This window comes from Harpia harpyja, chromosome 13, assembly GCF_026419915.1.
Source record: "Harpia harpyja isolate bHarHar1 chromosome 13, bHarHar1 primary haplotype, whole genome shotgun sequence".
Taxonomy (NCBI): Eukaryota; Metazoa; Chordata; class Aves; order Accipitriformes; family Accipitridae; genus Harpia; species Harpia harpyja.
The window spans coordinates 36,256,419-36,372,418 of NC_068952.1; the positions used below are offsets into that span (position 1 = coordinate 36,256,419).

Sequence of the window (116,000 nt, forward strand, 5' to 3'; positions counted from 1 at the left end):
GGTGGGAAGGTGTGCAGTTATTCACCGAAATCTTTGCATGCCAGACAACTTCTGCCCCGGCAGTGCCAACACTGGCACAAATCACCTCCCCGACAAGACTGTCAGTGGAGTGACTGTGAGCAGGTGAGCTTTTGATGCCATTTCTTTTGGCTGCTGGATCTTTTCCTGCTCATGTAACAGAATTTCTGGCAGACCCCTGCCACATCCTGGCACGGCTTGGTGAGCAGTCTTTTGCAGAGGCTCTGTAGCCGCCAGTGCGGCTAGACTGGCAGAGGTCTGACACCGCTATAGACAGAAGGACAGAAATGTGGGATACAGTCAGAATGGGTGGTAGTAAAACAGCCTATAAAATAAAATGTGGTGAGATGTCAGAGAACACCTTTAAAAACCGGGGACGTTCTGCTCTGAGTGAATACTGTGGCTCTGAAATAGACAGGCTTTTTAATTGTTAGGGAATGTGTCTCTTCCCTTCTTAGTTTTGTGTTCTCATTTCTTGATGTCTCACAGTGGGACGAGATAGCAGCAAATGCCAAACAACGGGAAACTCGGTGGCGTGGAAAAACAGCAGCATGAGCTGCACACACGCAAGTCAGTGAACCACAGTGAGAGCTAGCAGCAGCACAGCGTCTGTCCTGAGGTGTTTAAGGGTGGAACTGGGTAAGCAGAAAGAAAGGTAATTTTACCAGGCGATGACCCCATATCAACAGACCAGCCTCTAAGAGCGGAGCCCCGCTTGGGTCAACCTGCCGGGGACATCCAGGCAGAGTCCCCCACGGCTCCCTTCAGGCCTTCGGAGGGGCGACCATGCTTCCAGGCTGGGCACTGCTGCAGCGCAGCGACCCCAGAAGTGCAAGGGGAGCAGGTGCGTGACCTCGGTGGGATGGCGGGGCTGTCGGGACCTTGATGTCTCCCATAAAGGCCACGGAAGACTCTCGTCAATAACGTAAGGCAGAGACTTATCGAATGAGGTGCGGATAGCTGTCACGCAGAGGACACTGGACATCACCCAGCGTGACTTTGCTTTCTCACCTTTGAGGTTTAACGAAGACCTGCCTCAGGCGACTTCGAGGACAACACCTTCCCAAAGCGGGTTCTCCCTTTCCTTCAGCGGTAACAGCGGGGAGAGAGGCAGACGCGGGACTTGTGGCGGCCAGCCTTGGGAGCTTCTGTGGCCCTGGGAGTCTCTTCCATCACCCGCCAGTCCCGGTGGGAGCGGGAGAGCCCAAAGGAGGAGCGATCCGATCCTCGGAGAGCGCAGGGGAGGAGGCTGCCTCCACCAGCCAGCCCTGCGAGCCGGGACCGCTCCTCACGTCAGGGGGTTCCGCTCAGCGCGGCCACAGACACTTCGCCGCTGGTCGGCCCGAGGCGGGCGGGGCGGCGGGAGAGGCGGCGGGCCGGGGCCCAGAGCGGTACCCGCCGGTCGCCGCTCCCGCCGCCCGGCCGCCCCTCAGGCAGCCGCTGAGGAGACCCGCGGCCGGCGGCGGCGGCGGGGAGGGAGGGAGGGAGGGGTGGGCGGGGCCGTGCCGTGCCGTGCCGTGCCGTGCCGGTGCGCGCCCTGCCGCCGGCGGGGGGCGCGCAGCCCCCCCCCCGCCCCGGCCCGGGAGGGAGGAGGCGGCGGCCCGGCGTGCTGCAACCATGGCGACGCCGGTAGTCCCGCCCCGCCCCGCCCCGCCCCCCCGCGGGGCCGAGCGGCGCGGGATTGGTCGGGGGGCGGGCGTTCGCCCTCTGCCCCCTGACCCTGCGCGGCGGCGGCGGCAGGAGCGGAGGCGGCGGCTGCTGCTGGCCGTTTCGTGGTGGCCTGGCGGCGGCGCGGGAGGGAGAGAGGGAGGATGCGGCGCAGGTCTCGGCTGCTGCTCTGCTTCGCCTTCCTCTGGGTGCTGGGCATCGCCTACTACATGTACTCGGGCGGTAGCGCCGCGCTGGCCGGCGCCGGCGGCGGCGGCGGCGGGAGGAAGGTGAGAGCCCAGCCCGGAGCCCGCCGCGGGGCGGGAGGCGGGAGGGGGAAGGTGCGCCCGTTCCGCGTCCCGGCGGCGGGGCGGCTCGGCTCGGCTCGGCTCGGGCCGGGCTGGGGGCGGCGCTGCCCGGTCCTCGGGGCTGGGGTGGGGTGGGGGTGAATCTCCTCAGCCCCGCGGGGCGGGAAGGCGCTCGCTTTCGGGCGGGGTGAAACTCCCCCCGGGCTTCCCCCCCCCGCCGTCCGTCCGTCCGTCCTCCCGCCCTCCCTTCCCGAGCGTGTTTCCCGGAGGCAGACGGCTTCTTTGTGGACTTCAGACCGGTTTTAGCCTCGTCACGTCGCTCCCTATCCAACTGCGGCCGGCCACGTCCCGGGCCGGGGGAAGTTGGTGTGGGAGGGGAGAGCGGGGCGGGGGGAGCCCGCGCGGGCTCCGCTCCCCTCCCGGCAGATAACGTCTGCCCCTTCCTTCCTTCCCCCGCCGGCACCGGAGCCGTTCGGGCTCGCCTTCCCACCCAGAGAACGCGCCAGGATCCGAGCTGCAAATGCCTTTCCCCCCTTCTCTGTTCCCTCTCGGATGCGCAGCGATTTCTTTTTCGCCTTAGCGCTACGCCTAAAATACACTGGGTTTTTCTTCTGATCGCTTTTGCGATATTTCAGGAAATAGCTGGATTTTTCACAGCTCGTGTCTGTGGTGTGGAAGGTCCGTCTCTTCCTTTTTTTCAGCGGCTCCGTCGCTAATGTTCAAGAAGTTGTCTGTTGACAGTACAGGAGTAATTTTTCATTATTCTGTCCGTCAGCTTATTAAGTAAATTTTTCAATGTGTTGTAGTAATTCCTTGGTCAGGAAAATAACTGGAAGTTAAGTACGTCAGAGTTCACGTTTGTGTCAAGCAAAACAGGCTTTTGTGGCACGATGTGGGAAGTGGCAACTTTATCCACTAACTCTGTTTAGAAAAATTAATTATGAATAAGTGCCTTTTGGGGCGGGGGGGGGGGGCTTTTTTCCCCCAAAGACTAGCAAAGCCAAGAGCTTTTAGAAACTGTTGTTTAAGCCTTGTGCTTCAGAATAGGAAAGGTGAAAACGCATCTCATAATTGCGTCGTTTTTCAAAACAACCCAAACAAACCCAGAAACGGGAAGATGGCAAGTGAGCAAAGCACACCGCAGTGAAGTAGTGTTATTTGATAATAAATGGCAGTCTCCTGTTAAATGAAAAGTAGTGTTTCTTAAGTCTAGTAGTGTATAAGAAGAGGAATCTTTTTACGTTGCTTTGATGCAGTTTGGTTCATCAATGCATGTATTCCTGGTAAAAACCTGCTGATGACTGATTCCCGTGGCACGTTGTGGAAGCGAATACTTCCACGATTACTTACGTGAGCAAGGGTCTAGAGAATGAGTTGCTGCTCGTTGATAGTTGGCTCTCTGTTCTGATTTGTCCTGTTTTATTTTCTCCCCGTAGCTTAGGAATGTGTTCAACAGCAACTTTTGGCGTAATATATTAAAGTAAGTGTGAAGTGCGTATTGCTAAATACAAGCTCTTGGTCCTTCAAAGTAGATACAGTAGCAGAAATAGATCAAGCATGTGATAAAAAGTAAGGCAGTAGCCTAAAGCCATTCTTGAAGAACCACTAGAGTGTATTTAGAAAGTAAAAGCAATCTTACGCTGCTGCTGATGTATAATGGGATAAAGAAAAGCTATCAAGGCAGATATATCTGCAGATAGGGAAATATATTTTTAACTCTTATGGTGTGTTTCATTTGGAGTTTCCAGACAGATCTGCAACTCTGTTCAATTCATTTTTACTGCTGGGGAAACTGCAGTGTAGGGATAGTGATTTGCCCAAGGTCACCCAGAAGACTAGGTGAGAATAAAATAGAAAAGAAACCAGTTTTTCTGAGTACGAGTCTGGTACTTAATCTACTAGAACCTGCTGCTGTTTATTATTGATATTGGTAGGAGTTTTTATTATGGCTTTAAAAGATCTATGATCCTGATACTTGCTTCGGTAGTATTATTTGTTATCATTCTGCACAAAATTTAGTAAACCTTACTAGTCTGGGTAATTGGGAGAGTTCAGTAAAGATAATTTAAACAAAATGAGGCATTTCATAGGCCTGTGCTGAAGCTCAGGGCTAGTTTTAAAAATGTGAAAGTTTAAAAAGTAGGGCCATGATAAGGAAGAAAGTAGGTACTGTGACCACAAGAAACAAGTGGGGAAATTAACAATTATGTGTGGATTGGTGATTTAGGATTCTATTTTCTGTCAGTGAAGCGTAAAATTTAATCCTAGGCCTCAGCGTAGGTTAGCAAATGTAAGTAGAGGAAGATGTGTGTAATGTAATAGCTTTTGAATCTCAATAAAAGGCTTATTAACTTGGTGTCAGGCCCTGATATAAAGCAAAAACGCAAACTGTCTTAAACTTATGAACAGAAACCCTGCTGTAGTAAATTTCTTGGTGTGTATGACTTCATGTAGTCCTTATTACTTGCCCACTATTTCAATATAATGGAAACAGAGTTGCATACAGAAGAACATAACTTTTAATAAATTGAAGTCTCTGCCGTGTTCAGTCTATAAAATTACAAAAGCCGGGAGGGGATAGTTCGTCATTTGTGTGAGTAATTTGCATGTTAATTACAGATCTGGTTATACAAACAGAATGTTTTTTTTCCAGAAGGATGATTTTTTTTTTTTTCCATACACAGAGCTAGTGTGTTATCCAGACATACTGGACTTGTTTGGTATGGCAGCCAATCCCGTGATGTGATGAACACCACCGATTCCCTTTCTCTTCAGTAGTTGAAGGTGTTTGCCCTTTGCCAGGATTGTACCGGAGTAAGAGAAAAGAGTTATTTGTCTTTTTTTTTTTTTTTTTCTTTTCTTTTCTTACTAGAGTAGTGTCAGAGTTAACGTGAGCGTCTACTTATTTTGCTTCTCTGTTTACAACCTTTCTAATGAGATCTATGAAGCTATTTGGATGTTGCAGTGTACGGTACAGCCTTGCCTAAGTTTTTGGCCCCTGGCAACAGTGGTGGAATCCACAGCCCTCTGTGCAGTGCTCTGGCCTGGTAGGAGCTGAGCAGGCACGAAAGGGTCTAAAGCAGACAAAGTAGAAGCTGTCTCATGGGTAAATCTGTAAATGATAATAACAAAAAAAAAAGTGCAATGCTTCTCATTCTGGACCTAGGCATAAAAACTGTAGCAGAAAGAAATGACATCTTCCATGTCTGGAATTTAGGGTGTGACAACATTTTTCTTTTTTCTTTTTTTTTTTTCTTGAAAAGAAGAAAAGGGTAGAGTCAAAGTCTGTCATTCAAAATGTGTGTGGGGTGTGTGTTTTGTTTTTTTTTTTGTTTGTTTCTTCTCCCCTTCAGTGAATCTCCAATTAAAATGACTATAAGCATGAGAGAGCCATCGGTTCAGTTCACTTCTTTTCCAGCCAGATCACTGGGTTGGAGATTGGAAAGAGTGAGTCTGATTCACTTGTTTAAAGGCTAGAGAAACCGTTCCCAAAACAGAGGCTGTGACACAGAAGAAAGCAAGTTGCAAGCCCGACAGTTGTGAGATGCAGAAAAATGTGGGCTACTTTTGTGTTCACTTAATGTGTTTTATATTAAAAAGCCTTTGGAGTGGAGACTGGAACTTCCCTTCTTCTTGTGGATGAATTTCCTAACTCGTAGCAAAAGCGATTCATGCTCTGTGTCTCAGACTTGCACAAAATGGAGCAGCTTCTGCAAGATGGTTAGTAAGCTACTCATACCCTCCTAAGCCAAAGTCATCCTGATGATGTGATCCCCTCCTAAGACTGGTGTGAATTTGAATCTGTGTATTTGTCACACAGGTTCTGAGTTCTTTAACCACTAAGCTCTTGCACAATAGAGTGGCTGGATTGAAAAAAAAAAAAAAACCAAAACAAAAAAATCAGCCAAAAACCCCAGCTGTTTTCTAAAGAACTTACTCTTCTAGGCATTAAGACAGTAGCCCCGTGTAATTGAGCCCTTCAGGCAGGACAGAGGAATGTCTGCATCTTGTTGAAAGCACCAAATGCTTCACTGCTGCCAAGAGTGAAATCCTCCTGAAGGAGACCTATAGGCAGAAAGGGAATTTACTGTTGAAAGCTAAGGCATCAAGAGTGGCCTGCTAGGTTAAGCTGCCGCTGAGCCAAGGTTTGGAACCTTCTGGATTTAGGTGCCAGAGTGCTGACAAGCTTTTGCTTTTGTTGCCATGTAAAGAATGTCAGTTGTTTTTAAGTTGGACCTCTGTCCCCTCCTACCCTGTCTTTGCTATCTAGAGGAGGTGGCTAAAAGCAGTCTTTCAGTAATGACCGATGGTTAACTTTTGCTAGTGCTTCTTAGAATTAGAATCATCTTTCTTTTTCATCAACTTCCCTGCAAAAAAAAAAACCCAAACCCAACCCCCCAAAAACCAACCAAAAAACCAAACCCCAACAAAACCAAACCCCCAAACCATCTTGAACTAGAAGCTTGTTACTCTCTTGGCTCACCAGATTTACTGGGTGTGATGGAAGGAATTGGAGAAATCTAATTTACGGTTATTGAGCCACAAGGAGGCAGGCTTCTCCTGTAGAATGGGTTATTACCCTGTACATTGTGCTCGTTTTCCTTTCCGTGTTCTGGTTTGGTTGGTTGGTTTGTTTGTTTTACTTTGGAGCAGGCTTTTGATAGGTGGCTGTACCATGGAGCTAGCTGAGATGAAATAAATCCAAAGGTAAAAAGTGATGCTTTGCCTTGAGTACGTGACTGATTAAAAGTGACTCAATCGCTTTGGGGAAAGCAGGGGAAAAAGCAGCAAGCTCTGTAAGTTCTTGTTCTACAAGGATAAAACTTTAGAATAACTCCTTTCAGCATACGCAAAGGTTTCTTTTCCTCTTTCTTTTCTCCTTTTTTGGAAACCCTGAACTATTTCAGTTACTGTTAAATGAGGCTCTTACTGCCATTACACATAATGACGTACATAGGAGAGCAAGAGTGCTACATATACTACAGATTTAGTGCACCTAAGTTTCTTTTTGAAGGTTTAAGTAGGAGGAAAAAGGAAATGTGTTTTACCTTTAGGTGCATTAACCTGTTTTTGTCAGAGAATGAAACTGTGGAGTGTAACTTCTTTTGACTGTTTCTCTGAAGGTGCGTGAAGGCAGTAGAGCTTCTTTTTGGAAGGGGGTTAAAAATAACCTCTCCAGTTTTCTTGCCTTCTTTCTTCAGAGGAAGGCATTGCCTGTTTTAATTGCTAAATGCTAAGTTTAGTTTGCCGTATCATTTTTAAATGTAACTTCAGTCCCTTATATGATGTGACTTTGGATGTGATTTTTTGATATCTTGATCTTTAGACAAGTGAAGATATCAAAGGTTAAAAAAGTCAAATTGTCATGTGTCCTTTCTGTGGCATCCACTTCCTAGAAGGTGTAAGGAGATAGAAAAGGACATTCCTCTGTGTAATAGGTAACAGTTTCTGCTAATAGATGTCTGTCTTCTATACAATACTATAATAAATGGGAAAGAAATTAAATGCCCAGGCACTTCAATAATAAAGCTGTTCTTCTCTCACTAGAATGTAAAAATGAGTCTCTGAAGTTTGTCATACATGCATGTTTTCTTAATCTAACCTATGTCACTTGACAAAATGACTGTCTTGGCAATTCAGTCACTTGTTTTTGTGGATTACTTCATAAAATTTAAGTTTCAGTGCAACACAAAGACAGACAAATGCAAATTTTGTGCAGTCCATTTAGGTCTGTGCTTGTATTGGGCTCTTCCCTTTTTCTCCCCTGATTTGAAATGCTTCCATGGGGTTTTTTTCCTGTTGATATGGAGGGGCAGTGAGAAATTAATTCTTAGCTAGAAGACTCTTGCGTTGTCCCCTGCAACCCACCAGATTAGAAACTGATGACTCTGGCGTGGGTACAGATGCTGTTGCTCTTGGATTACTGATAGCTATTTTGTTTCATAAATGGAGAAGTAAGAGCAGGGCTGTAGTAATGGCAGAAGGGGTTGGGGAAACAAGAATGACTTCTTCAGTAGTGTCATACGAAACAGGGTAGTTAACCAGCTTTTCCCCTAGTTTTCCCCTTTCTTGTGGGTATTGTAGTAGTTTGCTGTGCTTCTCTGTGTTATTCCATTGCTGCTGTGGTTTGCTGCTTATTGTGATCTCTGTGTACAAAGTTTGTAAGTTGTAGTGATGTCCTTTGACAGATGTAGTTTAAAAATTAATTAGTGCACTAATGAAATGTGCCATGTACCTTACCTGTTCTGTCTTGTTGGTCTTGTGTTTTGAGGTGTATTGCAAATAAATGCCAGTCATTCTTTCCATGTGTTCTAGATCATTCCAAAATACAACATGAAAAGTGATATGATGGCTCTTTTTTTCTAATTTAGAAAAGGCACAATATTACTTCATATGATGTAAAAGAATATTAAAGATCCATCTCAGGAGTGATTACCAAAATGAAATTGTCATTACTTGGTCTTTAGACCAACCTGGAAAACCAAAATATAAACCATTTAAACATATGTTAGAGAACTTCAATCTCAGTCTTCAAAATTACATGGTAATTCCACATTTTTTCCTGAGAAATGCTGATTATTTTTTCCTCCTTTGTCTTGTCTATTCTTTTGGTCCTTTTCGGTTTACAATGTTATGTGGTAACCAAGTGCTTGTGTATAACTGATACTGTTTTGTTAAGATGATGGTAGGTCAGATGAGAGATGTGGTATTGTCTGCTAGAAAGCTGCTCACAATGATATTCTATGACATAACAGAAGAGAGACTTCTATATTGGTACTGGGTGTCACAAGAGAGTAACCCTTGTTGCATGCCTAGAAACTGTTTAAAAATACTAATTCCAGCAGACAGCCTAGAAAATGTTTTGGTTGGCTTTCTGGTAACTACATATAACTTATAAATAAGTTAATATACAGTACTTTTGGTTAAGTGAAGTCTGTCTGAAGAGAAAACATTAGGATACAGTTGATCCTGTGAAACTTGGGTGATGAGTGTAAGCTGCTCAAATGAAGTCAATGCAAAAGATAAATATAAATTTGTATTTTTGTTTAAATCGATTTGGTCCACTTAAATCTTTCCTTAAATAACCTGCTCTTGACAGTAGTTTAGCTATAGCAGTACAAATCAATGTATAACCAGGTGTCACACAAGCGTTTTTTCAACTCCCTGGCCATTGATAATGTGTTACTAAATGTGATTTTTATTAGGACTTAATGGAGAAGCTGCCTATTGCTAATATGTTGGCAATGCCATGTGTTGGCAATACATTTGAATTCTAATAATGAATCTGCAGGAAGCACTGAGACATTTACATTTTTGTAATGTAATATGGGGCTGAATGTCATTGCCCGAATATATCGGGATAGTGTGGAAATGGAGTATCAGCGTGGGCATTACAGAAGGGAACACTAAGCAGGTTGTTTTATTGCCATCGTGTAATGCAAAGTGGTGGTATCTTAAGCTATATAAATTTTAAAACCTGGATGCATTCTTTCATGCTGTTTGTTTTGAAATTAGTAGGTGCTCATCTTCTTTTCTGCTTTTTTCTTTCATGTAAGCTTTCAAAGGAATAAGGGATGGATTGAGGAGGGAAGATTGAAAAAAAAAAAAAGTTAAATGTTCACATCAAAATGTTTGTTTTATGTGTTTGGGAATTTAAAGGCATAGTATAAGACAGTCTAGATAACACTAGAAACCGAACTGTTTCATGTTCTCTCTGGGTGTGTAAGGTTCTTCCATAGAAAGCTTCATATGGTAGAGCTCTCCCTCTAAGTGGAAGTGAAGCTATTGAAATGTGTGGTGGTTTGTTTGTTTGTTTTTTTTTCCCCACTATTTGGAGAATGAATTATTTTATGAAACCTGTATGTTACTGATACATACTGAGTACATGCTTACCTGTCATTGTCTAAGTGTTCATTTGCCAAGTAATCTTACCATGAATGAAGCAGTCCTGGACTATTTATTGTGTCCTGTGGTAGTTGTTGATGATCAAGAAAGTAGAAAGAATCAGCATCTGTTTTCTTTCTATAAAGTGTGACTGATAACATCCCCTGTTGGAATATAGTGTATTTCAAACTTCATTGTGGCTTTAAGGTAGGCCTTTTTTTTCTTTTTTTTTTTCTTGGTGTGTATCAACTTGCATGTTGAAGTTTTTTTTTTTTCTTCTAAGAAAACAAAGTAACCTGTTCATATGATAGCCTTCCAATGTAGCCTGTGCAAATTACTATCAACACTTTTTTTCCCCAGTTGCCTTCTTATCTGTCTAAACTGTTTATTTTCTCCACTATCCCTTTTTTATACACTGGTTTTGTTAATTGCCCAGGGTACTTTATTGTCATTTAAACAAGTTAAAATATGCTAATTCAAATAGCTCCACCACCTGACAGAGCACATCTGTGTAAAGGGACTATCCAGGCAGATGTTAGTTTTGAGCTCTGCTTATGAAATTCAAATGGGAAAGGAATGAGATAGTAAAAGAACAGAAAGTCTGAATTTTAGAGCATTCCATATATCCCCCAAAACTGCTATGTAGTGCATATCAAAGGCAATAATTTGGATTTGTCGTCTTTATAACTATGGTCTCTTATGGAAGAAAAGAGCCTATTGAAAACGTTGCAGGTTCAGTTGTTAAATAACTTTTCTGAAGTTGTAAAATTGTCATAAAACCTAGGTGCTTTTTTAAGGAAAGCAAAGAATAACTAGAGATTCTGCCAAGTTCAGGCATTAGCAAAGTGCAACAGACTGTCCGTACTGAGTAACAGATCTGCTTGAAACAAAAAGACTTTAGCCAAGGAAACATTATACAAAGAATTGGCACTGATCTAATGCTATTGTGTACAAATTCTCAAAGAGCTATGACTTGATGAGGAGAAAATGTTTTCTCCTTGTATGAAGTTCCAAATGTTTAGCCACCCTGGAAATAATCAGCACAGCTGAAATTAGTTTCAGTTACTAAAATAAATTTGCTCTAGCTGGCCTGTCGGTTTAAGGATGGTCAATAAATATATGAGTGTATATATGGATATATGCTTTAGCAAGATGAAATGTTTAAGGTTTTTAGGTAGCTTGGCTTTTCTTTTTCTTGCTTCTCTTAAATGAAGTGGCAAAGTCTGTTCACTCAAGTATGCTTAGGTTCTCTTAAGACCTTGGTAAGGAAAAGGAAAAATTCCTTCTCATTAATTACTTCATGTGGTAGCAAACTGCTACTGACTAATGGTGGGCCAGCCTATATACTTGCAGGTCATTGTTCAACCCCTGGGAAACGTCCCTATCACAAAACCACTACTGTGGTAGGCAGACCTACCAAAAATGTGGGGGTGATTGAATTACAGTATATATCTGCTGGAGTGTTTTGCAAAATTAGGTTTGCATATGTTGTCCAGACAGTGTAATAAGTTCTCATTATGGGTGGTGGCAAGTCTTTTGCTACTGTGGAATGTAGCAGTCCTCCTGGTTACCACAGCAGACTATCTACCAACAGCAACCTTACTCATTTTCTCCTGCGTTATCTATTTGGAGCAAATAGAGGGTGTTCTTTAGTCCTCTGACTTGTGCTCTTGTCACAACACAATGTGTTGCTTTGCCAACAGCCACTGACATGAAGATGTGCTATGTGATTTAGCCTCAACGAATGGTGAACTGACTGTTCTAATATGTGGTATAGTTATTGCCCATATACACTATGTTAGTGAATACTTTTAAAAGTTTTAATTAAGGAGATGTTCCTTTTTGTTCCACTGACACAACATCTAGCTCTTTCGACATTCTCTGGAGATGCTGATGGCGAACAGTAATCGTAGCAAGTGCAGTAAGGTCCCCGTGAGAGAGCTGTAGCTTGTCTCTGTTACTTGGTGCACTTTTAAGAACCATTCTTAATACCTCTTAAACTGGTAGATGTCTATCAAAGACAATACCCCCACTCCATTTGCTAAGCTGTGTGCTTTCTGTTAATAAGCACATCTTAAGAACTTGCAGGTCTTGATAGTTAAATAAAAAGGCATCTGGAGTCTGAAAGAAGTATTTCAACTAAAAGTAGTGGGCAGTGGCCTAGCAAACAGCAGGACTTCTTTGCATCCTTTGATCTCATACTTAATGTGCAAAAAGTGAAGCAGGAGAGACTTGGCTTCTTTGTACAGCAAAAAGTGTGCCTGAACATTTTTTGAGGAAACTTTTTTCTTTTTTTTCTTTATAGAAACATAAGGGCAACTTGGTAGATTCTTAGTGGGAAGTTTGAACTGAGTGGATGATTGTGATACCTCAGTGGTAGTATCAACAAGAGTTAGAAATACGTTAGGACAAAACTTATACTGATCAGAGGAGAAAAAATTTTTGAAGGACTTGTCTGCAGTGAGTGTCATGTTTGCGAGAGACTTGGTAAGGATGCAGAACGTCTCGTTAAGGTGCAATTGTTCAGTTATTCCCAATACGTTCTGAATATTCTCTAGCAAAAAATAAGCAAGAGATTGATCTTGATGTTCCCTTTAGCCTAGACCTAAAGTACCTGGCTTTATACACAGCAAAAGCTATTTGCTTAAAAATCCATTTCAGTTACCTACTGAGATAACTAATGCAGATCATAGTGGTGGTCTAGGAAAAATACTTCTTGTATCCTGGGAACAATAGCTAGAAAATCAAAATGATACAATCAGTTTGCAATCATTTAATGTTCTCTCTCATGTGTGCTTGCAATCCCAAGAGCCAGAAACTTAGGCAAAACCTGGTTTTATACACATGCATGGTCTTGGAGTGTGACTTTTTAAATATATATATATTTAATTTGTCATTATTATTCCTTAATGGTTGCAAATGTTTCAAATTTGGCCATGATTGTGTCTTTATTTAGTGATATGCCAAAGTAGTTGTGTGGGTGTTTTGGTTTTGTTTTGTTTTGTGGGTTTTTTTTTAAGCATGTATAAAATATTTTTGACAACTTCAAGTAGTACATTTGCTAAGTTGTCTGTGTGTAAGTAATCCTTTTCTTGATTAACTTGGCTGTTGTAAACACTGTCTGACAGTACGGGAAAGTCTGGTGAAAAGATACCACCACTTGTTCAGGACACTTCTGACTGATGTTTGCATGATAGCACTGTCTAGAGTCCGGGTTCTGTTGTGCAAAAGATTGGATGGCCTTAATAGGTTATTTCTACACCATGAACTTAGAAAAGGGCTTCTTCCTAGTAGTATTTAGATATCTGTGTGTGAATGTTAGCTGTGGTCTTACAGTAGAAATTCTCATGTGGTCACCTCTTGGTGTGGCCTTTCACTCAAAACCAAACCTTTTTGTCTATGCATATGTCGACAAGCTATACTAGATAATTGGCTTTTATGGATTAAAAGGCAGTAATTGAATGGACTTTAAGAAATTATAGTGTCCCAAGTTATACATCATATGGAAAAGATAGCTCAAGCTTTTCAGTCTTCAGCATTGAAGTGTGATGGGACCTCGTGCTGCTAAGCTTGCTAGAGTGTAGGTCTGGATATGGTACGGTAGTCAAGCTGTGCAGTGAACCACATCTAGTGTCTAATCTTAGTGTGGTTGATGTTGACCATTTCTGAAACCTCCAGTTCACGCATCTTCAGTTTTATTTAGAATTGTGATATTCTAATTTTATTTCCAAGAGCAGCAACAGCTCAGATGCAGGCAACAGTTTGGAAACATCATGGCATTTGTTCAGATTAACTGTGATTGTGGCTGTCAGCTCACAATGTCGTTATCCCAGTTACTGGGAAAAGTTTCCAGTGACAGATCTGGATAAGTACACAAGAAAATTGATGTAAAAACTCTTTCTTCTACTCACTGAATGTTATGTATCCTCTAATGATTGCTTTTGGTTTGTTTTTTTTTTTTAAAAACTTAAAGAAATGTCCTTGGGGTTCCAAAAGTTGTATTTAAAAAAAAAAAAAAAAAAAAGGCAGTTTGGGGATGTTGGTTGATGAGCCTTGCGGTATAGGAGTACTTTGGATGTTACTTCCTTTGAATACTTTACAATGCCGGAACTGATTGCTTTTCAATTGCAAACTGCTCTGAAGATGGATTTTTTTTTTTTTTTTTTAAGAGCACTGCTGTGTGAGTGATTTGGTGAAGTCTTGTGAAGACTTCTAAAACTACGTTAAGAAACGTTGGCTTTAGTGCACCCAGTTTGTGACAAAAGCCAGTTCATAATGATGAATAAGCAAGGTGTTGGATGTTAGTGGGTGTATATACTTGATAGTCTTCCAAGTTGTTATCTTCTTTTTTCAAAAGGTGTGACTAGTAGAACTTAAGGAGATACCCTGTACTTAAGATGGCAGTTTTTATTAAAATAATCCACAGAAGCTCTGAAATTATGGCAGTTCTTCAAGACTCTAAGCACTTGTTTATGTACGCAAAACAGCTAATAAGTGTCTGCATTTGCTTCGATTATTAAGACTTTTCTGTTTGTGTGTTATATACCATGTCATTTTGAGTTTATCCCTAATTCCCCTTAGCTATGCGACTGTGTCACTTTCCTCTTGGACTGTCAGAATACTTGTCAGAACATTATGGCGCATGGTGGGTTTTTTTAAAACACAATTTCTTAGGTAAGGCAGGTTTTTAGGTAGAGATTCTATTTTATAATACAAGTGAGGATAGATGTTTAAACTGGTTTTGGCAAAGTGTGTGTATGACTTCTGGTTTTGGTTTTTGGGTTTTTTTTTAAAACTAAAGACAGTGACCTTTCTGTAGATACTGATACTTTGCTGCTGTTTCTCATAGAATATTTGAACAAGTCTGACTTTCTTCTTTTTGCCTAGAAGTGTGAACTTTGCAGTGACGCAGCTTGCTATGTGCAGTTTCAAGTGAGTTGAAGGCATTCGTCTGCTTTCGTCTTCTGTAGGTTAAAGTAATGTGCTCCTTTTCCTGGAGGGAGGTGATAGAGAGGCAGCATTAAATGATCAGTCCAGAAAATGTACTTTCACATAAGCATCTTATCAGAATAATTAAGACGACTTTTTTTTCTAGCTTTTTGTGATCAGCTAGTGCTTGCAGATATCAGTTTTCTAGCTCTGAATTTGTTTAGCTGGCTCTTTTGTCAGCGAAAGGAAGAAGAGTCTCCAGTGGGAGAGTTTTTTTGGAAGTATAACTGTTCTTCTGGCAACTGCGCGATGTTTTCATTTAGACTGTTCTCATGCTCTTACTGGCAGTAGGCTGTAGCAGCTGGGATGCCAGCATGTTTGCTTTCTCGTGTCATGGTTTAGTCTTCTTTTTCAGGCTTATCAGTTTAAGACAATAATTTTGTAGGTTTTTTTTTTTTCCTGTGTTTGAATGGTCTTCTGCAAATAGTGAAGAAAATGGCAGATAGGAAGTGCTAGTACTGGCTTCTCTTCTGGTTTTGGAAGTTACAGTGGTTATTGCATGCCTGAATGCTATTTTTTGCCCACAATTCAATGATCAAGCAGTCGATTCTCTTCTTCCCTCTCTTTCTGAATTCTGAATTTTGCCAGGAAAACAAAGCTTTTCCTAGCTCTGCCAGTAAACGGGAGTGCTTGCCAGTTAATGCAGTGATGTTAGCATGGATAGAACTACTGTTGAGATGGGAATTGTCCCAATAGTACTGTTTGAATAGGTGGATAACATGGTATGGGCTGTATTTTTCACTGTTCCTTTGAGTGCTAGCATGCTGAAGTATGTGGTCTTAATTTGTCCATGCTAACTTTAAGATTAATCCCCAAAATACTTTAGCCAAGAGTATTCTTGTTTGCTGTTGAAAAAAATTGTAATTACTGACTTGTGTCCAGTAAAAATGCAGATGCCTTTTAGCTTTTTATAGTGGGATTAATTAGTCCCTACTATGATATTAGTAATCACAGTTTTTTTATGTTTCCTTATCCTAGTATAATCTATCTCACATGTAGCACCCTGTAGTTTTTCAACTCTTAACTTGATTCTGCCTGTTTTTTCTGGAAGCGCAGTTCTAGCTCTTACGCCCATTCCCGTAATAGAGGTGACTGGTAACATACACTGCCCTCTTACTCCTTTGAGGATTGAAGATGTGCAGCAGAAGCTGTATTCTATTTGCCCAGTTTCAGTGCTGTGCTCTTGGGTTTGTATTTGAATCTCTAGTGGCTGTACTCTTTATATCTTACTTGAAAAACAGTACTGTGTAAATAAATTGCATGTTCTCTTTTCCCTGCAAGTACAAAAAGCTACTGATATTGACATGACAGTATTCCTGCCATGGAATAAAGAATGTATGGTGAATACTTCTTGGGAAATCTGCTATCTAACCAGGAGCGTACAAAGAGGAAGTTAGATGGTCATTTGATTATTTTCCATTAACTAGAACTTTTATGATCCTAGATTTAAGCATTAAATAATTGCATACTGGTAGAATACGAAAAAAAGAGCTCAATGTTTCTGTTTCGGTAAGTAAATTAAACTAGGAACTGGCTGCTTGTGTTTCTGATGCCCAAAACCAGTGTTTCCATGGAGGAAGAAGGGCTGCAAGAATCTAATAATCTTAATAGTATTTGGCACACACCAACACACATTTTACTTGTGTTCTGCAACAGAAAAGGGAAAGGTAATGATATAGGCTGCTACTTTGTTTTAAAAGGCATAGTATGTGTTGTACGTAATTTTCATCAGTTACCAACAAAGCATCCTGTGTAAGAAAAGGAAAAAACAGGGTGAAGATAAGCTGTAGGTCAAAAAGCAAAGAAAGGTATGCTAAAGAAGTGTAGCCTTTTACTTCCCTTTTCTCTATCTCAGAAAATCATCACAAGCCCTAAGACACCAAATGTGTTTTTTACTAATCTTACTGTTAGTATAAAATGCTGCCTGTATTACCTGGTCTCTGCATGAAAGTCAAATTCAGTTGAATTGAAGGAAATCTGGGGAGAATACTATCATGCAGATGGTTTTTTGGTTGATTTTCATTTGTACTAATGGCAACAATGTATAATTTTAGTTATCCTATTAAATTCACTTAGCTTTGAGGTTTACAAAACAATAAATAGTCTCTGTGCTGAGAATAACAATGCAGTTTTAGATTGAGCTGTTCAGTATACCCGTTTTTACCAAGTTTACTTGTAGACAAAAACAATTCTTTCCCATTAAGAGCAAATGTGAGTGGAAAGCTGTTCTCTTCATGTTTATGTTTTGTTCTTTGGGCTGTTGTATCCTTCTACTTGACCGTTCGGTTGCTTCTTCACAACTCGACTGATTTATTTCTTTTTCAGTCATGTTTGGATTTTAATGATGACAATTGGGTTTTTTTGTAGACTGTCAGCTGCCTTCAGATTTGCATTAGCAGGGAAGGAGGCTTCTAGAAACGGAAACCACATCCCTCGTGATACTACAGTGTCTTTTTTGGCAACTATAAAGTATGGTGTATATATAGAGAAATTAAATGTGTGGTGTAGGGGTGTACAAAACTAAGAAAAAAAGATACGACACAGTCATGGTGCTTCATCCTAGGATGCCAGGTGACTTGGATCGTAACCACTTTTGGTGGGTACATTTCGAAAAAACTTTCAGGTCACAATAATCTATAAAAATCTTGAGTTTTGTGTAGCCACAAACCATGCTTCAAAAATTGCTGGAAAGAATCAGCTGGGTGGGAGAATCCGCAAGCGAAGTTACAGCTTGAACTGTGGCAAGACTAAGGTATTGAAAATCTGCTAAGAGAAGGGTCAATTTACTCTGTAATCATCACTGTGACTCCAACCATTGCAATACTAGGTTTAGGTTATCTTTAAAGCTAGAAGACATGTCTGAAAGCTAAAATGAAGCTGCTTTTTTTCCATTGATGGCTGTTTGGGAATTCACAGTAACTTCTGGCAGGTAGTGAATTGGGCTCTGGCGAGCATGGGATGCCCGTGGCTCCCACTGCGTTCAGTGCCTCTCCGCGGTACAAAACAGTTGGCGTTGAACTTGTTTTTCAGTCTTCCTTTCTTCTTGGGCCATCGCTTCTGCTAGTAAGTGGCACTGGCGCTAGAAATGTCAATGCCTATCTTAATGTTGCACGACTTCAGCTTATTTAAAAATTGATTGGAAGGTGTTTTGAGAGGAGATCTGCAATTATGAAAGGGAGGTGAAATTGCCAACTTAATTTTTTCCTGTGGTTGGGTATCTACAAATTTCAATGTGTTTGCTATTTTACTATGTGGTTTTCAAACTCTACTTCAGTGGTAGGCTTGGGCTGTTCATTGAGAGAAGCTGTATATTTCACAACAACGTTCATTTGCCAAGGCTCTGTTTTGCAGCTGCCTTCTTAGAGATGTACTAATTCTGAATGTGCTGCATGTTCAGCATCCCTCTTTGTCCACCTTTGTTACTTGAAACAAAACCTGTCTTGTCATGTTGCTGTAAAAGAAATTGGAATGGAGATTTCTCCTACTGCAACAAGAACTAACAAGCACCGTTTTTCCAAAATATTTTTACCATTTGATGTAAGCATGCTGTTTTACTTTATAAACTGTCTGCATTGAGTGCAAGTGGAAAGTATTATGTCTTATAAATAAAAGCTAATTTAATCTGCTTGTGATATTTTTGCCATTGTACTGTTTATAATCTTTAAGACTTTTTAAATATGTTGGAGCTTGTTTCTTTTTGAGATGGCAAAATGTGTCTGATTCCATCTTTCACATCACCATTTACTCTGTGGTACAGTTTGAAGCAACAGGGGTGTCGGAGCCTTCAGCCTTCTGCGTAAGGCTGCAGACCAACACTTAGTTTCTACATCTCGTGTCGCTAGACAGTTGCAGTTGAACATGTTTGCCAAACCAGAGAAATGTTAACCTGAAATGTCACAGAGATAAGGACATTGTAATAATTTCCTCTATAAAGGACTGATGAAGTAGAGTAAAATCCATGTGGACAGGTCACTTGTAGTTTATTTTTGTCTCTAGGGGGAAATGCATTGTTCCTGAACTATCTCATGGCATGATACTATGACCATATGGTCGTGATTAATGCATGAGTATACTTAATTAAAAAATTGACAGTCCTTTCTTTTTCCCCTCTTGCTCCCCTCATTGTGTAGTGTTAACTAATAGGAATGAAAACTTAATATACACAATTATTTTCCTCCTTGAGAGTTAGAAGTGATACAAGAGAGTTACAAGAAAGTGATAACTTTTGGGAGAGCAAGTAGCTCCTGGGAGTGCTTGAAGAAGCATGCTGTTCTTCGTAACAAAGTCTTCTGCAGAGCCTGAACAGCATCTTCCACATACAGTCGTCACAATAAAAAAAATCTTGGTGTGTAGCCAATGCTTGAAATTCAAGTAAGGTTTAGTAGGCTTTCTTTGAATCATTATACAGAAGTAGTACAGAGGCTACCAAACTTACAAGTTAAAATTAATGCTCATTTTCAAGATGATACTGAAAAAAATCAGTTCCATGTCCAGAAAGTTAGCTCATTGCTCTACCAAGGAGCATAGTCAGCTTTGCCCCAGGAAGGGAGCTTTGATTTAGTTTATAGAGACCACTGAGTAGGTTCTCCTTCTGTGCTGACTGGCTTGCTTTGCAGCTGGTAACTCTGTGCTGTCCCTCTGCTTTTTCTCTGTTTTCTCCCTTCCAGCTGATACTTGACTGCTGCACATATGTACCCATGTAGTTTCTGTCCTCACAAATAGTTTTTTCTGTGTATCTTCCTACAAGTTATGCTATTTTGTTGTTCCAGGTTTTAAAGAATTTGGCTGCTGGTAGGATTATACTGGGTTATCTGTTTTACAGTAGTGCTTTTTCTGATGCAAGGCATGCATGTAGACAGTGACTTTGAAATAGAGTTCTTGTCTGTTGAGGTTTTTTGGCCAGCAGTGCAGACCAGTACCCTTTGGGGAGGAAATTATGTAAAACATTGTCATTAAAACAAGAATAATTTTTTTCTGCTCTTGCTTAGAGAATCCTCAAATCAGTGTGAAAGGAGGAAGTTCAGAAACAAAGAAGAATAACATGGTTATTTTCCTGCTGGAGGGAAAGTGTGACACAATGCTGTGCTGGTGGTAACCAGAGCCCGAGGAATATAATGGTCTTGGAAAAAAAACAGTTCTTCAGGGTGCGATTGTGTGTGTTGGGTGGTGGGAGGGTGGATGGCAAAGCTTCAGTTTACTACGTCAGGCAATTTGATGTTTCAACTGAACTTAGGTATAAATTTATATCAAAGATTTTGAATGAAGGTTAAAGATGGCTTCACAAGGACATTTTGAAAAACAGTTTCTGCCAGAGCTGAATTTGTTGTCATTGTGGGCTTTCTTTTTCCAAAGAAATCTGCTCTCGTAGCAGTCTTGGAGCCTGTGTTTGTGTGGCATGTCTCCAAAGGCTTAGGAATTTGTTTTTGAAGAGTGGTGATGTAGCTATTTCTTTATTCTAGTTGCATACAAAATCAACAATCTTTGTTCTGCTCATTCTAATATATTCATTCCATAAAATAGATATACCCTCAGTATTTTTCCTTGAAGCTTCCCTCGCCTTTGTGACATTTTCAGTTCCTTGACTTGAAGAACTGGTGTTCAAACCCAGGAGTTTGTATTTACTGAGAGGGATATAAAACTTAACATTTCTGCTTTTCACGTCTGAGATTTGTCTATAGCAGGTACTGATGACAAGAGTACAGTATGTGAACTGCAGAGAAATATGCTCTGTTGGTGCAGATTATCAACACAGACATATGGGTAGAAATCACCACAATGCAGAAACCCCATCAAATTTAGGCTCTGACGCTGAAGCTATATGTCAACAGCTAGGTTCAGAAGCCGAAACATTACTTGGTTATTATAAGTAGTTGAGAGTGGCTTCTGGATTTTAAAATCTTATTTTAACATCTTTGACTGTAAGCTATACCTTTGTTGTACTTCTGGTCAGTGAAGCCAGTATAAGCATTTGTCTGATGTAAGAAAAAAGCAATCTGTTCAGTGGCTTTTTTTTATTTATTTTTTTTTTAACAGCAGCACACAGGAATTCATGCCTACCATTGCTCCCTCTGTCCATGTGACTGCTGTTAAGGGCTTTTGTCAATCTGGTGTGGCTTTCCAGCGGAAAGGTCAAATTTTTCAAGCAGCCTTTCTTTTCCATTGCCGTAATAGTACTATTGCCATACTTTTGAGTAGCTTATTTTCTGATCAGAAAGCAAGTCTTAGCATGGGCACTTATCTGTTAAATGGGTGAATAAGTGGTCTCAATTTGTGCAGAAAGCAAATAAACGGACATGATTATTTTGTTAAGAGCCAGATTTTAAATGTGTCTAATTCACTGTAATTACTGATTGACTAGTTCAGTAATTGGCCAGTTCTGCAGAAGGTGCATCTGGTAGCCTCAGACCACTGGTGGAATGGCCCTGTCTTGAAGTTTTGGGAAATGGGGCACTAATTGCCAAGCTGCCACAGACTCCAAAGGCAATCATTCTGGAAAAAATGTTCCTAAAACCAAAGCTTTCTAATTCTGCACAAACTTTCATCAAAGTTTTTTGTAAAAGGAAGAAAAGCAGATTTTCCTTGCCCTATTTCAGAATTTAATTTCTCAGGAAGTGCATGTACTGAGGGGAGTGGAATTCTTACATTGAACACAGTATTGGTGCTCCTGCATTTAATAAACTAATGTTTTTGATGGCTTTAACTGTTGTTATGTTTTTGAAGAATGTGCTTGGAAGAACTGATTAATTGTTCACAACTGTTATGAGACTGAGAGTTTTCACTGTATTTAAATTTCTCTTTACTCAATATTGCCCTTCAAGGGGGTAAGAACAGCTGTTTGTCGGTACAGGATATGTCTGAATGAAGTTTTTCTTTTGAGTGCCCATGTCCAGCCCCCAGTATTGTTGTTCCCCCACAACTCTTTCCTCTCTTATTTGAGCTAGATTGAATTGATTTCTTTTTAACACATGTTTATCTATAAATCTTTGTGGCTTTTCCTGTGCAGGAGGGAGAGCATAAGGAGGAGAAAGAGTCTGAAGAGGGGCATTACTGAATTCAAAGGGAAGTCTGGTGTTGGACTCAGATAATTTTCCCAGTGTGTCCCACAGCTCAGACAACTGTCCATGACAGAGTATGTTTTTACAAGCAGCTGTGAAGTTTTCTTCGTTGGGGGGTGGGAGAGGCTGCATGGTTGCAGATATTCTTATTAGCACAATAGTAGTATTATTTTTTTAAATCCAAGTAGTGAATTTCAAAATTCAAGGGCTGAATCTGTCAACTAATACTGAAGGTATTTCAGTACCTCTAAAATTACAATGACTTTCCTCCTGGGCAATCTAGATTTCCATTTCCTCCCTGCTTTGGGGGTATGCAGCGTGATCGGTAGCATCTTGTACCTCATGTTTTAGTCTGTCTGGTTAGACTCCAAAGAGCAAGCCTATGAACAACTTCACAAACCCTGTGATTTTGTATTATGTTGGAAGCTCTTTTGCTTTGAATCTAAAAAGGCAAGTAGCAAAGAAGAAAGCCTCACAGCCAGGCATACAAATACCCTTTCTTCTTTGGTTTTGCTGTATTGTGCAGTAATAAGCATAGCCTATAAAAAGCATTCTGTTATTTTCTTAGCTCCTGCTTCCTGTGAAGATCCTTCTTCTAGTAATGTGACAATTTTCCATGCTCTTATCTATACTGGGGTTCGGATAGACTGTGAACTCCCCCTTCCTCATAGCTGCAAATGTCCTAGTGAGTTCCATTGAGAAAGGCTGTTGTAGATGGAAATAAGTCAAAATAATTGCTATTGCTTGCAAGTTTGGCTGTGCTGTCGGTGAGATTTTATTGTCAAAAGGACTGTGGGGTGAATCCATGACTACAATAGAGTGCAAGCCCACAGAACTGCTGCAGCAGACATAGCTAGCACCTTGGAAACACAACAGCATGTCTATATTGCAACGGAGATTAGACCTGCGCTTCCTGCTTATGAATGACTGAATACTGTCAGCCCTGGCTCTCTGAGGTGAGTGGGATATGTTTTGCTGCTTTCCACCACATTAGGGTGGGTTAAAATATGGTTTTTGGGATGTGGCTTACACTGTCAGGAAGATTTCACTCTCTGGTCCATGATAAAAGACTGCATTTGCATGAGAGTATTGTAGAAAAAAATACTTAGCAGCACAGGTTAGAAAGGACATTCTGGAAGCAACAGGGATGTTTGAGGGCTATTCATTTTCAAGTCAAGCAAATGAATATAGATCTTCATTCAGCTATGCTCAGTGTGGTGGGTTAACCTTGGCTGGCTACGAGATGCATACCAAGCTGCTCTATCATTCCCCCTCCTTGACAGGACAGGGGGAGAAAATACAATTAAAAGCTTGTGGCTTGAGATAAGGACAGGGAGATCACTCAACAATTACTGTCACTGGCAAAACAGAGTCAACTTAAGGTAATTAATTTATTGCCAGTTAATAACAGAGTAGGATAGTGAGAAATCAGAACAAAAACTAAAACCACTTTCTCCCACCCCTCTTTTCTTCTCAGGCTCAACTTCACTCCTGACTTTTCTACCTCCTCCCTTCCTTTTATCATATAAGAGTACTGTAAAACTCGGTTGTTTTTTAATTTTCTGCTTGTCCAACTCTTAAGTGAGTAGAAACTCACGACATAACTTAAAAATGTGGAAAGGTAGTAAGGCAAGAGTAGTCAACAATTCTGGTGCACAGTTCATATGCCCATTTACAGTGTAGTAAAATGTGTAAGCTTGTCTTGAACATGGAAACTATTGCTGGGCATAAGGGGCTTCTGTATCTTTAATAGCACAACCACGGATCTCTGACAACTTTGTGCATTTTTATTGCAGATCGTATCGGCACATGCGTTTAAAAGATGTAGATTGCTGAATGAAACAGCAGTGGTACTCGGAGCAGTAAGTGTGTGTGTGGAAAATCCAAACGTATATGTTCACTCTTATGTTTTGAGGAAATAAAAGTGCACAGGATAGCACCATTGATATAAAATCATTACTAATGTTGCTAGAGGTCCAGTAAGCATGTGTGTGAGGCCTGTCATGTAATAACTGGGCTGTTAGACAACTGCAAGAGAATGTGGTAAGTGGCCATGTCTCTACCTTGCCATGCTGTTAAAGTTTGGTTGCTTTACAGCATGTGTCACTAACACTTAAGTGGTTTTCTAAGAGTTTTGAACCAGTGCCCTTTTATTTTTGTCTATAAATTCTGGTAGGGCAACGCATCGCATGGAAGCAAAGCAATAGTGATGAGGAACCAATTTTCTGTTTACCTTGTGACTATCAGTCTGAATAAAAGCTCAGGTGTGAGCTGACTGCTCTAGGCTCTTGCAGGAACCCTCTTTTAATCAGCTTATTAACATTAATAGGTTTATGTGATCTCAATTACTATGTATCAATACTTACTTAGCAAGAACAGATAATTTAGTGGGCGGTACTACTGGGCTAGTAAAAGACTTTGCTAGACCCAGCTGTTCTGCAACCCATACAGCAAAGAGAGAGGAAAGCAGAGTTGGGGAAGGGAGCAGGAAAGAAGCTCAAAAAACCCAATTAGGGTTGAAGAAGGACAGAAGAAGAAAATATGAAAGGACATATACCAAAGGGTTATTGTCAACACAGCACAGTAGGAATAGTTGCTCTGATTTAGGAGAAAATAGTTGGCAGAGCATAGGGAGTGGGCACTGTAGAGCTGAAGGAGCAGATGGGTCTTGGCGAAAAGAGGGTAGATCATAGAACGAATTTAAGCATGTTACTTTTGATCTTGTGCCTTTAAAGTGGCAGTGGGTAGACCAAACACCTGTTCTTTATCTTTTTAGGTAATGTAAATAAGCCTAAATGTTAATTCACTTCTAAAACTTCACCTCAGCTTACTTTGAAAATTTTTGCTGATGTGTTTGCTCTGTACACAGATGGGGTATTTTGAGGAAAAACTAATTTTTTGGGAAAACACCCTCCCAACCCTGACAACCCACTATAATATAGGACAAGTTTAGGAGTTAGTTAACTTAGGAACCAATTAACTAATTTTGGTATTGGTATGTATGTAGTACTAATATAAGAAGAGAAGCTGTTTTCTATGTTCCATTTTAGTTCTAGGATTTCATATCCACTTTGCATTTCTTGTGTCACGGAAGTTTGCATTAGCTGTCAGCCCTTGGAGTGCACTGTGCTTGTGTAGAGATCAAACTGTTGGAGGATCTTGCATCTTTGTTAAAAGTAGGGAACTACAGGTAGAATCCTGGCCTGTGCCTTAATAAATGCTGCAAAACTCGAGATACAAACACAGTGCAAACTTGCACCAAGGAGTACCCCTTTGGCATGCTAAATCACTATTGTGGATGCAGCTGGTGTGAGCCACATCTATTACTTCACTGTTAATGTTTTCAACCAGCTGTAATCTGCTTACTGAATGCTTAATTTATAGAATCATAGAATTGTTTAGGTTGGAAAAGACCTTTAAGATCGAGTCCAACTGTAAACCTAACACTGCCAAGTCCAGCACTAAACCATGTCCCCAAGCATCACATCTACACATCTTTTCAATACCTCCAGGGATGGTGACTCAACCACTTCCCTGGGCAGCCTGTTCCAGTGCTTGACAACCCTTTTGGTGAAGAAATTTTTCATAATATCCAGTCTAAACCTCCCCTGGCACAACTTGAGGCCATTTCCTCTTGTCCAGTTGCTTGTTACTTTGGTAGTTGGTGCCCTAACAGTGTTGCCGGTTAGGCTTAATAGTTGCTTCTGTGCTATGACAATATAGGCATTCCAGTCCAGTGCTTAATATTGACCATGCTGGAAATCTGTCTGCATTTATTATGTCATTGCATCTCCTGAAATCATGTTACTTGGTATTGTCTTAGAAAGGAAACTGCAGGACATAAATTTATTCAAGTCCCAGGAAATGTGTTTTATTTGGTTCCTGACCAGGATTAAAGGACATAGCTGAGAATGTGTGTCCGGTCTGAACTCATGTATGTTCAGTAACTCTAAACTGCTCTGTTTGTTGAAAATAAAAATGCTTCTGGGGTTAAATCAGAAAGAAGTTAAAACACAAACTCAGTGACTAACAAATTCCCTGAATGGAAGTCTTGCATGTTGTCTGTGGTGGTTTTTCTGCATGTGTATATTTTTTCATCAGCCATCAGGGTATACATGAGTATAAGCCTTACAAATTTACAGGAAGAAACAAGTACTGCCTATTTTATATGATGTTTGTTTGCATCTTCAGAAACTCCTAGCGCTAAATTGTTGTGCTAATTTCTATGAAATTAGAACTCTGAGATTTCTATAAGGTACTGCTAGTATTAAGCTGCACAACTTGAAGTTGCAATTTTTCTAATCATTCTTGATTACATCTTCATTTCTTCATGTCAGGGGTAATTAAATGTTGACTAATTATAGTGCTTTAGATTTTTGCTGACAAAAACCTGCTTTAGAAAGTGCAAATTCCTGTTCTAGTTATAGTTGTCTTCTTCCAGCCTATATTTTAACACAAAAATATCACTTGGAGACTGTCTAAGCTAAAATGCAGGCAGTCTGAATCACAGTGTAATTGGCTGCCCTGAACTACAGTAAGCTGTAGAATTAGCTGCCTTGAAATGGTGGTACTTCTTGGGCACATCTTTCTGTACAGTGGTTCTTTTTATACCTGCCAGTCACTTCACTTCTTTTGCTGAAGTCCAGGATAGCAAAGGGTGAGGCCAGTGCAAGTGGATTTTAATTTCTATCAGTGGGATATAGAGCATAGTCTTAGTAGAGAATTGGGTGGATATGTAAGGGTGTTTCCTTCCAGAAGTTCAACAATGTTATTCTCTCTGCCATCCCATAATACTGGGCAAACCTTTCCTACCTCTCCTACCACCACTCTTGAAATTCTAGATACACTTTTTTTTCCTGCTACAGGTCAGTATTTTCTGCAGGGTACTAACTGAATTCAAGGGATGGAAACTTCAGTTAGGTTTCACAAAGCAGCATACAAATTTGTGCTGCACAAAGCTGGAATATAGAGCAGCCATAAATGAGATATCTAGTTGTGCGTTAGCAAGGTAATGTCGCACTTAGTTGTGGAAAGCAGCTACCTACAGAAGCTGCAGGAAAAGTGCTTAGTGTTTGAAGACATCTTTCAGAAATCTAGAAGAGGATGAAGTTGTGGTGATCTCTTAAGCATTTTAGAGCGTAAGACTTGCTTTTCTGTATGCCAGCTGGCATAACTAACCTGTGTACCTGAAGTGAGTCTCTAGAGTAGAGGATAAAAGTCGATACCACTTTTGTCAATACACTTTTATGATGTTCTGTTTGTTAACTTGGCACACGTTTTCAAGAATTAAGATATAAACTGCTTAAGATGCACCTTTAGTTCTCCTAAACTAAAAGAAGGTTTTATGGAAATTCAATCATCAGTATCTTAGGCACAATATAGTGAGTTACCATACTAGAATGTCTCTTTTTTTTTTTCCAAAGAACTACAAACTCAATATCCCATAGTATTTCTGTAACAATTTGTAAAAAAGTATCACATATAGTCTTACAGATTTAAAACGCTTCTTCACTTACTGTGAATATATAGGGTTATAATTTTAGATAAGGCAAAATATTCTTGGCGCTTCTTGCGATAATACTTCTTTAGTTGACTCAGAAAATAGAGAGATTGCAGTGATTTCATGGCAGAGTGACCACAGAAAAATTATTCTTAGTACTGAAGCAGATCTTGGTTTTGGCTTTTTTGTTGTTTTGCTATAAGGCACACTCACAAGCAATTGTGAAAATAAAACTTTACTTATCTAGCCCACCTGATGTGTTAGAGGAGTATTGATTGTTCTTGAAATTGATTTAGAGATGCAGCTTGCTGCATGCCTCCGTGATGACTATATAACATCTGTGGGTCTGTTCTAAATGTTTTTTTTTTTTGGTTGGGTTTTTTTTTTTTTTGGTTGGGGGGGGGGTTGTTAGTGTTTGTATTAGAAACAGCCTCCTGACTGTGCCATCGGCATTGCTGTATGTGAGTTGCCCAAGAAATGGGCAGTGCTAGCATGCCCTCTGAAGCTTTGCTACAACACCCCACCCTCCACACATTGTGAGTGGAAATTTTCAAAGCAACTTTTAATGGCACTGTGTTAGACATAGAAAACATGGGTCTGCGAGTATGAATGCTTCCATATTCCTTAATGGCTTGCTTGTAAAATTGTATCAAAAACATTTCCTTTGTCTAATGTTGTACTAAGCAGATTGGTTTTGCATGAGAAGTTGTATCTTGCTTCTGCAGTTTCAGAACTGCACTTCTTTGTCTTCAGCTAACAAACACTAGAGCCAGTCATGCACATATCTGCCACTTTCTCAAAGTGGTTTTGACAATTAAAATTTGATTTCTGTCACTGAAGTCAAATCCTGTGTTTTCCCCTCAGCCCTAATCTCCCTTGAGTGATGAGCTTTGAAAACTTGTCCTCAGTTAAAACAAGAGTTAGGGCTGGATAGTCTGGGTGGAAATGCAGCCGAGCCTTTTTGGTTGGTCTTGGCTGGGACCTCTGAACTCAGTGATTTTTTTGTAACTGGAAGGTTACAGTTAGTGCAGCCATACTGCAATTTGTCTTTTCATTAATATTCTGACCACTTGTATTCTACTTTCTTGTTTTCCATGGTATCTTAACTCTTCTCCTTAGTCAGTTCATCCCTTCCTCTCAGTCCTTTTACTGCAGGGAAGAAGCGTGGTAGATGCATATAGTCAGCTCTTCCCTTGATTGACAGGTTATATTGTTGCTTAGCACATTGGCTGTAAAAGCATCTGTGTTCAATCAGTTTCCTGATACTGCACCCACCAACTCCAATGAATCCTTCACAGACCTTAATGTTTCTGAAGACTCTGTTACTAATCAGAGTACTAAATGAAGGTTTAGTAGTTCTGATCCTGCGCTGTTGTTCTGGGAAGAAAAGAGTTTTACTGTCACCTGCTGCCTGGGGGGGCTCCGGAGGGCTGCCCGGACACCCCAGTTTCCCTAGGCTTTGGTAGTAGGTATAGCATCCATCTGAGCTGCTACTCCATCTGAACAGTGGAAGTGAGTGTCTTCTTCAAGGGTACTGGAAAAAGGTCTCTAATCTAAAACACTGTAGTTGGTTTTTACAACTGTTGCAGCTATAGCTAGTGGCCAGCTTTCTGTTTCTAGTTTCCCAGATGACTAATAACATCTTTTGGATAAATAAATTCATATTTCTCTAGTGGTTTGGGAAAGTTTTGAGCAAGAATATCGGGATTTGAACAGGGATGCCTCACTGTAAATTTGCTTTCTCTTAATTCCTGGAAGATTATCTTTAGGAAAGGACAAATCCAATGTCTGACCTTCATAAAGGAAGTTGAGAGATGCCCTGAGACTCTTCGCCTTCATTTGAGGTGATACTTCTCTTCCTAGTGGTCTGCTGCTATTTTAAAAAGAAGTTTAGAGGAAATATTGTATGATCTAGACAGTAGCCCTAGCTGAAAATGACTCTGACATAGAGATGTGCTTACCTGTTTAAATGCTTGTTGCTAAAGGCTTGTTCTGTACCTTCTAAATTTCTTTGAAGAATAAGGCCCGTAGGAAAGAAATTTCTAGAATTATTTGAAGTTTTTTGATAATAATAGGAGGAGGAAAATGGTCAACAGTGCAAATTTTAATATGAAAAATCAGCATAAATTGAAATCTCTTTCTTTGTGTGATACTTGCTTTGGCCAAAATTCAGTTATTACATCATCTTTTGTCTGTCCTTCTTAATTTGTCTGAGTACTTGAAAACTGCCACAGAAATGATATACCTGCTGAAGATTAAACATCAAAATGCAAACACCCATAATGCTTAATATTCCTTGTGTTAGTTCCTTACATTGTTACCCTTTCATACTTTATTTCCCACAAATTATATGCAAGTCTTACTGATCGCAACTTTGTATGAATATACTTGGTTTTGAACTAACGTGGATGCCACCTCCATGATGCTCTAAAGAAGTTATGTTTTTTAAGGCTGTCAGCTGCAAAATGATGTTTTTGAAAGCAAATTTAGGCGAGCTGAATAATGAAAGATGTGACTTGTAACAATTGTCAGATTGTTTGGCTGGAAAGAAACTTTCACAAATTAAGTGTGTGAAAAACATGAGCGTATTCCTACTGTGTCTGTGTAAATAGTGTTCCAGGCTGAGCAGACCCTTTATTTAACACAAAGCTTGACAGTTCAGATTATCAGATCATTAGGAGAAAAGATGCACAGAGTCTATCAGTTCAGTGAGGGGAGCAACGACTTCTTCCTTTACAGTTCAGTGAAGAAAAATATTTTCTGCTCCTTAATGTGAAGGTGCACTATTTTTAAGAGTTTTGTTCTTTACTTCACCTATGCCTACTACTAAGGTGTGGCAGTTGGTAGTCTATGTCCTTTGACAAATCTGAGACCACCAGAAGTTGATGTTTTACCCCTTGTTCTCTCATTTTAAAAACTTAAGGAAAATTTTAGGGCAGAGAGCCATTTTGCAAACAAACCTTTTCTGGGGTCAACTTTTAAGATGTTCTATGGCGCAAGACTTCACTTGGAAAAACTATGGTATCTCACTTCTTGCTGTTCTTTTATTGAAAGTTGTTAGGAATAGTGTTAAGGATATCTTTGAAGTTTGTTTCTTTTTGAAGCTGTGAATCTGCAGTGGTTTGGATTCCTGGTTATGAAAACGGTTGTTCAGAGCATGACTGATAAATTAAGACAAAGCTTCCTTCCTCAGCTTAAACAGGAAAAGAGTGTGGTTACTTTTGAAGACTCAGGGGGGCTAGGTTAGCTGGTATAAAATGGCTCTCTGGGAATTGTAGTTAGCTTCTTACGAAGATGTTTCATGAAATGCATGCAGAGAAGGAAATACCCTTTCACTTGCAACTTACTTCACTTGTGCCTGCAGGAGAAAAGAATTTGTATCTCAGGAGTTTACTTTTGATCTGTACTAAAACCTATGGCAAGGATTGTAATATTCCAGTGGGTCTCAACAGCTCCTTTGTAGAAGCCTGATAATTACTCATTTAAGGTATTTTGTACCTTTGTAGGTGCTGGATGCTTTAAACATCTTGCTGGAGTTCAAACAGTTTATGAAACTCCTGTTCAGCATTTCTGGACTGGAAATTTATGTCTAACTTTTATATGCATGCTTATGAATCTCCATGGTTAATTTGCAAAGTATTTATACTGAGACCATGTCTTCTGAGGATCCATGGTATTGTCTGTTTTTCCTCATAGTCATGATGATTTTGAATTACTCTGGAGGCACCACAGAGAGATCAGGCTTTCCCCAAAGCAAGTCTGCAGAACTGGAAGTTATTAGAAGCGTCATAGTACTAATCCTCAATATTGCTTCAGCAATTAGGTGGATCTTAAGTGCTCAAAATCCCTTTACCAATTAATGATGACAGACTTCTAACAACATGCATCTCTGGAAGGAGTTTTATGCAAAGGACTGCTTTTACATGATAAATTACTTCTAATCTTTTTGCAGAGTAGGGTTTGGAATGCCTCTTATAACAAAGGTTTATCTTAAACTTACACCAAATAGGCCTAATATATGGGGTACTTGATATATTTTTCTTTTTTTTTTTCTTCCTCTAACTATCAAGTTTGAGTATCTTATCTTTTTATGGCATTGATGAAGATCATTTGCTTGATATTTTTGTGTGTGTGTGTGTTTGTGTAACTACATACCAGAGTTGCTTTGGTTTCTTTACCCTCCCCCAAATTATTCTCAGTATTAGCTCACAGTTTTAAAGTAGAATAATTGCCTTTGCTTCCACCTTCATGAATGACTTCTCTTTATCAAGAGCCCAGCAAATCCCTAAAGCTTTATTCCTTGGGCTTTTTTTATTAAATTTCATCTAACTTGATATGTGTTTTGTATGATACAGTAAGCCAAATAGTTAATCTTTTCAAGCTTCAAACTTCTTACTGAATCTCAGTCAAAACAAGTTTGATTAGGACTCTTTTGTACAGATAAACTTTTGCTGTGGAGGGAAGGAAGGTAGGGCTTTAGGGAGGACTGCTTGTTTAAGATGAGAAGGAGCTGTCTTAATTGACTTCTGGTTAACTTTTTTTGTCGCCACCTGTGTAATGTTGAAGTGGTTCTTAACTGACTCTTCAATTTTGTCTTTCTTATCTGGGGACCTGCCTGCTATTTTGGCTGTTATCCAAGTTCTTCCTCTCAAGGAAAAGTATTGCATATATATTTGTAACATAGCGCTCTGTCTTTTAATGCTACAGCATTTCTTGTAATTGAGATAGCTGAATATGAGGCTAACCCGTCCCACCTCCCCAAATCATTAATTATTGAAGGAAACTAATAGTCACATGAAACAGTGACTTTTGTCTTCTAAAAGTGCTGTACAGCTATTAAAGTAGTAAACGAAGTACTGTAATGCAAAGTTTATTTTTGTAGTACCTTTCTCTAAATTTGCAGAAACTTAATTCTGCAGAGTTTTAATCTTTCGATGAAGTATTTGCAAGGTTGGCTTCAGAAAAGTAATCCTTAGAGTAACTGGTAATTTCCTTTCGAACTAACTAGTATCCCATTGTTTGGCTTTTAGCACTTGCTAAGTGATATCAAATTAAATTGCACATGTCTATTTGTTTCCAAAATAATAATTTTGGATGTTTGACAAATGGGCTTGCCTTTATCACATACTCATTCTAGGATAGTTTCCCTATTAAAAATGAGAATAAGGCTGCCTGTGAATGTAACTGGAAAACTAGCAAAGTGGCTTTGTATTTAAGTATTCAGTAGAGCTTAGGGCCCAATTATGTACTTAGATGTCATTTAGACTCTACAGCAATACAAGTTAAGAAAAATCCAGTATTTAATCTTTTGACGTGACACTTCACTGCTTATTGGAGGTAAAACCACAGCCCTGTGCGAGAATGCACACTGTACGGCGCAAGATAGTTCACAAAACTGGCTGTTAGTCTGTCTTCTGCTTTTTATGCTATTTAGTTAGGTATTTTTAACTTCTGTATGTCAACAGGTGAGTCTGTAGGCCATGCAATGTAGGCCATCATTAGGAAAGTGAAGCGTTGCCTGTTTTTGAGGCATGTTTGTTCAGTTGCATTGACTGCAACTAAGGAGTATATTTTCTAAAAAATCATTTTCCTATGATTCTATAATTTATTGCTGATGGGCTGATGATGTGATCAGAGATCAGGTTAAAGTTGTATTAGTCATGAATAGCCTCGCAAGAGGGGGACTAGATGCACAGCAAATGTAAGTGGACAGGCACTTCTGTGTTGAAACAGTTAAATGTCATCAAAACTGCACATAATTGATTTGAGCATGCCAAGTGTAGCAGTGGAGCAAAAGCTGATGCTCCTCCTGCCTGCAATAAATTAGTGGTAGAAAATACGTCCGGAGAAGAGCACAGTCCACAGTGCTCGTTGCATTTAAAGATATTTTTAAGGAATAATTGGCTATCCGCTGTTCTCTCCCATAGGCTTGTAGGAGGCCACAGAGTAACGGCTTCCTGGCAGAGCGCAGGGCTGAGCTGGCAGCTCTGAGCAGGCGTGTGTTGCCAACTCCTGCCTGGTGCAGGGGATGGCCCGGGGCCAAGCAGCGGGCTGTGAACTCTGGGGATGGTTCTTCTGCGGGTCGTTGTGGAGGCACTGAAGTGAATTCTGCCCAAAACACAGCCTTTTGAATTAAGAGGAAAACTACCGTTTACTCAAGCTCTTGTTTGTGCTGGCAGATTGGGCTAACAATTTAATTCAGCTCTTGCTCTTCAGTTAATGCCTAAGATAGATATGAATCATGTTGCAGTACATGGCTGTCGTGCCTTCATTCTGGAGTCTTAAAATTCTCTTGCAAAAAATTAATGTCAGGAGTATCTGTTCCTGTTTGTTACAAAAAAAAAAAAATCAGGGAAAACTCTAAATGTAATATTAAAGTGTGTGTGTAGAGACTTCAATGTTGGGAACATTTTAGAAGCAAATGCTTAAATCCTCGATGCGGTGCTGAGAAGGTGGATGGGCTAGAACGTATTAACTGCACAGAAAAGCTAGCTGTTGCTGTACATTTGACAATTCTGTAATACTCTGTTAGCTTTATCTTTTAGGTAGTTGGAGTAATGTCTACCATATGCATTTCTCCAAGGGTTTAAAACAAAAGTTGAAAATCCTTTTCTTCACAGTCACCTTCTTAAGACGGAAAGGAATGTTACTAAGTAATATTTTTATGTAGTAAATTAGACAACTGTGACAGATTTGCTCTCATGGGTTCATCTGGGATAGAGTTCATTTTCACAAGAAGCTGGGAGGGGACCCAGCCAGGACAGCTGACCCAAACTAGCCAAGGGGATATTCCATACCATATGACGTCATGCTCAGTATATAACCTGGGAGAGCAGGTGGTAAGCAATTGCATTGTGCATCACTTGCTGTTTCTTTTCTTTTATTAGCATTATTATTACTTCTTTTCTCTATGTGTTGTCCTCTTAAACTGTCCTTATCTCAACCCATGGGTTTTTACCTTTTTCTTCCGATTCTCCTCCCCATCCCACCAGGGTGGGGAGGAGTGAGCGAGCGGCTGCATGGCGCTTAGTTGCCGGCTAGGCCTAAACCACGATGTTTGCCAACTTATTCTTCAGTCATCCGTAAAGCAGAATTGTCTTAGCAAGCAATGCCTTAATTGGTAGACTAAGAAGTATATCTAGTGTACTTCTAATAAATCTTAATTTAAACAGAGTATTATTCAGAATGGGAATGTTGTCAACCCACAGATAAGCATTCACACAGAAACTTAAGGGTTAGCACGTTTCTTGTATTTTCCCTATCTTATTTTGATAAAGCATTTTTTGTTCTTGTTTACATCTATATAAATCTTATCAGTAGTAATTTCATTAAAAATTGTTTAAAGATGAAGATTTGTTTGGATGCGAGTCATTGGAAGACTAATACAAGAACTTGGTGATATCATGAGTAGGAGTAAGAGGAAGCCAAACTTGGTTTTCTTGCGCTGCAATGAAACTTGGCAGCCTGAGGATTCTAGACTTTTCATTTCTTTATTAATACATTTCTCCTGATGGATGACATGTGGTATGTTTTTCTAGGATAAGAGAAGTATTGACTGCCAGAACAGCTATTTCATTTTCTGTTCTTTCCCTTGTAACTCTTTTTCCTGTGAAAGGAATATGTTTCCGTACAGTTTGCTGGTTGTGCAACAAAAAATCTGTTCATCTAATAATTTTTTTGTTGGCCAGGGACTTTTTATGCATCTGCTAGTGGTATTTGGCTTTATCAAAGTACCATGAGGGACCAATGGAAAAGGAGAAATACCTTTTTTGTCATATTAGTCAATGTTGCTGCGTAAGGTGCTGTAGAACAATTAAGAATGATTTCTCATAGCCTGTGTTAGCTTCTGGAAAGGTAGGCTTCTGAGATGGAACCTGTTTTTACTTTTAAGCAGAAATCTTATGATGGAAATCTAGTTTGTTTCCAACAGTTTCTTGTTTCGTTACAAAAGTTCACTACTTATTGCTCTTACAAGGAAGAAAGACCTGTTTGAAACTTTACCTGTAAGCAGGAGGTACCTGGAAAATGAATAGGACAAATGGCATATTTCAAAGTTTTGTACCTTTTATAAGTGTTAAATATATACTGTGGTTTGGTTTTGCCCACCCCTTCGGTTTCCATTGTTCTTGTGTGCATGAAAGCTTTTTTTTTTTTTTTTTTTTAATTAAATTCAGGGCAATTTTTGTGTAGAGGATAACATTCTGTTGAGAACATACATCCTTTCTTTGGGGTCAGTAGGGGTAACTAAAATGCAAGTGAATTTACTGCCAGAAAATTGAATTTACTTATGTACTTTTCAAAATGTCTTGCACATCCATTTTCTGGGTCAGCCTAATAGATGAGATTTATTAGTTGTTCCAATGGCTGGAGAGAAAGAGAGCAAAACTTCACAGGGCACAAACACGACCTGATTCTCCTTTTTATGATTCAAGCCTGCTACCTTGGCTGGACCATGTCCTCCCGATACATTATCCATACATGCTATGACATTTTTGCTGTGGTGTGCATTCGGGTGTGCTAGCTCTGCCGTGTGAAGAGGACTGGTGTAATTGGTCTAGCAGAACAGACTCTTGCTGAGTGTCTGGGTTCATGTGTCAGTACTTGCATGTTCTTGAGCTTCAGAACTTTCACCTGGGTCATAGCTGACATAGCCGTGCGGCTTGGACTCTGAAGTGTAACGTAATGGTTGCTTGGAGATGCCTGAGCCCACCTTTAGTGGAAAAAGAAGGTTGAAAAGTGCCGCTCTGTTGGCACTCAGTAGGAGATTAATAGATAACGAGGTGCAAGGCATGAGAAACTGCTTGAAAGTATTCTCTGTCTGGCAAAGCAGAGCTCTCGTTTGTTCTGCAGCGCCCTGCTGAAGAGCTCCTGGACAGACACGCTCTCCTGTGTCTGCCAGCTCTGCTCCTTTGCCTTTAGCTCATGTATGTCCTTAGTTCTTGCTAGTTGAGTTGATCACTATTTGAACGGGCCAATCTTTTGGTGGTATTGTGTGTTTGACAAAACCAGGTTTGCTTTTCTACATATTCAGAATTAGATACCTGAAACTCATCAGAAATAAGCTTTAAGGGTTTTTTGTTAACTGGATTTCAGCTGTAACTAAATATATTGCCAATGTGCACGTGTAACACGTCCTTCTGTGTGTTGAACCAACGTAGAAGGCGGGTTAAGAATGCAAACTGCAGAAAGTCTGGTGCAAGAGCAGGGAAAACTGATTTTAATCTAGTCCTTCACTGAAAGCCAGACATGTCCAGTTTATCAATAGTGTGGAGGAGGAAGGTGTGATATTGTTCTTCCAGCAGCTCTCTCATTTGGGTTCCCTGACACTTGGTGTATTTCCTGTTTCCTACACTGTATTTTTTCACCCTAGCTACATAAATTCATGCTTTTAGTGTTTGACTGGCAAAAAAGACATTATTTTCTTCAAAAGGTTACAAGATTTCAGTATGGTTTCTAGAAAGTTCACAGCCCTGCAGCTCGTACTGATCTTCTCCAAGAAAATTGATCGTCATCAAGGATGCAGTTCCCCTTTTAAGGGGATGGATATGTGAGAACTCAAAGTTAGGTAAAAATAACCAGTATTTTATTTCATCTCCAAAGGAATGATTTCATTAAGAGAACAAATATTTACTTTCTGTCATCTGGAATATGTATTATTCATACTGTTATATAGTTTGTAGATATTCATGATTAAGATTCATTTTGGACTTCAGAGCAGGTTTGTTTTTTCTTGATCCTGCTGGTGCAGAGCTCTAGGTTTCTTTTCATTTTGGAGAACCATTCCTTATGATCTCTGCTGCCTTCCAAGAGTTTATGGTAGAAATAAGCCCAAGATGCTTTTCTTTTCCATAATTAAACCTGAGTATGCAGCTTGCTTTTTTTTTTTTTTGTCCTTAGATGCGTGTGTTTGGGTTTTATGAGTAAACAGTATATTATATTCTCCTTTTTTTCCCCTCGCCCGCCCCCAGAGGGTTCCAGACGAGCCCCTTTCTTCTGAAAAATCTCTTTACTTTACTTCTGTCAGTTCTGCAGGTTCTGCATTTTTCCTCAAATTCCTTTATCTCTGCTCTTACTACAGTTTCCTGGAATTTAACCTGGACAGATCCAAGTAGGTACAAAGGACTAACCTGGTTAAAAAGTGAGAAGCATTATATTTTGTTCAGAAGAGAGCCCTCTTGACATCACATCTGAGGGCTGATAGGTTATGTTCTCCAGATCACCTTTTGTATTGATCCCCCTGCCCCATATGCTCACCCTCCTTGATATGGTCAAGATATTCAATACAAAGTGGTTGTTTTCAGTGGTGGTGGTGGTAGGTGTTCCCCAAAATTATCCCTGAGAATTGCCATCAGGTATGTAAACTGTTTGAGAGGTACTGTGTATTTTTCTTTGGGGAGGAGGGCAAGGAAGAATAAGCATACAAAAGAAAAACTATTATGGGGGCAGTGTCTCTCTTTTATTTTAAATCACTCCATATAGAAAAGTGCATTAAAAAAAAATAAAATCAAACCACCTTTTTAAATCCAGAAACCTAGCGGAGTGCAAGACGGTAGTAAAAATCCATTACCATGTAGAAAACTGGGCTAAGAAATCTAAATTAAACAGGAGTGGAAAAATGTACTACTTCAACTTGAAAGTGTTTAATGTGAGAAGATACAGACATAGGTTCATCTCTATGTAAAGGGACACTAAGAAATACAAGGTGCTGCTTGCTATTCACAAGGCTTAAAGTGTGGTTGCCAGCGAACTATTTCCGAATACTAAATTGACTAGACAAGTCTTGAATAATTGTCGTAAGACTTTGTATCCTAGGCTTAAAAAAAGCTACTCTGCTTTTTACTTGCAGTGGTGTCAAGGGTATCTCATTATTCCATAAATACAATTTTACCATTAATTAAAACACGTCTGAAAAACAGTGCAAAAGGATATTTGAAAATCTAAAAATTGAATTGCCTTGTTTCTCTTCAGTGATTTTAGCAGCCGTGGTTTGTAGTCAGTGGAATAAACTGATGCTTAAGACAGAATCAATACCTGCTATTAAAGTGAAGCGTAAACTGCAGCATACGAGTTTCTGTGTAAGTTTATCTTTGCCTCAAGTACTTTGATTTCATAAATGCAAGATCTTCCTGTGTCCAAAACTAATCAATAAACCTGTCTGTGTGCACTGCTTCGGGCTTACTGTAACCAAGCAATGAACCAAGATTATTCTCAAAGTTGTTTGTAGTCATGCGTTTAATAAGACATTCTTATTGTATCTGAAAAGCATTTAAACTAATGGCCTGATTAAAAACAAATTTAATTATAAAGGTGTTCCTTAACATAAGACCTATTGCTCCCATTGTAGGTTGTGAATTTTAACAAATACTCAGCTTTTTATTGGTTTTCACCTGCTTAAATAGGATTTTAAAATTCTAAGTTCCCACTTATGTCTGAAAATTCACCTTTCTCATCTCTAGCATTGGGCCGGTTGTTGTTTTCAGTAATTACAGCCAAAAAAAGAGAATCCCTTTGGTAGCAATAAAAGCAGCTGATAGAGGAATAAACCCAATAATAATCTTGTGCAACATGTATTCCAAACCAACTTATTATATTATTGTGCTTATGAAGGGAAAGTCTTGCCCAGTTGCATTTCTCTCTGTATAAGAAAGTTTAGAGACTACCTTTATATAATCTCAGCATTGTTTCTAAATATGTGCCATTGCAACAAATGGTTAGCATTGGGTGTGGAGCTGACAATGGGTTTTTTAGTGTTTTGTCTTAAGTGCTGATTGTAGAGGAGTCACAAGCACAAGAAACTGTAAAAACAGTGGTTGCTGGATGCGTGGCTTTGAAGGAGTAGGAGAAAATATGTAAACAGTGTTTAGCTGTGTTTTAGAACCAAGTATGGCCATCCCAAATTGTAATACATAGGTTTTTCAGGTGCAGCTAATGCTGACAGTAAGCAACTCTTTTTTTATAATGCCAGCAGTCAAAAATGTTTGGAGAAAGGGAAATACAGGATCAGAACAGGTTTCGATGTTAGGTTGAGGAAGTAGAACTGGCAGTTTACAAAAGCGATGTGAGAAACCACTGCTATAACTTGTTCCTGTTTGCGTTGCAGCTTGATTCAGTGGTACCTGATCAGCTGCAGTATCAAAGAATTCAACTCTGGTTTTAAGGACTGATTCATCCTCTTAGAGGAAAGAAGTGTGAGTGCATGAGTGAAAAGGATAAAGGTGGAAAAGGTTGGCGTCACCAAGCAATATTGCTCGGGGCTGGCAAAAAGTAGCAGATACTTGGCTTTTGGAAAGTAGCCTTCAGTAGTTCAGTAGCTAGAGTAGTTAACATGCGTCTCCCCCTCCTTTGCCCTTTTCACATTATTTGTGAATGTTGCTTTTAGTGCTCGTGTAAATTTAGGGGGTTTTATCTTTCAGAATTTCCTTTAGCACTTCATTTTTTCAACTTTAATCTCGACATGTGAATAATATCCATCAACAGAACAGCACGCACTTTAAGAGCAGGTGACCTAATCTATGCCTCTGTCTTTATCTGTGTTTTCCTGCAAGTGCAAAATAAATGAGTTTTCAAGTGGTCTATGTTTTTAATAATAAACCTTTTAAAGTTGCTGTTATCTGAAACCTGTATCCAGTAGTGAGAATTAAATGTCAAAGAAATACTTGCTTTGAATTGTTGCTTGGTGGTTCTGAAGTTTTCCTTCATTTTCTCTAGGAGTTTTTTTGCATTTGTATGTGTCAGTATTTTTTTTTTTTTAGCCTTCCTCCCGCCCCAGAAAACTCTTTTGATGGACTGTCCTGTTTCTTTCCTTCCTTCTTCTTCTCCTTCCTCCAGCTTTTGAATATGTTGTTCAATTCAAAATAAACTTCAATATTTCATCTTTGTCAAGTTCTTTGAAACTAGACAATGTAGTAGATAAGGATGGATCAGATTATGACATCCCTGAAGGAACAGCTATATTGTGAAATTGAAATATTTGTAACTCCTTGTGGGCTGAGATTACAAAGCCTAATTTCTTATGGCCTTACCTTATAAATGATGCTGCTTGCGTAGTTCTGTTATCTATTCTAGTCTTAATGAAGTCTTAAAAATGATGCTAAAGGTGCATTTAGGCTGCAATTCAACTATTAGTCTGACTATGCGAGTCAGAATTTAAGGAATTTGTCAGATCATATTTACTCATTAGTCTAGAAATAGCTTTTGAATTATTAGTCTGCGTAAGTGAGAAGTACGGCTATGAGAAGTATCACTTCTCTGAAGCTCAGTTTCACTTGTATGCTGTGGCTCAATATTTTCATGCTTTTTTCCAAAATACAAACAAAATGGGGTAAGAAATTAGAGCAATGTGTGGGTTTTTTTTTAAATCTGGTGGCTCTAACTTTTGGATAGCATGACTGATCTAAAAATTGAAGTCAGTCGACTACCTGGTTTATTTATCCACACTACTCCAAACAAGTCATTAGGAAGATAAGACAGTATCTGAGAACTTCTGACTTGCGTAGTTTGAATCCCTCCAAGTTTGACGAACAACTTGTTTCTTAATCTCTCCTATAAATCTTTTAGGTGAAACAAACTGTTCTAGGAGTTAAGAAATATCCAGAGAAGTTGTTTTGGTTTGGGTGTGGGTTTTTTTGTTTTGCCTTAGAGGGTCTAGCTTTCAGGCTTGAGATACTGGATGTCTACAGCTATAACCTGTTGCTCTCAGAAATATCATCGTTCAGCCTTGAAGTGAAAGGACTGACTGATGAAACTTGACACTTCCAATACCGCATTGTGATGAGGAATTACGGATGAATTGAAAGAACAGCAATGAAGGAAGTAGTTTACAAAGCCAATGATGCAGCTGTCTTGATATCTACATGTAGTATCTCATGTTGCTACTTGTTCCCTGTTGTCTGAACTGTTGGGGCGGGACAGCTGTTTTATGTGTTTGTAAAGGAGGAGCCTGCTTAAAGGCCTATGTAAAATGAGATTCTGTATAAAAGAGAGACTAAACAGTGTCTACAATCAGTAAAATTGGAAAATACAGCCATAGCAATCTGATTGCACTGTCCAGTGTTGAAGATTTTTTTGTGTGTGTCATGAGATCTCTCATAAATTTAGTCAACACAGTGGCACTTCATAATGGAGTGTGAGACTGATTTAAAGACAGCAATCACCTTTTTAGCCAGAAAGAAGGTTGCTATCCTGTAGAGATGATGTTCTAGTTGGATAACAGTTTGAAAAGAGTAGATGAGTCAGATTTCAGGTGTGAAGTGGTGTTACTGCTGTGCAAAACTGAGGACCACATCTGCAGTGTATGTGAGAGCATAAATAAAACCCATGGTTTTCAGACTGATGCAGGGAAAGAAAATGTTGCTGTCTCAAATCATACATTTTTTCCTGAGTATTTTGTAGACTAGCCAGTACTAAAATAATCCTCACTCCTTTCCCACCACATCAGCTATTTCATTCTGTCAGTTCTGCTACTGTTTTGACTGTTAAAGAAAATGAAATGAAAAATGATGAGAAGTAAGAAGTAATATCCTATTAATGAAATGTAAGCTCTTTACGGTCATGAGTTGTGCTTTTTTTTTTTTTTTAAATTGTTTGTAGTGTTAGATACTTACTGTATTACCTGACTGTATCTTGCTTGATTGACCACCAACACATGAATGAGTTAGTATGTTCACATAGAGTAATTAAAATATTCTCAGCAGTGCAGTGATCTTTCTCAATATGAAGCCTCCTAGTCAGTATATGCATCAAACTGATAACCATATTCTTTCTGAAGCTAATTGGTGATTTGGAGCTGCCTTCTATTGTATAGACATGCATTGTCTTTCCTGAGTATCATGTAGTCCTTACTCTCTCATCCTTAAGGACTTTTCTAATCCACGTGACAATGTATTTTTCAGGAGGTTGAACATACCCTTTTATCCTACCAGCTAAATTTGAGAATGCTGCTGTGGCTTGGGTTCAAGGCAGTTGATACTATTTTTTTTCCTAGCTTTTGTGAAATCTTGTTGCTTCTCCTTAGGTTTTTTTCCTTCTTTGGAGTAATGTATCTCTTAATTTTGTTATTTGCTTTTGTGCTGTGATCAGGATTTCAACTCATCTCTCACTTGCTGGAGAGCAATTAATTTTGTTTTTCTTCTGTCTTCTAGTAGTAGCTCAGAATACTTATTAGGATTTCTGTTGTGCTTTTGAAAGTGCACTTGGTCTCCCACCCTGTGCCTCCCCCCCTTTTCTACCACAAAGTAAGTCTGCGATTTGAGTTCACTTCTGGCTGCTCACGTGAAAGGGTACTTCTCTCTTTGTGTATGCATGTATATATATAATTTTGTGTGCGCATATATACGTATATATGCATGCATGCCCATGAATTTAAGGAGTCTTTCTCCTCAAATCCTTTTCTTATTTTCTCACTTACTTTGGGATGACTTCTGAGTTAAATATCAGTAAATAGGCATATCTAGTGAGAGGAGGCAGAGAGCTCACTGTTGAAAATAGTGGGGTAGTATTGTGGAAACAGTAGATGATAGGAGTGACGTTTTGCTATTATCTTTTATATACCATTCATGACTTCCAAAACAGGCGATGGCTTTTACCTCCATCTTTTGGCATTTTCCAATGTTAAGGCTAATATTCCATTTCCAAGTTGGTAGTAAAAAACCTTGTTTGAGCTAATGAATTCTAGCAAATCGTAGCTCATAAAATCCTGCAGAAGGGTTTAAATTTTGACTTTGAGAAGTTTCTAATAGCTTATGAGTTAGGCAGCCTTAAAGCAAAATCTGAGGTGGAGTCATCTTTCCTGTTGGAGTCTTTTGAGTTGTTAAATTCCAAGACTTCCTTACTAGTAGGGTTGAGAGCCACACAAAAGCTTTCTGCGCTGCACCTGGTTTAGCCGTAGTGCTTGGATCAGCCTTTAGTTCTGACTTTCCCCCTCTTAGGTCAGCTTCTGTGATAAGGGCTCTTTGTGGAGGTTGTGCAAGATCTCCGCGAAGGGTGCACAGTTGTTGACCTCTTCTCTGAGGGATTGCAGATGAATAGACCATAACTTGAGCAGACTTTAGCCCCCATCCTGTTCTTGCTAGGCCTTAACATCCAGGAGGAGGTTTCCCACCTCTTTGTAGGATAAGTTTAATTCCAGTGTGCCTGTATAGTGTGAAATCACCTTCCAACTTGCTGCTTGCAAGTATGCAGAATTCCTGGGATGCTTCAGTAAATTGCCCAGTCCTTTCTAAACCTCTTCCTTGCAGTCCTGAAAAACTTGTTTTCCTGTGAACAGCTTTGTGTATTGTTAGCTTTGTGTATTGTTAGCTTTGTCTCACAACTCAAGTTATGTTTTCCCAGGTCTCATAGATATATCTGATATGCAGGAGAAATCTTGAAGATTTTGCACACAGGACCTAAACCCTATCTAAAGGGTCTCATTCATATACTTGGTATAAAATTCAGCTGCATAAAGCTGCTGCTCCCCTCTGCACCTCACTATCTGCCTTTGCTCAGGACTGAATAAACAGGATCCCAACTTGAAGGAACGTACTCTTTCAGAAAGTACAAGCTAATGAAGAGCAGTTCGGAGGAAAAGCAGCACTGTGTGCTAGGAGCAGAATGTATAGCAGCAAGGCAAAATGCCTGATTTCCTGCCTTGAAGCTGTGGGTCTGTGCGTGGTCAAAATTTTACTAATAGAGTGCTCTGACATTGGTTTCCTGTAATAGGTTCGGTTTGGGTGTTAACCTTAGTAGACAAAAAAAGCAAGCTTTTTTTTTTTCCAGTTGGTGCCTTATTGCAGAATGGTGTCTTTCAAAGGAATAATGTTGTATAGTTTTGTTCCGTGTTGAGCAGAGATACAAAGATCTGCATTGCCTACTTCAGGTACAAATCTTAGTACTAAAATTTGGCAGAAAAAAATTGAAGGAAGAATAGATGTCCCTTATCTCTGTAGAGATTAGTATTTTTTCCTCCTGATGTAGGGGTCTGCCTTTCACACTTCTTGTCTGGTTTGTGATAGGCCTTGGTTTCATTATGGGATTGAGCTTTGATTTAGTAGTCCAGAGTGTTTCAGATGAACGATGTTGTCTAGGTCTGGCAAAACTGAAATATGTTATTGGCAATTATCTGTGTGAATTTCCTACTGTGGAGCCCTTAATGTTTGATATCTACTAATGCATTCATGTACTGTCAGAATTTTTGGACTGTACTAAAACTTTACACTTGCTGTGGACAATATTTTTTCATTTTGATTTTTTTAAAATAATCTGCAGTTAAACACTGATGCTAAATAGTGGTACTACGTGTACTGCGTCATGTGCCCAGAGCTGCAGAGACTTGTCCATAAATCGTAATGTTGGGATAGAAGGGAAAATATGCAGAGAGTTATTGAAGGCAGAAGTCATCTGTCAAATGCAAGCTTGTCATAAGGTTATTTAATTAGAGGAGTTACTAAGTAATTTTTCAGACTTCTGGGACTTACTCCCATCTGTTTGTGTTCAAAGATGTCCTCTTTGAAAGAGGCAGAAGGAAATAGTTCCCTTGTTTTTCAGTGGCTCAGTTTCTGAATCTGAAGATTAACCTTTTCCCCTCTTTAAAAAGGTTAAGATTTTAAGTTAATCTCCTTTTTTGTTTTCCTATTGTTTTCTTAGAGCACAAAACAATGCTTTTGCATGGTGCAGAAAAGATCCAAGACACAGCAACTTTAATTCCCTTGTCTCAACCTATCTTCAATTTCCTTATATGCCTGCAATAACCTTCTGTTAGGGCTGAGAAAATGTGGTATACTTTTGTGTGCTTCATTGCATCATGACCCTGCAGATCTGATCCAGCAAAACACTCAACCTCTTAACTGCATCTTGTTTTCCTTTTTTCTTTTTCTTTTTCCTCATGCAAGATAGCTCTCCTGGATCCTGTTTCTATGGTGTTTTGTTATAATAGTCACCTTGTTCCCTTTACTAACAAACTGTGGATGCGACTGCTACAGCAGTTTTGCCTTTACAGATACTTGCATTTCTGATAAATGTATATCCTTCTGATCTCAGTTACATTTGCAGGTTTAAATATTTATAAAACAAAATTAAGCTGAAAAGGGTTTAGTTCTAATTGCTTTCCCTTTCTGCTCTCTGTGCTTCAAGATGTGTGTAAAGGCATGGGAGGTTTTTTATTTTTTTCTTCCATTCTTCCCTTCTCAGCTGGTTCTTGTACTGCAGCTGAGGGATTGCCTACTGCTTCCTTCAGAAGTATATAGATGGAGAATTGGAAATACCTGGGTTATTGGAATACTTCAGTATACTTAAGTTATTGGATGCATACATTTTAAGTTGAGTTCTGCTTACTTATTCAATCCTTTGCTTTTCTTTCATCATTTAACTCCAGTTTCCTGGACTTCTAGAAAATATGAGACTTTCTCATGAGCGTAAATATTAAAACAAAGCACCACCCCCTTTGCTTTCTGCGCTTCCCCCCCTGCCCCCCCGGCCCGTGGAAGAGCTTTTTTTTTTTTTGCCTTTTTTTTTTTTCTTTAGCGAGTCAGTCTTAAAGCTAAGAGTGAGCAGTGATGAGTTGAATTCAAAGAGGATTAGGGACAGGACTTTGAAATGCAGGCTAATTCATCAGACACTTCTGATATTGTAGAATTAACAAGAGATGGCATTAAATCATGCCTGAGCATTTGTTGGAGTAATTGCCTTCTTTCAAGCAGAAAAATATGTAGTGGTTTTGACTGATGAGTGGTTTAATGTTGTAACTAAACTTGTAATCCTTTACTTGTAATGAGAACACCCCTTTCAGCGCTTTTTTCCCTGCTACCCTGGCTGCTGCTTCCCTTGCATCGAATACCTCTGATAATTTAGTGGTTTAAAAAAAGCCCAACTAGTGAAATACATCCATATATCCATACCACCCCCGCCCCCCCCTCCCAGCTCACTGTCAAGTCAGCCGAATGAATCAGATCACCAGATCTGCCACACCAGTGTCTAGAAGGGGAGAAGTGGGGACAGTCCAGCAGCTCAGGATGGAGATGTGGTGAAGTGTCAACAGCCTTTTTCAGCAGCAGCTGGTCTTCTTTAAAGCAGCTGACTTGTCAGGGTAAGCAGCACCAGCTACATTCTTGCTTTGCAAAGCATTGCAGCAGTTTAAGATTATATTGTCTTTCTGGTTTCTTACGCTTCCTGCACCAGTTGTTCCATGGGATCTTTCATCTGCTGTAAGTAAAATCAACTGGGATTGTTAAACAGGGGTTTAGTCTAATCTTGTTAATTTTTTGAATGACTAATGTGCCCACTATATCTCTTGGATCTGAATTGGAGTCTGTGTACTTGCATTAAGCTACTCGAATGTTCAGATTTCACATCCTGGAAAGTGCTCAAGCGAGAAAATGAATACGCACAGTAATTCTCAAACAGGAGCTATGGACTTTGAAAGAAGCCCAGTGGGCAGATACTGTTTGTGCATCAAGCCATGCCCTACTTTTTTGGGACCTGTCACCACTTTCTACCTTGTCCCATTCCAGAAACTGATCAATTCAAACAATCTAACAAAAACATTTAAAATGTTCTTTGCAAACCTTATAAAGTGTGGGAAAAGCAGTAGGTATGAAATAGGCATGCTAAAATTAATGCTGCTGCCTGAGTATGTACCTCAAAACACTTTTTAACCCATGAGACATGATGACAAAATGCTCCCTGGAGGTGGACATACCAATAAGATGCTTTTAACAAGTTGCAAATGGTAAAGTTTTGTGACATCTTCCTGACTCTGCTTTTTTTGCTGTTGTTTTCCTAGTATGTGTATAACAGATGAGATCACTCAGCTCCTTTCGATGATGATTTATGATTAATTTATTCTTGGATTTTTTCCCAATCTAGCACAACTAAGAGCAACGTAAACACCATTGCTGCCGAGTGTGCACTTACTGTGTAAATTGTGGAACTAGTGTCTGCACTGACAATAATTTGAGAATAGAAGGCTGTTCTAAACATTATTTAAAAAACCCCATGAATTAACTATTGAAAGAAATGTCTTTGTCTCCATCAATCTTTCCTTTTGGGAACTAAAATTGAGTGATAATAGACTTAGATGTTATCTCGAATTTAAATAATTATTTTGTGATGTTTTATTTCCATAGTCTGTGGCAGGTAGTGCAGACGAGTTAGATTTTTTTTTTTTTTGAGACATGAGAAATTTAACAGGAAATACTGGATACTGCTTCTGACTCCCTGCTGCCATCATCCTTAAGAGTTTATTCTTTGCTTTCAAAGTTACTGGTGCACCTGAGAGTTTACCCTTCCATCAGTCCCAGTACCCTTAAATGTTTTTCTTCCTCTTTTTTTTTTTTCCCCTCCCTCCTGCCATCCACCCTTATACGTTTACGCAGCTTCATGAATCATGAGGATTGAATAGTCAGAAAAAAGCCAGCAAAGCCTTTTAATGGCTCCTCTGCAGTATTTCTGTTGCATTCGTGTTCTTTCTCGTGTATGAGACTTTCCCCTCGCTTCTGCTGTTTCTGAGGAGAGGTGATAGTCTCTCCCACGGGTCAGAGCAAGATTCTGTTTTGCTTTCTGGTCCTTGGGCACTTCACAGCAAGTGCCGGTCCTGCTTCTGTCTGTGGTAGCCTCTGCGGAGATTTTTGCTTGGTTGGTAGGGCTTCTTTAGGCATAGTAGACTTGGGTTAGCGGGTGTTGTTAGAAGTAGCTGCTGGCAAGAAGATGTGTTCTTATCCACCCAGGCTTTAGCTGAGCAGGTGTGTGTTATTGCACCGTCTTGACTGTCCTCTCAGTCTGATGGCCACTTTGGCTCCAACAGCTTTTTCTCACTGTATGGCTGAAGAAAATGAAGGGTGTGTTGTAGTTTTTTGGGTTTGTGGGTTTTGCAGGTTTTTTTCGTTTCCTCTTTCTGGTGGTATACTATCTTGCCAATTTTGTAAGGCAAATAAAGTTTAGTTTTCTGCTTTCTTGGTAGGTGATAAGGTTGACCACTTAGTTTAGACACTTATTACTGGAGTGGATGAAGTCTCTAGGCAAAACGGAACATGGTTAATTAGAGGTCACCTGGAGCTGGATGCCTGAATGCTCATGGAGCTGTAAGAGTGTTGTGGGGTTTTTTTTATACCTTTAGGATCATGTTATATGATGTCAGATGCTTACAGAAGAATTTATAGTTTCTTGTAAAGTACCGAAATACAGTCTAAAACTGCATAGCATTTGTGGGCTAATCAATTAACCCAGTGTATATTAAAGCAGTGTGGGGATTTGGGGGATAAGTCATGCTGTTACTTTTAGGTTATCTTCAAATTTTAATTAGTTCCCCAAAATATACTGAAATGCAAATCTTCATATTTAACAGTTTACCTGTGCTTTAAAAGCTTACTGCCTGAATAGCCCTGCCTGCCTTACCTGAGGGTTTCTGTTGCTCGTTGGCTTTTGTCAGTTCAATAAGTTTATTGTGCCCAGAATTCTTAAATGAAGTGGAACCAGAACTTGCAGTTGATCCCTTTTGCTGTACAAATAAGTCTTCTGCTGCAAAGCTGGATCAGACCTTCCTCAGAGAATATGTATACATGTATATCAGAAACTTCAGATAAAGCATTATTTTTGTCTAATCCATTCTGGGTTTATAAAATGTCAGGTTTTATAGTTGTTTTGGTACCTCAAATAGTGCCTGTAAGCTCTAAAATATGTACTTTGCCGTAAGTAAATGTAAAATTTACAGAGAAGGTAGGGCACTAAGGCATTTAATTTTGTCTGGAGACTACAGCTTATAGTAATTGGCATTTTCAAAATGTTTTGAGTGTATTCACTGAGAGTATATCTAAACATATTGCCTATATATGGAGCCATCGAAGTATAATCTTCATACTTTTTCTCCCTTTTTTGAGAATTTGAAATTGCCTTCTTGTATGCATGAGGAGTGTGTGCGTGTGTTTGTTCCCCCCACACTGGAATCTTCTATTTTTGTTTTGAATATTCAAACATATGAAAGGAATGTACCTTTGGCAGCAATTCACTTAAACTGAGTAAAGGAATAAGAATGAAAATTCAGTCATCTTTGCTGTAATAATTTCAGACATTACGACTAACAGTGGTAATCAAATATCACAAAGTATTTGTATATATGTTCACTGTTTTTTCTGTTCATTTCTGCTTCGCTTCTTGGTGTACTTGGAAATGACTGTTTTACTAATGCTAAGCAAGTTGGCCATCTAAGGAAGTCAGCATTTGTTTATGGGATATTTCCTGCTCGTGTTGCCTCTAAGAAGCAGTGTTCTAGGCATTTCAGAGCACGCTTTATCTCAGTTTTGTACAAAACATTTTTGCTGACAAGGGAAGACATGGGTGCCCTGTAATTTTAATTACATTAAATTGCTAGAGTGCTTGCCTGGCGCGTAGAAAGCTGGATTCATTTACTACAGCAAGAGAGACTTGGAGTCGTGTTTCTGAAGACCTCTTGGAAGGCAGCAAGCAAGCGTTGGGTCAGAAAGCAAGCCAACATGTTGGACTCTGTCCTCTGCTGAAGGTTCTCCTGGGTTAGGAGGAGCTGGCACTTCAGAGCCTGCTTAGCTATTCCATAAGCATCTAATGTGATGTCTAATTAAAAAATTGTAAATGGAATCGGGGGGGAAAAAGAGAAGCGGATATTAAGTGCCAGCAGTAGCCAAGAAAATTGGGCTTTGGCTGCATCTGTGGCTTAGGCAGCTGTCGGACTTTGCTCAGCTTTCAGTCCTTTTCTTAGCTAAGCTCTGTAAGGAGCCTTCATGCTTGGTTTAGGGATCTGAATTGTAGCAGGCATTAAACCGTTGCAATGCCAAGTGCTGCTCTACATAACATCAAAGTGCTTCTGTGTATCTGGCCCCAAGTACATGATCACAACAGAAGTATATGAAGTGCTGAGAGGAGTGTTGTCTGCAGTGAGAGCACCCCTTCCAAAATCATCTGGTGATTTGACTGATGTGTACTGCATGATGCAGTGAAGCCTTGTATTAGGCCAGCTGGATCAAATGATGCTCTTTGAAGATGTTGCCAGTATGCAGTTTCCTCTTAGAAAATCATCAGTGAAGGAAATCTGTCTGCAGTTGGCCCTTGGCCAGCACCTTAAAAGCAAGTACCAAAACAGATATTAAGCCCTAGCGTGCATTTTGTCCCACGAAGCCATGTTTCTCAATTATTCTATCTGAGTGTATGCTACGAAGGCAAGTAAAACTTTGCTTTGTTCTGTGTAATTCCCCGCTTTGTATTCTGCGTGAACTTCTTTGAAAAGTAGTGTTGGAACACGGTGATGAGCAAAGCAGTTGGTTTGACCGTGTCTAGGATAGCTGGATGGCTTTAGCGCTTGGATAGCTCTGCATTAGCCTGTGAGATATTTTCATCTGTCTTGCTGCCATTTCCATGGAAGAGACAGTGAAGAGCTGTCCAGGTAGCACATGGTGCAGTCATAGCTCCCAACCATCTCCTTTGCCCGAATGTTGCATGTTGTTTGGCATCTGGGTTGCCTGAGAGAGGAATGGCTTGTTTTGCAGGCGCGTTCAGCTCCCATTTAAGATGTTTTCAACCACAAAAGCTTTGCTGAAGTCTGTGTTGAGTTGCCACTTGTAAGGCGTGTAGTACCTTAATATATTTGGTGATGTTACATGTTGGTAAGTTGTTCTCTTGTTGATAGGAAGCCAGTGTAGGATAGAAATCTCTGCTATAATGAGATCTAATACATAGCAGCTAAATGTCAAATCCGTGATGCTTGAAACTTTAATTAAAAGAAAAAAAAAGTATTGGAAGACAGAAATAGGAAAAGGAGTAGTGGTTTAAAGTGGGGATTTTTTTATAGGAGCAATACCTAGAGACTTGGATCAGTTTAATTTTTTTTTTTTTTTTTTTTTTTGTGCCAAGTGAAATAACAATTGACAAAACGCTAATTGCTTTGCAGTGCTTGTAAGGAATATAGTATTCAATGCAAACAAATATACCAAAACCAGAATGGTAAGTGGTCTGGAATATCTAAGTAATGGTAATGAAATTATCCACTAATGTACATCTGTATATAATTACAGCTTTCTAAACTCAAATGGCGGTAGTCTTAAATTTCTTGTTGAATATGATTGTGTCTTGTTGTAGATGTGTAGAAATGCTGTAAAAATGTGTTTGACTCTTGCTTTGCATTTGTACTACCTCATCTTCCCTTTCCCTGCACCAGTCAGAGCAGCTGCAAATGTGTCACTAATCATTTCAAGAAACAATTTTTTCGAGTCTAGCTCTTGAAACTGGAGTTTCATATTGCACCTTTGTCACTGGAGTTTCATATTGCATCTTTGTCATGTCTCAAATTTAATCTATAGGGTAGTCTTAATGGAGTGGGTGATTTGAGAAGGAAAAGAAAAGGGGGTAATTGCAAGGTTTGTAAACTGATGTAGGCTTTCTGAGGCACAGAAGGTTTACCGTATCCTGAAATAAAAAGTTGCTGCGCTTCAGTGATTAATCAGCATAAAAAAAGCACCAAAACCAAACCCCTAACCCCCCCCAACTGAATAAATTTAACCATAATGAATTGTGGTTATGGTTTGCAAGGAATGTTTTAACAAGTTGGCAAGTAAATGTACATCACCTAACTTCTGAGCTTTTGGAGTAGCAAAGGTATTTAGAGAATAGGATTTAAAAGTTACAGTTAATTCAGGTTTATTTGGTACACCTAATATATTACTACAATACTGTTGTAAGATTTCCCACTGAATGGTGTTGAAAGGTTGCAATTTTCTTTCTTCGCGTGTCATCTGGTACTGAATCAGGAATTAATGGGAAGCAGTGATATGATGTGTAAAATTAATGTATGCCAAATCCCTGCAACACATGCATTATAGCTGGCGTGTACTTATTTTGATGTTGCTATATGTGTCCTGGCCTGAGAAAACAACTGCATGAACAATGACCCCAAATGCATTCCTCTAGTGGCATTCCACGTGCATCTAATGTTTGGTTAGTGTCTCTGCTAGTTGGCCGGCTACCTTTTTATTTTTGTCAGTAAGCTCAAAATACTTGTCCAGGTGTATTTACAGCATTTACATACTTAGGTTGTAGCCTGATATTTTCAGCTTTTTTAGTATGTCAGGAAAATAGTATTTTAAAGTATTAAGTACTAATAGTATTAATATACAGGAAGAGGCATTAGCCTTTTCTTTTTAATTTTATTCATTCAATCTCCCTCTTGTGCTCTCATGATTAAAGAGCTGTGCCTCCTCTTAAACGGTTTCAGTTGCTTTCAATCTTGCCTTAAGCTTAGCTTTTTGTATGAATGACTTTTGTTGGTGCAAGCATTATCTTCTACCAAGAAGATTACTCATCAAATGCAAGCAGCCTTTTAAGATCACATTAGAAGTTGGGATTTTGTTTCACTCCAAGCAAGCTGAAAAAGCAACTCTGTCCTGTGATGATGACAACATAGGGATGTCATTTTGACCATACGATTCATTTGTGTATTGCACCAAATTAACATGCTGAAGCAATTTACAGTCAGAGATGTAAAGAGACTGGTTGTATTTATGTCTATGGCTTTAACATCTGCTTTCTTCTCCTTTTGTGCACTCGAGTTCTCTCTAAAGGATATAACACATTGTTTGCCCCTAAAAGGCATGGGGTTCCCATGTGTACTTTCCAAATGCTTCATTGGGTGAAAGTTGGTGCTTACAACAGAACATCAGTTTTAGCAGAGTAGTCTTTTTTAAAAATAATTAAAATAGACTTCTTTTGGAGAAGAAAAATACCACAAAGCCCTAATCTAGGGCACAAAGGTTTGAGGTTAATATCCCATACTCTCCCATCACTATATTGTTTTATAAGGAGTCTTAGGAGGCAAGTTGAACATCCAGCAATCTGTGTTGGGAACTTTCATCCTGGCAGCTTGGCTCACCCTAGAATGTCTGAAGGCTGTACCCAAGCAGTTTCTTAGAAGCCTCAAATTTATAAGCATTCAAAATGGCATTTAGCTATAAGATCTCTGAATCTAACTTTGCCTTTGGTAGTTTATGTTTATTAAAAAAAACCAAAACACAACAACATCAAAGTCCAAAGTGAAAGAACTTGATAAATAATTATGCTTAATGGCACAAGCTCCTCAGCTGGAAGGATTAATGGGAAGGCAGATTTTTACCCTAAAGACTTAGAGACTTAAACTCAATAGTTTTTGTTTAATTACAGGAGACAGCCTTCCAAATTTTTTTCATTGCTTAATAGATGTGTTGCATTTATTTTTCAACTTATGTAGGTATTTTTTTTTAGACTTGTTACAGCAATTTTGTATAGTGAAGAGCTTCGTGGAATTTTGCAAAACTTGACATTCTTATTCGGAAGATTTTTCTTCCAGCTACAGTTGATACTTGCACTTATTGTTTCCTTAGTATTGCTATCTATAAAATGGTGCACAAAGCCAAATAACTAGTGAAATACAACTTTCTAGAACCATAGAAAGCTTCTGTTTCAGTGTGCTGGTGGGACTCAGTGCACAGGGACAGACAATTTCCCTCACCAGCAGGAGCTATGATCATGTTCTTGAAATGCATTGTGTGTTTTGGGGAGTGTTTGGGGGGTTTTGGTTTTTTTGTTGTTGTTGTCTTAAATCTTTCTTTAAGCAAAGCTCTTGACCTCCACGAGGCCCAGTGGCCCAAAGCATGTACCAACATGGTGAAATGTAGTTTAAGAACTTGGACAAATTCCTTCTCTCTGGTATCCTCGATGCATGATGCTATGAAAAATATGCATTTATAGCATTTCATGTTTAACTGATTTAGTGTATAGATAGCTGTTTTTTTCTGAAAATGATTAACAAAAAAGCATCAGTATTCAGTTTTGCATTTCAGTATTTTAGAAATTGGATGCCTTTTTTCAACATATTTCCAAATATTAGTGCCTACTTAGCTTAGACACTTAAGCTGAATTTACATTGGAAAATTCAGCCATACTTGGGGACATGCTGAAATGATATAATTTGTGGTTGAAATGTTCCCCAACATAAGTTTGGCCCATTTCAACTGCTTGCTATTCTACCCAAAGAATTCCCAGATGTGGCTAAGGAGCTGGGATGGCAGAGACAGTTTACAGTATGCGGTTTGTACACCATCACCCTGTTCTGGAGACTCTGACAGGTTCCTAGAAGAGATACGAACTGTTCTGCACTGCTTAGCTGCAGTGCCTAGTAAAGATTTAGGTGCACTTATTGATTAGTATAGGCATAGTATTGTATCTTCTTTGTCTTTAGCAGGGTTGTGCAAATAAAACCGGTATTGTAACTGGGACTTCTTCAGTGCAGATGTAAAAAAGGAAACAGAATTTCCTTTGGCAAGCGTGCAAGAACAACAGAAGCTGATGGCACTTAAATCAGTTGGCTAAGCGTAGTGTGCAAATCGGCATACAGTTACTAATTATCTTTTTTTAAAAAAAAAAAAAAGTTACCCTCTTCTCTGCTTCTTCCAAATGCATAATGGGATCATTCCAGCTTGACGTCTTGTATTTTTGTGGTAATGAGCATACAAGAGTGTGTGTGTGGGGGGGTTCTGTTGAAAGGAAAATGAGATTTACAGATTCAGAATAAATGTTGGAAATTGGAGGAGGGGGGAGATGAAACTTTTTTTGTCCCCTCTCTGCATGGGTATTATCAATATTACTGGAATCACAAATCTAGCAGAGTTGCCTGTAAATCCCAGAAAAAGCTCTATTGAAATGAACACATGAAAATAGCAACTTGAAGATATATTGGAAGTTTTTTTCCAATAGTAAGGCTGCCACTCTGGATATAACTGCTAGATAACCTGACTTCTCTTTTTCAGATAGCTTTCCTATTTGGGCTGTTCCTTGCTAGAGTAGGGCTTTCTTCAGGTTTTGTTTAATCTTTTTGCCTGCATTGCTCATTTGAGTATTACCAATTTTAAAATAAATAAATAAACAAATAAATAACTAACTAAAATTATTCCATCTTTCCTAATACATTTCCTTCTTAAACATTTCTTTTTTTTCCAAATAAGAATCGCTGCATAAATTAAATGCAAAAGCCTGTCTTAAATTTTTGTTCTGTTTTTTTTTTTTATGTTTTTCAAGTAATAGAGGAAATAATCATCCTTTCTCTTAAAATCCAAAGTTAGCTCTCTTGGACCACTTCATGAGTTTAAAATCCACAAAACTTAGTTATTGCTGTTTGCTTTGAAAACAAAATAAAATCAATTAAGGAGATTATTTTAAAGATTATGTACTTTTTTCAGGAGGACCCAAATGATATCAACCCCAAAAGGAAAGACGTGCGTGGCAATGATGGGGAGGACAAAGCACAAAGTGTGGAGACGCTGCCTCCAGGTATTGCAGTAACATTTGTTATGAAAGATCCGTAGCCATAAAACATTTATCCTTAGAAGCTGTAAAATACAGCAGTTGTTGTGATTCTAATCATTCTTTGTAGTTCGGAAGTGGTAGGATTATGTTAGCAATATGTACTTCTCTATTCTTAAAGCTTCAGCTTTCTTAAATCTTACCTGCTTCACTGCTCCTTTGGGTTTAAAGCCATAGAGAATGTCACTCTCTGCTAGTATGTTTGTATTGTCCTGCAATAGGTTTGAGCTGCCGTAAAAGCCTCTCGTATAAAAGTAGTCTGTTTCTCTCAATGGATAATGCTGGCAGGCAACAGGCAAGTTGCCTTGGGACTATGCTTCCAACTAAAGATTCAGCCAAGGTTCATACTTTTTTAGTTTTGTCTAGCTTTTGATGTGGCAGTTTTTCCTGAGTGTGCTGATGGTGTACCTTTATTTTTCTCATACTTGCTCAGTATTCGTCACATGCTGGCAAATAACAGAGCAACGTGATTTTTGTTTTATTTGAGTGAAATGCTCTTATGCCTTGAGGATGAGCTAGGAAAATTGTTAAGGAATCTTCATTTCATGTGACTGCTTCCATAAGCTTCTTTTGCTGCTTAACTGTTTCATGTCGGTGAGATTTAATATGTAGCTAGAATTATTGTACTAAGGAATACAGAAATAGTAAAATGGATTTGAATATTTTACGCTGTATTGAAAAATTTTACTGTACAAGGAGGACAACTTCTGATCAGATAGCTTCACAACACGTTTTACTCCTCTTCTATTAATCTGAATGTTTGGCTTACGAATTTGGCTTAGCCAAACATTTGAAATACTATGAGGTCTTGAAGAAAGAACTAACCAAGGTAAACTTTCCTTTAAGCAGCTGGAAGCTTCCATCCCCAATAACGTGTGAGTTATGATTTTTGTTTTACAGTGTTAGACTCCTGGTACAGTATAAGCTGTTTGACATTCATAGCTTTTTTTCCTGTAGCCTTTGGCCTACCTTGTCTTAGCAGCTTTCTGGAGAGGAGAAACAAGACTCTGGCTATGTATGTATGCTTTTTTGGCAAAACCTTTACTTTGTGTGTGAATTGGGAAATAAATCCTAAAAAGTTGAAGAGCCTGGCTTATTTAACTTGGTTTCTGGCAGATCTTTTCAAGTATTTTTTTTCTTCTTAATAGAACTCTCTGCGAATATTGTTACTGGAATTATAGGTCAGCCAATTTTGCACCTTCCAGCTACCATTCTTATTTCCCCTTTTGAATGTTTATGTATTCTGGGCCAAACCCTGTACATGTCCTCTAAGACCTTCCTTTCCCAGTGGTCCTAAGTAACCATTTGAGTATTAAAAGAAGTGGGAAGTGTCAGGGGTTGAAAGGGAAAGATATCAGAAGCTGGAGGGGCTGAAGCTAGAAGTAAAATCAAGTGTAAAGTCGAGCAGGTCAGGCTTTTTTCATTTCATCTGTTGATTAGTAATCTCTTATGGCTTGACTTAACAGGCAGGAGAATCGTTACTGCAGTAGTACGAGAGTCTCAAATCAAACATCAAAGGCTACACAGAATTATGTACTCTTAAATCACTATTTTGATTATCTTCAATTCGTGTAGGCAAACTTTTGAATCCTTATGGCAATGAAGCTTGGAATTCATATTTCTGCAGATTCTTTGCACTGTTTTAATGCAAAGTGATTGAATTTTAGGAGGGATTTGGTTCAAAACTTTCTTGCTTTTCTACTGAGGCTAGGAGACCTGTAGTTTAGGTTTCAGCATTATGTAGCATAGTATCTTTCAGAACTTCTTGGAATTATGGAATTGTTTATTATCTTTATCTTTAAAATGGCTCTATATAAAGATTAAACTGTTGGGTTTTTTACCTTCTGTACATCAGAGTGTATCTCTCTATCCTTTGTCATTTGGTGACTTTTTTATATGCTGCAAAAGTCTATTTCTTGTTTTGTGAAAATAGTGATGTTAGCTTTTGTAGTTAGGAAGACTGACCCTGAACTGTCTGCATGGATGACTAAAGCAAAACTGTGTAACTGGTTCGCTGTAATGACAGGAGTTTCAGCAGTTACTCAAACAGCTCTTTTTGTTAGTTAATGAAGATCTGGAATCTCTTAATGACTGTAAGTCAAAATAATCATATTTATATCAAGTATCCTACTGGTTTTAAGCTGTATTGAGTCAGTAAGAGGGAGTGCAAGCTATTTAGGAGGTTTTGTGTTCATCTATTCCTACTCTTTGTTGCCTGCCACTTGGTTGTGCGCAGATTTATCTGCTGTGCTTTCTTTCCTTTTCTATCTCACTTTGAGCTGCTCTTACTGTTATCTGACTTTTCCCTAATAGATCTGATTCATATTGCGCATGGTTGACAGGGCCTTCTGCTGCAGCCAGAGCCAGGCTTTGCCTCCTTCCTGGCTCCTGACGCCAAATTCACTTGTTCTTATATTCTGTGGGCTGTCACTGCTTTTCAGTAAATTTAGCTCTATGAAGTGATTTCCTTTCTTCTCAAATTTACTCTATGCTTTCTGGACTAGTGTTGCATTTGCTGGTTTTAAAGCCTTGGAAAATGGCAAATGATACATTTTAAATAATTTATATCAAGCTCTACTTGGGTGGAAACTGGAATGGAATAAAATGTACCAAACTAGCACTATTTTTTAAAATACAGCTACTTATTACAGGGCAAAAAAAAAATCAAAACGTGCTTCCTATTTAAAATCAACTGGCTTGTTATCAAAAATAATAGCAGTGAATTGCACTATTTTTATTGATTGCCTTCTCCCAAAACTTCAGAGTTGGGAAATACCTGGGACAAAAAGAAACAGCTTCATTGGACAAGAGAAAATGGCCTCAAGTTGCGCCAGGGGAGGTTTAGATTGGATATTAGGAAAAATTTCTTTACTGAAAGGGTTGTCACACATTGGAACAGGCTGCCCAGGGAAGTGGTGGTGTTGCCATCGCTGGAGGTGTTCAAAACGCACGTAGACAAGGTACTTCAGGACATGGTTTAGTGGGCATATGGTTGACGGTTGGACTCGATGATCTTAAAGGTCTTTTCCAACCTAAACAATTCTATGATTTCACCTTTTTCTTTCTACTGAGCTTCTCAGGCTCAGAACAGTCTGTAAAATAAGCAGTTCTTGTCAAAACTAAGTTTAGCACTGCAGCATACCCTGGTTCCAGGTTCTTAGCTGGTTCAGTGATTTTTTTTTTTTTTTTTTTGGGGGGGGGGGCGGGATGTGTCTATTTGGTAGCAAACTCTGCAGTTCATTTACTGTTGAGTTTAAAAGATTAATTTATTGCCATGTGAGATCTCAGTACAGGCAAACTCACATTTTCTTGAATTTGAAGTTACAAACTTGCTTAATTTAAGTTTGAAATAATGTGGCTGTGTTTTCTGATACTCATTCCACCTGGCAAAGTCATTGAAACTCAGGAAACTACAGAGCCAGCTAAGTCCCCAGAAGAAATTAAATCAAACATGCTCCTATTTGTGTAGCCGAGGGAAGCATACAGCAGAAACAGTACCTATTATCGGAAAAGGTTTGTTAAATCACTTCTAACTTCAAAATTTAGTTAATAAATTGTCAGAAAGGCAAGCCTTTCAGCAAAAGGAAGGCTGCACAGTATATTTAGCTTTGGATCAGCTTTTCATTTTCCAGCAGTTAACTTGAGCTGTTAGCACTTGTAACCATGTGGGCAGCCCACACTGCATGTTGTAAGTTCATGAAGAACACAACCTGTTTTAAGAAAAATTCTTGCAACTGCATCACCCTTATCACTGATGTGATGCCCTCATGACCTCCTGTGTTTTAGCTACTCTTTCCACTGGATGGAAGGCAACTGGAGGAGTGGATGGGGGTGGCAGTCCTGAAGCAGGCATAGCATTAAAATCCATTGGAAGTTGGAGTGTTTGAAAGTTGAAAGTCCTATATAAGTGCATTTTAAGTGTAGATTAGATTTTGTAAAATGCACCAAAATTTTTATTTTTAGACCAGAAAAGCAGTGACATGACATGTTCTGTATTTCAGAAAATATTCAATGTATGTTCCAGATTGAAGCTATATTATAAATTAGAAGCAAGGGTGATAATGTAGTTTAGTTATCAAGGAGATTGCAAAAGCTTTGGGAAATGCTAAGGTAGAGAGTTATATGGGGAGATGATCTTGGCATCTCTGTTTCTTCTTCCAGTTTTCTGAATCAAGCCATTCTTGCATTTTGTATAGTTTTGTTGCGAGTGAGGTTTGGTGTAATTTTTGTAAATAACTCTGTATTGGGTTATTTGCAGTGTGGTAGCTGGCTGAGGTGTAAACTTGTTTTCAAAGAAAGTTCCTGGAAATATTTTGAAGAATGAACCTGAAAGGCTAAGGAAAACTCTTGGCAGTCTGTGGGCTACCAACAGCAGCTGGAAAGTTTCCTTTTTAGAGTTCTTTCAGTAACTGGAATTTGAAAATCTGTATTTCTTCCTCCAGTTATTTTCCTATAGTTTCCCTCTGGGCTGCTTCACCAAGTGTCTATTAAATGTTGTGCAGTTTGTTTAACTCTCTAGTTCTGGCTTCTGTGTCTGTGTGCATGTTTTAACTTCTTTAGGATGGTAATTCAGATGTAAAGATAGTTGCTTAGTATTAACTGGCTAGCTTTTAAACCAGTAATCCAAAAGTATGGATGCTTTTCTCTTACTCTCTGACTTTACTTGGATGTTGGAAGTTTCTTAAAAACAAACCAACCAACCCAAAACTACGTCCCCCCCAACCCCGATATTTTTGTCTTACAACCTCCACTACCATCTGATAACCAAATAGCACTTTGGGTCCAAGTTGCTTTTGTAGATGAGCGCCTCGGATGATCCTGAGATTATAGAGAATTTTTAATAAAGTTGGTGGTATTTGGTTAAACAACAGACAATTATTTTGTTTAACGATGGAAAGTATTCTTTCAATATCAGGATCTTCTAGCAGGAGTTAACGCACCATAGGTGGGGCATGGCTTATGGATAGAAAGCTGTAAATGAGCCCTACCGTAGCTTCCATGCCGTGCAAACCTTGAAACATCTGAGCAACCTCCAACTCTCATCAATAGCTGTTAGAGTAGTATTCCCTCTATGCATATCAGCTTAGTTTAGGATATGCCTGAGCTATATTATTTGTCTAAAAGTTGAACTTGAATGGAGTGACATCTCTGCAGCCTGCTACTTACTGACCTTAATTGAAAGTACCTCAAAAACTTTGTATGTTAATGAAGAAAACAATGAATATTAGCTCCTCTAATCTGTAATAAATAGTGACCCCAAAAGACAGCTTTTGCTTTGCAGGAGATTCTCATACACATCCGTGTTAAAACAAGAATGTTTGTATTGCACTAGAACTTGAGCTCTGATTTTGAGTTCAAGGAGGTATAAATTTGCTGTAGGTAACACAGGTTTGACTGTCAATAGGCCAAAAAGTAAACATTCAACCAGAGGTAAGAATTGATAGTTTTAAGACATTTGGTAAATATCATACTGTTGTTTTACACCTGAAGATGGAGAAAGTCCTGAAACTTTGTTCCTGGTGGCTGGATGCCAGTCTAACTTTCCGTGTTAGTGCCACAACCACTCACATAATAACACAGTCCTTGTTAAAGAGGAGTTAATCAGTTCTGATTGTAAAGGGGGTTGCCGTTAGGTTGTATTGGAGAGCGATCTAGTGCTCTGCCTACATGTAATGCTGGGTTTTGAGAATAATGTTGTCTTGTACTTCTAAAAGGCTTGTTCCTCAAATGGTTTGATTATAACTGACTGTGCTTTTATTTATGCAAAGAGACAGTAAATTAAATTATAATGTCTTTGAAGTCTGGACTGGATCTTAAACAATAAATGTTTCTTGGATAACTTTATAGCCAGATCATCTGCCATATTAATGCCTGGCAATATGTGGAGGGTTTTTTTTAAAATGGAGGTTGTGGTAGTTGAGGTTAAAAAAACCCAACAAACAAAATGAGCAAGATGAAGCATGGTCTGTTGATTACTTGTATAAACTGAGATCTGTAAAATTGTTCAATTTCATGTTAATTTGCAGGACGTTCTAGAGGAATTTAATAGGCAAAAGTGGCTGTTGATGTTACACTTAATACTGTTGCAGTTTGATTACTTTGTTGCAAAATTGAAAAACAGGCTATTTCATCAGTGGTTAGATTGCTGAATGCTATTCTTTAAATTACGAAGATTAAATTGGATATTTTCCTGTTTTTCTATTGTAGGAAAAGTTCGGTGGCAAGACTTTGATCAAGATGCTTACGTTGGCGCTACCATGGTGCGATCTGGTCAGGATCCATATGCCCGCAATAAGTTCAATCAGGTAGAAAGTGACAAACTGCGAATGGACCGAAGTATTCCCGACACTAGGCATGATCAGTAAGTGCTAAACTGAGCCATGTTTGACTTGGATTAACCCTTTTGCATTTATGGCTTTTGAGCAGCAGGTGGTTTTTTCTAAAGCAGGAGCTCTCCAGCTTTTGAAGTGACAGGAACAGTAAACTGCAGTGCAATCCTCGAACAGTGGGTTAAAGAACAATGAATCTTATTCAAGTTTTTCTGTTTCCATGGCTTCCATCAGTGTGTACTCTGTATCCAAACTGGTGCTGCGTTTCAGTCTCTTTTTGTTCCTGTTTATCTGATGGCTTTTCTTGGTTCCTACATTTGTAAGTCTCTTTCACTGTGAGGATGATCAAACAGTGGAGCAGGTTGCCCAGAGAGAGTGTGAAGTCCCCAGCCTTAGGGATATTCAAAGCCCGATGCACAGCCTGCTGTGGCCGACCCTGCTTTGAGCAGGGAGTTTGGACTAAAAGATTCCAGATGCCCCTTCTGATCTCAGTCACTTTGTGATTCTGTTGTTCTAAGTAGGTGATGATTGTCAACTCCAGACCTAAAGGAATCCATTTATGCACACCCCAGTGAACATAGGACAGAATTACACTTCAAATGCTTAAAAATTTTTGCTATGTCAGGCTGCTTGTGCAATTTCAGGAAATAGTACACTTCATAGTAAGGAAAAATACGATGTTCTTGTGGGTAGAGAAATCTTTAACTTAAAAAAGGGCTTGAGTGACTTGCACTAATCTTGTTTAAGCAGAATTGATTAATATTAAAACAGCAGTTGTTCATTAGGGCTTCCATAACTTAAAAATAACAGAAGCAGGTTGAACTTGGTTTTAAAAACTAGGCAAGCATAGGGTCAAAGCATAAAATTAGCCAACTGTGTATAGTTAATTTGCCTAACTAATTCTGCAGTTAGGGTGAATATACATTCACAGCTTTGTAGGTAGAAGAAGCTGGAGAAGGCACCAGAGGGAGAGAGAAAAGGAAGGTGCCTGGTTTTTCTCCGTAAAGCTCTTTAATCAGGAATGGCATAGCGAAGGAGATTTGTATAAAAACTCAGACACTTACTGTGTCATTTTTAAATCCCTTCTATAATAACACGGTTTTAGGTTCCTTTAAGTAGATGATTTGTAGATAAAGCTAGTTGTGTAGAATTTGCCATTAATTGAATGGAAAAGTAGGAAGAATCTGATGTTTCACTTGTTGCCATGAAAGCAGTGAAAAGCACAATGCCCCTGGTATACTGAGGAGTTTAAAATTACTTTTGAGTTTTCTTCATCACATCACTTTTTTTTCACAAGAAATGCATTTTAACTTTTTAGATCAGTTATTCTTTTCCCACAAGAGCAAAGCTCAGCCACCAACTTCTAGAAGCTTCTATGATTCAGATATGCAGAATTTGGAATTTTTCTAGATACTGAATAATCTCTCAGGTGGGTCTAACAGACGAATGCTCTACTTTGAAAAGAACTTAAATAAGAGAGATGACAGGAGACAAATTATATTACAGTGACTATGTTTGTTTTAACTGTCAGTGTTGTGATTATATGCTGACCTGCCTGTGTGTTTTCAATAAATGGAGCTGGAAAAAGAACCCTGCAATGGACAGAGAAAGAGAGATGTTTCTAGGGAAAGGCTGTATCTCTGCTGTGATTATTACTTAGACTTTGCTGTGGAGCAGATTTAAGTGCCCATCAGTCTGTAAATGCTCATCTTTTTGCAGAAAAAAACCCCAACCAACCAACCAAAAAACCCCAAACCAAACTGAAGCAATCATTCCTGCAAACTGTCCATGATGCTTTCCCTGCCATGTTGCAATTAATTTTCCTTCCATTTTGGCAAGGACATTCACTGCAGAAGCTGAAAAAGTTGCATGAAATATTTGTTTGGGTACTGTCCAATGGAAAGAGCAAGAGCAATAGCCATAGGATGAAGAATATGTTACAGATCTGAGCACATGACACTTGGAAGCATGTTATTTTCCATAAAATTGGAGGCAACTGTGTTAAGATTAAGATCTCTTATGGAGCTGCTACAATCTTTTTCTTTAAGAAAAGAAACCTGGATGAGGAAATACTTGTTTCTGCTTAAGCAACTTTTTATTAATTGTATTGATGTGTCTAAGAGGCTGTTTGACTTTAAAATAACTACATAATAATACTATTTAATTGCTGAAATTGTATAGGCTGCTTAGAAGCAGTTTACAGGATTCTACACTAGATATGTAAATGTGTATATAATCATGCATCTCTTTTTTTATACTACATTGTTTAGTCTTTTCTGCATTGGACAAACTTTTACTAGCAATGGGTTAAGACCAAAGTTTACTACTTGCTTTTTGTGAAAGCTGCCAGCAGTACTTCGGAACACTTTGGTTCGCCTGTTTAAGCTGCTGCTTGCCTTTATTTTAAGCAAAAAGGAGAAGTGAGAAACAGGCAGATACAACATAAAGGAAGCAGAGAGAGAAGAGGTCTGAGCAGGAACACAGATTCTCACTCCAGCTGATGCTCACAACTGCCACTTCCAACAGCTTTGAGAAACCTCTGGGTTTCCTTCTGTTGCAGTCTGTTTATGACGTGTAACTGAGAGCTATCCTTGTCATGGTAGATTTTGGAGATCCAGAAAGTGAGTGTCACAGTTGTAATAGGAAACTTCCAGAGCTGTCCTCCTGTCAGTGTAAAATAGTCTCTGAAGTGGGAGGAAGGGTGAACTACCCCATGGTTTTTGTGGACCAGTGTCCGCCATGCTTACTTTGGACCAGTGGTTTCTGATCGTGTCTCTTAACTGATGTGTTGGCATAATTCTTGAGAAAACTGGTAAGTACTTTAGCTGGACTAAACTGTGTTTTCTTCTTCATTTGGCAACTATTAGAAGCTTCTGACCTCACACTCAAGTTTTATTCTTAAGCAGAGAAGAAACAAACTTTCCTGTTTCCTTGGTACCCAGACATCTGTTGAGGTGAATGTTCTCCTTGCACTCGTTAAAGTGGATATTTCTGTCAAAAAAATGGTTTCAACAAACCATAGAGGTTTCTGAAAATTTGCTAATGATATGAACTAGTCCAGTGACTCAAATTTCTGCGGGGAAGAATGTACTTTTCATGTTTTAACTGATTTTAATGACCTACGCTAAGCATTGATGGTCTAGATTGAAGTTTTCAGTTCAAGTTCTATTTTATCCAAATGTATTTTGTCATTCTGCACGTAAAATTAAGTGCTGTAACTTGAGGAAAGAAAGTCTAATCTCCATGCCAAAAGTGATGACATTGTTTCTTTGGTTTGAGTTTCAAGTATGGCACTATTGACACAGAGAATAGGAGGAGGACTGCCACTGAGTCAGTTAAAGCAGGGGTTTTTGGAGAGCTGAGAGCAGAAATACTCAGTGAAACACTCCTCCAGTTTTATTTGGAAATCTAAAAATCTTAATTTCTCCTTCAGAAATATGCACTAGTGCTCTTCTCTTGAGTTTTCTTAAAATTGAGAGGCTTCATTGCCTTGAGTAATTCTACCCTAAGATGTGCTCTGGCTCAAGTGCTCTCTTCTGCAAAAAGATCAGTATAAGATTAATGTGACTTTTAAAATTATTCTAATGCAGGTGCTTCATGTGATAACTGCATGCACAGTAGACTTGTCCTCTGTGGGCAATTTGAAATTTAGCACAAAAAAAGAGTATCTTTTTTGGCACCATAGACTTTGGTGTATTATAGCTGGATGTCTTATACTTATCTAAATGAATTGCCAGAAGCTCACAATAGAGAAGGTCTTAGTTTTTCACTTTCGAGGAATGCATACATGTTTGATTTAGTGCTTCAACGCTGGGCACTAGTGCCGAAGCCATCTTGTACGCCCACCGTTTGAGAAACGAGGCAATCGTAGGGTTGGCATGGGCTTTGTTTTTCTTCAGAGCAAGTGAGTTCACCATGGCACAATAATGTTTTGTTTCACGGCAAGCACTGATGTGTGTGACGTTATGGGTGTGCTGTATCGAAAACACTGCGGGTCTGTGGGGTTTTTTGGGGTGGGCAAGGGCAAGAAGCGCGTTGCTGCTCGCGCTCTGATTCCGGGAAGTTGAAGGTTGCAAGGTTTATGATGCGTGTTGCAGATGTTTAATCAGGTGTGGAGAGGCCTTTTATATAGGCAGAGGCCTAGTTTTAGAAGTTCAGGTAGCAATGTAACTTACCTCTCTTCCCTTAAAAGCTAGTTTGATTAATACTGCACAGAGTACAGAATTATTTGCTGAATTGCTACAGGTGTATGCTAGCCAGATTTATCCCGTCTCAAGACAACTAGGCCTGTTAAAGCTCTACCCCTAATATTAAATAAAAGATATGTGAAGAAATACATCACTGGTGTACGTTACTGCATGAATGGCGATGCGTATCGTGACCTGTCAGACTGTAATGCTTTCAGCATAAACTCATTATACAGCATTTTCTAGTACTGTTAGCTTCTAATACAATGAGAGTAGTGTCTTTTTTAGGTTTATTGTCAGAGGACTTAAACAGCTTAACTTTATGTAGTCCTGCAGGAAGTATTTTGGGATTTGCTTCTTTTTGCTTATTATATTAATTTCAGGCTATTAGAGGTGATGAAAAATGAGTTGACATAGGTGGAATATTTCATTATTTTTATGGTTTGGAAGGATGTGGTTCTGTGTTTAGTTGGCTCAACTTGTCACAGCTAGCTTTGTTCTTCAAATTCTGAATGTTGCAATCCTTACAACTTCTCATTAGAATAGAAAACTGGTTTTATCTATGAGCAAGACCAGGATGCTACAGGAGGTTTAAAAACTAAAGGGAGAAGTGGAGGCATGCCATTCTAAAAAAGAGACATATGGTAGCCTGTGAACCTGTGCATTTCATTGAAAATATGCTCATTTGCTTAATGTATTGAATGCTTTTAATGTAAAATAAGTGCTCTGGTTTCATACTCAGTTGCATGAAAGGTATCTATGACATACTGTGGTGATGGTAGTCCTGTGACTTTTCTGAACCTGCCTATAGCTAACACAGACCGTTCGTAGTCTGTTTTGTACCAAGACAACTACCAAAAGTGGCAGAAGAGAAGTTGGTTATAATCACACCTGCAAAAAGATATTGCATTCTTCCTAGGTAGATGTAGCGTGTACCCGAGTTTAATAGGTAACTGCTTCATGATGAAGGCTGTTTGCTAAGCCTGGGATGTAAATATTATGTTTAAATAACAGGGTATTCTGTCTTCCAGGTGTCAACGGAAACAATGGCGGATAGATTTGCCAGCCACTAGTGTGGTGATCACCTTTCATAATGAGGCAAGATCTGCTTTGCTTCGAACTGTTGTCAGGTATACCTAAGAGAGACCTTGATTCCCCCCCCCCCCCCCCCCCCAGGCCATTCATTTGTGTCAGATAATGGCTTATGATAAGGAAGGGAAGTAACAATCCATTATGCTTTTCTGAACCATTTGCAGAGGGAAAGCTGGGCCTTAATTTCATTGATGCCTCCAGTTCTTAATGTTCTGAAACAACAGCATTAAACAAAGAAAATCGCTCCCCTTAACTACAAATGCATGAAAGTGTGGCACCGATTACTAGAAGATGTTTGGAGGTTGGCTGTATAACTAGTTTCAAGAAAAACTCAGGGAAGATGGATTCCCAGGGGGTAGTTGACCTAAAGCTATCTGCAAGACTTCCATGTTGCAAGTTGTCTGTTCTACTCATTTCTTAGAGACTGGAATTTCAGGGAGAATGATTCAGTGTGTGCCTCTTTTCACAAATGCTTTCTGTAAGAATAAGCCAATAGCTGTTGTTGAAGATAAGGTCCTTGGCTAGGTTCTACTGTGGCTTAACAAAGTAACTGCTTTTATGACATTATTATGGAACATTAAGACTGCTTAGTAGTGAATACTTTTTTTTCTTTTGGTCTGTTTCAGTGTCCTTAAAAAAAGCCCACCACATCTTATTAAGGAAATCATACTTGTGGATGACTACAGTAATGATTGTAAGTACTTTTACAGGGTCTTAACTTTATTTTGTTTATTCTGGTAAGACTTTCTGTAGATGCTGGTAGGTGACTCAGTTAAGAATAGGTCACATGAGTAGGAGTTTGCAGAGGCTGATCCAAACCCAGTTCTTAATTCTTTTATATCTGTCACTGTGGAAATGTGAGCAGTTCTGACAAATATTTCAGGTATATCTTATTACTTCCTGCTAGCTGAAGGAGCAGAGTGTATAGCTGAAAACAGCCTTTACATAGTATGTTATCTGATGTAAAAATAAAATCCATGGTGCTTGCACCAAATATTTTTTTGTAGTACTGCTTTAAATGAACGCAGGTCTCCATCAGTCTCTTGGAAAAATTCTTACTAAATCTAAAATAAGTCAAGGTTTTTAAGTACGTGGGTATCACAATACAAACTTGAACAATTGAAATGGACCTCTGAGTAACATTTCTTAAAGGAAGTTAATGTCTACATTTGCATTGTTAGTTTATAGCTAGTTTAGGATAGGTTTAAGCCTTAATGTTGGTTAAAAAGTGAACTTTCTTATCTGCAAAGAAAACAGTTTATTTAATCCTATAAAAGGTTTTTTTTTTTCTTATGCAATGTAGAAACTGTCTAAAGTAAGCAGAGAATATCATGAAATAAAAATATTTCAAAAGTGTAAAATTAAATTAGCTTTAAATAACATAATGAGTATAGTAATTTCTTTGCCTGGTAGCTTTTCTTTATTTCTGTTGAGACAAGTAGGTAATTTTTTTTTTAAGCATATGTCTTATATTTAACTGTTTATGACCATAAACATTTTCCACTACAAAGCTTTTGTTTTTCTTTGAAGACAGCCTCTCTTACGGTATACAGTGTTGGATATCAAACTGGTTTTCATCACTTGATTACTTGGTGTTTTTTTGTTGTTTTGTTTTGTTTTTTTGTTTTTTTTTTTTAAAAGCTGAGGATGGTGCTCTCTTGGGAAAAATTGAAAAAGTGCGAGTTCTTCGAAACGATCGCCGAGAAGGTAGGCTTAATCTGGGGGAAGGAAGATACAAATTCCACTGTGTTGCCTTATCTGTTAATCTTCACCAAGTCTTTTAAAGGAACATTCTGCTATACACTCCATATTGGAGGGGGGATTTTCACTTTATAAATCAACTTACTAGTGGAAGGAATAAAAACAAATGCATTTGTGCAAGTAAAACCAGTAATTCTGATTAATTCCATGTTGTTGTGTGTGCAGTTGCCCGCTGTTGGCGTTCACCAACTTGAGAAATTGCCTTTTACCCTCAACCTCTCCTTTCTCTTACTGTACTGAATCCTCAGTTGAGCTGCTCCCATTGTACATAAGGTCTCACTGTAAACTGTATGAATGTTTGAAACAATCCAGCTTAAAAAGACCGTGTTTTGTTTTTGGTTTTTTTGGTTTGTTTTTTTTTTTGCTGGTTCCCTTACTAGTGTAAGGATCCAGTTGATGTACAGCCTGGCAAACAAACTGTTTGGCAGACTTGAGAGGGTTTGAGCAGCCAGGAGGGCCGGGACCATGTATGCCAGTTTTGCTGAAGCCAGTGGGCCATGTAACAGACTTTGTCTTAACATTTTTGTTTTCCTCTTTGTTGCTTTGTGACTTGTGGTCTCGTATCACTGAGCCCTTCAGTCAGCAGCTTCCTTGCTATGGAGCTTAAAGCATTAGATACAGGCAACTGTTATTCTACAGCTGTTTGAAATAATAACTGACAGTTTATTGTTGAAATAGCTGACTGAGCAGATATGTGCTTGTTTATTTTTGTAGGATCTGTATCTTCTAGGCTGCCAGCCTGGCCTGGGGAGCAGCTAGAATCATTTAGACTGTCAGAAACTGGAAATGACATGCACAAAACCTGTGTTGTTGTGCCATAATTAATTATTGCGAACTGATGGGCTCTTAGTGTTTGTAAATATTTTGTTTGGGATATTCTTGTGAACAAAGGCTTGTTAGGAAAGCAGACCTTCTATGACTTGCCATGGTTGCAGGGTTCTGAGTAAGTTTATCATTCCTCTGATCAGTACAGCACTTAAAGATGGAGATAATCGTAATAGCAAAATGGAATGAAGTAAAACTTTCTTGATTTTTATTTTTTAGTAATTATATTAACTTTGTACTGCATACACAGATAAACTGAATTTTCATTCATACTTAAAAATATGCATCAGTATATCTGACAATGAAATTCAATTTGACAAATCTTTTGTAATGTCAAAAAAGAACAACTATTTGCAAATTGAAGGCACAGTACTGCCTTACTTGGTATTTTTGTGAGATTAGGATTAAATTATTACCTGTGGGATCTACCGTACTGTTTATGAAGTTTTGCCTAGACGTGTGTATGTGCAACCAGGTGATAGTTTTTTAAATTAAAATATTTTAAGATTTCATTTGATTGCTGGCTTGTTATGCTTGACTTTGATACTCACTTTGCTTTTCATTTTAAAGTGTAGACTGATACTGATGTCTCAGACACAAATTAAAATTTAAGAGAATCAGTAGAATCAGCCAGTGTATAAGATGCTATAAGTAACATGTTAGTATCAACAACAGAGGAAGGCAGTGTGGTTTAAAATAAAAGTTAAAATAAAGGCAGAGTGTCTGTGGAGGGGATGACATTGACTGCCTTGCTTTCAGAAATATGTGATAGTAGCTTTTGGTCTAATCTGTAAGACCAGAGTTTGTTATGGGAACAGATGTATTTTGGAGGGCGTGGTAGTCTGTGAATAAATGTTAGGGGAACCTTCTCAACTTTCTGTAAGGTTGAGTGTGATTGTAGAAGACTCAGTGACCCAAGTGGTCACCTCAGAAGTGGGGCAAAAAAATGCATATTAGAAACACTGTTGTGTGTTTTCTATGGCAGTAGAGCAAGACAGTAGGTTCTATAAGAATGTAAGTTAGCAATAATAAGCTCTGGAAAGGAGGAATTGCAGAAGTAAAACAAACATAGCTAGAGTGCTTGAGGAATGGTTTGATATGGAAAAACTGAACAGAACAGGTTCAAAGGTTGGAATTAGGGAGGCAGCATAAAAAAAATGAGGTATAGTTAGCTGCCAATGTGCAACAGATAAGGTGTAGAAAGTACTGTCGGAGAGCATCAGCACAGTGTGTATCTACAACAGTGATGCGCTCACGTTTGTGCTAAGAGATAGTACAAGGGTCTTGATGAGGCTGTTTATTGCTGAATGTTGGACAGACCAACAAGCTTTGCCTCTTAAGCATCTTGTATTCTGTTTGGCAGTTACATTTTGCAGGTTTATTTTGTAAAGGGAATGGAAAGAAATGGGGTTGACTGTTTTACAAAGTTTCAGTTAGGGGAAAATGAAACCCCAAAACCAAAACAGACTTGGTGTGAAACAATGTAGAAAGGAAAAGGAAAAAAAAAGTAATTACTTGGCTTTGGTCTTGAGTGACAATGAAATCAACTAATTTTGAATAGTAATAGAGAAAAATAGGGAGGAAATTTGCAAAGGACTGAGGAAGCTTGCTATTTTCTGTAGTGGAGTAAATGGTGGGGTGTTCTAGGGTATGTGTGTAAATATAGCAAGAGACTTTAAGGAATGGTGAGGTCATCCAATGAACAAATATTAAAAGTGAATTAAGGAAGGAAAGGAACAGGGCAAATCAGTGAGGGGATCTGTATAACTGAGGTGTAGAGAAGAGAAGAACCTCTTGGCTTTACCAGAATTTTCTACTTAAAGAAATCTTTTCAAGATAAGATTTTCAAAAAAACCCTAAAACCAACCAACAAAACAAAACCAAAAAACCCCCTGCTAAACTACAAAACAAGAGAGTTGCAAGAAACACAGAGGAAATACAGTTGAAAGGGGTGGGGGTAAGGCTCTCAGGCATGAATTGATGAAGCATGGTTATTTCTGGAAGAAGTTGACAGAAGAATGGACAGACTGTAGTGAGAACTAAGATGGGGGTCAGCAAAAAGGTGGGGGAGATAAGTTAATGATGGTGCTTTCCTCAGTTCTATCGTAGAGCTGTAGGAAAGGTGTTTGTTTCCAGGACTGATCTTGAGTAACGTTTGTCAGTATAATTACCTTTTACTGTAATGCAGACCCAGCTGTACTTGTGTATCACTTTTTTTTGAAAAGGTACTCTAATTCTTCTACTTAAATCAGATTGAAACCTGTAGACTAGGGTGCAGTACGTTGGAAGCTTGCAGGCTGTTTGGTATGAAGTCATTTCACTAAATTTTTAACTAGTATCTCATTTTGATAATGGAACTTGTGTGTTTGTCCTGTCTGAGTTAGAGTAATTTAATTAATGACTAACTTGGAATGGAATAGTTTCTCACTACTGTTGATTGTTTTCCTCAGTAAGTACTTAAAACTTTCTATCTTTAATTCTCAGGCTTGATGCGCTCCCGTGTCAGAGGGGCAGATGCAGCACAAGCAAAAGTGCTGACCTTCCTGGATAGTCACTGTGAATGCAATGAACACTGGCTGGAACCGCTTTTGGAAAGAGTAGCTGAGGTTAGTAAAGAGTTCTTCTAAAGTAATTTCCTGAAGAAGTAGCTTTTAAATTTTAAAGCCATCTGGTTTATACTACATTAATTTTATGCATTTTTCTAAGGAAGCTTTTTCTCTGAAGTGAGATGATGGAGATGATCAGAGTGTTCTGTGATTAAAACCCACTTTTTGTTCATTTAATCTGTGAACACAGGAACATAAAATGTGAATATTTATTATTATCTTTACAAGCAATTTAAATATATGCTTCTTTGGTTCTTTAGGGATCTCCTCAGTAAGTGTTGAAAATCTTTAGAGCAAAGTATAGTTCTCCTCAACCAGTATCTTCTCAATGTAATTCAGTTTACCTGAGTATTTATGCCTCATTAAGATTCAGCATGATAATAGGAGAGAGGTTGAGCTGTGAAACCAAAATTGTCATGGAAATTAGCAGGGACTGTGGGCTTTCAGCTTCTATGAAAATGATGCTTAGTCAGTGTCCTGGAAAAGCAATTGAGAGGATTGAAAGTATACTGTTTTCTCCAGGGCTTGGTTATACTTGTTAACTTGCTCTGGAGGAACTCAGTTGAAGTGGAAAGTGAATCAAGTGTGATCCCAAAAACCACTGGGGAACACTCAAGACTACAGGGTTTTTCTTCTTTCTTAATTGCATTCCCTTTCTGGTCAGCTCCCCTTCCTGGAAAGGCTTTCTTTCAAACTGCTCCTGGTCAAAATGGTTTTGCTAAGCTACCCCGTCTTGTTAAGGCCCAGTTCTTTGCTTATCCTCCCTACAGTTCCCTTTGCACTTCCCCCAAAAGGGGGGGGTGGGGGGGGGGAAGGAAGTAAAACCCGTGTACTCAATATGCCACTGGAGAAGCTATCAACTGATGACTGATTTTCCTTATTCTGTTTGGTTCTGTGATGGTTTACTGTCTATTCCAGAAATACTGTAAGTGGCCTAAGACATATCAGCAGTTAAAATCCTATTTTGGACTAGAAATAACTTTAATCAGCTCAAACCTGGACACTATTAAAGTACTTAGAGCCTACAAAGCCCTTGAGCATGAGAAACATAGCACTTCCTTCTATTTTTGTGCCTGTGTGAAGTGGTGTAGCCTCAGAAGGGTCGGGGCAATTTCTCTATAATTATTAACTAGGAAAATAAACTTGAAGGCATTACATGTATCTCAGAAGGAAGTGGAGAATGTTTGCAGCTAAAACACTAATGGATTCTAGGACGTGGAATCTGTTTTCAAGCCTTTTTGTGTAAATGGTTTGAAGCATCTACCTGTTCGAGAAATCAGAAGAGAAATGGTAGTTTTGGTCAACAAACCCCTGCTTTTTAGTAAGACAGCTATTTTGCCATTTACCCTTTTTCTTGTCTATGACTTTTTTCAGGGCATGCTCGTTTAGCTTTCTGAAACTGATAATGCGTTGTGAAAAAGTGTTACCTTTGCATCGTAACAGAATGTAAAATCTCTTATTAAATAGCTGACAATTTTGTGGAGATCCAGCATTCCATGTGGTATACTTGGTGGGAGAAACTGGTGCATATTTTGCTTTGTGCGGCAGCTACTTTTTAGCAGCACAGGAATTATTAGATCCTTCAAAACTTGCTCCTCACAATTGTCACCATGGTACACGCTAATCATGTGTACAAAACTTGAATAGTTTTCAGTTGTATGAATATGTTTTTTCATTCTTAAAAGCTTGATGTACTGTTAAATAAATAATTGATGTGGAATTCTAGTTTACTTTCATCTGGGAAGACTCCCAACCAACAGGTGTGAGGTTTGATAAAGTAGCTTCTAAGCTTTCTGCTTGTTCAAATACTTAAGGCATGGATAGTGTTTACCTATAGTATATGATGGTTCTTTGTTATTTTAAATGGATTGATTTTACTCACAGTGCAGATAGTATGCTAATTGGCAGCATTTTCTTGATAGTCTCAGTGACAAGAGGCTGAATAGATGTGAACTCATATCTGCTCTGGCCTCAAAGGTAACTTTTTCAGGTCAGGGGTACTATGCATTAATACAGTATTTTCTGATGCACTGCTGTATCTGTTCTGTATGTGGTGGAAAGTGTGGGTTTTTTCTTTTTTCCTTTTGTTCCAGAATAGCCCACCTGGCATTTAATTCTGTTGGAGTTTTAGTTGTGTATGTTACAATATAAAAATATATAGCTTCCAAGAAACAGTCTGAATTGAATCAGTTCTACAATACTCTATCTGATGTGCTGTAACCACTTTAGAAAGCTACATCTTTGACATCTTGCTTGTGTTAGGAGTACCTGAGGCATCAAGCTCTCCTCTTCAGTTGAAGGATAATCCATCCCATGGTTTTCTTCTTAGAGATGATTTCCTGGTTAGAGTATCTTTGTGTCTTGACCAGGCTTGCTTAGCATTCCTAGAGGGGTCTGGCACTGCTAGGGATCTTTCTTCAGCAATTTGAGCAAAGGCTTAAAGCAGAAGCAACATACATAAAAGGTGAATAGTTTAGAGTTCAGAATGTGTACAGATACCTGTGTAACCTGGAGCTGGTATATCTTCTCCCTCTTTACTCCCTCCTGGAGAATGGCTTTCTGCCTGATTCCCTAAGGCTACCTTTTATGTCGTCCTCTAGATTTTTTTGTGTGCTTGTTAGTTAGGGGAGATCAAACAAGGAGCCAGTTTAACCCTTTAATTCCCCCAAAATGTCAACATAGTAATAAGTGTACACAACCTTATAAACACTGGTAACTACTGGCTATTGAATGAATATTTGTCTGCTTGGCTTTTTCCATTTCCACTTTCTAATCACTTTGATGTTCTATTCTTACAATATATCAGTTACATGAGAAAAATAAAAATTGGAAGATTCTGGTGCAGGACTGAACTAATCTGTTTTCATAGCATAGCCATAAAGCCTGTCACTTTTAGGAAGGTATTTTTAAACAAAGACGATCTTAAAAGGAAGAAAGAGCTAAGATTAAGAAATGAGATGTGGATTCCTTTTTCATATCTGTCTCAGATTTTGTGACCCTGAATGAGTCAACTTTTAACTGGCACAATGCTGAAAGGAAAATATTTATATTTTCTCTTAAGAGTGTTGTGAAGCTTAATCTTTGAAGTGTCTTGAGATTTTTAGAGAGGGGGGAAGCAATGTATGCAGAACCTTGAGGAAAATTTCTGATGGTTTATGAGAATAATATATAATAGACTAACTCTCTAGAGCATACATAACCTCCTCATGAAATACTAAAATGAAGTAGTCTGCTACAAGCTTCCAGGCACTAGAGACTTGCAGTATTCACAGGTTATTTCTTTCCATTACCCTCAGCAAGAAACACATGGTTTTCCAGTTGTGTGTTCCATTATAAGTTATGGTGAAACCCTTCAGAATGAAACAGAACATTACAAAAAGACTTCCTTTTTGCTTGTGTTTTTTTGTTTCGAAAATGCACATTGGATTTCTACTTTAATCACACTATGGATAAATAAATATCTTGCTTTAGGACAATTTAAAGGGGGCAGCTGCTGTGTAGTATTTTAAGTGAATGAACTCTGTGTACTTTGGAGACCCACAAGCTCTTTCTTTGTAGCAATCTCTGTATTGACAACTTCGTAGTGCCCTGCAAAGCATCACCTTAAGAATGTGCAAGTCTTTTGTCTGCTTTGCTGCTGAGCAAATCTATAATTTCAAATCATGGAAGGAACAGCATGTTTCCAAGCCAACGAAGTGGGGGTTGTACATTAAACTGAATGTTTATAACCTGGGTATTTGTCTGTTGGAGAAAAAACTGTAAGTTGTTTAAATAATACATTAGGTGTAGCAAGTGGTGTTAGTGTGGTGTCGCACTGATACTGATAGAACTAATCAGACCAGCAGTAAAAGCCTGAGGAAATCCCAAATGCATAGAGACAGCGTGCTACCTGCTTACTCAGCATGGTGGAGATGGGTTTGAAGCCTAACTGAAGCTCTACCTAATGTAATACTTGACAGCTTGGGAAATTTTTACCACCAGGTTCAACTGTGCCAAGTAGAACCTTTTGAGAAAATGCAGATTTTTGTCAGAAAAGATTTTTAGAGATGGGCGTAGATGTATAAGCTGTCTTAGCTTCAGCTAAGGAAAGAAGGAGAAAGAAAGGAAGGGTGGTTTCATTTTTGTTTCGTGTATTTCATGGGTGTATTGTGAATAGCTGGACAGGCTGGATATCTTCTATCTCATCAGTCTTTAAATAAAAGAGTTTTCTAATTCTATCACTGTATATAGAATGCCTAAAATAAGGTCATGGGTGCACCTGAAATGCTTTAGCAGTATAGGAGGGCACACAAACACAGTTAGTGTTTCGCAGTTAAGGTGCCGTAAATCATTATTGCTTCCCAAGTACAACACAGTTAGCAAAACTGTATGCTTGCCATTATAAACATGGACTTGGGGCTACAGCTAACAGAAACAGGAGCTAAAGATGTGATCGATGGGGAGGTAGGACAGGTTGGTCTTTTTTGTCTGTGTTTCTAGCTTGCTTTAGACCAAGCTAATTGATACTTAGTAGCAGACCTGATTAGATGTTACATTACATCCCTCATAAAAGCAGGTATTTGGCCAGGGTGGTTCAGCTGCCGTGATACTTAAAAGGAGTGTAGAAATCAATAATGAGTCTTCAGCTTTTAGCTTAGTCTTCAGCTTGAATTCTCTTGGGTTCACTTGGATTCTCCTTTTGGCTGATACAGAAGTTAGTGACCTGTTGCTCACTCAGGCAGAATGACCTAATAAATGCCAACAATGTAATTAGGGCTTATTAAAATCAGCACAGATTGAATAGTTAAGATCCAATAAATGAAAATGGGTGTCTAGTGTCCTTATTGGACCAAGCAAAGCATTTGACTAAAAGAGTTGTTTTTAAGTCTCTTGTTAGGAGCTCAAGCTATTCTCATACTAGTTTGGTTCCAATCTGTTCTGTACAATACTGATTAGGAAGGGGGATGCATTGCTGAAACACTGTATAGAATATATGTGTTGTTGTTTGAAGACATACTTATGAAATAAATTCTTAAAATGGAGATGTTTAGATTGGTATGGTTTTTTAACCATGAGAACTGTTTCTCTGTTAACAGTTGCCAAAATATCCCGTTTGTTCAAAACATTTGTTTATATTCACAGATTTGGTGATACACTATTCTGAAGTTATCTGTGCTCTCTGAATGATGTTAAATTGTGGACCTCAAACTTTTATTTTGAACTCAAGCAAAATGTTCCATCAAACTACCATAGAAGTTATGCTTCAGTCTGTAAATGTAACTTTTTTTTCCCCCCAATAACTCATGGAGACAAATTGGCTTAACCATGATATTGTATTTCTAATATTAGATGAGTCTTTTTTTTAAAGTACTGATGTCTTGTGATCCTACTGGATGATGCACGTGGAGCTGTTGGAAAGATTTTTGTTTTTCTTAAACTGTTTTGACAAAAACATCAGCTGAGGTAATTAACAATGCTCAGAGTACTATATGAGACCTTGGTTGGACAGAGGAATGTGGTATCTGTACCACTGGAATCTTGGCTGCTGGAGATTAATAGCATTCATTAGTTTGAGGTGGTTTTAGGTTCTCTTTACTGTCTAAGTATCTGATATTGAAGTGTGATTCTGCTAGTGTGAAATGGGTTAGCATTAACCTAAGACTTTTCTGATTGCAGAAAGGCCTAAGTGTTCCTTAAAGGTTGAAATAATAAGACCGTAATACACTGCGTGGCTAGAGATTTGCTGTGGAAAATATGAATTGCCTGGATGCTTCTTTTCTTGGAGCTGGTTTTAAAAGTAAGAATGGAAGTGCTGTTTGCTCGACTGCCTTTAGAACTACAAGTTTGCTGCCTTCTTCAAGAGCAAGTCAGAAGAGGGGGATTACTTGAATATAAGTAGCCTAGAATAGAAAGAGGATTCCCAGCTATATTGTGTGGTTTCTGCTTTCTGAAGCAGTGCTGAGCAATGCTATTCACAGCACTGGCTATTCAGAGCTGTAAGTTGAAGTAGGGGGAGAGCTGGGGGAGACGTGCTAATGAAATCCTGCTGAACTGTTCAACATCTCATCCTGTCTGAATCTTTATATGTTGATTTCATTATTTCAATATTACTTTCTAATATTTATTTTAGGACAAGACCAGAGTTGTGTCTCCTATTATTGATGTAATTAATATGGACAACTTCCAGTATGTGGGGGCGTCAGCTGATTTAAAAGGCGGTATGTACCTGTACTGGAATACAGATTTAAAAAAAAAAAAAAAAAAAAAGCATCAAGAATCAAAGCTCATGATCACTGCAGTTGTGGAATGAGCAATTAACATACTGTTCTTCCCTTTCATATATCTGGTTTTAAGTTCTGTAGGTTACTTGTTTCTAGGCTTGGATTTTAATTGGCCTTATTGTCCTCTACTTTAAAACAGTTGATCTTTATTATACTAATATTTATAAGTTTATGCTGCCTTTTACCAATGTGCAAGACTCGCTCCAATGTAGGATTGTATGAATATGTCAGAAGCAGCTTATGGCCAGAGCTTATGATTCTCTTTTTAGATAAGACAGGCTTTAATTGCTCACTAGCTTAGAAGCCCATCAGCAATGCAGTGCCTATGAGTTTTTTTTCAAGATGCTGATTTGCTTTAAAAATTAAACTCTTCTGAGTAAGCAGAAGGCTTTGGAATGTGTTTAAAAAATAAATGTTATTGTTAGCCATGATCTGTAATTGTGAAGAGAGTAACATGTGACCGTGAAAATTTGTAGCATTTATACCTTTACCGTTATAAAAATTCCCTGTTAAGTTTAGAAGTACTCTACAGTTTCACTATGTCTAGCTAGTGTAAACTGTTGACAGCAAATAGTAAAAAGACTTGTGAAGCACTCAATAAAAATGAATACAATAAAAAAATCCTCCCCTTTCCTTTTCCAAAGAGGGGGAGGGCAACCACACACTAAAATCCTTACTCATTACAATTTTTATAAAACTTTTTTCACTCCTAGCAAGAATCTAGAGTTTAAAATAGCTGTTCTCTGCCCCCCCCCCTTTTTTTTAATAATTATTCCCACAACCCTGGAAACTGAACTGTCTGCATAAAGATATAAGATGAGCCACTGTATAGAAATTACGTAGTGCTGTTCCCACAGTGTTTCAGCTTTTTCTAAATGGACTTTATTGAGTGAGGAAGGAAAAAAAATTTCAAGCCTGTTCTTTCAGTTACTAGTCTCCAACCGGCCACCAAGTGTTGTTCCAGTAAACTAAAATAAAAGCAATATTTGCATAATGTTGCATATGCTTCAAGTTCGTCAGTGATCTGGAGGCGAGAGGTTCTGTATCCTTTTAATTAACGTTTTGAAATAACACCTACAGTGCATATATTCACAGTATGCTAATGTATAGTTCTGTGCTATTATCTGTGTGCCAGCTTTATTAAAACCTTTAGGCTTTTACCCAATCTATTCATTATACCTCGAGTATGGAAATCTCTATACCATTATGTGGTTTTTATTGTTGTCTGCAGTAGGAGGAGGAATTCTTTCATTGAAATCTTCGATTGGTTCCTGCGGGGTTCATGCTCTTTAATTCTTCCCAAGTGAAGTGGGAGAAGATTGAGAGATCATTTCACTTGCTACTGCTTTTCATGCTTCATCTTTGGAACTACGTTTCTCTTTTTCTTTTCTTTTCTTTTCTTTTTCTTTTTTTGTGTGCTCATTTTCTCCCCTCGTACACAATAGAAATAGATAGATTTTTTTTTTTAAGTGCATGGAGCCTCTGTATTTCTGGGCTGAGGAGTGAGAAGCTGTCTTTTTTTAATGTTAACAATAGAAATTTTGCACATACCAGTGTTTAAAGCTATTTGGGGGTCTGTTGAAACGTGAATCATATATTTCTTTTCAGTTCCCAGAGGACAGATTACCATGTTAGAGGCACTACAGCATTTGGCATCACAGGGACACATTCACTGGGGCCAAGTCTAAACATGGAAACCAAACTATGCTTTCAACCTTAGACACAGTATCTGTGTGGCTGAAGCATGGAGACTTGAGACAGCTGGGACAGCATTTGTGCCTGGTCTGTATTGAAAGAACTTAATCACCCAAGACAAGCAACCTAGCAAATGCTACAAACTTTTTAAAGCGGACAGGGCTGAAATAATTCCCAAGTCTGGCCAATACTAAATCCATGCACTTCATGTTACAAATTTTTTTTTGAGGGAGGGATTTGTGAAAGTGTTTATACTGCCCTGAGAAACACTTTAATTACTGGAATAAACTGTAGTTAACGGAGATCTAATAATTTAGAGTATGCCTATGATGCAGTTTACACTGGATGGAATTTCATGTTGGATATGCACTTGTGTTTAAAAATACTTCCTTTACAGAGTTACTGATATTATCTCATTGAGTGCAGATTTTTCCCAGACTCAGTGAAAATGGAGATGGAAAACCATTTTTTATGGGTAGACAATTTGTGCACTTGTTCGGAGTTTGTAACAGAGTGCTGTGTTCCAAAAGAGACCCCTTGTGTTCACTGGAGTATATGTAACTCTATCTCCACTGCTTCTGCCAGAGAACAGTAGGTTTTTTCAAAGTTCTCCCAGATGCAAGTAATTTTGCTGGGTACGTATGATACGTATGCTGGGTACGACTTTTTAACTGCATGGAAATATTGGAGCTCATTTTACTTTTCATGCTGGAGGCTTTGCAGTACTATCGATTGTAGCCATTTTACTGTTTTGCTACTTGGAGTTTTAGAGTAGTTAGATGGTCTTTCATTTTTACAGTGCAACACTTCATGAAGTACTCAAACATGGAGAGAAAGAGTTGGCATGCATGCTGTAAAGACTGTTCAGGATAATTTCTGTAGTGTGCGTGTGATAAATATCTTGTGAGTTAAAATGAAAACTGTTTAGTTTTCAACTCTGCATCAGTCATTACTATGCATGTTTACAGATGCAGACAGATAGTTTGTAGGACTGTAATTGTTGTCTGTTTACTTTAGCTTTTTCTCCACAAAGTAGTTGCTTTATCTTTATGCTGGAGAAAGAAAACTACTGACATCTGTGCACCAGAAATCTGGAAATCATTCCTTACATGACCTCATAGGATGTAAATGTGTTTGGCAGCAGGCAGTCTGCGTAAGGCTGATTTGCTAGGTGTACTGGGAGAGGGCTATGGACCTTGTGTAGTTTTTTAATAGATGTTCATGCTTATGGGCATAACCCAGCTCAAAAACTATTATGAAAGTGTTTCCTATAGGGAGTTTGTCTTGTACCAGCTGTGTATTGTTGCCTAAAGGAGGTAATTCAAATGGTTGTCACGTAGAAAGCTGCTGTAGGTCACCTATTGGTCTTGTCTATTCTAGTGATCTTTATGGGCTTCTGTGCTTAACTCAGGAAAGGACCAGACCAGCTGTTGCTGTGTGTACACACCTATATGTACATATATAAGGGAAGTAAGATTTTGGTGCTCTAGCACTTGCCTCGGGTTTAAAAAATGATGCACTTGGAAGTATGCAGTGGGAAAGCAGGAAGTTAAAGGAATGTTAGTAAGATAAGAGGGAGCTCCATAACCTGGTGTGACCTTCATGATGGAGAGCTCCTGCTGATAGAGGAGTACCAAGAGTACTGCGTAAAGCCTGTGTAAACATAAATATGTGATCATTTGATAAGAGTTGAAATGCAATTGTGCAGTAAAGACTGTTAGGAGCATTTGTAATGGCTGGAAGATCTTCACATGATGTTCTATTCAATGTAAAGATATGAGATGTTGGATTCATATATGAGGCTTTTGCTTTGTCACTTGTTGACTGGGTTTCTTACTTTGCGTAATAGATGGCAACAAGAGGAATGGAAGTTACTTAATATTTGAGATTCCTGTTTTATTGCCCTGTCAACTTCTTTACCTTTCATCTGGACTTGTCTGTTTTCTACCCAGAAGTTTGTCCAAGTTTAAATTTTTAATTTAAATTACAGTTCCCAGTGTTTTCAGTCAACATTATGTTACTACAAGTTGAATGATGACCGCAGTCTTTTTAACATCCTACTCTAATATTTTCTTCTTGAAGGCTTTGATTGGAACCTGGTGTTCAAGTGGGATTACATGACACCAGAGCAAAGAAGAGCACGGCAAGGAAATCCGGTTGCTCCCATAAAGTATGTCTGTACCACCACTTCTCCCTCTAATAGATTGCAGTTTGCAACTAAACAAAGTTAGAAATCATCTTCTCTAAGTCTGGAAGGGGATCTTTACTATAGCTTTCATTAATAATGAAATTTCATTCATATTTATGTAACATTATGAGACTCATAAATAAGTTGTATTTAAAAAAAATACTTTAAAGCACACTAGTAGATTATTTACCCTTAACAAAAAGTCGATGTCACTTTGTTTAAAGCTGGTATGTTTTGAAGGCTAAAAATACAGCATCAGTATTAATGTTTTATTGCTGGCACAAATTGCCACCCTTTACGTCAGGAACTTGTAAGCCAAATGGAGATCTGGAAACTGCCTCAGAAGGTGATCAGGGTACTATATATGCCATAGAAATGTGTGCAGACAACATTTGAATTGATATATGCAAAATTAGTTGCATTCGAAAGCATTGCAAATTTTTTCAAGGGGGTATTAACCTTGAGGTGCAAATAATGGTTGCCTCTGAGTTCATGGTTCTGTAAGTATTTAATTTTTCTTGTCTGTTTAGGACACCCATGATAGCTGGTGGGTTATTTGTGATGGACAAATCCTATTTTGAAGAACTAGGGAAGTATGACATGATGATGGATGTTTGGGGTGGAGAAAACTTAGGTATGTATATTATCTGTCTTCAGATCAGTCTTAAAAGAAAGCATGTTTCACCATTGCCTGTACTGTCACGGAGTCATGGTCTTCCTGATTTTGTGCAGAGGGTTAAAACCAGAGTTAAAACTTCACATGCGTTACTGGTGAAATCCAAAAGGTTTATTTCAATGAAAGAATTAAAACAAGGTAGGAATTATATGCTAAATATGAGAGAATAAAAGTGTTTGTTCATTAGGCAGGGAATTTTTTTTGTAATGGAAGTTGGCTGATAAAATAAAAAAATTACAGGATGTAGATAAGCAATTACTTTCAAAAATGCTATCTTGTTTGAAAGTCACATCCTCATCCAAAGTTATTGATTAAAATACAATAGTGTTTAAATGCTGGCAATTTAAGGCATGTTTTAAGATGTTGCTGAAATTTAATCGTGAAAAGTAGAACACAGGAGTTCATGAGTTTAATGTTCTTACATACACCTTAAGAAATCAGTTAAAACATAGCTGACTAAAGAATAATCTATTTCTTAACTTTAATAATAGTATACTGCCTGACATCTAAACTTAGTGAGTTTTTTAATTTGATACCCCTTCTTTAGCCCTGTGAGGTAATTATGGTTGAGAAGGCATTTTTGCTGTAAGTCCTTATTTTCAGATATTTAAGTGAGTGGGATTTAGGGAGGAGGGAGGAGGAGCTGAGAGAACTTGAGCTTTAGCCATTTCTTCTTTGACCTGGCAGTTAAATCTGGTGTTATTAGGGGGTTTTTGGCTCTTTGCATTACAGTATTGTACAAAGTTTTTTTCTGCAGTTAAGACCGGTATATTTGTACTAAAACAAAAAACAAACAAACAACAAAAAAAAAGATTTGGGAGGAGCAGAACTCTACAACTTCTCAAAACTTCCAGTCTGTCATTAATTTAGTGTTTTGGGGTAGAGATGCATCTCAGACATTTTAAGTAGTGTGTTTTAGGACCAGTTCTAAGGATAGAAACTTCTCTACTGCATGTGCTAGCTGCAGAATCCTAAAATACCTTGAACTTGTGAAAACCCATGAGTATTTTGAGTTACTGAAATATGCATATGCATTGAGCATATGCTTGGCCTTCAAGGAAATGTCTGCTGTATACAGCACACTAAGTATGGAGACATGGTAACCAAATGTTTAACACTCCTGTAAGGAACTAAAAGGCTGGAAGAGGCATCCTTACAGTCCAGTCTCTGACCTTCCTATGCAACACTCAAAGAAACCTCTTACATATTTTGAACAATTACTTTCTGTGTTTCTGTGTTCTCATTATTTTGGCTGTATATTGCTAAATTGTATTAATATGAATATCATAATTTTTCATTTTTTAAATGTCCTGGAAAGTCATTGGATAAACTTACTACAGCAGTACTCATGTTCACTCTAAAAACCTCTTTTGCCACTAGAGCACTTAAATATTTGATTAGCTGCAAGCATGTACTTGAGCGACCAAGTTTTTTCTGAAAATTTAGCAGCTGCCTTTATGCTTTGATAACTGGGGCCTTGATAGCAGGAAAGGGCACAAGCAACAGCTCCTCACTCAAGGTGAGAAGACTGCATGCAAAAAGCTGCTGATGTTGCTCTTGCTCCATTCTGTTTCTTTTCCTCCATGGGAAGGAGGAAATGGAGACTTTGGGGTGCCTTTTCTCGGCTCCCTGAGAAGGCAAAGTCAGTCAGTCCAGCAGACAGCTAATAATTTGTTCATAGTTGCCAGACTAACTGAAGACGAGTAAAAATCACATGGCGTATGATTTAATTTGCAATAAATGACACATTCACCAGTTACTGGAAATCTGTGACATGTAGTTTAAAATTCAACATGCACATTTGTCAGGCCTCTTTACTCTCAAGTATATCTCTGGATCAGCAGCTTGACGTTACGTACAAATAACCTACTAGACTTGCAAAATAATTCTATACGTTATATTTATGCTTTATAAAACTTCGCATTTTTCCTTCAAGCATGTGCAGAGCAGCTGTTATGAGATTTAGTTTACATGTTAGTATAGTCTCAACTTTAGAAATTTCAAGATGGACCTGTGGTATTTTGTCTAAATTAGCCAAGGGACAGCTCTTACCATGAAGATACTGTGCGTTTTCAGATTGTTGCTAAATATGACTGATAACACATGCTCACTGTACAAAACATGGATCAAGGTTTGTTCAGTCTTGTCTTAAATTTGTAAATTCTAATTCTCAGAATCTTTACAATGCTTTTTGATAAGCATAGGAGGATTGGAGTACACTGGAGACTGGATGAACCATTAGAAGGTTTGGGTCTAATTTGAAAACCTAGGCTTTTCTTAATAATTTTGCTAAAATCAGGGAGCAAGTAAGACATTCCCCATCTTCAATAATGATGACACACTACAATGAAAAGAGCAAATCTGTTAGAGAGGTGTAACATAATCTGATGCAACTGAAGAACTTTTGACATGCTGTTTATGCCTTTTTAATGAAAAACTGTGTCCACTGAAATTGTTACAATAGTAGTATTTCTTCTCCCACTGTGAGTATGGCAAAAAAGATGTCTTAAGGGAGTTTGTGGGGTTTTTTTTAAGTTTTAGTTGCTGTACATTCCTTTTTCTTTAAAAATCCACACAGGCTTTAGAAGCCATGTTGGTGCAAATAAGAATTAGTTTGCTTCTCCTTACTTACTAGTCCTTTGCTGTCTTTCCTATAGAGTTATTTTTCATCATTTTCACTTTTTTTTTAGATTCTTCAGAATCTAAGGTGCCAGAAAGTATACATGTAGGTTTACATTTCTGGGAATTTATGGAAGGAGAATTAATCAAATTAATGTACACAGTAGAGGAAGCTATGAATAATGAAAAAAGTTGACACAAGATATTTCTAAATTACTTCTAAAACAAAAATACTTTTTCAATGCCTACATACATTCAACAGATGACAGTGACTTTCTGGATTAAACCTTCAGATGAATCATTTAAAAAAGAAAGAGCTTTAGGCGTACTGCACTGACCTTTTATTTTTAACCAGAATCTCACTTTACTGCATTTCAGAAGTGTGTATTTTCTAATACTTAAATAAGTCTAATACTAGATTTTGAGCATTTAGTCTGCACCTGCTTGTCTAATGCAAAAGCCTGTATCTTTGATCGAATCTCCCTGCCTTCTTTCACTAGGCTGTCCTCACTGACTGCAGCATGCCCTCACGTTGGGCAAATAACTATGAACTTTCTAGCAAAATTCCATAAGTAATGCTTCAAAGTGGTACAAGAAAACTATTACTCCTCTGCTTTCACAATTTGAGCAGTATGGGACCAAATTTGAGCTAGATATGGGAAAACCTGCTGTCTTCCATCTATGTGTAATTTATTCTGGTAGAAACAGAATTGCTTTTGTTACTAACTTGTTTAATAAAAGCAGTGACCACTTGTTTGTGATTCTCATTTTTTTTTTTCATTCTAAGCTCAAAATAAGAGGTGTAAGACTGAAGTCGGTGCTGTGAAAAATGTACGAAGAGAATGTCACGTTCAGTTGCTTTAAAAATTACTTTTGCCTATTGTCCCATGTTAATTCAACTGGAAAATCAAGACTGAGTTAATGGCAAAGACAATATTGTCATTAATATTTTTGAGGATGATCTGTCTATAGATCAGACTATGTTGACTGTCTAGGGTTCATGAATATGCCTAATTGGTCCCAATGCAACAGAATTTATCACTGAAGTAAAACAAATAGGAAATGATCCTTGTAAAAGCAAAGACCATTTGGAAGAAGGGCAGTTAACCTGCACTGTCAACAGTTGAAATCACAGCACGTCTTCTTTTTTTCTTTTCTTTTTTTTTTCCTCTGGACAGACTGTCATGATGACATGCTCTCTAACCTTTGAGGTGGTTGGTTGTTTTTTGGTTTGTTTTTTTTTTTCAAATTTAATTTTTGAAGTAATGTTATTTTTATGACTTATTTTGTGTATGTGGGAGGAAGGCTTCTGGGGGAGGGAATGGCACTTAAAGTCATAAAAGGTAGACACTGACTTTAAATTAGAGATGATGATGATTATTATTATTAATCTGTGGAAAGATACTGAATGATTATGAAGAGGCTTGGAACTAAGGGTAGCACTCAGTAACTGGTAGCAGCTGCTGGACTGAAGGGGGAATCATCAAAATTGAAACAGTGCTACTGAAAGCACCCTTCTTACTGTGCTAATTTGGAATGAATGAGGAAAAGTTCCATGTCAGCATTAGGTGACTTCTGCTGTCAAAGGTCTAAGCTGAGAAAGTGTATAAATATTTCTAGACCTTCTTGTCCTCACTAGCTGGGTCAGCTCACTACATTGGCTTAGAAGTGTACTGTCCATAACCTTCAGTTTATTGAAGTTGCATCTTTATTCAGTCTGTCTTCAAATCACGATTGACTTGATATCAACTCCTTCCACGACCAGTGTTTGGGAGTGTTTGGTTATCTGCTGTAATAAATCAGCAGCTCGAATCTACTGACTGTTTTATCATGCCTTGATTTTGTTCACTGTGTTATTCCATCTTTAGCTGAAAAATTTTATTATAAGCTAGTGATGTTAAGTGTATCTACTGTTGCTTACCCTTTAGATAAAGCCCAGTAATAGTACATATAGACCTAACTTACTCTGGCAAATTGCAGAGTGGTTTATGAATTTGGGGAATGCTGGTAACCCCAGATAAGAGAAGACACAGAGTTTTGCTTCCAAGTTAATATGATTATTTTTCCTGAGCTTGGAGAATATTAGTAAATGCTCAGATATGCTTTTGCTTATCCTAGAATTTCTCAGAAAACTATCTTATTGATCTTCTCAGCAATAATCAGTAACAGCCTTCTCTGTAAATAGTACACCACAAAATTACAGTATTTTGTGATGGTGGTCTTTCATTCATATTTTTATTTCAGAGATCTCATTCAGAGTTTGGCAATGTGGTGGGAGCCTAGAAATCATCCCTTGCAGCAGAGTGGGTCATGTATTCCGCAAACAGCATCCTTACACGTTTCCCGGTGGGAGTGGTACCGTGTTTGCAAGGTAACTGTTAAGTCATGTCTTCAGCTAAATAGCAATGTTTTGGATTTCTTCAGATGATCAGCAGGTGGCAGTAATTTCATTTTAAGGATCTTTTCTTTAGAAATATTTGCAATATTATCTAGCATGGAAAAATATTAATTAAAAGGAAATTAATGACTGAGGCAACTACACAGATTGAGAGAAGAACCTGAGAGTTGAAAAAGCGAAACTTCTAGCAGACGCAGCCTGAGAATCTGGAAAAGAAGGAAATGCTTAGCTTGGCATTCTATCAATTTTGAGAACTTTGTTTATTTGGTTTTAAAGAAGGCTTTATTTTCAGAACTGTCTCATAAATCTTCATTTCATAGAAACAGTTTCATCATTCACTAAGAGCAAGAATACACTAAGTTATGAATATGCTTTGCTTGCTTTTTCTTAATACATGATTGGTATGTGATATGCAAATGGTTATGTAGACTGATTCTGGCATTTGTGCCAGTCTGCTGGCAACTCCATTCTACATCACATTTGCCTTTCCTGTGCTATGTTTAAAAATGCTTTTTTTCTATAGACCTAGGAAACTGCAATATTAAGGGCTTAGATTAATATGCCTGTTAATTTTGCTGTTGATACAATGTACAGCGGTAGCTGAAATACTGGCTGTTTCCTCAGTTTCTCCTCTACAGAATGAGAACAGTAATTCTGATTCATGTTCATAGTGTTTTTTAAGTAATGTGGATGAAGGTATTGTAGGAGTGTGTGGTGGATGTTTTGACCAAGGCTCTGTCAGTTGTAGCTGAAGAATCACTAGGTTTTGGTTTAGAGAATTGGACTTGATGCTCAGGGGTCTGAAGAAGTACAGATCTTGGCTAAAGGTTCTGTGGGTTAAGAGCTGCAAATAAAATTGTTTATTTATCTTTGAAAGGATATGGAGCCCAAACTCTGTTTAACATGAAGCAACACAGAAAACACAGATGTATTTAAATTCATAAGAATGTTCTAAGCTGCCAATATACTTGGATTGCCAATATACTTGGATTTGTGTTTCACCTTAGGTTGAGGAACCTCCTTAGGGTGTAATTCTTTTCTTCCATGCTGGTATGCCACCAAGATGACTCTAATGAATGTAATAGTCTGCTAAAATGAAGTCACTGTCCCGTTTCTTCCAGTAGTTATAGTAAGGATTTTTCTGGTCCCCTATACTTTGAGATCTGCATCTTATGCTACAGTGGAAAATGAATAATAGTACTTAAGGGAAAACAAAAGCTAGCAATGAAATATCCTTTCTTAATAAATCACATCTCTATTCCAGTATTTATAGTGTCATCAGGAGAGTAGGACGATCTACCAATTAAACTGTATTATGTAGGCTTAGGATGCAACTGTTTTAGTTTCATGGTAGATTTTAAAATGACAATGTCATAATAAGGAGCATAGTTAATAAAAATAAATAAATATATACTTTGTGCGGTTTTCCCACTCCTTTGCAGCTTTTTCTTCTTTGGGCTGTTGCCAAGATGCTGCTTTTCTTGTGATTTAAATAGGTACTTAAATATAGTTCAACCGCAAAGTAGGAAAAAGGTGTGGCTGTATGCGTGCAAGCGTACAGCAGACATCAGAAATGCATCATATTAGCAGGGGTTGCGTTCATACTGCGATTAAAGCTTTTGGATTTTGTGGTGAAGTCAAATCATCATTGTCATTTGGTCACTCAAATGTCCTGACAATTACTATGACAGGTTTTTTTAAAGCCACATTGTGTTTTCCAGTCATTTGTGTTCAAAATGACTTTGAAAAGAGATCCCACATGTACTTGAATAGTGAGGGCAGCTGAAGCCTGCAAACTAGTGTCTTGGGTACTTAACATCCCTTTCCAGACCTACCTTTCTCTGCAAGTGGTTTATTACCTGTGTCCTTAGCTGTCCAGCTGTCTCAAATTCTGAAATGCCATTAAAATTCTTTGTTTCATTGGAATTATTTTTGAATTGACCTAGAAAAGTTGCATATCACTTAAAAGCAGGGTTGACAAGTTGCTGTATATTTGAAGGTTTCCTCCTCAGTCAGCTTTCTTGGGTGTCAAACCAATATAACATAATGCCTTAAGATCAGTTTTAGCAATGAGAGAATGAGAAACCTAAGGTAACGGGATACCCTTGTAATACAGGTATTATCAGATATGTATAGGACTTTGGTGCCAAGAAACTTGGTATGTGGAATTGGTGCTGGTCTCGCAGTCAGGACTTGTTAGCTTATGCCATTATCTGTCCCTTGACTGTATGCAATTTGTTCTGGAGTGCTCTGGGTAGGCATCCTATTTTTAGCTGACTAGTCAGTATGCACTGCCTTTTGGCAGCCAAAACAAATCGGGGGATTCTGGAGGAGAGACTGGGAGTCCTGTTTCATGAGAGGCGAGACCACATCCTGGCTGTGTGGTGTGGGCAGATACAGCTTGTGTCTGGCAGGATTTCTTAGACTACTGTGCACTGCCTTAATACACTGCTTCAGACGAGCTAATAAACCTTGCAGACCCCAGTCTGCTCCATGCAAAGCTACCTCTGATTGCTCGGTGCTAGGTTTCATTAACTGTGGCTCAGCACGAAGCAACCGAGTGCACCCTACACCGCATTCCTCAGTACCCTGCCTTCTTTGGGGTCTGTGTTAGTTTAGGCAGTTCTCAGCATCTACATGGTTTTCGTATTTCTGTCGCACTAAGCCTGAACTGTTCATCCCTGAGTATGGGGAAGCGTGATGCAGGCATGTGTTCTGGCCTTGAAAGTGTCTTTGGAGTCGTTAAACCCTGGCAAACCAAATAGTTCCTCTCCCACCGCCAAAATCTGTTTGGCCTGTGGGCAGGCAAAGCTGATTGCTGAGCAAGCAACAGGGGCAGGTGCTGAGTGACTGGCTGACACACAGGCCTGAGTGACTGCAAGGGAGGAGAAACTGAAACAGCTCTTTAATTTGTATTGAATGGGATTTTGCTTACAAAAAATCTAAAAAGAATCTTCGCAAGGAAAAATCAGTCCTCAAACAAAAAAAAATGATTGAGGTGTGTCTTGTGACTTTTTTTTTCTTCCCCGTGTCCTTCCTGCTCAGCGACCTGCAAGAACAGCTTGCTTTATCCTGACTATTTTTTGTCTTTTGAATTGGAAAATCATATTAAAGAAGTTATTGGCTGACTGAGTTTACTCAAGTTGCTTTAGATGAACTTACTGCCAAATGTAAAATAAGCTTCAGAGCATGGCAGTTGCAAGTGAAATAAGGCTTAATTTTCTAAGCATAAAATCATGAACAATAGAAGTAAATGATTTTTACATGGAAGCCAGGGGACAGAAAAAGGCATTACCATCTTGCAGTCCAAAAGGAGATTTAAAGACACCAGTTACATAAATACAGGAATTTTAGTTAGAGATGTGTTTGATTAGAAGTAAAGAATTTGGGTTAGTGTTTTTTACATTTACTGCAATAGTTAATCTCTCTTGAATTTTAAAGCATGAAAAATATTTTCTAATTACTGGATCTCCTCTGTTACCTCAGCTACAACAGACTTGCTTGGTTCATAGCCTTAAATGTCATGGAAGCTTATGTCTTTTTGGAACTTTGAGTGCTCTGCTGGTAGAAATAGGATGAAGACTGAAAATGTCTTGCCTATGTTAGCATATCTGTTTTCAGAAAGGTAAAAGACATTATTAAATATTGGCAATTGTTGAGATTTTTATGTTTCCAAATAGCTTGTTTATCGAGGTGAACACTCACTGAATTTGGCTTCTGTCAAGTTACTCTTATACAAACTAAAAATCAAAACCAAACAACAACCTAACAACTTCCGTGAAGTTTGCAGAAAGAACTCCAAGATGTGTATTAAATTCTGGATGAAAACCTGAAGCAGTGATGAGTGTGGAAAAGACATAAATTTCATTCTAAATGCATTGATTTCAGTTACGTTACTCTCTAATGGTTTTCTATTACTTGGGTCTTTAACACAGAATCTTCTGCCTGGCTTGGAGGGAGCTGACTATGTAGTACTAAAAAGGATTAAAATCAACCCAAGGATAAATGACCTGGTTTAATTGCAGCTAGAGAAAATATAACCTATGTGTTTCATATGATTGTCCCTAGAAATACACGCAGGGCAGCAGAAGTCTGGATGGACGAGTATAAAAATTTCTATTATGCAGCAGTGCCTTCAGCCAGGAATGTACCTTATGGCAAGTAAGTCACAAGTGCTTTTTTGCCCTATTCATTTATTCTTCATGAGACAGCACCTTCTGAGGTGAAAGCAGTGCTAGCTCTCATGTGTTATCTCTTTAAGATATAGTTCTACAGTTCTACTGTTCTTGAGTTTCCTGTGTATTCCTTAACATATATGAAGACAGCAGCCTGACTTTGAAAACTGTTCCTTTTTCCCCCCCTCTAGTATTCAAAGCCGAATGGAACTCAGAAAGAGACTTAGCTGCAAACCCTTCAAGTGGTATCTTGAAAATGTTTATCCTGAGTTACGGTGAGTTTTGGCTGAATCAGAGGTAGTATAGAGGTCTCTTCCCCATGCCCCCCCTCCCCAGAAATCATCAGTTTCTCTTTCTCCTTCCTTGAATGTAAAGGATGTGTTTTAATTTTTGTGAAAGCAATGCCTAGTGTGGGCTTATTTGCTTTTTTTAATTAGTTCTGTTCCTGAAGAGCCATTTTTCCCTGCTAAGCTGCTTTTTCTACTTACCACAACTACAGCTACAGATGCGGGTATTTTAGAGAACAGTGTCCAAAGGACTCAACTTATCTGAGCCTGAAGCTAGTCTCCTACACAGGCTGTTTGCTCAGAAATACACTGTTCTGCATCCTGTTGTCATCCCTTTAAAGCTTTTGCCTTTGCCTAAGCACATGCCTAGTAGAGTGAGGAGACTGAATCTCAGCACAGTACAAGGAATGGGAGTCAGCAGACAAGAGGGCCTTCTATGTTTGGCAGACAAGGGTAGATGCCTAAGACTCTAAGAAGCTGAGTCTTCTGCTCTTTCTGTCTTTTGTTCTCTGACACTGCATTATCATTAACTTTTGGGGGAGGAGATGAGAAGAGGGAAATGAGGGGTAACCTTGCTAACAGCTTCTGTAACATGAAGGCATCCTAACTAACGAAAAATCCTTGAAGAGAAACACTTTTTGAAAGGATAAAAAGGTTTTTGTTCGATAACCTGTTAATAAGTATGTCTGTCAGATCGGAGTCTATGAACTAGTTTGTCTGCTGTCAACCTAATATTGGTAGTGTAACGGTAAGATACTGCGTGGCTTATAGGAATACTTGGGTTTTTTCCTGGGGGCGCTTCGTGTCAGTAGAGTGAGGTAACTACTAGTGGCATACAGGCTTGGAATGCAAAAGCACCAGCCATTACAGCCCTAGTGAAACATGTACAGAACCACATGTGCTAAAGAGTCTCATAAACCAGGATGACGCTGAGGAAGTAAGTTATTCTTTATTTTCTCTTGTAAGTGCCAGAGGATATTTATTTTTGTTTAATTTGTCAGAAGAAAAACCATCATGCAAGCTCTCCTGGAAAATGTGCTACCATAAGCTTTACTTAAGTGTAATGTCATCTTGCTCTGTGTTGTCTCTCGTGCTCATTCTGCTGGGTTGAATTATTATACTCATATTACAGTCTGAAGTTTTAAAAGGAGCTAATGTGCCCTTACTTTACTGTTTGACATGAACTCATGGACTCTACCCCACAACTGTACTTTGGTGAATGGGTTTGTGGGGGTATTTCCATACTGTAGGAGTGCAGTTTATGTGCGACCATTAGAAAATGGGTATCAGCAAAACATTGATTTTTTTTTTTTTTTTTTTTTAAATTCCTAACCCCTTTTCTAACACTTCAGTAAAAACAGTCTGGGAAAAATGTAGAATGTCATATTTCTGCCACAAGCTAGCTTGGCTGAAAAAACAAGAGGGCTTGATGACCTTAACTGATAGCATTAAGCTTGAGTGATCTTAAATGATGATGTTAAGTCATCTTTAATTTGCTTTTTGTGCTGAGTTTGTATGTTCATCCTCATTCTCTGGTACAAGTCTTTTTGTATTCTGTCCTAAGCTTGCAAGTTTATTCATGTTTGATCAGTTCATGATCAGATAATTGCCTTCCCCCCTCAGAAAATGATTGAGATTTCCAGCTAGTAGTCATTACTCGTCTTTAACCTGTCATCTTAAAAATACTCTGAGTAAAGACAAGAAATTAAAAAAAAAAAAAAATTAAAGAAACTGAATTAAGCAGCTATTTCTGGTTTTGTTTTAGGGTACCTGATCATCAAGATATAGCTTTTGGGGCTTTGCAGCAGGGTACCAATTGCCTTGACACTTTGGGCCATTTTGCAGACGGTGTTGTTGGAGTTTATGAATGTCATAATGCTGGGGGAAACCAGGTCTGTATGCCATTAATTTTTTTTCCACAGTATGTGATCTTTTAAAAAAAAAAAAAAAAAAAAAAAAAGAAAGAAAAAAAGTGAAACTTTTTAACTCAAGCAGGTACTGTGTACTGGTGATAGGAAGGTGAACCCAAATCAGCAGATCAGTTGTTATAACAGATTGGCTAAATAACTTCTCTCTCAAATATAATTTGCATTTTCAGGATTAGAATCTGAGCCCAAAGATTCATTCAGTGTGCATCAAATTATCCCCTTCCTTTGTCTCTATTAATATTTGCTTTTACACTGGAGGCCAGTAACTTCCTTCCCAGGGGTTTTATACTTGTATAGAAAGCTTTTTTCAATGAATTGGTGTGTTTCATTTTTTAGGGGGGATTTTTACTTGACAAAAGATTTGGGCTGTATTAAGCATAAGGCCTACTAAGGTCAGCAAAACAGAAGAATGCTTTACTGTGATGCCCTATTAGTCATTTCCAATTCGTGCTAGCGGGGTATTAAAAAAAACTGTCTTAAATCTGCATTTGGCTTTTCTAGAAAACAGAGGTGCCTAAATGTCATATTCTGTTCACTCACAGTAAAGGGAGTGTTTCAACAAATCCTTTTAATCCTACTCTTAAACTAATTGCAAATGTGTCAAATCTGTAAATGAGAGCATTAATTATTTCACAGAATCTATTTATGCAGTTGTGACTTAGTTGTCGTTCACAAAATATATGCATAAGTGCTCACTGTTTTGTGTGCTGCTTTATCACTAAATTCTTTTCAGAATCAACCTGACTAGAAATCCAATGTAAGATTAATACTTCAAGTACATCTGTTAAAATAGAAGGCTGACCAATTGCAAATCTACTGTTGAATGAGTATCAGAATTTTGCTCGCTCTGATTTAAATTAGAAGGGGAAAACCCTAAAATTGGATGAAGCCCAAGATAAAGAAGTTATTTCCTGGAAGATGTATAGCATTGATTTGAATGCATTGCCATCATACATCTGAGATATGCCTCTTTTCCCTATCATTAAAGAGAATGTATCTGGGGAGGCTTTTTCTATTACCTTTATGAAAGTACACTCATCTTTTCAGAACACCACAGTGTTTTTTAGGAGGAAGGGTGGATGTGTCAGAATTGCCTTGGTGCAGAAATATTGGAAGTTTCTGGTCATGTTGTGTATTCTCTATAGATAAACAAAATTATCTTCTTCTTTTAAACTCCCTTCCCCTGAGTCTGACCCTCTTTTCTGTGTAGCTGCGTCTGTGAAGCTGGCCTTGACAAACCAATATACACTTGCTATGAACAGGTCCCTGTGAGAGGACATTCAGACAGATTAAGAGGCAGAACAGGTCAAAACCAGGTTTTAAGTCCAAGCAGAATTCGTATTGGATTGGAGGGAATGAACAGCATGGGAGAAGAGGGATAGGGAATAAACCAGAGTCTTTAGATCTGTACTATGTTTTTTGCACCTATTCTTATCAAGAGGGTTTGCGGGGGGTTGGGATTAAGACTACTCAGATACTGTAGGTTGTGGAGACCTTCTCCTATAATTTGAAGAGTGTACTCTGGCTTGTATTCAACACAAAATGCAAAATTTAAGTCAAAATGGGATTTCTGCATGCCTCTGCCCCCCGCCCAGGTTGGTAGAATTCAGTGATTCAAAAAGTAGATGTGTACCTCTAAAGGGCTGAAGAAATTGTGGTGTATTTGACAATTGTGTACAAATATGTAGGGTTATGATAAGGAGCTAAAGGTAAAACAAAATGCATCTAGGTGCAAGGGGAAGATTTCAGGTTAGTGGCGTTCTACTAACTTTATATTTGATTTGACACAGGTTTTTTCAGATGTCCTGATTTTCAAATTGTTACATAGAGCTGTCCGATTTCCAGCCTGTGCCCTGAGCACATACACTGCTTGCAATTTTTCTTCTCTTCTGGTGTAGCGGAACTTGCTTAATCTTATCTCCATTATAGCTAGTCATAGTTCCTGATCACTGGAGAAAAGTAGTTATACACTGTTTCGTACCATGAAGGGCCATCACGTAGATGTCTCCAACAGCAGAGCTTGGAGCTTTTGTGAAGCAGTACCTTTGGCTTTTAAATGTATTAATTTCTTGCAGGATTTCTGTTGTGTCTGGGGCTCTTACAGCCTTTTGATGGAAGGGTGAAGATGCATAAAGCAGTATTTTCAAGGCTTTAACTTTCTCTGACTGCAGGGTCCTCAAACACAAGTTTTACCACTTCCCTGATAGTATTTTCAGCTGTCACTATTCAGTATAAATCTTACAAGGGGGCCATCTGTTTTGGGGGCATTTGTGATTCCTGCTAAGCTCTGAAAATAACTTGCTTAATTCCTTAAGTTGCTAAAAGTGGCTATTAATGATTCTTGTTGACATCTTATGAACTGGACAGAACTGAGAGGCAAGTAATTTTGCTGTCATCCGAGATTAACATTTTAAGAGTGAAAGGAAAAGTGTTCACCTTAAGAGATTGGGATGCAAATAAAGGGATACACAGTTTTCCTGTCTTTGCTTTGTTTTGCATAGTTGTCATTATTCTAGTACTTGCATAATATGGTACCCATCTAATGGCTCGCTACCTGTACAATGGTGATTACTTGTAATCATGTGGGTTAGAAGTTCAGATTGTTTCCTGAGCATCTGTTCTCAAAGGAATTTAATCATTGTTAAATCTGCTGAGTTTAAAAGTGATTATGCAAGCCAAAAATTCAGTTATGGTATCAGAAAATAAGTTAAAAAAAAGGGGGGATGGGATTAGTCATTTAATTGCTTTCTGAAACACTGATTGCTTGCAAAATAACAGGCTTCGCCCTGTATATTTAGGGGTTTGTATTATACAACTCTGAATCCTCTTTAGTTGCTGGAGAAAAGGTAATCGTGCCATTTTAAGTAGCGACAAGCATGATTTGGATAATTAGCGTGGCTTTAGTCAATAGATCAGCTTCTTTCCTCAAAGGGTAATTAAACAAATGAAGACCAATCTGGATCCTGGAGACCAAACTCTGGGGAGAAAGGCGTAGAGAGAGTCTGAACATCAGCGCAAGATCAGACCCTGCGCAGAAGGATGCTGAGATCAAACAAGCTGGGCAACAGTATATACAGAACAGCTTTTCTTTGCTCTCTAAGAGTTGCATCTTTAAATGCATTTGTTGCATTTAATTCTGTTGTACATCTGCCTTGGATAGGAAGTAATGTTTTCCCTCTACCCTTGAGTTTGGCCCTCTTCTGTATTGCTTTCTGGTGGTCTCTATCATATTAGGAACTACCGTTTCCTCACTGTGGTACATATGCTTTGTTTAGTGTGTGGGTAGGGTGGCCAGTGACGTTGCAGACCAAGCTTTTAGGGTTTATATATATCATTATACATATTTTTTACATATATAAATCTCTCCTACAAAGAAGATACGGGGGGGTGTATTACATACACATACAGAGAGAGGGGTAGATAAAAATATAGCTGGACAAATATTTGGACAAATAATTGGAACCTGAGGACCTGTGTGACTGCCTGCTGTACTTGTGTGAAGCCAGCAGAGGGAGCAAAGAGACAGCCCAGCCCTGAGCTGACCTGGGGATACTGAAGCAATTGGAATTACTGTATTTGAAAAGGACCTTTTTTCCTCTCCTGCTCTGTGGGAAGCAATGAACTGTTTTAATGTGCATATATAGCTGTTTACAGGATTTGAACCTGTGCTATATATGCAGAGATAGCATGTGCTCATTATGCATATGTTAATATATACAATTTTGTACACTTTTTTTTCCTTCCTTTAGGAATGGGCCTTAACAAAGGACAAGTCGGTGAAACATATGGATTTGTGCCTTACTGTTGTGGACAGAGCACCTGGTTCACTAATAAAACTTCAGGGCTGTAGGGAAAATGACAGCAGACAGGTTAGTATGTCGTGAATGCACTCTGCAAACAGTGGGGAAAACAAGGTCTGTGAAAGAGAATGCAAGAACATGCACTGGTAATCATATCTTCTATCCATTCTGCTCTTCAGTCTGTCTCGCTGTTGTGTGTGTGTAAAGTTAGCATGCATGACGTCTGGGAAGAGCAGCAGGAATAAGCTTGTGTACTGAGCTTTTCTTTTCATAGGCCAGTGACAATCTTTTATGAACATCTAGAGGTTTTACCCCAACAGTGGCCTTATGTAAAGGTTTCACCCAGCAGCATTGATGTGTAACAGTCTTCAACTGCCACATCTGTTTTCTGAAATAGAATATGTATTCCACAACGTATTTTTGAAAGGTCTTGTGCAGTGAAGTTTGAAAATTATGTAGTCTGTGTCTCAGAAGAGCGTGGTTTGGTTTTCCTTTCTTCTTTTCAGCCGTGACCTGTTTATGACAGCACTAGACTCCTTCAATTCATTTTTATTAATGCAGCTTTGTAACTTCATCTATTTCCCACGCCTGAGGAAAATCACATTTGCAGAGTCATACCATCTTTTTGATCTTCAGCTCTTTCTGCGAAGTCATCAGTTCTGATTGTCTGCCAGCTTTCTTCCTTCTGTATCTCAATTTTTGCAGAGAGATAACTGAAATGCTCTTCCTTGATGAAGGAAGAATATTTTTGCCACTTTTCAGAAAAGAAAACTAAGGAAGCAAGATTTTCTTGATAAGTTTTAAAGGCACAATATGTTAGAAATACAACAGAAAAACTTTTTTTTTTTACATCCTGTATTTGGGATTTACTCTATCCTTTGCATCACCTTGGGCAAAGAGCTTCTAACAGCACAGATTGGTTGTCTTCTGTACAATTGAAAGGTGTCTGACAGATTTCTGGATTTCTGTAAAGTTGTCTTTAGTGATTGTGCTTCTTCTCTATGTTCAGAATTGTAGTGTTATGTGGATGGGGTTTGTGATTTTTAAGTTTTTTCTTCAGACCAAAAGCTTCGTACAGGTAACATGGTGTGACAGTGTATTTGAGAAGGGCTGAAGTAGAGGAAAATGATCTGGTGTGTTCTGTATCTATTGCAGTGTGTTAGCTGAATGAATTGTTGTTTTGGCAAGGCTTGCCATAACTTATATACTCTTATTCAAGGATCATCTAAACTGCGTACTCTTACTGCAGTTTTCACAGCTTTCCCAAGCGCAAGCCAGGGAAGCTTATGAAGACTTCAAAGGACAGAATGTAGAACTTATCCTTTTCCTGCTTTTCCAGCTCAATAACTGTATTTTCTCTTTCAGAAATGGGAACAAATTGAAAGCAATTCTAAACTGAGGCACGTTGGCAGCAACCTCTGTCTAGACAGCCGAAATGCCAAAAATGGTGGTCTCACTGTTGAGATCTGCAGTCCTTCTTTGTCACAACAGTGGAAATTCACACTTAACCTGCAGCAGTAGAAGGACTTACAAGCAAAATGCTGGTTTGATTCATAGACGTTGGGCAAAGTTTTGATTGAATTACTGATGTATTTCTTAAAACTTTCCACGGAACTTATATACCTCAGTATTCCACCTTTATCTGAAAGTAGGAGAGTGCTGAAGCAGACACCAGGGATCCAGGGGACTTGGAGCACTGCAAAGATGTCACTGAACATGACTGCAGCACGATTGCTTCTTGGTGCGAAGACTTCAATGGTTCCTTTCTGTCTTCAGTTATGTACTTGCACAGCAGATAATTAACTCTAGGAACAACTGATGTATGATAAAAAAAGGATCTGAAGAAACACCTGTGGGGAAACAGGGTGTGGGAGGGAGGGTGGGAAAAATTACTAGGAGAAGGTAATTTGAAAACTCCATTTGCATAGAAATCATGGTTTGTCGTTTCCAGAAACAGAAGTGTCATTTTGAAGGTTTTTTTCTCCTGTGTGTACTTGGTAATTTGAATATGAACTTTTCTATGATGGACTCTAAATATAAATATATAAAAGTATATATATTGTCAGCTCCCAATGATTTATATCAGTTTTCATCATCCTATAATTATCAACGACGTGATTGACATATGTATAACGAGAAATTGGATTGGAACGCTAGGAGAGTGAAACTTTATGAAGGTGCGGATTTTGTGCTGCTGAGTATAATGTCCGTGCTAACACTGGATGCTTTTGCTTTGCAAACTGGATCTACTTCTTAACACTTCACCCTCACTGGAGATCATGAAACTCAGGAGGAGAAAGAAAATAGCAGAATAAGCCAATGCATCTGCACAGATGATTGCTTGGATTGTTTATTCCAACTTGGAAATTCATTACGTGTGCTCTGGATAACGTTAAACTTGTACTTGATATTTGTGTTGATAATTTCTGTAGTACTTTGTCTTTAAAATACTTCTTCCTATGTTACAAAATTACATAAACAGTGCAGATCTTTCATGCAGCCAGGTGGGTTCAGCAGAGTTTTATTCTGGGCCCTAATGAGAAAAATTTCTTTGTCTCAAACTCCCCTTTTGAGTTGTAGAAATAAGATAGAATAGTAACGTCACTGTCAACAGCACAAGATCTGAATTTTAATTTGCAAGGATGAGCAGCTATGTAATATCTCTGAATTGCACTTGCTTAATTTATAGACCTACTACTGGGGAATTTTCTTCCATTTTGTTTTTTTAAATGGAGCTTTTGAATGGATTCAGGCTTGGCTCTGGGAATCAGCCTGGATACCAGCAGATCCTATGTGTTTTTAGCCATAGAACCTGTGCATTTTGCAGCTTCAGTCCAGCTGATGTCATTTTTATATTAAAATATTACTGTCAAAGTTAACCCCAACTTTGACCTGTCCTTTCTTATGTTTGCATAGACTATATACTTTTTTTATTAAAAGCAAATGCTTCAATGAGCTTTTAAAATGAAAAGGAAAGGTAAATAAGTACTAATAAGCAAGACAGCATTGACAAAAATTAGTGCAGACATGCAGTGCCAGGAAGTGGTTTTAGTAAGATGATGGATCTCGGAAAAATGTAAGGGTTGATCCTGAGGAGATGAAAAACATCTGGCGTACTGTAGTATGCTGGTACAGTTCCCTTCTTTCTTTGTTCCTGGAAGTAAAGTGGTTCCCGATTTTTCAGTTTCCTCTGGCTGCATCTATACATTAGGTGTAGAGGTGGTATTCTTCCGGGCAAAATGGCTTTAACTGTGCCAGTCAGTGTGCCCATAAAATACCTTGTGTCTGAAGTTAGGACTTGCAAGTACCTGCATACCTTTCGGATGGGGGCATGAAATCCCGTTTCTCCCATCCATCATCTGACTTCTTTTCTGAATAATTAATTTCCCCCCTCCCCCCCTTCTTCACAATCCACTTTCTCCAAAACTTGCCTGTTTTAGAGGCCATACAGTGGATAAACTCTTTTTCAGCTTTTAGTCTCTCCCTATGTGTAGCCTTTTAACCTAGCTGAGAACTTGAAGAATGTGATTCATAAACATAGCAGTAGATTTCTTCATATTCTGGAAAAATAAATGCTGAAATACAGGCTCAGCAGCAAGTCAGTTTTTTGAGGTTTTGAAAAACAGAATTCAAAAGTAAAAAAACCCAATGACTGAGCTTCTACCATGGAGGTATTTCCATTTGCAACTTTGATCATAGTAAGGGTAGTACTAACTGAAATCAGCAGTTGCAACTCTGAATATTGACCTGCTGCTTATCTCTGAATCAGAATTCCTAGTAAAAAAAAAAAAATCCATATTCCACCTCTTAAGTCTTTAATGTCAACTGCTATCATAGAAAGTAGGAATATTGTCAGTAATTCCCCATGGATGCTGTGCATAGGGGTTTTAATCTAGGAGCTGTATGTCTCTTTTCTTTGGGAGAACAAAGTGGTATCCTTTTGTTATGTTTACATGACAGCGTGCCAAAGTTACTTACTGTGATTTTAGGGGTTTTTAATGTTGATGAAATTCGCCCATTTGAAAGATTAATTAAGAGCCCTTGAAGCAAATTGTGGTGGAGTCTCCTGAGAACTTTTCTTACCGTCTTCAGAGCAAGAATGGTGATATTGTTTGTTTTGCAGATTTTCAAAACATAGTTTGGAAACTGTTTTTTCAGTTGGTTTGAAAAGTCTGCTGTACAGAGCTTGTACTTTGTTCATTTTATAGATGGAAACCATCCTTGAAAAATTGTTTAACTTAAATAAAGAAGAATGCTTTATAGATAAATGCGTGGTGGTTAATATAACTGAGTAAAACCAAGAAGTCTGCCTGGAGCTTGTAGACTGAAGTAGTTTTCAAATGCTGCAGTTCACTTGGCTGTTTCATAAAGTTCCTCTTCTAAAAGTGTGTATATATGGGTGTATATTTGCATTCATAAAAAGAGAATTTGTTTGTATTTAAATTAATATAACTTTGAGGAAATTGTCATATTTTAGAAGCTGCTTTACATTGAGGAGTGAGTTAACACTGACTGTAGTCACCTGAAAATATGCTGTTAAGGCACTCCCCCCTCCTGCCCTGTTCGGTCTAATCTTCTCAAGACTTCCACTGTCCCTCTCTTTGCTGCCCAAAACCACTATGCCAGGCAGGACAGAGCCTCCTGCAGCCGGCAGGATGATTGCAGCAGCAGCAGCAGCTCTCGTAGCTGACTGGGGTGCCTGCCCTCATCTGCTCGCGTTGTCTTTCTGCTCTGTTGTGCAGGGTTGTAATTCAGATGTCTGGGGTGCGCTTGCAGCTAGACCTTAAATATGCCCTATTTAAAAAAAAAAAAAAAAAAAAAAGACTTTTTTTTTTTTTGAGAGGTATTTTTGAGGGCAAATACTTCACAGGTCTAATTTAGAAAGTTTGCAAACGAGCTTGCACTGGCAGAGTTGGGGAGGGACCAAATCCTCCATGGTAGGTGACAGAGAGCTGTGCAAGGGTGAGATTCTCCTGCTGCTGTAAGAGTAAGTGGGGCTGCAGCTGGGGCACGGTGCTCCGTGATGGCATCGCCTTGGTGGAGGTGGGCTGTGAGCCAAATGGGTAGGGGATGGTATGATGCTCTTCGGGAGGGTAAATGGGAAGCAGGAGAATGAATGAAGTAAAAAAAAAAAAAAAAAAAAAAAAAAAAAAAATCTCATCTGTGATGTTTTGTCTGGCTTCCGAGATGCCTCAAGTCAGTTCTTGGGACACATCCTTCTTTTCCACCCTGTGGCATACAGGACTAGGATCCTTGCTCCTGGTCTAAAAAACGTAGCTTTACAGTTAGCCCCAAGGACATGATCAGCTAGCATAACCTGCAGAAGCATTTACAAGAAAGATTTAAACAATTCTACTCTTTTAGTTGTACTGACAGGAAGATTTTTACCTATCACGCTGTAGGAAAGGAGAGTTCTTGGGGGTGAACTTACTCTCCCTGTGTGCTAGAAGTCAGTGACTAGTTGTCACCTTTCAAAAGTCTAAATTAAATCAAGCAAATAGATCTTTAATACTTACGGTTGGCAAAAATAAGAAGGCCCTGTCAATCTGCAGTAAACAAAAGAAAACAACCTTGTATTTGCAGATTCTATCTGAGAACTCAAATGAGGATTCTCCATCTTAAATGCCCTTTGACACCTGTGAGCTGACAGGTAATACTAAAAGATGATTACAACAGGCTTCTGGCAGTAGAAGCTTTTAATCTAATCCAATGTTAAATGTGGAAGTCTCTCTTACATTTCTGCCTAGAGTCTTACACATTTTCTGTGCGTATGGTTCTCAAACTTCTAAGTATCAGGACTGAATGAACCTTCCAGCAAATTTTGCATTACTTCTGACCAGAAGTGCATTGTTTCCTTTGCCTTATACCCAAGCATATATATGAAAACAGTTTCCTATTCAGTGTAATTCATTTTCTGGAATTTCAGGTCATGCTTTTTAGCCAGTTCCTATGCATGGGTTTACTCTGCTTGTGGGTCACTGTGCATAAAACCAGATATGTTCATACCCTTTCATAAGGGAATGTTGAACCTTTCCTCGTTGTGGATTAACAAAAGTATAGTTTAAATCCTGAATTTTCAAGAAGATGTCTGTGTGCGTTTGGAAAGGAAGCTGAATATTGGCAGAGATTAAAGGGCTGTAACCTGCTTGAGGTAAGGTCTGTTGTCTTGCTTAAAGTGGGTCCTATAAAGCATTGTCCAGTTCCTGTCTGGGGTGTTACTGCCATAACCTTAGTTATTTTTAAATGTTATATTTTTGTATACAAATGCCAACACCTAATTTGGCTTACTTAGATGTATATTAAATGTAGATACTCTATAAAATTTATGCAGTCCTGAGTTGCATGTGTGCATCACCTGTGTCCTCATTCAGCCTGAAATACAGTGAATAATTTCATAGCAATAACTTGTTACAGAACACTCTAGCAAGAGGCTTGTTCCTGTACAGAATGATTTCAAATGAATAGAAACCACTGAAAAAAATAGTCTGGGATAATAAGCCATGATTACAGAATGAGCACAAATGTCAGGGTTGCATCTTTTGTTAGACTGCACATTTTATTTACAGATTAACTTCCAGTAGCTATTTTAAGATCTGCTAGTAATCAAGCTTAAAAATTGGGAATAAAGTCAGTCCACAGATGTTCTCTCTGTACAGCCCTCCAAGAAGCTGTCTGAATGGGTGCAAAATACCCTTTTGATTTGATTTCTTGCAGCACAGCAGCATGTTGTTGCTCTGTATGCAGGAAGAGGGACCTGTTTGATTTCAAGTCCCTATTTCTACCCAGCAGATGTTTTTAATCCAAGGATTTTGGGGGGGTTTTTTGTGGGTTTTTTTTGGTTTTGTGGGGTTTTTTTTTTAATTAAAAAGGTTCTGGAAGTAGCAAATAGCTGTGTTTTCTGCCATATCTGTATTAATTAAACCTCAGCTTTGGTAATCTGGGCATTATGGTAAAAAGGAGGCTAGAAAATGACTACCAAGAGTCTGTTCCCTGGTTGCGTGGTGAGCACCACTTCTGCAGAACGCTTTTCTCTTAATTTTTGTGCTACCCTTCTTCCTGTCCAGCAAGTTGTTTCTGAAGTGGACATGAGGTGGATTCCTACGTGGCAGCTCCATCCTCAGCTGAGCCAGCTTATTTGTTGCTGCTGAGGGGGAGAGGGATGCTGATCCTGCCTCTGCTCCCTTGTGCTAGCCTTGGTGCCCCTTCCACGAGACAATTAAGTGAATAAAGCAGCAGGACAAGATAACTTTATTTTTTTTCTCTCTATCTTGGAGAGTTGAGTTGGCCTTTTGAAGGGTCTAGAGAGCTGGAGTTGGCACAAAGTGGCAGGGTTTCATAACCAGAAGCAGGCAAGTGAGGAAGATGTTGAATTTTTCCCCCTCCCCAGCACCAGTAAAACATAAAAGCAGCTTGTCTGTCCTGTGGAGCAGTGGGACCTGGCATCTGCTCAAGGTATTGCTCCTCCCTGCTCTTCACGGTGAGACTTTGGATACAGTTTTGTCACTGTCCTATGCTGATCTGTGAACTAGCAGCAGTTAAAAGGAGCATTAGGAATGCCTTGTGGCGAGCCAGCGTGCAGTGTAAGGAAGGTTGGCAAAAAAACCCAACCCCATGGAAAGAGTGTTGTTACTTTCAGTAGGTGAAAGCCATTCGAGCTTGGCTTAACTAGACTGTAAAATCAAACCTCTTGTTTTCATGAGAGTGCCTGAGCTGAGGGATGGTCTATTTTGCTTTCCAGCTGAGATGCCTTTAATAATAATAATTATTATTATTACTTATACCAAAACAGCCTTATTGCTGATATCTGAGTCTTAGGCCAGCAATTTTTGTGTAGTGGCAAGAGAGGAGGAAGAGGGAGTGAGAGAGAGAAAAATTTTTTTAAGTTGCATCAAGGTGTTGGTTTCAACATCAAGCTAATATTTGATAGGGACTTTCCTACTTGGAAACTTTGGTTTAGATGATCTTGAGAGAGAAAAGGCTCCATCTTGCGCACAGTTTGTGTTTTGTGTGGCATGGTGCAAACCATACTGGTGTTAGGCTCTCTGCCAGCTGGTTTCAGAATTGTATGAAGGTGTTGCTTTTACTTTTCCTGTTGTACAAGTTATTCGAGAGAGGGTGGCGTCTTTAGGTCACTGGTGAGGGTCAGGGCTTCTGTCAGAGGAGCTACAAAAGATGACACACTTACTGGTATCCTGAGGTCTAGGTAGAAAAGATGAAAAAAAGTGAAGCGGACATGGATTAGCCGGCATGGTGGTGTTGGGTTGGCGGTTGAACTCTATGATCTTAAAGGTCTTTTGCAACCTAAACGATTCTATGAGTCTATGGAAGAGAAAGAGGTGCTAAGTGAGAGGGTGTGGAGAAGCAGCTTCAGAGCTGCAGCTTAGAATGTATTTCAATGTTAGCAAATTCATAGTTTAAGGTAAAATGAGATCTAGGTGTCTTGTGCTCTACAGCTTAAGCTGTGACATCTTCAACAGTGATATCTGTGCCAAGTCCTCAGCTTCTGTTTGGATGCAACCTCTGACAAGAGCATTCAATTCGGATGTAAAGAACTGGATACAATTTTCAAAAGTGTTTAGGACAGTCAGTTTTTAAAAATAAAATTTAGGCAGTTAAACATCTTGGGAAATCAATGAATTTGAGAATTAGGAAATCTTATTCTTCAGCTGATCTAATTCTCTTCTTGTCTGCTGTTCTAAGTTTGTTTTAATGAGTAATTGGTTCCAGGCTGAATGTCTAGCTTCAACTCCCAGCCATTTCCTCTGCTAGTTAAGTTTCATTCCTCAAAACATTCTTTGTATCAGAGCTTCTGGAGTCTGATTCTGTCATCCCTTAACTTTTCCCCTTGTAGACTGAACCTCTTAAACTAGCCAAGAAGCAGGTTTTTCAGACCATCCGTTGCTACAGCTGTCCCCTGAGCTGTCCTCAGTGCAGATGGAGGGATGGTGAGGAATGAAGGTCTTCCTCTTGACTCCAGTAAAACTCCTCTTGACTCCAGTAAAAATAGGATGAGGTTCTTATGGCTGTTACTGGTGTAAGATTCCCACTGATCCTTATCACTCATGTTGTACTTTGGGCTTTGTAATACAAGCCAGCCAGCTTTTAGACAGTGCTCTGAGAGGCTCTGAGTCAATGCTCCCGAGGGGTGGTCCATCTTCCTTGGCTTCCAGCAAATCCAGCATAGCAAGGTAAACCAGTGTTGGACCTGTAGGTGATAAGACAGGGGTTTTGGAGGTTTGGGGCTTTTTGGATGAAAACCACTAACAAAACACTGCTAGATGCAGTGCTTGCAGGCTGCTGATCCGAACTGATACTCTTGAGGGTCTGTCAGTTTGCTCAGGGAACATCCCCAAAACTGGTTGTCTGCCTGGGATCTCTGACCTGTTGTGGTTCTCATTTTTCAGAACAGGATTAGGTGCCGGAATAGATCAAAGCATTCACCCAGCATGCTGGTAAATCTTATGAGATGTGGGGAAAATGGAATAAGCGAGGCAGACGTAGCTCAACTGCAAGCCGAGTGGCACAGAGCAGATGCCATGGCCGACTTTCTTTCCCTGTTAATTTGAAGCCCTTTTTCAGCAAGGAGCAGGAATTGTCTTGCTCCATCTGATTCGAGCTGAAAAGGCACAGTGACTGTACAAGAAGAGGTTAAATGGTGAACAGTAAGGAGAATACGGATAGGGAGTTAACTCTCGGTTGTTCTTTACAAACAGTGAATGAGAAGGCAAAAAAGGGTGTTTTCAGGTACCAAGTTTAAGACAAAAGTACTTCACACTGTTGAAAATTACTCCATGGATGTGAAAGCCCTTTCAGTGAAAAAAAGGGCTGTAAAACATGCAAACATCTCAAACATGCACCAGGAAGTCTCTAGGTCAGAGACTGATGGGAGCTTGAAGGGCGGGTGGAAGAAATATTACTTGGTGTTAATCTCATTCCATTGATCTTTCCTTAGGCATTTGGCTACTGGGTTATCTCGTCCTTTGGTCCGTGTTGGCTAACAGTTTCCAGCTGAAGTGCCCTGGGTAGCTCATACCTGAGGCTGGACAAGCAGGGGGATGCAGAGAGCATCTTGGAGAACAGCAGGCTTGGTAAGCAACGGTGCATCGCCAGGAACGTGCGAAGCGGAGGTGCCGACTGAGCGCACCCAGAAGTGATTACCAAGCAGCTGATATTTCATATGCTGGGTGGAGGTTCCCATCTCCAGCTCTCGTTTCAAATTACCTTTCTTTGCTACAGCTTACTTACAAAGTGGTCTCCTTAACCTCTTGCATAAAATGTGAGAAGGTTTTTGGTTGATTTTGATATTATAATGGCAAATGGCTGCAGAAAGTATTTAAATTTCAGCCTTTCACCTCGAAAGATGAAACATGAAAAAATGAGCCTAGAAAAGATCAGGAAATTAATTTTGTATTTTATCGTGAATAGCAGAAGTCTAGTGCCTTCAGGGATCAAATTCCACATGCCATTTTAAGACTTTCCTTCCTATCCAAAACTGCTACAGGTATAAACCCATAAGAATCAGCATTCTCGATAGCCTCTTAGGTAGAAGATGGCATCTTTGACATTCTGAGGTTTCTTCATTGCACAGTCCCTAAGGACAGTCTTTGAGAGCTTCTGAAGAAAACAAGTTTTTATAGACTTCTGAAAACATGCCATGGGATTTTCCATTAGCCTGGATGCAATGAGCTTTGTGCTGCATTTGAATTTAGACCTTTATTAACAGTGCTTGGAGAAAGGCTTGTATGAGCTTCTGAATATCCTCACCAGGTGCAAAGGGGGTCCTGGTTCACGATGGGGCACCCTGGGCTCCATTGCTAGAGAAATGATGATGAAAAGGGGAAATGGCTTTTGGAATCTGGGAACTCCTGCATGATGGTGGGGCATCACCGTGTTTGTTGGTGCCAGTACTGTACTTTTATGATCCATTTCATATGGATGAAAACAAGTTCTGGCAACAAAGCTGAAGACATGCAAGGCCCATTGAGTGACTTTCTAGAAAGATTAAAAAAAAAAAAAAAAGAAAAGCATTCACTTTAACATTGAGAAGAAAAGGAATATCTTATTTAGACCTGGCCAAATAAAAGGTCATTTCATGGGGGACACAAAGGGTAGGCCCAAATCCGTGTGAGTGGAACGTGACCTCTTAGCCTGCTTGCTCTGTTCTGGCTTCGCCTGAATATTTGCATCAGAGGTGGCATTCACGTTGGCATCGCTCCCTGCATCTACAAAGGCTGGAGCAAGAGTAGCCACAAATGTGTGTTAAGCATGTTGTTGAGCTGGGGTTGTAATGCGTGAAGGGCTCTGTTAGCGAGCTGATGCTTTCCGTTTTGTCAGGGGCTGCCTTTCAGGGCAGGGGAGGTTACCACGAGCCGCTCGCAGGAAAAATTTGAGGGGATTGTACATACAAAAGAGGCTGAGTGTAAGCTATCCACAGAGCAAATGCTTGTCTGTCTGCTCCTCTGTATGGTACGGTTATTTCTGTGTTCACCTATACATACCAGCCCACTGCTTTTTTTTTTTATCTGTGGGAAGTCGCCTTCCCTTTCCCGGCAGAGGAGCTCCTGCTTGCCCGGCTTCCCTCGTGGGGAGGGCTCGAGCCGTGCGTCCTGCCGGCAGCTCCGTTTTCTTTGCCCAGCTGCCCTAGAGCACAAGTTTCCTTAGGAAAGCCAGAGATGGCAGCAAGACAAGTTTCCTGCTGGTTCCCTTGTTCCAGTTTCCTCCTTTTGGCAGAAGAGAATTTGATTTTTTTTTTTTTTCTCGCTATTATCATGGGCTGCGAAGAACAGCTCTTAAATTAGCCCTGAGGAGGTGGAAAGGTAGAGAAAGCTCCCTGTGGGGAGTTTGGTCTGATGCATGTAATAAGCACAAGCTCCACCTGATTCGACTGATGAACCCTGTCATACGCGCAGCCCTCTCCTTAGTTTGTTTTTGTTGTTTTAATTAACTTTTGGCAGCCACGCCGAACACAAGTCCTGTGTCTTTTTCCAACCGCTGCTGCAAAGTTGCAGCAAAGCTCTTTGGCCGTAGCTCAAGTCGGGAGGCTCGGGTCCATCCAGGCAGCATCCTGTGAAACTCAAGGCCTGAATGAAGGTGCCAAAGGTCCAAAAACGTCCCTGCAGCGTCAATGGACAAAGCAGAATTTTGGTCACCTGCCCAGGGAGCGGCGTGCTCTCCGCCGAGTGCCTCCATCACACAGCCCTGAGGTGCCGACAGGAGGGAAGGGCAACTTTTGAACCAGACTGTAAATCCCCTGGACTCTGAATAAGATGTTATGCTTTCTTTTCAATGAGGGAAGATGACTTTGTAACCACCCATTTTTAAGTAAATCTTAATTTTTAATTCTTAAAATTAATTCAAAAAAATATTATTTTTTTAAGAAGACAGAGCTGTTCATGCGTTCCCGGGTGCTTCAGCCTTTGTGTAGGGTCCCGAAGAACAGCAGCAACAGCAAATCTCATCCACTGCTGATTTTCATTAACCACATGAGAAACTAGGTTAAGCTACCTCAGGCAATAAAATCCTGTAGGCTACTGCAAGGCTGTCACTGCTAGAGAGGCTCTGTCAGCTGGGAACGGGCACTGCTGTCTCGCAACAATGAACCTAACTGGGTTATAAATAACTCCTCATTGTTAGAAAAGAAACAGTGGAGAAAAATAATTTATTTTTCTGTTCTAGTTTTCTCCCTTTTGGGTAGCATCAAAGCGATTTGGGTATTTGCAGAGCCGGTCAGGACCAGCAGCAGTAAAACTGAGGAGGCAATGGGTAGGGCAAGCACAAGGAGAGAAGAGGAGGGAGCTGGTCTGGCGTATCGGGGAGTTAAACCCGAGGCACAGGCACGAGGTTGGGTTCCCACCTACGAGGCTGCAGGACAAGATTTCCAGCACCACTGAGATTTGGGCTACAGCAGGGAAGATCCCTTGCTGCCCAGTTTTGTTGGGTGCCTGGTCATCGTTCCTGCAGGCCGCTCTGCTGGGAAGTAACCGGAGAAACGTTCATCCCGGTGCCTCGCAAGCTGTTCGCGATACGTGGTTTACAGCTGGTCTGCTGAACCACCCTGCCTCTGCAGATGTTTCCATTGACATTTGGTGATGTTACTGGACAAATCACAAGAAACAGGTCATTCACGGTGGCCTCTGGGAACAAAAGTTCAGGAATCTGTTTTGCTTATTGCGTGCACCATAGAAAGCTGTTGCTGGCACCCACTGAGTCCACTCGAGTGTCTGCACTTGGTGTGTGCGTACTCACCCCAGGCCTGGGTGAAGGTGGGCATATTTTATGCAATGTAAAAGCAGCTTCTAAAATCACTGCAGTGCACAATGCCTTGACATTGGCTGCTGCCATCCCAGGTAAGAGAGTGCTGCTGAATATGGATGATTTGTTTAAACTATCTGTTTATTGCATTGGCCAAGACCCCTGTAAGGAATACAGATGTTTAGCAGCAGCTGGTCTGAGTCCTACTGAAGTCCCTCACAGATACCTCAGAGCTTCTCTAGTCCAGGGTCACAGGTACCAAGCTCCTGGCTGCAGTAACAAATTCTCTTTGTTAAAAGTGCTAGTATCTCTCTTATTTTAATAAGTTTATTAAACCTGACTTGCAGTATTTAATAGCACCCACTGATTGCTCAGTCTGGCTGCAGACTGCGGGTCATCATCCGTGTTCGGTTTAGTAAGTACTTGACATTACCTGGTGTCTCAAAAGACAAACTGTGGAACCCTGCAGTGGCACTTTTGAAATTGCTTTTCTGAACAGAGCAGTGCTCTACCTGCTCTATGTTAATCATGGGACAGGAACAAAAAAAGGTGATTATTTGAAGACAACGATGTTATGCTAAGCTAGTTGTTGGGATGCCTCTCTTCCATCCAATCTCAGAAGCAGCTCTGTACCAGGTGGTAGTGGGTTGCTGGGCACAGTAATGGAGAGGACTGAAACACCATGAATCAGAGAGACGACGAGAAGAGGAGCAGCAGGCACAAACTGGAGGAAAGCTGACAGGTACAGAATTACGTCTTTCTTTACAAGTGTTGGATGGGGACTTTCTTCTGGGGCTTTTTCAGTCCAAATGTTCAAGAGATACATATGTACATTAATTCACGTATATGTCACTATCTCCAACAGTTTCAGTGTTAAAAGGCTTTGCGATACAGATAGACTAGTAGGCAATGAACTTTTCCAGTTCCTGAGAGTGATTTGCAATTTATTCTGGCGTGGCTGGCTGCAGATGCTAATCTTATTCACACCAAGTTAAAGAAATGTCTCTCCCCTTTCCCCTTTCCCTCACAACTTTCCATTTTTGTAGATTATTATTTGGCATCATTGTACCTGGCTGCTTGACAAGATTCTCTCTCTCTCTTTTTTTTTTTTTTTTTTTTTTTTTTTAAATTTTGAGTGTGTCCAGAAGAGATGGAAGTGGTTTGCTTTGCTGTCTCCCCAAAGGCTACGAGACAATGCTGCGATTTTAAACCCTGCCTTGTTGTTCTTGGGGACCCCGAATCTGGCAGAAGGAATATCTAACCTTTCTTTTAAGGTCAAGACCCAGCCCCAAGGCATGGAAGTATGAAAAGGAGCGTATTTTGGCTTGTCGCACCTTGGTGTGTTCACGTTGCTGTTGGTACCAGCCGCCTCCGGGTCGGGGGCGAGGGCTGCGGTGCGGTAGGTGAGCCTGTCTGCTCCGGGGAAGTTATTCTCACCCATGTTTGTGGATGGCGAATTCCCCATGAACCTGAGAACCTGCTTTGCTGCTGCTCTTGCTTCTTGCATGAAGGAAGGATTTCAGGTTCCCAAGCAAAACCTGTAACGGAAAACAAATTCTGCAGGGAAAGGCAGAACAAAGGCTGGTAAAATACCTGAATCCTGTGTCGGTATCTCTGGCGATGTCAGTGCAGGCGTCCTGGGGAATCCCGTCCAAGCCCAGTGGGGACAGTAGAAGAGGGAGAGAGGTCTCTGGCTCCTCAATTCTCATCACCTTTTTTCTTCAACTCTTATTCGCAAAGACAAAACTGTGGCTGGCTGTGCATCTGACCTGTGCTGTAATCTAAGGAAACTGGAGCGCAGAGATGGTGTCTGAAGAGAATTGAGATGGCTTTGCTTTGCAGGGGTCTGATGAGATGCCATTCATTACCATGTGTAAAGTGCTTTTTCAAGTCTCCATGAAGGTGCCTTAGGAGTGCCTGTGCTTTGACTTAGTGACGGCTGGGGGTATCCTTCTCTGCAGCGTCTGTGACTTGGCACTTTTTTTCTCTGCTCCTCTCTGGGGACGGAGGGGCAAGTGGAACAGGATGTTAGAAAACACTGCAAAATGGAACGTTAAGTTTGGCTTAATTAAGAAAGACTATGTTGTTGGAATTATTAATTGCAAATTCTCTTGAGGCTAATTTCACGGGAGATTGAGTTACTGCAGGCCCTGGCCTGATCTGAACGGATGGCATTGTTTTAAATGGCAGCGTTGATGTTACGCGTGTGTGTGTGTGTGTCTCTCAGCGTTAATCAGATCTAGGATTTCATAATTTCATAAATTCAATTCCTTGTTTTATTCAATTAGTGCGTTAAAGATGATTCGCACCGCTTCTCACAACTCTGATCACGTAGCCTTATTACACACAGCATTAGGTCTGGTCACGGCACATCCAGGGACCAGGGAGCAAAGCGACGTGCTGCTGGGGCTGGCCCTCCAACCACGACGGCGAACTCGGAGAAATTCTCATTTGGTTTTATGACACAGCTGAACATCTCGACCGGTGGGTGGCTGGTCTCACTGCAGGGGCTTGTAATCATCTCCTTAGGTCCCTCCTGCCCCCGCGTGCCTGTGGAGTGATGTATGGAGTTGCCTGTGGGTGCTGCGCGTGGCTGCGTGCAGCTCGGGGAGCCCTGCCACCAGCCAGGCTGTGTTTGTGCCAGTCCATCGCCCCGATGATGCACCCACACATTTCCAGCCTCAGGCACTCGTTTGGGATGAGCCAGCCTCGGCTGTGTGCTGCAGGCAAGCACTGTGGTTTGATCGCTTCTTGACCTTGGATGTGATGTCTCGGAGTAGAAACCTGTGGGCTCCTCCCCAGCTACTCAGTGGTGACTGTTGTGGTGCAAAAAATACAAGGCAAAGCAGAAAAGGAACCTGTTTCTTGGAGGAGCCAATTGTGTGAAGGGTCCAGACTGTCTTTCAGACCAGCACATTAAGGGTTGTTGTCCTGGTTTCAGTTGGGATAGAGTTAATTTTCTTCCTAGTAGCTGGTATAGTGTTATGTTTTGGATTTAGTACCAGGATAATGTTGATAACACACTGATGTTTTCAGTTGTTGCCAAGTAGTGTTTAGACTAAGTCAAGGATTTTTCAGCTTCTCAAGCCCAGCCAGCAAGAAGGCTGGAGGGGCACAAGGAGTTGGGAGGGGACACAGCCAGGAGAGCCGACCCAAACTGGCCAGAGGGGTATTCCATACCATGGGATGTCATGCCTAGTATATAAACTGGGGGGGTTGGCCGGGGGGGTGGATTGCTGCTTGGGAACTAAGTGGGCATCGGTCAGTGGGTGGTGAGACATTGCATTTTGCATCACTTGTTTTGTATATTCCAATCCTTTTATTATTATTATTGTCATTTTATTATCATCTTTATTATTTTCTTCCTTTCTGTCCTATTAAACTGTTCTTATCTCAACCCACAAGTTCCCCCCCCCCCCCAATTCGCTCCCCCATCCCACGGGGTGGGGGAGAAGTAAGTGAGTGGCTGCAAGGTGCTTAGTTGCCGGCTGGGGTTAAACCAGGACAGTTGTCAATTCAGCTACCTACATGTTGAAAAGATTTCTGAGATCTTGGCTGTGTTGAACATGCCAGAACTTCCTGCCCTCCCCTTTTTTGTTACTAGCTGAGCAACTTAAGATAAATAGTCACCTCCCAGAGACTGGGTCCATGGAGATACTAAATAGGTCAAGGGACTCGCTGCTGGTTGCTTCTCTTCATGTTTTATTTTCCCTGAAAATCTGGATTTTTCTCTGGACAACTTAGATGCAAACTAAATTTCTTCCTGTGGAAAACACAAGTTACTATGAAGAAACACCCTGAGCAAATTAGACTGAGATCGCACAGCAAGAGGTCAGTGTTGAGCCACACCAGCACATACCTGGAGGATGCTCTGCAGCCTGGTCCCCGGTGGACAGCTCTGCGGCCACAGGCCCATGAGGGACGCAGGCCCAAGGCATGGGGGACATCTTTATTGTGTTGTTGGCAAAGACCCACTGTAACCCCACTTACGTTTTCTCCTGCAAGGTTTCTGCTCGCTTTGCGGATTAAGATTTAAACCAGATCGTAGTAACTTGTCGACTCGGAGCTGTGAAACAGCCGTCATCCGGAGGTGATGCGTGTCTGGTTTTGCCTGCAAATGCCACCTATTTGGCATGCAGGTCATGGTTTCGGTGCGTACCACTGGTGGCACAGACAAACCTTGCAAGGAAGAGTCA

General features: G+C 39.3%; 1 protein-coding gene across 1 annotated transcript; it reads left to right on the forward strand.

Moving 5' to 3' along the window:
* Window positions 1–1,748: 1,748 nt before the first annotated feature.
* GALNT2 (polypeptide N-acetylgalactosaminyltransferase 2) lies at window positions 1,749–102,821 on the forward strand. The gene is made up of 16 exons (XM_052806103.1): window positions 1,749–1,955; window positions 55,604–55,694; window positions 61,935–62,088; window positions 67,275–67,373; window positions 67,962–68,029; window positions 68,977–69,042; window positions 72,406–72,527; window positions 78,637–78,724; window positions 82,565–82,652; window positions 83,201–83,304; window positions 88,210–88,336; window positions 92,432–92,524; window positions 92,730–92,813; window positions 94,591–94,717; window positions 98,503–98,622; window positions 99,919–102,821. The coding sequence occupies exons 1-16, from the start codon at window positions 1,830–1,832 to the stop codon at window positions 100,072–100,074; spliced, it is 1,713 nt and encodes a 570-aa protein (XP_052662063.1). The 5' UTR covers window positions 1,749–1,829; the 3' UTR covers window positions 100,075–102,821.
* The last annotated feature ends 13,179 nt before the right edge of the window (window positions 102,822–116,000 follow it).

Bases quoted from the DNA above. Each gene is read 5' to 3' on its own strand.
- GALNT2 (XM_052806103.1), top strand. From the start codon at position 1,830: ATGCGGCGCAGGTCTCGGCTGCTGCTCTGCTTCGCCTTCCTCTGGGTG. The intron at 55,695-61,934 runs GTATTGCAGTAA...TTTCTATTGTAG, and splicing joins TGTGGAGACGCTGCCTCCAG to GAAAAGTTCGGTGGCAAGAC. The intron at 68,030-68,976 runs GTAAGTACTTTT...TTTTTTTAAAAG, and splicing joins GGATGACTACAGTAATGATT to CTGAGGATGGTGCTCTCTTG.